Source organism: Ascidia mentula, chromosome 2, assembly GCF_947561715.1.
Source record: "Ascidia mentula chromosome 2, kaAscMent1.1, whole genome shotgun sequence".
In the NCBI taxonomy this organism is placed as follows: Eukaryota; Metazoa; Chordata; class Ascidiacea; order Phlebobranchia; family Ascidiidae; genus Ascidia; species Ascidia mentula.
Genome location: NC_138567.1, coordinates 7,347,036 through 7,485,685, shown reverse-complemented (window position 1 = coordinate 7,485,685; position 138,650 = coordinate 7,347,036). Strand labels below are relative to the sequence as shown.

At 40.2% G+C, this 138,650-nt stretch overlaps 14 protein-coding genes across 15 annotated transcripts; 3 read left to right on the top strand and 11 right to left on the bottom strand.

Annotated features, from left to right (window-relative positions):
* Positions 1 to 1,607: 1,607 nt before the first annotated feature.
* On the bottom strand, positions 1,608 to 4,840 carry LOC145889617 (uncharacterized). The gene is made up of 8 exons (XM_082980601.1): positions 4,669 to 4,840; positions 4,319 to 4,476; positions 3,937 to 4,034; positions 3,749 to 3,873; positions 3,281 to 3,419; positions 2,866 to 2,962; positions 2,303 to 2,492; positions 1,608 to 2,027 (listed from the first exon to the last, which is right to left on the bottom strand). Exons 1-8 carry the CDS (start codon positions 4,742 to 4,744, stop codon positions 1,951 to 1,953), a joined length of 960 nt encoding a protein of 319 aa, XP_082836727.1. The 5' UTR covers positions 4,745 to 4,840; the 3' UTR covers positions 1,608 to 1,950.
* Positions 4,841 to 7,173: 2,333 nt separating this feature from the next.
* Positions 7,174 to 10,177, bottom strand: LOC145889645 (uncharacterized). Its single transcript, XM_082980637.1, has 8 exons — positions 10,041 to 10,177; positions 9,691 to 9,848; positions 9,309 to 9,406; positions 9,121 to 9,245; positions 8,653 to 8,791; positions 8,245 to 8,341; positions 7,627 to 7,816; positions 7,174 to 7,352 (listed from the first exon to the last, which is right to left on the bottom strand). Exons 1-8 carry the CDS (start codon positions 10,114 to 10,116, stop codon positions 7,276 to 7,278), a joined length of 960 nt encoding a protein of 319 aa, XP_082836763.1. The 5' UTR covers positions 10,117 to 10,177; the 3' UTR covers positions 7,174 to 7,275.
* Positions 10,178 to 12,365: 2,188 nt separating this feature from the next.
* LOC145889666 (uncharacterized) lies at positions 12,366 to 15,498 on the bottom strand. Its single transcript, XM_082980659.1, has 8 exons — positions 15,360 to 15,498; positions 15,010 to 15,167; positions 14,627 to 14,724; positions 14,439 to 14,563; positions 13,971 to 14,109; positions 13,556 to 13,652; positions 12,993 to 13,182; positions 12,366 to 12,717 (listed from the first exon to the last, which is right to left on the bottom strand). The coding sequence occupies exons 1-8, from the start codon at positions 15,433 to 15,435 to the stop codon at positions 12,641 to 12,643; spliced, it is 960 nt and encodes a 319-aa protein (XP_082836785.1). The 5' UTR covers positions 15,436 to 15,498; the 3' UTR covers positions 12,366 to 12,640.
* Positions 15,499 to 29,772: 14,274 nt separating this feature from the next.
* On the bottom strand, positions 29,773 to 34,352 carry LOC145888536 (NF-kappa-B inhibitor alpha-like). Its single transcript, XM_082979308.1, has 8 exons — positions 34,041 to 34,352; positions 33,920 to 33,958; positions 33,743 to 33,800; positions 33,563 to 33,668; positions 33,338 to 33,431; positions 33,039 to 33,182; positions 30,629 to 30,833; positions 29,773 to 30,385 (listed from the first exon to the last, which is right to left on the bottom strand). The coding sequence occupies exons 1-8, from the start codon at positions 34,282 to 34,284 to the stop codon at positions 30,169 to 30,171; spliced, it is 1,107 nt and encodes a 368-aa protein (XP_082835434.1). The 5' UTR covers positions 34,285 to 34,352; the 3' UTR covers positions 29,773 to 30,168.
* A 1,623-nt stretch (positions 34,353 to 35,975) lies between these two features.
* On the bottom strand, positions 35,976 to 58,722 carry LOC145888756 (multidrug resistance-associated protein 1-like). The gene is made up of 35 exons (XM_082979590.1): positions 58,678 to 58,722; positions 58,153 to 58,326; positions 57,520 to 57,648; positions 57,148 to 57,285; positions 56,966 to 57,070; positions 56,669 to 56,730; positions 56,413 to 56,541; positions 56,225 to 56,291; positions 55,829 to 55,974; positions 55,256 to 55,433; positions 54,848 to 55,009; positions 54,515 to 54,673; positions 53,827 to 53,964; positions 53,493 to 53,639; positions 53,033 to 53,117; positions 52,866 to 52,932; positions 52,459 to 52,585; positions 51,670 to 51,771; positions 51,532 to 51,606; positions 51,140 to 51,307; positions 50,641 to 50,830; positions 50,152 to 50,305; positions 49,918 to 50,041; positions 49,605 to 49,691; positions 49,147 to 49,276; positions 48,332 to 48,486; positions 47,798 to 47,953; positions 43,734 to 43,933; positions 42,686 to 42,815; positions 42,025 to 42,126; positions 41,417 to 41,563; positions 40,696 to 40,854; positions 39,103 to 39,269; positions 38,540 to 38,734; positions 35,976 to 36,409 (listed from the first exon to the last, which is right to left on the bottom strand). Exons 1-35 carry the CDS (start codon positions 58,720 to 58,722, stop codon positions 36,301 to 36,303), a joined length of 4,608 nt encoding a protein of 1,535 aa, XP_082835716.1. The 3' UTR covers positions 35,976 to 36,300.
* A 2,623-nt stretch (positions 58,723 to 61,345) lies between these two features.
* LOC145889999 (uncharacterized) lies at positions 61,346 to 73,873 on the top strand. Its single transcript, XM_082981046.1, has 26 exons — positions 61,346 to 61,443; positions 61,824 to 61,971; positions 62,300 to 62,415; positions 62,483 to 62,579; positions 62,650 to 62,701; positions 62,864 to 62,951; positions 63,308 to 63,424; positions 63,584 to 63,660; positions 64,014 to 64,147; positions 64,485 to 64,632; positions 65,388 to 65,564; positions 65,918 to 66,043; positions 66,127 to 66,282; positions 66,694 to 66,906; positions 67,159 to 67,263; positions 67,579 to 67,700; positions 67,851 to 68,003; positions 68,578 to 68,976; positions 69,332 to 69,460; positions 69,519 to 69,656; positions 70,117 to 70,226; positions 70,636 to 70,843; positions 71,454 to 71,595; positions 71,892 to 72,052; positions 72,433 to 72,603; positions 73,247 to 73,873. The coding sequence occupies exons 1-26, from the start codon at positions 61,346 to 61,348 to the stop codon at positions 73,412 to 73,414; spliced, it is 3,753 nt and encodes a 1,250-aa protein (XP_082837172.1). The 3' UTR covers positions 73,415 to 73,873.
* Positions 73,874 to 74,192: 319 nt separating this feature from the next.
* LOC145889483 (alpha-(1,6)-fucosyltransferase-like) lies at positions 74,193 to 78,609 on the bottom strand. Its single transcript, XM_082980445.1, has 9 exons — positions 78,490 to 78,609; positions 78,234 to 78,280; positions 77,674 to 77,737; positions 77,432 to 77,489; positions 76,838 to 77,099; positions 76,293 to 76,494; positions 75,726 to 75,926; positions 75,142 to 75,295; positions 74,193 to 74,834 (listed from the first exon to the last, which is right to left on the bottom strand). The coding sequence occupies exons 1-9, from the start codon at positions 78,588 to 78,590 to the stop codon at positions 74,541 to 74,543; spliced, it is 1,383 nt and encodes a 460-aa protein (XP_082836571.1). The 5' UTR covers positions 78,591 to 78,609; the 3' UTR covers positions 74,193 to 74,540.
* Positions 78,610 to 81,225: 2,616 nt separating this feature from the next.
* Positions 81,226 to 82,692, bottom strand: LOC145889877 (alpha-(1,6)-fucosyltransferase-like). Its single transcript, XM_082980922.1, has 3 exons — positions 82,541 to 82,692; positions 82,074 to 82,227; positions 81,226 to 81,537 (listed from the first exon to the last, which is right to left on the bottom strand). The coding sequence occupies exons 1-3, from the start codon at positions 82,675 to 82,677 to the stop codon at positions 81,244 to 81,246; spliced, it is 585 nt and encodes a 194-aa protein (XP_082837048.1). The 5' UTR covers positions 82,678 to 82,692; the 3' UTR covers positions 81,226 to 81,243.
* A 6,517-nt stretch (positions 82,693 to 89,209) lies between these two features.
* On the top strand, positions 89,210 to 111,738 carry LOC145888447 (rho GTPase-activating protein 5-like). Its single transcript, XM_082979195.1, has 28 exons — positions 89,210 to 89,352; positions 89,940 to 90,107; positions 90,726 to 90,851; positions 91,310 to 91,468; positions 91,807 to 92,055; positions 92,260 to 92,431; positions 92,565 to 92,757; positions 93,748 to 93,970; positions 95,534 to 95,641; positions 95,725 to 95,852; positions 96,110 to 96,380; positions 96,701 to 96,858; positions 97,271 to 97,391; positions 97,662 to 97,929; positions 98,221 to 98,483; positions 98,875 to 99,134; positions 99,499 to 99,601; positions 99,921 to 100,101; positions 100,544 to 100,611; positions 100,679 to 100,801; positions 101,213 to 101,439; positions 101,804 to 102,014; positions 102,346 to 102,498; positions 105,500 to 105,686; positions 106,618 to 106,695; positions 108,596 to 108,733; positions 109,015 to 109,120; positions 110,917 to 111,738. Exons 1-28 carry the CDS (start codon positions 89,287 to 89,289, stop codon positions 111,104 to 111,106), a joined length of 4,698 nt encoding a protein of 1,565 aa, XP_082835321.1. The 5' UTR covers positions 89,210 to 89,286; the 3' UTR covers positions 111,107 to 111,738.
* A 19-nt stretch (positions 111,739 to 111,757) lies between these two features.
* LOC145888448 (sorbitol dehydrogenase-like) lies at positions 111,758 to 113,867 on the bottom strand. The gene is made up of 7 exons (XM_082979196.1): positions 113,689 to 113,867; positions 113,563 to 113,596; positions 112,991 to 113,318; positions 112,623 to 112,807; positions 112,379 to 112,566; positions 112,196 to 112,317; positions 111,758 to 111,908 (listed from the first exon to the last, which is right to left on the bottom strand). Exons 1-7 carry the CDS (start codon positions 113,755 to 113,757, stop codon positions 111,758 to 111,760), a joined length of 1,077 nt encoding a protein of 358 aa, XP_082835322.1. The 5' UTR covers positions 113,758 to 113,867.
* Positions 113,868 to 115,668: 1,801 nt separating this feature from the next.
* On the bottom strand, positions 115,669 to 127,966 carry LOC145890389 (uncharacterized). Its single transcript, XM_082981380.1, has 24 exons — positions 127,541 to 127,966; positions 127,314 to 127,454; positions 126,704 to 126,860; positions 126,313 to 126,455; positions 125,821 to 125,904; positions 125,663 to 125,767; positions 123,993 to 125,367; positions 123,670 to 123,841; positions 123,183 to 123,423; positions 122,970 to 123,065; positions 122,738 to 122,804; positions 121,920 to 122,664; positions 121,566 to 121,859; positions 121,195 to 121,434; positions 120,719 to 120,916; positions 120,272 to 120,422; positions 120,050 to 120,112; positions 119,864 to 119,980; positions 119,611 to 119,787; positions 119,052 to 119,219; positions 118,623 to 118,730; positions 116,443 to 116,491; positions 116,179 to 116,285; positions 115,669 to 115,927 (listed from the first exon to the last, which is right to left on the bottom strand). The coding sequence occupies exons 1-24, from the start codon at positions 127,865 to 127,867 to the stop codon at positions 115,787 to 115,789; spliced, it is 5,466 nt and encodes a 1,821-aa protein (XP_082837506.1). The 5' UTR covers positions 127,868 to 127,966; the 3' UTR covers positions 115,669 to 115,786.
* A 679-nt stretch (positions 127,967 to 128,645) lies between these two features.
* On the top strand, positions 128,646 to 129,377 carry LOC145890392 (DNA-directed RNA polymerase II subunit RPB7). The gene has a single exon (XM_082981385.1). It carries the CDS (start codon positions 128,664 to 128,666, stop codon positions 129,180 to 129,182), a length of 519 nt encoding a protein of 172 aa, XP_082837511.1. The 5' UTR covers positions 128,646 to 128,663; the 3' UTR covers positions 129,183 to 129,377.
* Positions 129,378 to 129,407: 30 nt separating this feature from the next.
* LOC145890391 (uncharacterized) lies at positions 129,408 to 131,156 on the bottom strand. 2 transcript variants are annotated; one of them, XM_082981384.1, is made up of 5 exons: positions 130,860 to 131,156; positions 130,653 to 130,796; positions 129,967 to 130,047; positions 129,801 to 129,854; positions 129,408 to 129,739 (listed from the first exon to the last, which is right to left on the bottom strand). In XM_082981384.1, the coding sequence occupies exons 1-5, from the start codon at positions 131,066 to 131,068 to the stop codon at positions 129,640 to 129,642; spliced, it is 588 nt and encodes a 195-aa protein (XP_082837510.1). In that variant the 5' UTR covers positions 131,069 to 131,156; the 3' UTR covers positions 129,408 to 129,639. The 2 variants fall into 2 exon arrangements, with proteins under 2 accessions (XP_082837510.1, XP_082837509.1); XM_082981383.1 differs by having other exon boundaries at positions 129,801 to 129,857; positions 130,860 to 131,154.
* Positions 131,157 to 131,674: 518 nt separating this feature from the next.
* On the bottom strand, positions 131,675 to 137,349 carry LOC145889155 (uncharacterized). The gene is made up of 4 exons (XM_082980037.1): positions 137,087 to 137,349; positions 135,559 to 135,708; positions 134,757 to 134,893; positions 131,675 to 132,931 (listed from the first exon to the last, which is right to left on the bottom strand). Exons 1-4 carry the CDS (start codon positions 137,260 to 137,262, stop codon positions 132,015 to 132,017), a joined length of 1,380 nt encoding a protein of 459 aa, XP_082836163.1. The 5' UTR covers positions 137,263 to 137,349; the 3' UTR covers positions 131,675 to 132,014.
* Positions 137,350 to 138,650: the final 1,301 nt, after the last annotated feature.

The following is a 138,650-nucleotide window of genomic DNA, read 5'->3' as shown; positions in this document are numbered from 1 at the left end:
TAAATCTCATTTGACGATGAACGCGTTTAACAAAACGTTACTTCCGTCCTAAATATTTTAACATTTGTGTCTTCAAAGCTATGTTCATACTAATGGAAACATAAATACGTGTGCTTGTGATAGCACGGTTACGTTCTTGTTCGGAATAATTTCTAATGCTTAAAAAATAAAGTATCTTCTTAATTTGATTTCGTACAAACGTAACGCGCAGAAACACTAAAATTATGCTCAAACGTAACTGACGCAATTGCAATACGGCCGGTAGACGTCAGCATAGAGCCATGTTGGTCCAGTGCGAAAATCTTAACCAAGCATATCCCAAGCAGAAAACCTGATCGAGAAACCTGAACCCGATGGATTAAAATTCTGGTGTGATCCCAAAAAAACATGATATCTGTCGAATGTATTTGTTAATCAGTAAATTGCATTGTAGCAAAAAGCATTCGATAATTTCACTTAAATGTTTTGTGTTTGATATTATGGCCCGTATAATGCGTGCAACGTTCTGCTAAACCCATTTGCGGCGTCGACTATAATGCAATCCTGAAATCGATGGCCATTGATCTGTGGCTAGAGGGCGATTGTGTAAAGTTGAATCTTTGGTGTTACATTCCTGGTGCATTTAGTCGTATTTCGTTACAAAACGATATTTTCCTTTCGGGTGCAATAGAACTAAATATCCTTTTTTTTTGTAGCAGCTTACCGCAAAGTGTGAGTTTGCTAAACCTTACAAGTCATAGAAAAAGTTTTTAAAAAGTTACGTTCACATTCACTCTGCAAAATCAATTAAAAGTTTGGGCAGTATTGCATACTCTCCACGCCAGCTTCGAAGACACCGGTAGGAATATGGATCCCATTTCTTGTTTTCGTTACGAACAACAGGTTTCGTTCCCCTTCTGCTGTTGCCAAGGGCACCAAATAATGCAGCAACCAAAAATCCCGTAAGCATCGGAAACGAAAGTTGTGAAAAGCGGTCTTGCTTCTTGTTTGTCGTCATGGCGACACAAATCTACCCGCCCTCGTCACATTTCTTTGTTTGACTTCACCGCGTGGTCGTGACTCAGCCTTTGGACGATGGCGCAAGACCCACTGTGTGGCAGTTTCGTGTTGCTACGTTGCCGTGCAAACGTGGTACAGAAACGGGCACACATGTTGCCTTGAATGGGTCGCACAGCCGTAAACCTTTACTTCCAATAACAGCCAGTCATCGCGTATTGATTTTTGTGGAAATACAGCGGGCTTGCGCGCTGCGTACAGTTGAAGTGGAAAACGAAACGCGGTTAAGATAGATTAAGCGTGGTTGCCGAAATGCGATCCTATCCTGTTTACTGGAATGACTCGATACTATTTGTACAACAACGAGATGAACCCGGCATCAGCTTTCGGGAAATAAATCATTCCATGCACGATGCTTTATAAAACTTTCCCCTCTTCACCAAACAACGCTAGCTTAACCAACCTTTGTCCTTTGAGAACATTTTAACCCTAAAGCTCATTACCAGGTACGTGGGTCCAACGCAGTTATCGGCCTAAGGCAGTTAATGTTCAGCTCCTAGAAAGATGCCCTTTGTGGAAGGAAAACAGTGTTTCTTTTTTCCTGCACTTCCATGTTGTGTATTGCACCCGAAACGAAAGGAAAAGCAGATATTCGTGTATACCTCTTCCGAATACAGAGAAATGATACAAATGTCGCTCGACAATAAAACCGCTCGAAGCAGGAACTAGTGTGGCGACTGTGTGTAAAGTTCAAAGCTAAAAACAACACACCGCGCCCCGGGCAAATAAGTTTAAACTCCCACCTAAACGTGAGACACGTCTTTTCTCGCCCGCAGGTGGGCAAGTTTCCCCTCCACATCCCGGTATATTTATTGCAATGTACATTCAAGAAAACAAATTAAACGTTTGTCCAAAATCCAATGCGATCTGATGAAATTCGTTTCTGAAAGGAGATCAGCCCGTGGCGACCCAAGGATTTTTGCATATATAATATTGACAGATCCTGCACATTCGACGTTTCTCATAATCAGCTGTAAAGTAGCACCGTGATTACCACAATATGCTAACAACCATATTTCTGTAGTGGTAAGTTTTGTTCAAACAACGTGCACGCAATCGTGTTTCGGGTTTTTTTGCAGTAATTATCATTTGTTACATGTGACACACTGAAATGTATTCCTTAACCTGCTTGTAGGATACGCTAAAATCCTATATATAGGATGTATACAAATAAATACATTGCGACAATGCACAAGCTGCTTCACGCTCACACGTTTATAATCATTTCCTAAGCAGGGAGACTCACCAAGACGATAGCAGCTAATTATGTAGGTGTCGCCAATTTTTTGACAAACTTTGTCGGTACAGGATGATCGAAAGCCGCTTTGCCAAGACCTGCCCAGCCCTTGTTCAACATCCATGCCGATCATACCACTGTCGTCTGTTTTTGCGTAAAACTCCACCAGTTCCTCAATCTTGAACGGGCAGTCTGTGTTCTGTTTTTAGAAATACATTCAATAATCAGGGTGACGGTGCTTATTTGTAAGAAATTTGCTTTTTATGGACTTCCGTGCTCAGTTATCTTATCTCAACGTACTTAGTTTTTCATCAAACACGGATTATTTTCAGGATATGACGCGGTTCTAAAAAGTCAGGTTTGTTAAAAAGTCAGTGTGACTAACCAAACAAATATCCAAATTATTTCCGTTCGCCTCAAACGAAGGTCAAGTAATAATTTGCTTTAAAATAATTACCAGTAACCCTAATAACAGTTCACATTTAATAGACGTTTGTGCAATGTTTAATGTATTATCCATTTGCGTCCATTCTCGTAAAGAATATTTCACCAACGCAAGATAACATCCTTACCAGTCCTGTTTCATCGATTGTGCATTGTTCAACGAGAGTTTCCTTAGGCAGACAAGTCGTATTGTCCCTCCAACTTCCAGCAACACATAATGCACTCCTACAATTCAGCAAACAGAAATTATTTTCCGGTGTAAAGTTGTGATGTAGTAAATTGATGTAAGAATCACATTTGCTGTCACAAGCTTTCAGCTTCATGTTCTTATTATTTTGTTTCTTCAAAAATATCAAAGCGGCATTCGAAACCCTTGGACAAATGCTTCGCATGAGATAGTCTACCCCGCGAAACTAATACCCGTTTTATTTAACCTCACAGGAATTCGAACCCAGGTTGTTCTGAGTAACAATCCCGATCAGTTTTTGTACTTGGTGAATGGTTCGGGCGCTTAACCGATGTTGTCAGGCGCCCTAAACATACCCGTATTGTTCATAGTTTTCTTTACATTGTACTCTGTGGGAGCATCTAGTGGCCACTGAAGCGATTTCATAACCGTCGCAAGAGGGATTCGGGTCTCTGACGCTTAGGTCAGACACTGAGCATAGGTTGTCTGGGTAGGCTAAAAAACATTAATAGTTAAAGAAATCTTCCGACACCAGCTTTCAGTACCAGAATTAATAGGAAATTTGGCTAATATGGTGCGAAATAGCGTTGTGAATGTTCTTTCAGTAACCTTGTCATATCAACAAAAAATATCCCATTATTTACGTATTTCTCCAAATATATATTCATGTTTCAACACATAAGTCCGTAATTAATCTTGAAAATTCGAAGCAAAGCGTCTAAAATGTAAAAAATGTGAAAACGACAAAGCGTGATTCAATTACGCTCGATGCATGAGTCGCAAAACTCCTTATGTCATCTTATTTCAAGGCGCCAATGACTTACTTTCATATCTGGCTCGAAATCCTGCTTTGTTTCTCGAATTTTCTGTGTAGTAGGTGACGAACACTCTCTTGGTTTGAGCGTGGAACACCACCGGCTCTTCCACCACACGGTCTGCACTCCCCCCGCTGAGCAGAATGCACTTCGTTGGCATTAATTGTATTTAATGCAAATCCCGAACCAGTTCTTACCCTCGTCCTGACGCGTCTTCAACAACCAGGTGAATTCTTCTATCATTGTTATTCCTTGTGTAGACGTGATAGAGAGTGCTAGAACGCCCGTCCTTCACCTACGCACAAGCGATATCTTACCAATAGTATTTTAGAGTGAAAATAATTTAGTTGTTTTGCTTTTTACGTTTGCAATGCGGGTTGCCCTTCCTTAAAACATTGAAAACACATTTACTAGAAAGTCGACGTGCAGCTTGTTATCTGTGATGCGGTCGCAGCAGCGTAAAGTTGGAAGAAAATATCAAAGTGTTACCTTTCTTTGTGGATTTCCAGTTATTCCTCATACTAAAGTTTAAAGTATTGTGTCTTGTGTTATGTATGGTTATTAGTAAGAACAACTTACTGTAACCATGTCACCATCTGCAGAGTCAAGATCAAGTTCGTCGAATTGTACTGAAATCCTTCTGCCTCTTTTGGCCTTAATTAAGTGGGTGGAAGTTATATCTCTGTTCGGCTTCGTTGGCGACTCAAAACCGTCACTGTCTTTGATCAGCTTGATTTCTGCGCGATAAATGTTGCAATGGCTTTGGGTAAAACAGGTGTAAGTAACTGGTATGCTTTTATTCTGCAAAAGAAGCTTTGTTTCTCGTTTTACATCACGAAGTTGTAGTATTTGGAAAAAACAAAACGCCAGCACCAGAAAGTTTATTACACAACCAACAAACATCATCTCGCAATTGACTAACATCTTACCGTTGCCCGCTTGGGCGCCGATCACCAAAAGGCAAAACCCCAACAAAAGTCGCACAGCTTTCCTTTGGAAACCCATAATAGTGACAAAATATTGATTTATTTGTCGTTGAACTGCAAAATAAAAACCAATAAAATCTAAACTCAGACCCGAAAAACTAACTAGCTCAACGGTGACCCTTTAACAAGTGGAAACACCCGCAACGAAACAACTGAATATTAATGGTCGATTTTTTTGCGTATTTTACTTGCAAGCTGGCGCTGTGTAGTCTTTGCAGAACCATTCAAGTTGTTATGAACCTCGGAGTGCGCCTAAAAGTCGTTCAGTTGCTTGCAGGTGCTTCCGGTCGTGGTATTTCCAACTATTCAAGTTGGCTGTATTGCCCCTCATTTCAGCTCCAGCGTGCCTAGATCGTGCCAATGGTCTTTCGATAGACAAATCTTTCTTACTGGAATTCTCGCCAGAGCGTTCTGCGACCTTGTATGCGCTCGGTAGGAATTGACACTTCAAACGCTGTAGATAGAAGTTGGCTTGAAGAACCTTTTGCTTTTGACATTTTCACGAGTTCCTAGAATTCGTCCCGTTTTGGCCAACCGTTTTGGCGTTTTGGTGAGGGCTTTGCGTTGAACGTCATCTTCAAGAACGATCCAAATTGCAAATAAATCTCATTTGACGATGAACGCGTTTAACAAAACGTTACTTCCGTCCTAAATATTTTAACATTTGTGTCTTCAAAGCTATGTTCATACTAATGGAAACATAAATACGTGTGCTTGTGATAGCACGGTTACGTTCTTGTTCGGAATAATTTCTAATGCTTAAAAAATAAAGTATCTTCTTAATTTGATTTCGTACAAACGTAACGCGCAGAAACACTAAAATTATGCTCAAACGTAACTGACGCAATTGCAATACGGCCGGTAGACGTCAGCATAGAGCCATGTTGGACCAGTGCGAAAATCTTAACCCAGCATATACCAAGCAGAAAACCTGATCGAGAAACCTGAACCCGATGGATTAAAATTCTGGTGTGATCCCAAAAAACATGATATCTGTCGAATGTATTTGTTAATCAGTAAATTGCATTGTAGCAAAAAGCATTCGATAATTTCACTTAAATGTTTTGTGTTTGATATTATGGCCTGTATAATGCGTGCAACGTTCTGCTAAACCCATTTGCGGCGTCGACTATAATGCAATCCTGAAACCGATGGTCATTGATTTGTGGCTAGAGGGCGATTGTGTAAAGTTGAATCTTTGGTGTTACATTCCTGGTGCATTTAGTCGTATTTCGTTACAAAACGATATTTTCCTTTCGGGTGCAATAGAACTAAATATCCTTTTTTTTTGTAGCAGCTTACCGCAAAGTGTGAGTTTGCTAAACCTTACAAGTCATAGAAAAAGTTTTTAAAAAGTTACGTTCACATTCACTCTGCAAAATCAATTAAAAGTTTGGGCAGTATTGCATACTCTCCACGCCAGCTTCGAAGACACCGGTAGGAATATGGATCCCATTTCTTGTTTTCGTTACGAACAACAGGTTTCGTTCCCCTTCTGCTGTTGCCAAGGGCACCAAATAATGCAGCAACCAAAAATCCCGTAAGCATCGGAAACGAAAGTTGTGAAAAGCGGTCTTGCTTCTTGTTTGTCGTCATGGCGACACAAATCTACCCGCCCTCGTCACATTTCTTTGTTTGACTTCACCGCGTGGTCGTGACTCAGCCTTTGGACGATGGCGCAAGACCCACTGTGTGGCAGTTTCGTTTTGCTACGTTGCCGTGCAAACGTGGTACAGAAACGGGCACACATGTTGCCTTGAATGGGTCCCACAGCCGTAAACCTTTCCTTCCAATAACAGCCAGTCATCGCGTATTGATTTTTGTGGAAATGCAGCGGGCTTGCGCGCTGCGTACAGTTGAAGTGGAAAACGAAACGCGGTTAAGATAGATTAAGCGTGGTTGCCGAAATGCGATCCTATCCTGTTTACTGGAATGACTCGATACTATTTGTACAACAACGAGATGAACCCGGCATCAGCTTTCGGGAAATAAATCATTCCATGCACGATGCTTTATAAAACTTTCCCCTCTTCACCAAACAACGCTAGCTTAACCAACCTTTGTCCTTTGAGAACATTTTAACCCTAAAGCTCATTACCAGGTACGTGGGTCCAACGCAGTTATCGGCCTAAGGCAGTTAATGTTCAGCTCCTAGAAAGATGCCCTTTGTGGAAGGAAAACAGTGTTTCTTTTTTCCTGCACTTCCATGTTGTGTGTTGCACCCGAAACGAAAGGAAAAGCAGATATTCGTGTATACCTCTTCCGAATACAGAGAAATGATACAAATGTCGCTCGACAATAAAACCGCTCGAAGCAGGAACTAGTGTGGCGACTGTGTGTAAAGTTCAGGGATAAAAAACAACACACCGCGCCCCGGGCAAATAAGTTTAAACTCCCATCTAAACGTGAGACACGTCTTTTCTCGCCCGCAGGTGGGCAAGTTTCCCCTCCGCATCCCGGTTTATTTATTGCAATTTACATTCAAGAAAACAAATTAAACATTTGTCCAAAATCCAATGCGATCTGATGAAATTCGTTTCTGAAAGGAGATCAGCCCGTGGCGACCCAAGGATTTTTGCATATATAATATTGACAGATCCTGCACATTCGACGTGTCTCATAATCAGCTGTAAAGTAGCACCGTGATTACCACAATATGCTAACAACCATATTTCTGTAGTGGTAAGTTTTGTTCAAACAACGTGCACGCAATCGTGTTTCGGGTTTTTTGCAGTAATTATCATTTGTTACATGTGACACACTGAAATGTATTCCTTAACCTGCTTGTAGGATACGCTAAAATCCTGTATATAGGATGTATACAAATAAATACATTGCGACAATGCACAAGCTGCTTCACGCTCACACGTTTATAATCATTTCCTAAGCAGGGAGACTCACCAAGACGATAGCAGCTAATTATGTAGGTGTCGCCAATTTTGTGACAAACGTTGTCGGTACAGGATGATCGAAAGCCGCTTTGCCAAGACCTGCCCAGCCCTTGTTCAACATCCATGCCGATCATACCACTGTCGTCTGTTTTTGCGTAAAACACCACCAGTTCCTCAATCTTGAACGGGCAGTCTGTGTTCTGTTTTTAGAAATACATTCAATAATCAGGGTGACGGTGCTTATTTCTAAGAAATTTACTTCTTATGGACTTCCGTGCTCAGTTATCTTATCTCAACGTACTTAGTTTTTCATCAAACACGGATTATTTTCAGGATATGACGCGGTTCCAAAAAGTCAGGTTTGTCAAAAAGTCAGTGTGACTAACCAAACAAATATCCAAATTATTTCCGTTCGCCTCAAACGAAGGTCAAGTAATAATTTGCTTTAAAATCAGGTGAGGTTTCTGAAAAAAGTTTTGATACGAATGGGCGGCGTGTTTATTTTTGGTAATTACCAATAACCCTAATAACAGTTCACATTTAATAGACGTTTGTGCAATGTTTAATGTATTATCCATTTGCGTCCATTCTCGTAAAGATTATTTCCAACGCAAGATAACATCCTTACCAGCCCTGTTTCATCGATTGTGCATTGGTCAACGAGAGTTTCCTTAGGCAGACAAGTCGTATTGTCCCTCCAACTTCCAGCAACACATAATGCACTCCTGCAATTCAGCAACAGGAATTATTTTCCGGTGTAAAGTTGTGATGTAGTAAATTGATGTAAGAATCACATTTGCTGTCACAAGCTTTCAGCTTCATGTTCTTATTATTTTGTTTCTGTAAAAATATCCAATCGGCATTCGAAACCCTTGGACAAATGCTTCGTATGAGATAGTCTACCCCGCGAAACTAATACCCGTTTTATTTAACGTCACAGGAATTCGAACCCAGGTTGCCCTGAGTAACAATCCCGATCAGTTTTTGTTAAATAGGTCGGGCGCTTAACCAATGTTGTCAGGCGCCATCAACGTACCCGTATTGTTCATAGTTTTCTTTACATTGTACTCTGTAGGAGCATCTAGTGGCCACTGGAGCGATTTCATAACCGTCGCAAGAGGGATTCGGGTCTCTGACGTCTAGGTCAGACACTGAGCATAGGTTGTCTGGGTAGGCTGAAAAACATTAGTAGTTAAAGAAATCTTCCGACACCAGCTTTCAGTACCAGAATTAATAGGAAATTTGGCTAATATGGTGCGAAATAGCGTTGTGAATGTTCTTTCAGTAACCTTGTCATATCAACAAAAAATATCCCATTATTTACGTATTTCTCCAAATATATATTCATGTTTCAACACATAAGTCCGTAATTAATCTTGAAAATTCGAAGCAAAGCGTCTAAAATGTAAAAAATGTGAAAACGACAAAGCGTGATTCAATTACGCTCGATGCATGAGTCGCAAAACTCCTTATGTCATCTTATTTCAAGGCGCCAATGACTTACTTTCATATCTGGCTCGAAATCCTGCTTTGTTTCTCGAATTTTCTGTGTAGTAGGTGACGAACACTCTCTTGGTTTGAGCGTGGAACACCACCGGCTCTTCCACCACACGGTCTGCACTCCCCCCGCTGAGCAGAATGCACTTCGTTGGCATTAATTGTATTTAATGCAAATCCCGAACCAGTTCTTACCCTCGTCCTGACGCGTCTTCAACAACCAGGTGAATTCTTCTATCATTGTTATTCCTTGTGTAGACGTGATAGAGAGTGCTAGAACGCCCGTCCTTCACCTACGCACAAGCGATATCTTACCAATAGTATTTTAGAGTGAAAATAATTTAGTTGTTTTGCTTTTTACGTTTGCAATGCGGGTTGCCCTTCCTTAAAACATTGAAAACACATTTACTAGAAAGTCGACGTGCAGCTTGTTATCTGTGATGCGGTCGCAGCAGCGTAAAGTTGGAAGAAAATATCAAAGTGTTACCTTTCTTTGTGGATTTCCAGTTATTCCTCATACTAAAGTTTAAAGTATTGTGTCTTGTGTTATGTATGGTTATTAGTAAGAACAACTTACTGTAACCATGTCACCATCTGCAGAGTCAAGATCAAGTTCGTCGAATTGTACTGAAATCCTTCTGCCTCTTTTGGCCTTAATTAAGTGGGTGGAAGTTATATCTCTGTTCGGCTTCGTTGGCGACTCAAAACCGTCACTGTCTTTGATCAGCTTGATTTCTGCGCGATAAATGTTGCAATGGCTTTGGGTAAAACAGGTGTAAGTAACTGGTATGCTTTTATTCTGCAAAAGAAGCTTTGTTTCTCGTTTTACATCACGAAGTTGTAGTATTTGGAAAAAACAAAACGCCAGCACCAGAAAGTTTATTACACAACCAACAAACATCATCTCGCAATTGACTAACATCTTACCGTTGCCCGCTTGGGCGCCGATCACCAAAAGGCAAAACCCCAACAAAAGTCGCACAGCTTTCCTTTGGAAACCCATAATAGTGACAAAATATTGATTTATTTGTCGTTGAACTGCAAAATAAAAACCAATAAAATCTAAACTCAGACACAAAAAACTAACTAGCTCAACGGTGACCCTTTAACAAGTGGAAACACCCGCAACGAAACAACTGAATATTAATGGTCGATTTTTTTGCGTATTTTACTTGCAAGCTGGCGCTGTGTAGTCTTTGCAGAACCATTCAAGTTGTTATGAACCTCGGAGTGCGCCTGAAAGTCGTTCAGTTGCTTGCAGGTGCTTCCTGTCCTGGTATTTCCAACTATTCAAGTTGGCTGTATTGCCCCTCATTTCAGCTCCAGCGTGCCTAGATCGTGCCAATGGTCTTTCGATAGACAAATCTTTCTTACTGGAATTCTCGCCAGAGCGTTCTGCGACCTTGTATGCGCTCGGTGGAATTGACACTTCAAACGCTGTAAATAGAAGTTGGCTTGAAGAACCTTTTGCTTTTGACATTTTCACGAGTTCCTAGAATTTGTCCCGTTTTGGCCAACCGTTTTGGCGTTTTGGCGGCTTTGCGTTCAACGTCACCTTTAAGAACGATCCAAACTGCAAATAAATCTCATTTGACGATGAACGCGTTTAACAAAACGTTACTTCCGTCCTAAATATTTTAACATTTGTGTCTTCAAAGTTATGTTCATACTAATGGAAACATAAATACGTGTGCTTGTGATAGCACGGTTACGTTCTTGTTCGGAATAATTTCTAATGCTTAAAAAATAAAGTATCTTCTTAATTTGATTTCGTACAAACGTGTCGCGCAGAAACACTAAAATTATGCTCAAACGTAACTGACGCAATTGCAATACGGCCGGTAGACGTCAGCATAGAGCCATGTTGGTCCAGTGCGAAAATCTTAACCCAGCATATACCAAGCAGAAAACCTGATCGAGAAACCTGAACCCGATGGATTAAAATTCTGGTGTGATCCCAAAAAACATGATATCTGTCGAATGTATTTGTTAATCAGTAAATTGCATTGTGGCAAAAAGCATTCGATAATTTCACTTAAATGTCCTGCGTTTGATATTATGGCCTGTATAATGCGTGCAACGTTCTGCTAAACCCGTTTGCGGCGTTGACTATAATGCAATCCTGAAACCGATGGTCATTGATCTGTGGCTAGAGGGCGATTGTGTAAAGTTGAATCTTTGGTGTTACATTCCTGGTGCATTTAGTCGTATTTTGTTACAAAACGATATTTTCCTTTCGGGTGCAATAGAACTAAATATCATTTTGTTGTAGCAGCTTACCGCAAAGTGTGAGTTTGCTAAACCTTACAAGTCATAGAACAAGTTTTTAAAAAGTTACGTTCACATTCACTCTGGAAAATCTATTAAAAGGCTGGGCAGTATTGCATACTCTCCACGCCAGCTTCGAAGACACCGGTAGGAATATGGATCCCATTTCTTGTTTTCGTTACGAACAACAGGTTTCGTTCCCCTTCTGCTGTTGCCAAGGGCACCAAATAATGCAGCAACCAAAAATCCCGTAAGCATCGGAAACGAAAGTTGTGAAAAGCGGTCTTGCTTCTTGTTTGTCGTCATGGCGACACAAATCTACCCGCCCTCGTCACATTTCTTTGTTTGACTTCACCGCGTGGTCGTGACTCAGCCTTTGGACGATGGCGCAAGACCCACTGTGTGGCAGTTTCGTGTTGCTACGTTGCCGTGCAAACGTGGTACAGAAACGGGCACACATGTTGCCTTGAATGGGTCGCACAGCCGTAAACCTTTCCTTCCAATAACAGCCAGTCATCGCGTATTGATTTTTGTGGAAATACAGCGGGCTTGCGCGCTGCGTACAGTTGAAGTGGAAAACGAAACGCGGTTAAGATAGATTAAGCGTGGTTGCCGAAATGCGATCCTATCCTGTTTACTGGAATGACTCGATACTATTTGTACAACAACGAGATGAACCCGGCATCAGCTTTCGGGAAATAAATCATTCCATGCACGATGCTTTATAAAACTTTCCCCTCTTCACCAAACAACGCTAGCTTAACCAACCTTTGTCCTTTGAGAACATTTTAACCCTAAAGCTCATTACCAGGTACGTGGGTCCAACGCAGTTATCGGCCTAAGGCAGTTAATGTTCAGCTCCTAGAAAGATGCCCTTTGTGGAAGGAAAATAGTGTTTCTTTTTTCCTGCACTTCCATGTTGTGTATTGCACCCGAAACGAAAGGAAAAGCAGATATTCGTGTATACCTCTTCCGAATATAGAGAAATGATACAAATGTCGCTCGACAATAAAACCGCTCGAAGCAGGAACTAGTGTGGCGACTGTGTGTAAAGTTCAAAGCTAAAAACAACACACCGCGCCCCGGGCAAATAAGTTTAAACTCCCACCTAAACGTGAGACACGTCTTTTCTCGCCCGCAGGTGGGCAAGTTTCCCCTCCACATCCCGGTATATTTATTGCAATGTACATTCAAGAAAACAAATTAAACGTTTGTCCAAAATCCAATGCGATCTGATGAAATTCGTTTCTGAAAGGAGATCAGCCCGTGGCGACCCAAGGATTTTTGCATATATAATATTGACAGATCCTGCACATTCGACGTTTCTCATAATCAGCTGTAAAGTAGCACCGTGATTACCACAATATGCTAACAACCATATTTCTGTAGTGGTAAGTTTTGTTCAAACAACGTGCACGCAATCGTGTTTCGGGTTTTTTTGCAGTAATTATCATTTGTTACATGTGACACACTGAAATGTATTCCTTAACCTGCTTGTAGGATACGCTAAAATCCTATATATAGGATGTATACAAATAAATACATTGCGACAATGCACAAGCTGCTTCACGCTCACACGTTTATAATCATTTCCTAAGCAGGGAGACTCACCAAGACGATAGCAGCTAATTATGTAGGTGTCGCCAATTTTTTGACAAACTTTGTCGGTACAGGATGATCGAAAGCCGCTTTGCCAAGACCTGCCCAGCCCTTGTTCAACATCCATGCCGATCATACCACTGTCGTCTGTTTTTGCGTAAAACTCCACCAGTTCCTCAATCTTGAACGGGCAGTCTGTGTTCTGTTTTTAGAAATACATTCAATAATCAGGGTGACGGTGCTTATTTCTAAGAAATTTGCTTCTTATGGACTTCCGTGCTCAGTTATCTTATCTCAACGTACTTAGTTTTTCATCAAACACGGATTATTTTCAGGATATGACGCGGTTCTAAAAAGTCAGGTTTGTTAAAAAGTCAGTGTGACTAACCAAACAAATATCCAAATTATTTCCGTTCGCCTCAAACGAAGGTCAAGTAATAATTTGCTTTAAAATAATTACCAGTAACCCTAATAACAGTTCACATTTAATAGACGTTTGTGCAATGTTTAATGTATTATCCATTTGCGTCCATTCTCGTAAAGAATATTTCACCAACGCAAGATAACATCCTTACCAGTCCTGTTTCATCGATTGTGCATTGTTCAACGAGAGTTTCCTTAGGCAGACAAGTCGTATTGTCCCTCCAACTTCCAGCAACACATAATGCACTCCTACAATTCAGCAAACAGAAATTATTTTCCGGTGTAAAGTTGTGATGTAGTAAATTGATGTAAGAATCACATTTGCTGTCACAAGCTTTCAGCTTCATGTTCTTATTATTTTGTTTCTTTAAAAATATCAAAGCGGCATTCGAAACCCTTGGACAAATGCTTCGCATGAGATAGTCTACCCCGCGAAACTAATACCCGTTTTATTTAACCTCACAGGAATTCGAACCCAGGTTATTCTGAGTAACAATCCCGATCAGTTTTTGTACTTGGTGAATGGTTCGGGCGCTTAACCGATGCTGTCAGGCGCCCTCAACATACCCGTATTGTTCATAGTTTTCTTTACATTGTATTCTGTGGGAGCATCTAGTGGCCACTGGAGCGATTTCATAACCGTCGCAAGAGGGATTCGGGTCTCTGACGCTTAGGTCAGACACTGAGCATAGGTTGTCTGGGTAGGCTGAAAAACATTAGTAGTTAAAGAAATCTTCCGACACCAGCTTTCAGTACCAGAATTCATAGGAAATTTGGCTAATATGGTGCGAAATAGCGTTGTGAATGTTCTTTCAGTAACCTTGTCATATCAACAAAAAATATCCCATTATTTACGTATTTCTCCAAATATATATTCATGTTTCAACACATAAGTCCGTAATTAATCTTGAAAATTCGAAGCAAAGCGTCTAAAATGTAAAAAATGTGAAAACGACAAAGCGTGATTCAATTACGCTCGATGCATGAGTCGCAAAACTCCTTATGTCATCTTATTTCAAGGCGCCAATGACTTACTTTCATATCTGGCTCGAAATCCTGCTTTGTTTCTCGAATTTTCTGTGTAGTAGGTGACGAACACTCTCTTGGTTTGAGCGTGGAACACCACCGGCTCTTCCACCACACGGTCTGCACTCCCTCCGCTGAGCAGAATGCACTTCGTTGGCATTAATTGTATTTTATGCAAATCCCGAACCAGTTCTTACCCTCGTCCTGACGCGTCTTCAACAACCAGGTGAATTCTTCTATCATTGTTATTCCTTGTGTAGACGTGATAGAGAGTGCTAGAACGCCCGTCCTTCACCTACACACAAGCGATATCTTACCAATACTATTTATAGAGTGAACATAATTTAGTTGTTTTGCTTTTTACGTTTGCAATGCGGGTTGCCCTTCCTTAAAACATTGAAAACACATTTACTAGAAAGTCGACGTGCAGCTTGTTATCTGTGATGCGGTCGCGGCAGCGTAAAGTTGAAAGATAATATCAAAGTGTTACCTTTCTTTGTGGATTTCCAGTTATTCCTCATACTAAAGTTTAAAGTATTGTGTCTTGTGTTATGTATGGTTATTAGTAAGAACAACTTACTGTAACCATGTCACCATCTGCAGAGTCAAGATCAAGTTCGTCGAATTGTACTGAAATCCTTCTGCCTCTTTTGGCCTTAATTAAGTGGGTGGAAGTTATATCTCTGTTCGGCTTCGTTGGCGACTCAAAACCGTCACTGTCTTTGATCAGCTTGATTTCTGCGCGATAAATGTTGCAATGGCTTTGGGTAAAACAGGTGTAAGTAACTGGTATGCTTTTATTCTGCAAAAGAAGCTTTGTTTCTCGTTTTACATCACGAAGTTGTAGTATTTGGAAAAAACAAAACGCCAGCACCAGAAAGTTTATTACACAACCAACAAACATCATCTCGCAATTGACTAACATCTTACCGTTGCCCGCTTGGGCGCCGATCACCAAAAGGCAAAACCCCAACAAAAGTCGCACAGCTTTCCTTTGGAAACCCATAACAGTGACAAAATATTGATTTATTTGTCGTTGAACTGCAAAATAAAAACCAATAAAATCTAAACTCAGACCCGAAAAACTAACTAGCTCAACGGTGACCCTTTAACAAGTGGAAACACCCGCAACGAAACAACTGAATATTAATGGTCGATTTTTTTGCGTATTTTACTTGCAAGCTGGCGCTGTGTAGTCTTTGCAGAACCATTCAAGTTGTTATGAACCTCGGAGTGCGCCTAAAAGTCGTTCAGTTGCTTGCAGGTGCTTCCGGTCGTGGTATTTCCAACTATTCAAGTTGGCTGTATTGCCCCTCATTTCAGCTCCAGCGTGCCTAGACCGTGCCAATGGTCTTTCGATAGACAAATCTTTCTTACTGGAATTCTCGCCAGAGCGTTCTGCGACCTTGTATGCGCTCGGTAGGAATTGACACTTCAAACGCTGTAAATAGAAGTTGGCTTGAAGAACCTTTTGCTTTTGACATTTTCACGAGTTCCTAGAATTCGTCCCGTTTTGGCCAACCGTTTTGGCGTTTTGGTGAGGGCTTTGCGTTGAACGTCATCTTCAAGAACGATCCAAATTGCAAATAAATCTCATTTGACGATGAACGCGTTTAACAAAACGTTACTTCCGTCCTAAATATTTTAACATTTGTGTCTTCAAAGCTATGTTCATACTAATGGAAACATAAATACGTGTGCTTGTGATAGCACGGTTACGTTCTTGTTCGGAATAATTTCTAATGCTTAAAAAATAAAGTATCTTCTTAATTTGATTTCGTACAAACGTAACGCGCAGAAACACTAAAATTATGCTCAAACGTAACTGACGCAATTGCAATACGGCCGGTAGACGTCAGCATAGAGCCATGTTGGACCAGTGCGAAAATCTTAACCCAGCATATACCAAGCAGAAAACCTGATCGAGAAACCTGAACCCGATGGATTAAAATTCTGGTGTGATCCCAAAAAACATGATATCTGTCGAATGTATTTGTTAATCAGTAAATTGCATTGTAGCAAAAAGCATTCGATAATTTCACTTAAATGTTTTGTGTTTGATATTATGGCCTGTATAATGCGTGCAACGTTCTGCTAAACCCATTTGCGGCGTCGACTATAATGCAATCCTGAAACCGATGGTCATTGATTTGTGGCTAGAGGGCGATTGTGTAAAGTTGAATCTTTGGTGTTACATTCCTGGTGCATTTGGTCGTATTTCGTTACAAAACGATATTTTCCTTTCGGGTGCAATAGAACTAAATATCATTTTTTTGCAGCAGCTTACCGCAAAGTGTGAGTTTGCTAAACCTTACAAGTCATAGAACAAGTTTTTAAAAAGTTACGTTCACATTCACTCTGGAAAATCAATGGAAAAGCTGGGCAGTATTGCATACTCTCCACGCCAGCTTCGAAGACACCGGTAGGAATATGGATCCCATTTCTTGTTTTCGTTACAAACAACAAGATTTCGTTTCCCTTCTGCTGTTGCCAAGGGCACCAAATAATGCAGCAACCAAAAATCCCGTAAGCATCGGAAACGAAAGTTGTGAAAAGCGGTCTTGCTTCTTGTTTGTCGTCATGGCGACACAAATCTACCCGCCCTCGTCACATTTCTTTGTTTGACTTCACCGCGTGGTCGTGACTCAGCCTTTGGACGATGGCGCAAGACCTACTGTGTGGCAGTTTCGTTTTGCTACGTTGCCGTGCAAACGTGGTACAGAAACGGGCAAACATGCTGCCTTGAATGGGTCCCACAGCCGTAAACCTTTCCTTCTAATAACAGCCAGTCATCGCGTATTGATTTTTGTGGAAATACTGCGGGCTTGCGGGCTGCGTATAGTTAAAGTGGAAAACGAAACGCGGTTAAGATGGATTAAGCTTGGTTGCCGAAATGCGATCCTATCCTGTTTATTGGAATGACTCGATACTGTTTGTACAACAACGAGATGAACCCGGCATCAGCTTTCGGGAAATAAATCATTCCATGCACGATGCTTTATAAAACTTTCCCCTCGTCACCAAACAACGCTATAGCTTAACCAACCTTTGTCCTTTGAGAACATTTTAACCCTAAAGCTTATTACCAGGTACGTGGGTCCAACGCAGTTATCGGCTTACGGCAGTTAAGGTTCAGCTCCTAGAAAGATGCCCTTTGTGGAAGGAAAACAGTGTTTCTTTTTTCCTGCACTTCCATGTTGTGTTTTGCACCCGAAACGAAAGGGAAAGCAGATATTCGTGTATACCTCTTCCGAATACAGAGAAATGATACAAATGTCGCTCGACAATAAAACCGCTCGAAGCAGGAACTAGTGTGGCGACTGTGTGTAAAGTTCAAAGCTAAAAACAACACACCGCGCCCCGGGCAAATAAGTTTAAACTCCCACCTAAACGTGAGACACGTCTTTTTTCGCCCGCAGGTGGGCAAGTTTCCCCTCCACATCCCGGCGTAAAACCCCGGTAGAGGAATTTCTCTTTCTAGCCCAAGGGCAGAGGTACAAAGGCACCGTCACGGCCGAGTTACTGCGCTAAGCGTGCTGACGCAAAATTGTGCGTCACGTCGACACTCGGCACTACGCAAGCAGGTCTATTTTCAGACTCCTTGCCTTTGTATTCACGTTATACAAACGTGGGCGTGTCTGGCGCAGGGGATATAGAATGCGTGTCTGGTGTGTTCAGATACATTCTCCGCACTGGCCAAGCGATGATATTGCAAAAATTGTGATCGAACGTGCTGTCGACGTGTTATATATCACGTGCTGGGGTTTTCAGTGCGTTAGAGCGCTTTCAGGAAACTTAATGAGGGGGATTTCATCCATGTAATCAGTTTTCCTTACGCCCCTGATTTACAGGTTGTTATACGTATCCTGAGTATCGGCGTTAGAGTACGTTAAGTTACACCTATAAATTAAAAATTTACTTTAAACCAAGCATCAACGATCCGGTTCGCTGCAGTCACAGTCGCGTTTTGCCTAGATGCTAAATTATGAGATTTAATTTCGATTTTAAAAATGGCTTTAGTCTAATCGGTGTAGACACACAGCCTGTCGCTCTTTAGAATATTCATTACATGTTCACCCACATACAAAGGATGGGAACGTGTTGGCAGTATATACTTGGATCGAATGGCGGGCGCTTTTGTATTTAACAATAGAAGGTAAAACATACACAAAAGGCCAGGCTCCGCTTTTCACTCGCTGCGAATACAAAGTCCAATTTGGGCATCAGCGCATTTGTGTGCTTTGGTACACAAGCGTGTTGAACAAATTAAACCATAATCAAACGTCCTTTTTAACAGAACAAATACTCGCTTTAAAACGGGCTCAGTATCGAATGTTTTGGGAAATGTAAATATCGTCCAATAGGGGGTTACTTATTTAAAAAGAAACATCTAGAAAACCTTCTTTAAATAAGTGGCAACTGGAATCTATATGCTTCTATTTCGTGAGAAATATAATCGTATGGGACTTTGCTTCAGCATGCAAAAGTCACATGATATACAGAGTAAGAACATTGCGCAAAAGGCCAAGGAAAGTACGTTGTGCTGTATATAAAAAGGTCAAACCACATTTCATTACGATTAGGCAATTTATCAAATCCAATCCTACTCGCATAAAATTATTCAAATCACTGAAACGACACAAAGAGAGGTGAAATTTAGAACATTTACAACCAATTGTCCTTTGCATAGAAAGATATGTTCTCGCAAAATTGAGTCTCTAGCTATCTCTGTTTTTCTAAATTTGTATATTGGTCGAATAAACGTTTACTACAACGGTTCATTACTGAGAAGTAAATAAATCGGGTTTTTATCGCGTCGTGCTTACTGGAAACAGATTTCGTAGTTAAATTCCTAAAATTAATCACCGCCTATCTACTATAAACACCTAAATGAGGAGTAAAAATGTCATAAAGTTAGATAGCAACTATGGTTAATAATATAAGATGTAAGCCACCAAGATGTGAGTCAATCGATAAAAAGCGCCGCAAACCATGACATTTCATGTTTTAAAAACCCGCTTCCGCAGAAACGGCTGAAACACATTTCTCGACATGCAAATTTTGGTGATGGGATTTTGTGCAGAAAACCCGGGGGAAAAAAGGAAAGCGTAAATTTAAATCTCTGCGAGATTGGGCATTTTTTATGTGAAGTGTTGAAACACTGTGCATGGCCCTTTAAAGGGGCCTAAATTAGCATCGGACTTTTTCAGATATTTTGGCTGGTGGTTAGTCATATGTATGTAGAATTGCACCACAAACAACGCGTGAATTATGTTTATCTCAAATGTAGTTTGGCAGGTCTGTGAAAAAATATCGCGTTTTTTGATAAATCTCGATAAAACGTGAAAATGTTAAGTCGAAAGAACTAAACTATAGTAGCCCGTCGACCAAAACGCACCTCCTCGACACATACGGAACATCATAAAGATTGCGTGCGTGATGCCGACTAAACTGGCAAAAATTGTCATAAAAATTCGCGAATTCGTGGGATTTATGTGGTCTCACATACGAGGTCAAAAGTTAAGACTCGCAATTTTGCTTTCACTGAAAACAAATGTGAAGCGATCACCTTCGAATCGCACCGCTCCGAGGCCAAACACGTTAATTAAAGTCGCGGAATTTTAAGCTGTTTCGTATCATGACTGTTGATACCAACTTGTCGAACGGGTGGCAGGTTGAGTACAGGAAATGGCGCACTACCACTTGACAAACAAATTTATTCCGCGATACGCACAAGATTTCCGAACTAAATGTTTGAAATACATCTTGAAATATTGTGAAAATATTACCTGGTCGAAACAGTGAGCACAACTGCCTGTAGCTCAATGACCGCGGGCATCCGTGCGGTGCAGTATGGTTGGAAGTGCTTGGTAGAAATATTGCAACTTTAAATAAATATCAGTGACGTGGATGTATTTCTGTCGCGTTTCAAAACTCACTGGAAAAGCAACTTGGCGGTGAGAAGGTTGTTTCCGTTTGGCAAAGGCGGCATACCGCAATGACGCAGATGTGACAATTATATACATGCCAGCTAGAAATGAACGGAGTAAAAGACTTTCCTGCGAACGAAGATCGCTGTATATTTTGGATGAGTGAAACTAATAGAAAAAAAGAATCATTTCCACGCGATACCTATACGGCAACGAATGTACTTTTAGCCTTTGGCCTAATACGTAAAACTTTTTACGTCAATAGCCATCATCTGTCTGATCTATTCTTCAAGGGAAAAGCCCCGTTTGTGGTGATGGAACAGCAACAGCGGATGAAGCTACGTTGCCGGCTGTGACGTTGTTTCCAGTTCCGATTTCTGATGACCCGGATAAAATCGATCATAACATTTCACTATGCTCATAATAATTAAACAAAACCATTTGTCGTTGTGCATGTAGATATACAAGCTTATGCCGAATTTCGATTTACATTTGAGACTGCGCACACAAATGGGCCGCCGATGTCCTGTCATCAAAATTGGTTCTGGAGTTTTGAACAGATGATATTCGCACGTGCATATCAATTTAAAATAAACCCAGGCAACAACGCAGAGCAACTTTAAAACAAATACTTGTGGCACTAAAAAAGTTCACAGTCCGAAAACATTAAATTTTTCTCAAATGTTATATGCATTTAATTCGGTTTTGAAGTCGGCGATTTTACGAAAAACTAAATTTTGATCAATACCACAACAAGTTAGAAGTCCTTAACGACAACACGGAAAAAAATCAAATGATATATGTGTAATTGCTCGCAAGGGGGGAAAATGCTATGGGAAGTGGGGGAAAATGCTGCCCTTAGTTTGGATTATAACATCAATCTAATGTGGCAAATAGGTCAAATCAGTTCTGAGTTTGTATCTGACGTAATTGTCACAAACTATGATATTAGGTTTCAATTTAAAAAAAAAAAATTTGCTTCGCGGTGATTCTTGAACCGTTTCAAATCTCCTGCAACGCCAGTAAACATGATCTGTTTACTCGGGGATCAGAATTCGATTCAAACGCGGAATTCCCCGCGTAGTATGTGCTGGCAGGAGAGCTGAGCTGTCGACAGTGATTTGATTGGTTCACACCATGTACTTCCACATAAATATCACACCATACAGCTAACAAAACGGGTATCTTATGATCGCTGTGTATAGAGTTCAAAATGCGCGATTTGGAGAATATGTGCAGTTGCAGTTATACTACAACTTGCTGAACAAAATGATACTAAACCTGTTCATGCAATAGATTTAAAAAAAAAATTTTCCTTTCGGTATGAGACGCAGATAGTAATCTTGTAGATGCGTGTATTTACGTCGTGTAAGCTTGTTAAACACGATAGCGCGGTCTCTGTTCCGAGTACGGTGTACGCGGGAGGTGTACAATTACAAAGTGGGCGCGTTTGGCGCAAATGGCATACACCACAAATGGAATAACAAATTCCAAGCGAGATATACGCAGGTAGCGTGGCATAGGGCGCATTTTTTTCAAAAAGCACCATGAACAATTGAATTCCAAAAGTCCCCGCTAAAACGTTTATTGCGGATTAGGTTTTGACGAGGGGAATTCGCTCGTACACTTTTACGGTTTTGCCGTAAACTTTACAAACTTCCAAGCTTAGTGTTTTGCGGACAGCGGCAGACATTTACGACTTTGAAAACAGAGCGATGTTGTTTTGCAGCCTGACGACCTCGGGTTAACGGTCTATTCATTAAATTGGTACAGGCCAAAACCTGTTTACACATATTTTTGAAACCAGTCACAGATGTTGGGTGAAACCAAAAGCAACCAAGACACTGGATCCAGTTTGAAAACATGCCAACGCATCAAAAAATCCAAGTTTGGTCACGTCACTTAATCGAGTAAACACGCAAGGAGCAGGAAAATGACGTTTTACTGACGACCGATGGGAATCCACTGTCACATCCATGAAGGATTTTCCTCTTTCAAATTGATTCAAACTGCGCATGTCGCATCAAAATATATCCCATTCCTCTTTACAAGTGACAAACGTGGGTGAAACAATAACAGACAAAGTGCACCTGGAGGCAAACAGTGTTTTCTAATCGTTGCCCAATCGTGCTGAACGCCGAAAACACACGGACGTGCTCCCATGAGTTCGAGAATGCAAACGTCACCGCATCGGTTTCAAGTTCGAACGCCTCGCCGTCAGTTCATTTGCAGTTGATTCGTTTCGGCTTTGATTTCGTTGTTGCGCGTTTTGCGCGCGCTACTTCCAGAGCACGCGGGAAATTCCACGTATTTCGCGCGACTCGTGGGAGGGGGGAAGTGGGCCTCCTTCTCCCACAGGGAAACGACTTCTGGAAGGGGAAAAGCGCCTGGCATTGAAAGAAGTGCGAATAGTACTGGAGATTTGCGAAAACACTTCAACAGGTTTTTTATTAGAAGGGCATTCCTTGCGGTCTTGGTGTAACTAAATATAATTGTGTTGCAAGGCCCCACATACCGGTTCCTGCGTATTTAATAAATATTAGCATAATTTTTCCAGGTTTACTACAAAGCTCACAAAGGAAAGTGTTGTGCTACAGAAGAACCACCTCGTTAGGGTTATATAGCAACAAACGCTAGCTTTTATTATAGCTTGTATTCACTATCGTGGTGCAGAATTCTATTCAAAACTCGAGGGCATTGTGTTGTTTTTAGGATAATACCATGACCGAATACGTCCCTACTCTTTCTTCGGGTTGTGAGTATACTCATACGTGATGATGCACACTTACCTTCGGGAAATTGCCAAATCGGGAAAAGCTCGAAACGCTACATTCCCCTTGAGGGAAGATGTTCGTGTGTCATGAAAACCCGGAAAGGGTGCTGGGGTGTTGCTACAATCCTCACTGGATTGACCCCGGGGTACGTCACGTTAGCACGTTGCTGCATGAGGGAGTTGCCCTTGAAAGTTGAAAAACAAAACACCTCTTTCGGCAGTTCTGATCGTTGTCGTGTAGTGTTTTTCCCATGGTTGTCTGTATAAGGTTCACCCACAATAACGGGACTCACTACACTCACAGCACAATGTCAGGCTTTCAAACGGTTAAAATATCACAATTGATAAAAAAATACGCGATTTTGGACATTTGTCATTCTACATACACGTCAAACACCACCTAACACTTTGATTGCGCACATTTATTCGCAGTATTTTTTCTTGTTTAATACGCGGATGCCGATATTATTTCCACCTAACACCCTGTCAGTGTGCCGTGAGGATATTGCAGATAAGTGGAAAGGAAGCAAGAAGAGAACATCCACGTGGGCAGAACGGATATTGTAATACGATCTACCGACCAATTCGTCAGACTGATGGTGTCTTCCCCTGTGCTTTTGTTGCATTTCCGTGCCCATCGTCCCCCGCCATTCACACGTTGATGAGAAAATAAGGCAGTTGTACTAACAAACATTAATCCGCTTTTGACTTATCGTTTTTAGGGTTACGTTTGCAGTGTGCCGAAGCGAACCGCCCGAAAAATACCCTTGCGGTGCATGGCGGACGGTCTAGAGTCTAGACAAAGCGCCGTTGAAATCCGTGAGGAAATTCCCAAACTTTTTCCGCCTTTTAAAGCAACAAATTCCTATTAAGACCACTCCTTGGAGTTTGAGTCATCCAATACATCGATGGTTCAAACAGGTTTCCTGGATTTACCGATCGCGCCCCAGCTTTTTGCACAAGTCTTGACATTTCGTGAATATGTGTCCAGCTCGTATGAAGTCCTTTGATCTATTTTTAGTAGTCTCACAAAGGCAGTAAATCAAGTCAAAACCCAATTTTAAGGCGGTGGAACCTTTACATTGGGTACAACGTTTGACATGTTTCCTGCTGGGTGTTTACAAGCAGTTCCATGTACCACCATTGAACACCCTACAGTTCTCAACAAACAACCCTTTTATTATCATTCGGGTATTTTTCTTGCCACAATCGCTTTCAACCGTCTGTTTATTACGTCACAAACGTGGTTTTCTGACGCGCCTGGAGCTGTGTTGTGACAACAGGGTTTTACACAGTCAAGGAGGACAGAAGATACTATAAATCACGAGGTAATATGTCCTGCTTTCACTACAACGGCTTAGAAGGAACAAAACAGTTTACGTTTCTTCATAACTAGGGTTAAAAACAAGATTCGGGGTATTTTATGTGCCCGTAACCCAGACTTACGTCACAGAGTCCCAACAATGCGATGTTAGACGTCATTGCGGCAGACTATCTTTCCCGTATAGGTGCACTGGTAGGTTAGTCTTGTATGCTGATAATGGCAGGCCTTGTGCGTTGCGATATTTGAATCGGTTATGGAAATCCCCGTCGAGCTGTTTTAGAGATTCAATGCCCCGTTGAGACGTCAAACGTCACATAGCATGCACGGTACATGTAAATGCGTTGCTATGTCACGTTGACATGTGGTTGTACTGTTGTTGCACCTTGGTCTTTCAATCTGGCTCAACTGGTTTCCACTTGTGCTGTGAAATTAGAATCAATTTTCCCAGAAAGCAAATGTACGCCCAACACGTTGTCAGAAATATACGACAAATATTACTTGGTAATGTAAGGCTCTTCTGGCAAAAACGAAAAACTATTTCGGACGACGTTTCGGTCGTTATTCAACTGACCTTCATCAGGACAAATGAAGTACCGCGTGTTTACGACAAATAATACTTTGAACACAAGGTCACACCTCTACTACATGGTGACTATTTCGTCCTTCTTTCTAAAATATGACCAATAAAGAATGTAAAATTTTGGGTAAATGAGAACGAACCAGCGATGCAATCGTTTGAAGTTTGCATACATATAGGCCAAAATAGATGTTTTAATGTGGTTCGAGACCGTTTTTTTGCACATTCAATGCTACGATACACCATAATGCTCGCGTAGTTTTGTTGGAGTATAGAAACTCGTAACACCTGACCGCACATTTACGTCACGTGTAAGTCCATGACACGTGAGTCGTTATTTTACTCCGCGGTGCAAAAAGTCTGCGTATTTTTTCATCACACGAAATCTAGAATCGAGTTCCAAAAGTCTTTACGAAACATGTTCTAATTATTTTTACCAATTATCCTTGTAATTAGGGGGCAATGCGACCTTTTGGTGACCCGCTGATTTGGGTCAACCCCACAATAGTAAGCGTGGGGATAAATATTCCGTATATGGACAAACGTGTACGCGTGCCGCAATGTGCACCCTGCATCGTGACACGTTAGCGCAACAAACATCGTCCAATATTTTTATTTTGTGTATTGTTGCCTCGTTTTTTCATTGCATAAATAAAAAACATAGCAAAAACGCGTGTACACTTTACTGTTAGTTGTTGTTGTTGTTGTTGCTACATGGTTCAGAATAGCTATTGGTTTTCGCCGAATTGTTATGACGGAAGTAGCTAAAAATGAACTTGCCATAACCACAAAATCCCTGTTGAGATGAGGAATGACGTTACATGCACCATAATAACATATGAGCGTATGTTTCGCTTTCCTCCAAGCAAAAATAAGTACTTGATCTTTTACTTTATCTGATGAAACCTGAACGTGACATAACAAGTTCAGTGTGATTGTCTTGTTCCAGCGGTAAAAAATTGATAAAGTACAAAGTAATTTGTCCTTTTTAAAGTTTCATTTGACAGAAACTAAGCTTCTGATGCGAAAATCAAGGAACGCGCAATATTGTGTGTTGGTTTGTTTGTTCGCTGATGGCATTTCATCGCATTTTTGGCGCAATCCGGATGCGGAATTTCCTCGACAACAATTGGCCATTTATAGACTTTCAGCCGAGCAGCAAAGTAATTCGCAACGTCGCTTCACTGTAAGTCGTGAAAGGTTTTCAACAATTTCGGCAACCCAGACGCGGCGTGTGGGATTATCCAAAGCATCGCAAATCGCGTTTTTTTCTTCGGCATACTCTTTTTATTGATTGTGATGGTGTTTTTCCTGCAAAAGAAGCGTAACTACAAACCTATATTCGGAATGACATTAAATTAAACCATAGTGAACTCAGTGGGTTCAATATAAACTTGTTGGCTTGCTTTGGCAAAATATATCATGTCTATAATATAAACCAAAAATGCAACTGTTGGTAATGACGTCGATAATGTCGCATGCAAAAAACATTAATTGAATACTTTTATACCTCGTACCTGCATTGCGTCCAACTCTATTTGTAACATTGTGTAAGAAAAAAACAAAAACAATTCAAATTGATAAAAATTTGCAAGAAACACAAATTTCGAAGTTTTATAAAAACGTCATACACCGTTTGTGCAGACTTCGTTGGTACAGATATATACAACGTTGAATATCACCAAAACCAAGTTCTGACTTTCCCCGACCAAGCTTTTCAGTTTCACAGTGCTTAAACAAGTGATGACGTCGTAAAGTTCCGGCGTTGGTCACTCCGAATCCCTTGATAGGAAACTTACGTCATTCGAGGGAAACTTTGCATCACGAACAAAACAAGAAACCTAATCTCGTGACTTCTTCAGCAGCATAGTTGGTTCTTTTCATACATCATTTATTCTGGTTTACTCGGATTGGATTTGAAACAGTTTTTTTTTGCGCGAATGGGAACAACTACGTAAACTAGAAAATAACTTTGAAGCGGTAAATGTACACCCATAAAAACCCCGTAAGAGGCGATTACGAGGTGATTTCCTGTGGCAGTGACGTCCGCCATCGACTTTTCAACGTAAAGCCAGGAAAATCTATCATTTATGATGAGCGTTTTAAATAAACTCCAAGTTTCCAACATACTCCACACAAAAAAAACACCAAAAGAATTATTTTGAACAACACGTTTGGCGACAGAAAATAAACCACGTTGATTAGTCACTGACACGTAGAAAAAAATGTAAGTCGAAAACGCGGAATTCGCGCTTTCTGCGAGTTGGTAATACTGCAGCCTTGGGCATGACGGTTGTTTTCAAACGCTTTTTTCCCACCAAGAAGCCCCGACTAAAACGTGAAGGAACCCGTCTTGTCAAAGTTCGAATCAGAGTGCAGGTCGGGGCTCCACGAAAAATAAGATTTCGTGGGAGAATCGAACACTCCTGCGGTTTTTAATGTTTACAAACGCACCGCAAATGGCCTTCAAGAGACCGGGGTGAACTTGAACTTTATATGCAATGCGGCTAATTTGTAAACAAACCGACTCTGTGGCTGCATTTTGCATTAGTTGTCTCGCAAAACAGCCAGGTGCAAAAATTACACCTTTTGATAACGCACAGACAGCGCCGGTACAAGAAAATGCGAGGTGAGATTAGATAAAAAATGCGGTGCGCGGCGACATACACTTAACCGAAAAAGAACACAACATTTTCGAAAGCGAAATTCAGGGTTGAGGACTTTTATTCGTTCTCTCCTTTTTTGGATGCTCGGCGTCCAATTAGACAAAATCGGTCAAATGCACCAAGGATCTGCGCACACATAGGTATACATAAAACTCATTTGTTCAATATCTATGAATGCTATCGGCTAAATCCACGTATAGAGTTAGTAACGGTGTGTTTATTACGTCGCCATGGAATAGACCAAACACTTTCTGTTGGCTGCCGCTTAGTAGTTTGAATGTGTATTCAAGCTTAACAGACTAATCAATAGTTTTGCGAAATCGTCCCGGCATTGGTCACGTGGTGTGTTTAAATTGATTTTATTGTGAAAAAAAATAGCAAGCAAAACAAAAAGTGATTATGCGTTGTGAATCCCAAGAAGAAAGGTACATTTCCAGACATGATAATCTCAGACATGCCGTTTCGTTTGATATAATCTACTTCGTTTGCCTGTTTTTTGGCCAAGCGAAGGAAAATCCCACCAAATGCTCGTGAAGGCATGTTTGTCCGAACGGTCTCACTTTTCTACTCTGCGCCTGCAATTAAATCTTCGCTTCAGTGCGTTCGTGTTTACAGCTGCGACTCGGTTTGTTTTGCAAGTGCTGACGGCGGAGTGCGCAAGCAACATCCAGTCTGTTATGCAAAACCAATGCTCGTTAATATAAATATTAGGTCGATTCCATCACCTTGCTGCTTCATTAATTAACATCTTTTTGTCGGCAAACTGTTGGCAACAGCGATTAATCGCAATATTGATCTTCCCGTGGATGTCCTCTGTCTGAGTCTGTTTTATATTGTTGGGTTTGGTACATGCTCTTGTAACTCTCTGCTTGTTAAGGCTGTAATATATTTCGGTATAACACTTATACCCACTGTAACGCGTGTGTAACACGCCTTCGCTGCCAATAACACAAAGAGTTTTCTACTAAAATAAGGGCATTCTGACTTCCACACATGAAAATAAAAGAATTACGTAATGCCGTACGCCAATTATTGCAAAATTTAACCAAAAGGCAAAACAAAACAAGACGAAAAGTGCATTGCACAAACAGAGTCACTTAGGTAATAATAGCCATGTTTGCTGCTGTTGCCACTGAGTAAGCATAGTGGCAGGGTTGTAAATTTCGTTAAAGGTCGAATTAGACAGCTAACCCATTGTGCTGAAACGAGTTGTACAAAACTGAAAATCTAAGTTGATTCATATGACCGACCGATTACAACATCATATGAAAGGACTTATGGACTCATGCTATTGTAGTTTGTCCGTGTTTTTTCAATTAGTCGTGACGTGAAACGTTCTGACGAGAGCTTATGTAATCACAACAACTTTTTACGTATCTCTCGCTTCCGGAATTGACAGGCTGAACCATTGACCGAAGGTATTCGGGTGCAAAATGTTGGTCTGTTCACAACTAATTCCAACAAACCAAATGAAATAGGAACAGTTTTTTAAGTTTGATTACTTTAATGCGCTGTTCCGATAAATTGTACGCCATGTAATGTTTAATTCTTTTCAACTAGTACAAAACCCCTTGTGTTATACACTGTCAGCAAACGAGATTGTGACGTGTCAATTGGCACTATTATGTTCAAGATTAGCTTTTCTTTCATTGATTCTTACTGGAGTCTGACACGTTGGACAGTCACGACCGACAGGGTTTGGTGCGCTGCTCAGGCTAGGTAAAGGAAATTACCCATGGACCGTCACGCTGTGTTGACTAAAGCGTTGAAGCTACGCACGGGGAATTTCCAAGTTCGTAAGTACGTTTAATTCATAATTACGGTGCTATAAGAAAGTAGGTGCTTTCGGGCTGTTAGTGCGAAATCGCGTCGAACCAACTGTGTGACCTCAGGGTTGCATAAATATATACTGAGTAGGAAATGACGGCCAATGTGGGCTTTGAAATGAACTCAAGAACACACACGTATGCTGAACTATGGCAAGGATTGTATAACACCGCACAACGGGATATCTGACACAACTGTTGTACCCTGTCGAGGAAGCGGGTGCTATCTTGATATACGACAAACAAGCTCGTTCGTTTCTTTATTATTATATGTACATGGGTCATTGCGGATTTGTACAAAACACGTCAACGACACAAAACAAAAATAAAACTTTCAATGAGAAAGAGATAAAAAACGAATGCCTCAGCACTTCGACGTAATTATCGCTTCGTAAGGTGTTGGTAAGGAAGAAAGCAGGCGGCTGTGTTCCAAGGCCTACTTCGTACACCCCAAGCCCTGCGATCGGCCCTTCTGTCGTTTCAGCACTCGTCTACCAGAAGAAGCAGGAATTACCAGGCCTGCTGGAACACCAGGCAACCTCCCGGGCTATGCCCTGTCCTTTTACTGCTGCTGCATATGCTTGCCAGTTTTGTCTGGCTTGCATCACCGTATGCTGTTGTGCGAATGTACAATGCTTGGGCTTTAACAGCCCACTGTGGTGGCGGTGACGGCCGCTCTGCTGATGCGCAGTTTCTTTTCTTCGTCACGTAGAGTGTCCAAGAGTTTTCTGTTGTGGGTTGCTAGTTCGAAGACGTCATAATCGTCTAAGGTGATGAGGAATATATCGGCCCCGTGTTCAATCAACATCTTGGCGATGTTGGTGGGCGCTTTAGCTGCTGCGAGGTGTAGAGGCGAGCACCTTCAAAAAGACACGGTTTGTTTAGAATCACTCGCTTCGGCCAAAACTTCGCATATGAGTGAGTAAAGCTTTTGAATGACCTTGAGCTTATCTTGTAAACAAGCTGCAGACAGTTCGGCAAAACATCAGCGCGCCGGACGGAAAGCTAATCGGATTTAAACGAATAGACCAGATCGCGACGAACTAACCGCAACTAGATCCGTATACGCACATTTAACTAAGGCTTTATATAATGTTACTTACTCGTCATAGGTGAGGGCGTTCACATCGGCGTGGCACCTTTCAACAAGGAACCGGGTGGCTTCAATTCTTCTGCAGTCGATGGCGTGGTGAAGGGCCGTTCTGCCGGATTTAACGTCGGGAATATCCACATCACAGTGTAGGTTGTGTAGAAGTTCCATCACGCTGGTATGATTATTCATCGATGCGAGGTGAAGGGGCGTGTAGCCTGGAAAAAACGTGGACGGTTAATGTTTTAGTGGTGTGCATCCGACGCGTGAAATTAGACAACATATGTAACATGTACAGGGCAGCTACGTTCGGTACATAGCGACTTCCGCAAATATCAACAGGGTAGATGCCTTGGGAATTGCGCCAGGCCGTTGTGACCTATTTGGTCGGGAATCCACCATCTCTAAATAACGCAATTAATGCACGTCATTGCCCTACGCGCACTGGGAGATCCAGTGTTGATCCATTCACCGAGGCCAAAACTTCCCAACAGGCGCTGCCAGCCGCGCACTAATACCTTCAGCCTGAGGGCGTTTGGAATTTTTTCGCAGGTGTGCTTCGGCGCCGTTCTGTTTAACCAGAGACGTTTCAACTCGAGCGAGCGGCCGTTGACTGGGCGACTCTCGACGCAGAAAGTCCCCGGGCGCCTCGACAAACGAGCGAACACAAAGCAAAAAAATTCCACCAGCTCACAGCGCGATACGAGCACGCGCGCTAAGGCGTTCACAAAGAAACGAAGACGGGAGGCCTTACGCGCAATAAAAGAGAAGGGTTACGCGAGCAGCGGTTTGAGTGGGGATTTACGCGCCCTGCACCAGTTATAGTGTTGGACAGTGCGACGAAATGTAATAATTTACAGTCTTACGCAACACGTACTATACTCACGACAGATCACATGTTATTATCTTTCAAGGTGGCATAGTTATGTGCAATATAATGTACATGTGACATTTATTGACCAAGGTTGTTACATTCTACAGCTTTTGTAACCAAGAAACGGTAGGTTTTTGTGCCAGTACGGCGAAAACGAAAGTACTGTGAGCGGTGCCAGGCGCCAGCCTATTTACAATAACGATTTAACGTAACTAAATCAACCCAACAGACCAGCGGGAACAGCAGAACATTTTTACATGCAAATGTAATGCGCGTTTTTATGACTCTTCGGCATTTTCAACAGTCCGGAAATCGGACAATACCCGAAAACGGACATCAACGCATGCCTGCGGGGCACAGCCAGTCGTTAATTAACTTTGTAGAAGTTCCCGCGTGCTCTGCTACTCAACGCTGCGCATTTGCATTTTCCCATAAGACAAGCGATTTTGGGCTGTCGCGACAATAGCTGGATGTAAATCCTTGACTACACAGCAAAGGGAAGGTGGCCACAGGACGAAACTGTCACTTGGCGGAAGTTCGCTGTTGCCTGCCCCGGTTGTTAATAAGCTACCTGTAAGAGACTGACAGGAAATCGGACAGCGACGCGTGCCTTTACGCGGGGAAATAACAACTTCCGTACGACACAACCCCTCGTGTCTGGACGACCTTACACGACACACAAGGCGATACCAACCCTTTGTTGAAATATTTTCAAGCCTGTTGACAGATGAAATACGGACGCGTGATTCACAGGTTTGCTGATAAACACAAAAGGGGAACAACGAGCAGGAGGATTGTTTGGCAATTGGGGGATTTTTCTAATGATTCAGCGACAAGTGCTTAAACTGGCGGGGCAGGCAGTTAATAGCGAGACAAGCGGGGGATGCACAGAAAAAGATGCTGACGCAGTCAGATACAAATCGCGAAACATTTCTCAGACAAAAAATTCCACATTCCCTAATCGGGCGCTCTGGTCCTAACTTTGACCGAACGTACGTTTTACCCACAATACAGTTTCAATATATATTCCAGGACATTGGGACAAAGCAAAGGTATCAACGAATCTAGATTTTTTCCCCACACAAAAACATGTTGGTCGTACACTAAACCTAGCAACGCATGCGACCGGGCCCAACAGACTTGGCTACCGCCACGGGTTATTGTCGGGTGTGCAACGGTGAATTAAAGGCGCCGTTTGGTGACTTGTTACAAATCAGCTTATTGCTGTCTCCGCTGTGTGCTTTTGGTTAATTCCATGTTCGCTGAAAGTTGAAACGGGCAAAACCGACCACATTCCATTTCCAAAGCACCGCCCGCGGGCTCGCTTGCCACGGCAGCAAGAGTTGTGTGCATGGCAACGCAGTGAAGGAAACGGCGGAAATTTCCACATTATGGCACTGGCACGTGCAATTACACCCAAGTGTTCTCGACAAACAGTCGTTGCACCTTATATGTCAATGGAAGACCGCGGGTGTTTTCCACAAACCCAATTCACATGTCACACTCATCGATATTGTACCAACCACAACTATTGTTCCACGCATCTCACCTTCAAAGTTTTTGTCATTCACATTCTGTGGCAGGTCACCATCTTTCCTGAAGCCTGTGTTTTCATCCTTGGTTATTGGTTGGGTCAGCATGTCAACATGTACAGGGTAGCCACGTTGACAGGCAATGTGGAGGGGAGTGTTGCCTGACAATAGTAATACAAATCAATAAGTTTTTCAGTAACAGCAGTCCAAAGTATGCATTAGGAATCTGACTGTGCCAAGGTTACAGTTGTACACTAAGTGCACATAATAAATATAACAATAATTAAATCTTCTAATAAATAAGGAGTAAACTTACCGTTTTGGTCTCTGCAATGTACGTTTGCCCCATAAGCCACCAAACATCTCACAATTTGAGGTTGGTCAGTCATCACAGCAAGGTGAAGAGCAGTCTACACATATTTTAACTATTACTTATCAGAAATATAATTCCATAGATATCACAACACCATAGATGTACTACAAAGATATTAGATAACCATGTCCACCTTAATCAGTGATAATGATATGTAGTAATATATACCTGGCAGTTTTCATTGGCAATATCCAAGGCATCTGGCACCACACATGCTTGAACGAGATTAAAGGCAAGGTCTACTTTCTTTTGGATGATAGCCAGCTGAAGGTACCTGCCAACAAAAAAATGGTATTTTTATTTTTACAAAGTGCAATTTTGTATTGCTAAGTACGCAAGTACACTTACGTGTCACCATCTTTGTCTGGTAAAAACCACTGAAGCATGTGATTATATTCTTCTTCATCTGCAAAAAACAAGTCATTAAATAATGAAATATAAGGATATCTACAAACAAAAGTATTTATAAAACTACTTTAATTCTGTAAACTTACACAGATATTAACACAATCACACAAAAATTACCTTCTCTGGGTAGTCCAGAATCAATTCCTTGATCATTGTCTAAAAAAATGTTAAAACGTTGAAACATTGAATACTTGTTTTAACACATATATTGTTTTATTTCTTGGTGTCAAACACTTACCCAGATTTGTGATATCTGTAGTGGAGTCTTTGGTTGTACTTGTTGTTGTTAATGTAGAGGTTGTTTTTGTCAACTCTGAATAGGTTTCATTGCTGCTTGTGTACCTATCTGGTTCTTGTATAGAGTTGTAAGAGTCATAGCCAGAATCAAATCGGTCCTGGTTGGGCCACTGTTTATGGCTTGGCATATCAGATAAATCCCGGCCGGATGCTTTTGGAAAACCAGATGAAACGTTGTGGTCCATTATTTTGCAGAATATTATGCAGATTTCAACATGTAGTAATAAATATATCTGCAAGCGAATGAAAGCAACATTTAGCTGACGCACTCGACAAACGCACATACAGCAATACAATTCAAGATGGCCGACAGTCGTCTGGCAGCGCTGTCTTGTAAACTATATGTCCAGTCTCTTCAACAAGCTTCTATAAACCATACTTTAGTTAACTACACATAATGTGCCTTGGCAAAGAGCAGTTTCTTGTGCTGGCATATTCACAAATCTGCGGTTCGGTACACTAATCAGCACTATAAAACGGACCCTAACGCACAATACATCCTTCTCGTACAACTTGTCTGGCAGTGTATGGCCTGATGTTGCTGCGAAGAGATGGATACTGCTCCGTGCGGGTTTCCCCAGCGCAACCTTTTTTGCCAGCTAAGAGCACTGGCCCTCTCCTTTTTCTCTTCGCCCGACGCCACAGACTCGTGTGCTGAAGCATATCAAAACGCAGGAAAACCCCGCAGTCAGGCTTGTGAAGGGCATCTGATTCATTTTACTTTTGTTCTGCGCTGCTGTAACTCGGTTTCCTTGTTACGCGAATCACAAGTTTAACCATATTACAAGCGATGTGGCGAACCAGTGGTGAAACGAATATCTTACCCAATATTCCGGTCTCACACTGTGGGGTTACAACAATGGATGATTCACTGAATAAAATCGTTGGAAAACTACTGTTCAAGTCTCCCGAAAACGACTGCCACCCCAGTCCCCCGACATATAAGCATATAACAATTGAGCTACGTGTAAAGAAACTGGACAGCCTTATATTGTTGACTGCAGTTAGTAACGGACGGGGATTTTTCGCGAAGTCCTGCTCGATTCATAAACTATTAGTGAGTCGACCATATGCTCCATTAGTCATTGATAAAAGTGCCGAGCACCAAAGACAGGATGCCACACATCCAGAAAAGCACCCTCTATCAGGGAATTACTTTCTCCGACCCCGAGAAAACAACCTCTTTTCAGGGGATGTGGCAACAGCATGCATGTGGTACGCATTCCCAACAAGGCAAGTTTCATCGCAATGGGGCAATATTATTGCTGCTTTGCGGGGTGACAATGGCGCAGAGAACTTGTGGCGTTCGTGCGTTGGCAACTATTTTGAGCGTTTCCGTCGCTAGTCACCACAGTTGCGAGGCTCAGAATGTTGTTGTCACCACAGTAGGTTTGTAATAGGAGCTGGTCGACGGACGCTGTAAGTACACATACAAACCTGATTGTACCATGTTGCGTTTTACCGCTATCTACTGGTGGAGGTATTGCGCGTCGTTTTTTAGGACGACTTCTTTTGTGGCATTTAAAACACTGTAATGTCACAGGACCTTTCTAAAACTTACAACACTAACTTTTAAGCTACTAGTGTGTATTTTAGGCGTACATTAGCGATACTTCAGCAAGAAATTTAGCCCCAGCAACATATGACTCATCATGTTTCCGCTGCTGTAAAAAGCAAGTAACAAAACGGCTTGCGCGAAGAAACTATAGTCATACCTGTCTCGTAACACAATACGAGATTGTAACGGAAACAATTAAAACCTACCCTTTACATCTTGTTTTCGAAATGAAATGTTCCGCAACCTTGTATGGTATATATTGTTTTTGGCGATTCGCACTGATTATTTTATTGCGGTAATTGCAAAACAAATGGCAAAAGTTCAGCAGAATACTTAATCCCACATTGAAAAGCTTGTTTTGGACAAAAACAATATATAAGAAACATTGCAACGCTTGTACGACACTGCTTATATCATCGGGATATATGAAAGATATTATTTGACCTAAGAGCAAAGACGGAAAGATTGGAAAGCAATTGCTGCCGAACGCAAGGCTACGAAGCTTACATTTGTAACGGCGTGGATAAGCATTAACAACAAAAAACGAGTTGAAAAAAAGCAACTTCACCACAAGAAATAGGCACAGTTTTAAAATAAGGCCAGCAAATGGGTTTGGAGACGAAGTTACACACGTTGCAATACTTTACACAAGACCAGCATCCTTTGCCATACCGTAGAAGATCTCTTCCTTGGCCAGCAGAGCTGCGGGTGAATCAAATTCTGCGATCTTGCCGACGTCCAATACCAGTATTCTGTGATGAATGCAACAATCAAGTTTAGAAAGGCATAGTTGATACCAAAACGCAACAAACTGTTTCATTTAGCCCTTGGGGACAATTTTCATAAGAAATGAAGCTGCATGGAAGATTGACAACAAATATTTAGCACGCAGCAGCAGTGCTATGTTGAATACAAAAGTGTTTTAAAGAACACAGATACGGAAAATGGCAATTCATTAAAACCTAATTGACTGTCCGGCTTTACTGACTTATTTGCATACAAACCCGGCGTGTCAGGTTACCTGGGGACAATTAACGAGAACGCACCTATGTCGGAGAAACTGAGTGGCTGAAACGCCCCGTGTCGTGTTTTATACTGTGGTTAAAACCCCAAATGTCGCCTAATAACATGAAAACAGTGGTGGCCTGAGCCAGTGATTCTACAAGTTTTCAAGGTCACTGCAGAATTTGGATCTTATGGATTCGTTTGCGACACATCACGGTTTGAGGTAATAAAAAGGACATGAAATAGAGTCACTTTTTGGTCAATTTTATAATACAGGAAAGCAGCAGCATTTAAAACGTCGCATGGGCGTGTTTATACGTGAACAAATTGTCTTTACACGAACAGGAATCCCGATAAACACACCCTTGGTTCATTATAGATGATTGGTACTGTATGAAGTCTAGATTTTAGTTCCGATAGTTGTTTTTAGTTATTGCGTTATAAAGAAAAAGTCCTGTTACATTAATATTTGCAGTGGTGACGTACGAGCGCTCGTATTTTGAAAATTTTCTCAACACACTATAAAAAAATACTGTGAATTATTGAACTTTTTAAGAAAACCTGCCACATTGGCGGCAACGAAATTTATTTCTGGAAACGAACCGCAAGCTTAACAATGGGCATGATAGGATCACAGATCAGCATTACATTGTAAATGAGCAAAATTCCCGTGTGGTTTGGATGCAAAATTATTGCATTCAAGACTGTGGGCTTATCTGTACCTAAAGCACAATGCTGCAATAACATTTCGTTGTCCTGAACTTTAACATTTACGCAATCAATGACTATGCGAGTTTGCAAATTGAAAATGGCAGTTGGAGAATTTCGTTTAGTTTTTTTATATAGTTTTTGAATCTTTTTCGTATTTCCGTAAATTGTGACGCATTTCATTGGCATCGGTCACGAAGGTACGCTTGTATGTGCTGACGAACGCCGGAAAAGCAAGGTGAAAACCAGACAAGTGCGCAATTTCCTGCTTACACCAGCTTTTAAACCGTCGTGCGTCGTTCATCACGGGTGCAGTGGTGGTGCGGTCGAAAACGCGGTGAGAATATAGACATCGGGAAATTTCGGAAAAGGGCCACATTACATCGGGCCCCGTGACATGAACAAAGGAAATATGTCTGACCCTAAAGTACGTCTTGCATTTTTTTGGTTCCTTATTGTGCAACGCAGTATTTCCAAACCGAGGACGAATTCCTTGCCCGCGAGAAATGTATTGAGCTCCAAGGGGTAGGAATTTCCAATTTAAATTTTTCTTTAGCATCATTGCTATTTTTTGCATTGTTGCCAATAAAAAAGTTTCCCGTTTCCAACAGCATTAGTGTCATAACTATATTGTTTAATATATTTAGCATCTGTTTTTTTGTTGTTGCCATAATTCCATTGTTGGGTTTGAAACGCAGACATTGCCGATACATATATGTGATGTCCGCATGAGTTGTGTTTCGTCACAAACTTTACCTCTTGTTCAACTACTTTAAGAAAGAAAACATACGAGACAAACTTCAGCCCATAGCTTTTTGTGGTTTGTGTGCACTTTTTACATATGTGCAGAAACTGATGATTTCGAGTATTTTTGCCAATGTAGCTGACTTGAAGCATTTTGTTTCACACAACTAAATACCTATTTTAGATAGGCGTCGCGCTGATACGAAGGGACTGTATGATCGCAAGCCATATTCCGCTACATTTAAGGTATAGCCATACACACGAGAGCAACTTTAGAATTAGGTTAAAACGATTTGATACAAGGTTTGATGAAACATTATATTTTGACTGCTTCTCTAGCATATGGGGAAGTTACAAAATGGACAAGGAAGGAATAATACGGAAATGGGTCGGGAACCACAGGCATAACTTAAACAAATCCCAACCTATTATAGTCCATTATTGTGTTGAGACGATGAGCGATGGTGATAACAGTGCACTCTTTAAATTGGTCTCTTATCGTATCCTGAATGAGGTCGTCTGTCTTCATGTCGACGGCTGCCGTTGCCTCGTCGAGGACCAATATCTTAGACTTCCTTAACAAAGCCCTCGCCAGGCATATCAGTTGCCTTTGGCCAACACTGTGGAGATTACATGGACGTCGGTTAGGTTCGTGCCAAAACTTGCAAAAAATAAAGACAGCCCCTACCCTACGTAATGGTATGAAATTGTTGAGAGCAGAAATCCCCTGGCATTATTCAGGAGAAAAAACACCGAAAAATACACCAGTCTGGGCCTTGTTGTACAGCAAGTTTTAGTTTTACTCTTTAAGGACAAAATCACTACGTCATGGTTTTCAGTTGTTGGTTTTGAAAGTTAGTCCAAGCGCTTTCTGGCGTTATTTTAAAACATAAAAAAAATTTACAACAACCCTTACGAAAGGCCAAAAAAATGCAACGCGAGTGCACGGTGTTGACGTTCGGATTATTTGGAGCAGTTTATCGCTTACCTTAGGTTCTCGCCACCTTCCGAGCAAATGTGCTGAAGCTTTTCGGGTAAACTGCCAACAAACTCCTTCAAATGAGCAAGTTCCAAACTCTGCCACACTTCCTCGTCCGTGTACAGCTCGAAGGGGTCAAGGTTCATGCGCAGTGTGCCCGAAAACAACACTGGATCCTGGATGGAAAACAAAAGCAATCAGCACTGAATAACTCGGGGCGGCAAACCTTTTTGGCGCGGCTACAAATAATCTAGTCCTTCGAGCCAGATAACATGCAGTTTTACGGACAATCATTACTGCTCGCAACAAACCGACAATATGTGAAGAAAGGAACATGTTGCAAAACTATTCTTTAACAACTTAGTGCAGGGGATGATAAGAAAACGATTTTTGGCGGTGTCTACGTTGCAACCGACTAGTTATAATATTTCTATTTCAAAATGGTCCAACCACAGCTTGTGGAGCCATGGGCGTCCGGAGAAGGGTGGGGGGCAAGGGGGGCACTTCCCATGGCCGACAACTAACACCCGCTTAACAGAGCGCGAGAATCGAAAACAAATTAAACACATGGAAAATTGAGTTTAATCTCCCTTAATTTTTTTTTATTTTGCTGCGCCCATGCATGAAATAACCGACAGACAAAAGAATTGAAAGCAACATACAGGTAGATGCAAGTTTCGCCAATACTTCACACTGTTAGCATATTATGTGTTATGATGAGTGATTAGCGACTTATTGTGATGTGATGTGAAACCCACGGAAGGAAAAAGTCAAACAATGAAGCACTTTCTAACTTCAGGCACATTAAAGCCAGGGTTTCGAAACGGGGGTCGGGTTTGATGGATCATTGTTACGTGACAATGAATTCCCGTTGGCGATAAATTTCTTACTTCGCAATCGAAAGTGATTCTGACGCTTTTGAAAACAAACAATCAATAAGACGTTGCTGGGTTAGGTTGGGGGAGGACATTCTTCTATTGTACGTTGTTAAAATAATGGAAAAATTCCCAAGGCATCGGTGCTAGGAAGAGTTTCCGCCTTTTTAGGAGGTCTGCGCTTTTGATTATCGTTTCATAAACGCATTGAACTTCGCTGATTTCCAAGTGAAAAAATGTTGCAAGGCAAAGTTTCAGTTGCAGGGCAAGTACCACGGGCTTTCAAGTTGAAATTTAAAAATAACTGAATAAAAAAAAAAAATCACCGCCATTTATTTTCCGTTTCATGAATGTTCGTCTTATACCCAGTACCGTGCGTTATACAAACATATCTTAAATGTTTGGTAATCTGTGAAAGTGTACGCTGCTAGCGTTTTTGAAAAGAATTTTGCAGTTTATGTATGCACATATAAATGCACATATTTATTCCTTTGTTTCCACGTTGTTTCGACAAATCTGATCAATCCACATGTCTTGCTTTGCCTGAACGTACGTAGAGAAATCCGAAATGAACGTGTATTAACCGCATTTATGGAAACGTGCATTTCCAAAGTTAAAATCAGCGTCAACATACTTAAAACTTCCAAGGTTTGAAAAAGATTTCTTGCCATGACACAACAACTAAAGATTGCGCAAGAATGGAACCGCTTCCTGTCACTAAACGTACCTGGGGTATGATGGTGACCTTTGACCTGAGATCGTGAAGACCAATCGATGATATGTCGACGCCATCGACCAGGATAGTGCCGCTAGCGGGCTCAATCAAGCGGAACAGAGCCAGGGTTAAGGACGATTTACCGGCACCAGTCCTACCCACAATTCCAACCTAGTATGTGAACAGATTTTGATGGTTAAAGTTTTTTGATGGTTTTGATGGTTAAAGTTCTGACCAGCAATAGTGCAGAATCAAAGAAAATGCAACTATACTGCGGAAGTTCACGTTTCTACAAATCTCTGCACAAAGGTATAGTTTTGTTATTGTGCATACGCACATTTAATTTTAATCCGCATTGTTATTTCCCAGTTATTTTTAAAATCCGCACCGTCATTGCCCACTTATTTTTGACATATGGGAAAATATAGGTCGCGAATGCAAATAAGGGCAGGTCAGTTAAGTCACGTGATTCTAGGTTGCTTCAATTTGGGGTTTTCTAATTCACGTTGCGTTTTTTTTTAAACGTCCCTGGTCCTTGCAATTCTTTCCCGACGCTGTTGTCTGTTTCAAATTGCATTATAATGCGGTTATACTTGACGGCGCCAAACAACAATAGCCATGGCGCCCATAGCAACGGAACCCATTCCTTTGTTGTAAACATTAACGACCAATTGCGGTAAATTTCCACATCAATATCGAGTGTGAAAAAGTAGCTGCACAATAAACGTAATACCTTCTCGCCCGGCGATATCCTGCAGGATATATTCCGGAGCACGAGGTCGAGGCCTTCCCTGTATCTTGTACTGTAATCGTCAAAGGTCACTTCGCCCTTTGTCGGCCACTGGGAGGATGGTTTCGTTTCGGTGATGTCGTAAGCAGCCTTTGTGACAAAACAATGGTCGGTTATTATTGGTCAACAAAAGGCTGCGAGAATGAGTGTACGTGATTATAATTTACATATTACCGATTATTCACACTTTATATGGTTGACCTTTATGGGGTTGTTCTTATTTTAAACCAGTTCGAAGCGGAGTTTATGAGGGCATCGTTGTTTACCTCAATAATATGATTGTAAGATATCAGGTTTCTTCCAGTTGCGGTCCCATGCACAAATATACGTCTTACTGACTTCATTGTAAACAGAAATTCGATTTTAATACAATTAAAGCGATGTTTCCCGGTTTATGAGAAGCAAACAAAAGAATCCCCGGCATGTTTTGCTGCACAGTGCACAGTTAGTTTAGTCCAAGAGAATGGACTAATGACTGCAAGAGCATAACTTTTCAATAATCACATCTGAAAAACCGATCACCACGGTTATAATTATCGACTTTAACCTACCTCGTTTTCCACGTCGGCGAACTCTTTTAGTCGTTCTACCGCCACAACGTTAATTTCCGTTTCGCTCGTCTGTCGGACCCACCAGTTCAAGGTAGACGTGATCTGGTTGAAGGAAATAATCAGTGCAACATATCTCTAATGTTTGGTAATCTGTGAAATTGTATAGGGTGTCTGAAAATACTTTTGCAGTTTATGTATACACATATAAATGTACATATTTATTCCGTTGTTTTCATGTTGTTTCGATAAATCTGATCAATCCACATACCTAGGAAATCCGAACTGAACGTATATTAACCGCATTTATGGAAACGTGCATTTTCAAGGTTAAAATCAGAGTCAACTTTCTTAAACGTTTCAAGTTTGCGAAAAGATTGCTTGCCTGGACAATGGACACAGAGCATTTCTAAAAAGCTGCAGACAGTGCACACCGTTTCGACCGCAAGTGCAGCAGGTGACCGAGCCTGATCTACGCCAAAACAGTGTACATTGTCTGCAGTTCACCATACGTCATTTGCTTCTACAAGTGCATTCCGTTTATGTATATGTTGTTATGTTAAAGTAGTGCGTTATCTGATTTCAAACGACATACTGCAAAAGAATTCGCCTCCCAAACATACAAAACAGGACTCCGTACACCGAAATTCGCGCGCATACTTACGTTGAGGGCGTAGGAGATTGATAAACCAGTCAAGGCACCAGTGACGTCATCGCCACGTCCCAACACGGCAAAGAGAGCGGCGAAGAAAACGATTGCGTTTCCAATCAAGTCAAGACGAATCGCGAGCCACCTGCAAAAATCCGGAATCATCATTGTGTGTCATTTATAGCGACCATACTTATTTCCAACATAAATTGTGTTCCAAAAATCAGAAAAATTAAGTATCCTAACTTAGGTTGTGTTAAGGCCGATAAACAATATCGCCTCGTTAAAATGTCCGGAAAATGTCGGCCAACGTCTCCACTGAGAATGAATGTGACCAAAAAACGCAAGAAATGCACATTATGCTCATTTGCGGGCAATATTTTTTCGAAACTGCACTCCTTGCATGGGCGAATATGCTACAAGTCGATGCTTGCAAGTGTTGCATTGGCAGCCATACGTGTGTTTAGGATGATCATAACGCGGTGGATCGGTTCTACCTCCCTGTATGTAAACCGAAGGAAGCTGCGCTGGTTCCCGGCATTGTGTTCTGTCGACGCTTATCACCATTCAATGGCCGGAAGAATGGCTTCGTCCGCCCTGTCTTGTATTAATATCTTGTTCCACAGCTCATCGCCGGATAATTATTCTAATTTTTTTACTTAGTTTATTAAAATACAGCGACCGCCCCCCCTCTCTCCGGTGCCCGCATTGCCTTAGTGACACCTGATCTAAAGGACGCGCGTAGCCTGCACAGCGATTTACACATAATCCGAGAAACGGTCTCATAGAAGCCTTGTGAATATAAGCTGATAGCGGTTTAACATTATATGCATTATGTACCATAAGAAACACCACCGGTACTGGCACAAAGCCCTACACATGTTACAAACACGTGTCCACGATTGCTTCTACTTTTGACTATACGTGTCCAACTTTTACTTTCCACAGAAATGGGATTGAGTTTGCGGATAAAAAACGTAATAGTCGTTTATGTGACGTCAGAAAACGCGACAAAAACTCACTAACACATATTTTAAAGTGCAAATCATTGTCCTACGCTCACCTGTTAGAAACGATGTTGGGGTAGTAGCACTTCTGGTTGGTGTCAACCCTCAGTTCCGACTCACCGATGAATCGGCGTTGGTGGTTGTAAGCTCGCACGGTACTGACTCCTGATAGAGTTTCGCCGAAGTGGGAGTAAATAGGAGACCGTGTTACCGACTCCAGGCGCTTCAACTGTCTCGAAGTCCTCACGTAGAATCTCTGTTTGAGGGTTTGCATAGAAATGATAAAAAAAAGTCATAAAATGGGTATAGCGTTTCGTTACATGGGTTTATAACCAATATTTCGGATAAAATTACAAGATGGGGTGTGAGAAGAGTTTGGAGGGTTAAAAAGTGCTTCGAGATGATACGGTTACTTTTAGTTAATCGCGGATGCACCATAAGGCCTGTAGGCTTGTACGTCCAAAAACGATGAAGAATAGCAAAATCATGGCAGTAAAAAACACCTAAAATTTCACCGCAAATTGCGAAACGACGGCGATTCATTCATGAAACTTTTTATACACAGGCTAAGGGGATCGCCGGAACTTTCACAACAAATCTCCAACAATATATTGGAAAACCCGCGTTCGGTGAAACGGCGGCAATGAGTCACAATCAAACAGCGCATTTCACGGTATAGTTTGAACAGTGGTGTTAGTCAAACAATCATTTTCCTATTTTTCGGTGCATAATTGGACTTTGCAGTTTGAATCATCAGATCTGGTGTAGACGCGTGGGTTGCTGGGTTGCTGCTGCGACGTGAATCAGACGGGAATTTTTGGTGAAACCAACGTTACGACCATTTATGTTAAAATACACGTCGTATAACTCATATCTTTTACATAGATGTAGGTAACAACCACGCGAGATTATCGATTAAAGAATAATTTTTCGCAACTAAGTGACATCATTTAAATGTATTTCATTCACCACACAGGAAAATATGGACACTGTTATCGCAACTGGTGGAAACGTTATTAACCGAGAAAAAGGGAAACAACATGACGCCTAAGTTAGTTACTAAAAATAGCAACCTGCACACAGGGCTACTCCCATGTGTACACGAAGTTGGTTACCAAAAGAGGTAGTGGGGATAACGTGTTTAAACAGCGCGGAACAGGTCTAGGCCTACTTATTCACATTGCGCCACCGCACAGCAAACTAATATCTTGTTCGGTTGTAATCTGTGGTGAGAGGTTCTGTTCGTGGGCTATCACAACAAATATATCAGCAGCAGTTGGTTTTGTTGCACAATGTGTGTGCAACCCCCTATATTTTGGTATAAGTTTTGAAAACTATCGACATCACTCCTTGCAGCATTTGCTGAAATCATATTCTGCATCAAAAGCGTACAAAACCATTCAGTATGATCTACGCGAAAAAATAAAAAAACTCACACGAGGAAAATACTTATGTGGTGAAGCAAAGTGACACAATGAATTCGCTAATAACTAGCAAGCTTTTCCATATGTGGGAGAGGATTTGTATCAATGTTCCAGATTAAAACATGTCCCTTACAAAATCATTCGACCAAGCCAACACAACGATACTGCACGTCCAAGTATAGGTTTTACTGTCAGTGCTATCCAACCGCGAACTGACAACAAATGAAGATGAGAACGAACCCTCTCCCCCCCAAAGCGTAGTACCACAGTTTCGGGGAAAGTACCATTAGGACACCTGACCGCGGTCACGTGATCGAAAGGGCAACGATTGTCACCCTCCCACCAAAAAAATGTCAGTTTCGAAACAGCGCAAATAAAGCATCGTCGTGAAGGTATTATCTCGTCCCCATCACGTTGGAACAAAGAAGGGATTTTCGTGTCGTATTTACAAAGGTCGCTATGGTAAACGACGCTCTTTCAATAGTCAAATTACAAGCAACAGTCGGATGTCGTGGCGTTTTAAGTTCAACACGTAAATGTAGATGCAAAATTTGCGACACGTTTCACCAGAGACCGAAACCCATCGTATGTAAAAGTATCCTAAAATAGTTCGAGCGATTTTCGATTTTCAGGTGGGACGAACAAAGATTTTTTGTTGGGAACTATAGCGGAGTAACACAAAAGTCAGACGTAAGTATTAAATTTGGTGAAAGCAGCACCTCGGTCAACAACCTACAACAGCACCTAAAGTGGGGGTTTGGGGTTATTTACCAATTTGGTTGAGTTTTTTTCACGTCAACAAAGGGGCACTGTGTAAAATTTGGTACTTCCCACTGGCATTTGCCGAGCAAATACGCCAAAACACTTGCGCTTTGAAAGCAGAACCATAGCGTTGCAAATTACGAAAAACTTCCCCTCGCTGTGCCCACACTCACTCTGGGCGTTCCTCAAACAGTTCTTAAGCACACAAAGAAAAACGCTGCATTTTTTGCAGTCCCAAAGCTGTTGACGTTTGCAATGTCATTTCGGTTATTCACATTGGAGGTTGTCATTCAATGCTGTACATTTTCACCACATGCTGAACAACGAGGTAATTTAACAGGGAGTCGCATGGCGTTCCAAACACTCAGCAGCAGTATTGTATTATTGATAGGAGGTGGAGGACAAAAGCCCCAGCGCCACACACGAATGAAAACAGCTTAGGCGTGACCGGGAATCTCCCTGAAAACTCTTTTTTGCACAACTCGACAAAAGGTGCAGAGGTTTGGTTCGCACAACTGTGGTGAAACCCAAGTAACGGGTGATTTTCAAAGGGGTGCCCGTGCGTGCGAGGGATTGCTTATACACGGGATCTGTTACATATTCTGTTCCGCTTTAGAAAGCACTGACGGGGTGTTTTATGTTGGGCCCTGGCCAAAGGCTTTGAGTGCTAGGAAATAGATATCAGACGTATTTCATTGGTAAATAATCTCTTTGAAAACACTAAAACACATTAGGGACATAACTCAGAACCGACACACTGTGAAAAGTACCGATAAAAATGACATTCTAAGACGCTGAGGAAGCAAATTTGGTGACAAAATTTCCTTTTAGCTCATAGGCACGCGCCTCCAGTATTATAAAAACCCCTGCATGTCGGCAATCGCTCCTGAAAAAACTCCATTAGTAAACGTGACCGAAATCAGTCCGCATTACCTATTCCCACGGCTAATGGTAACTTCAGATAACGGGTCTTCGATGTCGCCGTCACATTTCCTTGAAAATTCCAACACATTATACTTTACAGCACCTATGGATGGGACTTATCGAAACTGCGGCACTTCCATTTTCATTTGGAAATTCAAGGAAGTGAAAATGCACGGACGACAGACGCATGACAAAACGACGGCCTTGCACCGATTGGAATTCCTACGGGTGCATAGAGGTCGGTTCCGTTTCATCGCGTCTCAGTTTAAAGCTATTAAAGGGTTTAAGTGCGCGCACAACGACTCGCTACGCTTCATTTCCTAGCGCTGCAGAATATCTACTGGGCCGTGAACTCCCACACAGTGCGACCTGGCTTTAATGTGTGTAGGCTCACAGTTACATGTATTTTATCTCTAGAAACCATGGTATAGTAAGTATGTGCTTTAAAAGATCTGCTGATCTCTTTAACACCCCCACAATGCGACCTGGTTTTAATGTGTGTAGGCTTACAGTTAAAAAAACTACATGCCAGTTATCGCATGTTATTGAAAGTATGTGGTTTAAAGGTCTGCTGATCCCTACAGTAGGTGACAGTTCGGAAATGAAAACTGAAACTTGTTTTACTGAAACCGCTTAGGTTTTCCGCATTTCAAGTTATCACTGCAGTGGGTTAAGCGCGGGCACAACCGTGCGCTGTGTCCCACTTTTAAGGACCATGGGTGTATCAGGAATTACACCGGGAATTCAACCAACGAAGTTCTGCCAAACTTGCAATGGGAAATATGATCGAACCGACATATATAAGATTAGACCAGTGCTGAAAGTAAGTCACAAGCCTTTCCGGTAAGAATTCAACGGCTGGTGTGTTTTGTATCCAAGTTGTAACGAGAAATTTGAAATTGAGTTAATTTATCCCCTTTATTAAGAAATCTTACCCAGCATACCAATCGTTTCTGTAAGAATTATTTATACTTTCAACCCTGGATTAGACCGATTAAGGTGTAGCCTACCTGGGCTATGAAATAGAGAATGGCTATGGGAAGGATGACGATACCAAACTCTGGAGTCGAGTACATGATGGTCACAATAATACCAAGTACTTGGAACATACAACCGTTCCAACTTCGCAGTGACATGGGAAGCATTTCGTCGACTGTGTAAACGTCCTACAACAAAAGGAGGTATTGTTTTACACGAGGTACACACACACGGTTTATGTCAATAGTTTCGTTTGTAACCGAGAAGCCTGTACAGAGCGTTGACACTGTCACCAGATGTAATAATACACTGATTTAACCGCTTAGCAAAAGTCAAGTGAATTGAATCTTTACGAAAACAGTTCACATCTAGAGATCTATTGTGTTTCATTCCGTTGAGAGCATCAAAAACAACTTGTATTATTTGGTTCAAGTGCCTTAAACACAAAATCCCTCGACCTGTTGGTTTTCGTTTTCATCCAGAAAGAAACCTTTTTTAGTGTATTTACAAAAATCGAAAATGATGCAATAAAACAACTCTTCGTCGCCACCAAGCGGCCACAGTACCTTGGAGAACCTGTTTACGATCCTCCCTATAGGAGTTGTGTCGAAGAAGCGAATCGGAGCTCGCATGATGTTGGAGAGCATCTGGAGGTGGAGGATCTTGGCGGCATGCAGGCATCCCACGTACAGGAGGAAGACGTCCATGAAGATGAAGATCGCTTCAAAGAAGTATAATTTTTACGTTTTCGCTGGCTTGGACTCCGTCGGGGTCACCAATTGTGGCGATGTATACGAAGTTAAAGGCGGTCCAATTAAAGTGCAACAGTGAGGGTTAGCATCGGTTAAGTTTATTGTGGCTGCTTTTATTAACATAGAACCAACCATGCAGACAACACAAATCTTACAGCCTGCCTAAATTTTTAATTGAATTATGATATTGCGGCAAAACCGTTGTGACGCAAGCTTTAAATATTCATATGGCGGTGGTAGGAGTGAGTGTTTTGTTGAAAGGTCAAACACATTAGGCGACCCGAGTATATTTATTATCTATAAAAGTTGGACTTCTTGTATGCTGCCTTTTCCTTTATGTTTCGAGCGTATCTGGCTGTGCCAATAAAATTAACGTATTCCGCTACAACGCAATAATATTGAAAAAGACCGGCCGTAACTAACAGGTCAGGCTTTTTTTCCTTTGTTAGTTAGGTGAAGGGCATTGGTTCACTTTCGTACACGCTTTCCTTATGACTTATGGGCGCCTGACTTAAAAACCTTCGTGGTTTTATTGGTGATCGTCCCATTCTATTTCTTTTCTGTGTTGTTCATCTGCGTAGTTGATTGTTTGCGCAAAATACACATGATATGATTTTGATTTAACTTACCTTGTGCGCCACCTAGCGCTCCATACACTCCAAGTCGAACGGGAGTCTGCGCACGTGACTCGTTGACAGAGAGTTTGTCTGCGTCGTCGGACCAGTCACTCAACCACAAGGAGGCGAGGATTACTGAAGCCTGAATTATAAACACGTGACGTTGAGATCGTGGTTGGTTGATGATCAAATTAAATGGGTTGATTTGAATCAGGGATCGGCGAAACTTTCAATCGTTGCGAGGCAGTTGTTTTGAATCTTAGCTAGCTTCGTTTGAATCAGTAATAGAAGGTATAGAGTTTATTAGGAAACACAACTCATAAGCGGGAGATAAAGCCAAAAAAGAACATGACAGGTGGGTTGCGAGCCCCTGGTTTGAACGATTTCATCGCATAAATTTTGAACCACATACGGCTATATATTCCCAAGAAACCCAACCATTAGAACAAAACAGAGTGTGAAACTTTTACCTGATACAGAGCTTCAGCGGAGAATATACAGACACACATAAAGTAGCCAACAGCCTTCATGTAGATGACAAATACCGACCATTTCACCTGCAACAGGTCATTGCATTAGTTTTAGACAATAAATAACCGCCATGAACCTTTGTATAATATTGACATTCCATTGGCATAGCCTACAAGAGGTGTAAACAGGACTCTTCACACTCGCTATCCAACTTATGTTGTAATATTTAAAGTACAAAAATCTCAGATATTTAACTGACATGTGTTATGTTGATGGAGAGCAACCAGCACAATTATCATACTTTCCACTCACCGATCCTTCCTGAATTATCTCCTTTTCCGTAAGCTTCCCATCCTTGTCACCCGACTTCATCACTTCCAATTCTTTCGAGTTTTTCTTCTTTTTGCCGAGTGTTCCATTCATTTTGATGCTCGTCCTGTATATTACAAACACTGTGTGGTTTCAAAAAGATCATGTACTCTTATAATTATAACGCGTAAATTTGATTGTGGGTTGTTTGTTATAGTTGCTATATTGTTCACGCACCTGGAATGTCGTTTGCGAATGCTATTGCGGTGCTCTTGTTTGATGACGTCATCTATCGGTGAAGTATTGGAGTTCATTTGGTCCGCGATGTCGTCACCGTTGTCGGGCACTGATTCGAAATCGTCTTCGGAATCGGAGTCACCGATTGTGAGGTCTAAAAATGAACGAGAGTAACACCGCGAAAATGTTTCCCACCCAAAAAGTAAATCAATGTATATTTTAGGGACTAACAACAGGCATTTGGAAACTTATATGAGTAGGCAATTACACAACACATTTTTATCATGTCGGGTGAAATTAGATTCTTTTCGTCCTTTTTTGAAGGCCGCACAACTTTTAACAAAGCTTAAAAAATTTAAGCTACAAAGCTCGAAGTTCTTGGTCATGGTAACTTAGCTAATACGACAACGTCACTTGTGTTAACCAAGTTAACTTGACCAAAACCTTGGGCTTTGCAACGAAAATTTTGACGACAAGGTCAATCCTCACATGGCTCATCTTCCTCCTCCTCCTCCTCATCCTGTTTGGTGGCGAACTCCTCCAGGAATCGAGCGAAGTCTCTTCCCTCGTCCAAGAGCTCTTGGTACGTCCCAACCTCCTTAATCCTCCCCTGCTCCAACACAATAATTCTGTCCACGTGGGGGAGGTATCGCACGCCGTGGGTGACCAGGATTCTTGTCTGTTCGATGAAAAATGTACAAATTCGTATTATTTATCCACATTATAAAGCGAGGAAGCCTCGTATTATTTCGGGTGGGTGTTATCGTGTCGGTATTTTATGCCAAAAACTTCTTTACCAACGCAATTATTTTTCCACTTAACGAAACACAACCGTCACAATATGCCAAACTAAAGTATTATCGACAATACAAAACAATCAACTTTTCAATTATTTTATTCACGCGTATTTACTTTAACTGTATAATAATTCTAAACAACGCAATGCAGATGCTTCTCTCACTATCATTTAAACAAAAACGATCCTTACCTTGTTCTTAAGCAATCCCTTGCTGCCGATCACTTTCTCGAATATGTGTTTTCCGATGTGCGAATCGACTGCGGAGAGAGGATCGTCGAGCAGATATAGATCGGCGTCAGCAAATACAGCCCGTGCAAGTGACACTCTCTGCTTCTGTCCTCCACTCAAGTTAATGCCCTTTCAAATACATTTAACTCTCATAAGTCAGGCTGTGACTTTACTTGGTAATTGGGCCTAAAATATCGTTCACCAAAAAGGTTTCATCATGGTTGAAGAAACAGACAATGATATTACGACTTTGACAATGTTCTTTGCTATAAATTTTCAGGTCCAAAAAAAGTTTCGAGGGTCACTGGTTTAAAAGGCAGATGTAAATTTAATACCATTTGCCAGTCAGTCACCTTTTCTCCGATCTCAGTTTGGTCGCCTCCAGGCAGAATGTCCAAGTCGCTCTTTAGCGCCGTAGCGCGGATGACCTGGTTGTAAAATCTTGCCGGTGTTTTGGGCCGATATTTTGCGGTTGAAAATGAGGTGGTTACAACTGCTTCGTCTTCATTGTGCATTTCTTTTCCGAATAGAATGTTGTTCTTAAGCGTGGCGTTTTGAATCCACGCCTGCTGTGACACGTAAGCCACTGATCCCTGACAAAGAACGACATAGTTAATAATAAAATGAAATCAAATATTGAAAAATTGTGATTGCAACCACAGACTGCTGGCCTTGCGATCACTGTATACCTTCCGTAATGGCAATATGATTAATAATAACGAACGTGTAGGAAAGTAATATACGACGAATTTTACATTTTAATCGATATTGGATTAAAACAATGTATTCTAAGCACCTTAAATGCGCAAGGAACAATCGAGTAGATATAGGTCGAAAGCCAGTATCTGGTAACTTTATTGAAGTTGGTCGCTTATTTTGTTTATATTGACGATTGAAGTATTCAGTTCACTTATAAACATCAATTTACGTCAATCAGAAGTTACAGGCACTTAAATTTTATTTCTATGGATATGGTTTATCATATTCTGGAACGCCGACGACGAACAAATTTTTGAGCATACATCAGCAATAGGGCCAATAACGTTTTTTATAGTGAGCTGCAGACAGGGCAACTGTTTTGACACTTATGGGTCTCATTAGTGCAGCTATGACTTACATTGATCTTGTCAGAAAAATACCCGAAAAAGACTTCCACTTTGTGGTGACTACACAGTCGCTATTAACCATTAGGGTACCAAACTAGGTGTAACCCACCACAAACATACATCAGAAGGAATTACAAAAACAACAACGTAACGCAGCGTCGAAGGTCGACTTACTTTCACTCCGACGTAACCTTCTTTCTTTTCCATTTCCCCGAGCAAGGAGGAAATAAGCGAAGACTTGCCGCTACCCACGTGACCGACGACAGCCACCAACTCTCCAGGTTTCACTTTCAAGTTGATGCTAATGGAAAGTGTTTAGGGTAAGGTTTAAAGACGTTTTTAATATACCCAGTGAAATATTTAAATATACAACATGCTATACATGTACACATTTCCATTGTAATTGTTTTAGCAAAATGTACGATATACACAATGGTTTTATTACGGGAGCGACAACCACTTAAACAATGCAGCTTTGTTCAACTTTTCAGGACAGTGGCAATTTTGACTATGTGTTAACGGGCTGTACACATTTTCGTATAACAACACTAAACTTCTTAATGGCGAAAAATTAAACTCACTCGTTTAGCACAGGGTCGGTTTCATCATCCCAAGCAAACGACCCTTCCTCAATAATCACTTGATCACCTAAGAATAGATCGTGCATGTTACGACGCATAAGCCCAGATAGCGAAAAGAAAATGATTGGCTATTAAAATACGTCACAAAATATCCTCGCATCCCAAACCTGATTTCGGATTGCGATCCACTGCTTTAGGATCAATTTCGTCGCTTACGAGGAACTTTGTCAATCTTTTCACCGAAACTTGAGCCTGTGAAGTAACAAAACAGAACTAACTTCTAATCAAAAAGCAACTTTTTTGTAAAGTTGCAAGAAGGGGGTGTTCACGTTCATGAGTACGGTATCCTGACAAAGTCAGTTAGTAAAGTAGCGTTAGACTTTTTTGTCAGAACAGACGTCCACATGGGAGCATTGACGTAGCTGGGGAGAGGCCAAACCGGTCAGGCGCCTTCCCAAAAAATCCTACGGCATATTTGGACCCCAGCAAAATTTTACGCTTGCTACACTCCTAATATACCTCTAGCATGACTCCATTAACCTCCAGCGTTTTATCGATGGACACACGTTTGCATGTATTATTCATTTACGTTGCGGTCTTTGGCGCAAAATAAGCATGATTTGGTACCTGTGTAACGGACGTGATCATTGCGGGTATCATAACCAGTGGAAAGCGGAGAATGTTGAACAGGGTGAGGGACACAAAGGTCGTTTCGGAATCTAACACGTGGTTTGGATCAATAGCAAGGTAAACTCCGAATGACGTCAGCGACACCTGGAACATAGCAATGCCGTTTATCGCTGTCAAGCATTTAGAACAGGGTTTGTCTACTTGTTGGGGTCCGTGGACCCCTGACCCCTATCACCTATAAAAAGTTTAATGACCTTTTTATAGGAGTCTATACTAAATAACCTTTATATACAGCATAGGGACTTTTTGTGTTTGAATTCCTTTAACATACAATGAAAGGCGTGCAGTTCCACAGGAAGGAGGAAAGTGCTTTTAAATAAGCCATCTTCCTTGAGAGATTGAGTTCCTGATCGCGAAGGTCCAAAACCTGCTGTTCAAATGACGGTTCCCACGCGTAGAGCTTTAACACCTGCCAAAACAATAACGAAACTAGAGTTTCACATTTACAGCATAGTCACCATTTACTTTGCCAAATTGCCAAATTAAAGCGGTTGACGGTTAGCGTTTGACGCGTATTTCACGCGTGATTGTCGTATTTGACAAAATTTACTGTTATTGTCGTGGTTGCCGCAAAGAGGGTAAATGAATCGTCAGAAAAAGATGTTTTTGAAAGCGTTAATAGATTCGACTGTCAATAGCACCACTAGCAATATTACCCTAATAACGTTAATAGCCTTGACTGTCAGTAGCTCCCAATATAGCACCATTACCATCACTAGCTCCGATTCTAAAATGCACATTTCTAAAAACGCCTATGTGCATTTGAAAAACATCCAACTACAAAACATTTTTTCTGGCTTTGACGTGTGTTGGGCAATAACAAGCTTTGTTAGCAATTGCTTGTATGAGGATGTCCAGTTGGAGCAATCAAGTGCAGAAACAAATTATCAAACCAAATATTTAAACACTAAATAAATTGTAAAACAATTTATACACGCGTTAAAAGTAACAAAAAAAACCTTAATTCCGTTCAGAATTTCGTTCATCAGTTTTATTCTGTGGTCCTTGATCTTCATGTTTTTCATCGAAAGATTCCTCATTTTTTTAATGATGACTCCGTTCAATGGAATCATCACAATCATAATCGCCAACCCCGCCAATACCGCAATGCCGAGAATCTACCAACACAGTATATGCATAGTTAAGCTAACATCATGCAACTGTGAAACCTTACTTCACTACATATTTATGTTACAGATGCCCCGTAAAAAAACTATTTTATCGCCAACAATTAAAATGTGATGCTTTTCGCAGTTTTTAGAGTATATATGCAACAAACTTAAAAAACAAACCTGCCATAGAAGCACAACGGCAATAATGATCTGCAGTGGTCCGGACCAAAGAATATTAATATAAGTCATCAGGTCCATGAATCGTTGTGCGTCGGTGGACATCAGGTTGACGATTTCACCGACTGTCGACTCTTGGCGAGCAGCATTCGAAATCCGCAAAGCCTGAAAATTAATGCAATCAAAAGAAGCGAACCGTTACAGTATAAGTTTTAAAATTTAAATTGATTGGGCCAATTAAAAACGTCGTATATTCTTTTAATAGGCTCTAAATTTACCCTAAGGGGGAAGAAAAGACTATTTTTGAGTTGCTATGAAAAAGATTTAAGAAACGTTCATTTTAAACATTTTACTGTACGTCACTTAAAATGCAAAAGAACAGATTTGACGCAAAACCTGACAACAACAGACCTTCTCGTAGATGATCGAAATTACCACCGTCCGAATCCTCATCCCGGTCAGGTAGCAACGGTGGAAGTATTGCTGAAGCATGATTGCTTGAACTACCGCCACAATATACATTGCCGCGGCGTAGAAGTATCCCCTCCACTCCGGAAGTCCAAGGTCAGTAGTGAATTCTATCATTAACCTAGGAGAACACGACTATTGCGGTTACATGATTTTTTGCTTAACAACTGGAGAGGAAGAACTTTTTTTCCAATATTGCATTAGAGCCACTACACGCACCAAGATGATGCTACGGGCACAATGTGACCAACGGTGATCACCTCTTCGAGCGTTTTTCTTTCTTGTTTTTAGCGCCGTTGCCACATTTTACTTTGTCATGTCATTTGCATCACATGATGAAGCGAGATTAAGCTCGCAAAAGCTCGTACAAATAAAATTTTTAAACAGTCTGTAAAAATAGTGCACCTGCAACTACTGAAAGTTACAGGCCTGAGACTGACGCGGCGTAGTGTAGAAAGCCAAGTGAAGACGGCATTTGAGAAGATGTTTCGGTAGTGAAGGATAAGAGCTACTTACGATAGAAGTTGAGGCGACAAGAATTGGATCAGGTCGTTGCACAATTTGAAAAACGCCGAGACAAGTAGAGTTTTCCAAAATTTCCTCCACAACGATTTTACCAGGGATGGACGGTATGGAGCTTTTTTAATGTCGTACTTATCGTCCTGTATAGGATAACGTATGTTAACTCAAATAGGGTGTGGTGCCGTGAGCCTTGGTATATTTTTAAACTGGGCAGGTGTTTAAAACAAACTTTGCGTGGAATTGTCCACTTTAGTTTTTCGTTTCTTGCGGCTTCGACCTTATTTCAAAGTAAATGCGTCTAATGTGACGTTATTCCGGGCAATTTTTAGAAAAATCTTTGAGCACCTTAATTTTTTTTATTTATCGTTGTAAACTCGCTCAGTTACTCACCAGCTTCGTGTTCTCTTCAAGCTTCTCATTTATGAAAACATTCTTGGTTGCTTTTTCAAATGATGCCCTGCAAAAGCACGGACAAACTAACAAAAATTGTCTCACACTAAACTTATTACACTCAGAACCAACTTACACAAAATCACAATCACCACCTTATGAAAATTAGTAGAAAAATGCAGGTTTACCGACTCTTGGCAACTTCTTCATTCCAATACTTGTGGAAGTCCGGGGACATCTTATGTGATTCATCTCTGGTGTTCAGATCCCACAGTTTGTCCAATGTCAGGGGATTCTTGTAGCCAAGAATAATCATTCTACAAAAACAGAACTGACGACGTTCAGTTAAACAAAACAACTAAGCCTGATACTTCTATCTGTTTATGTTTGTTGCAATAAAAGAAACAAAAATTTTGCAAATTTACTTCAATGTCATTCACTCACGGATTAAACCACCAGAAAAACAACTTGTTTGGAAGAGAACTCTGCACTTCAGGACACAGTTTCTGGGAAAAAAACAAAAGAAAACTTCTAATAATAAAGTAAAAAAAATATAAAAGTTAAAAATATGAGGGTTCTAGTCTGCAGCTAATGTATTTAAGCAACACAAAATGACTTGTAGATTCACAGGAATCTGCATACCCAAGAGGTATTTTACAAGCTACTTTAAGTCCATTTTTACACAGACTGGACATATTACAATGCATTGTAAACTAAAACTCCTAATATGCAAATTCTCACCTCCGGCTTGTACTTATACTCAGCAAAGCCATTCAGTACAACCATGATCAACAGAAAAACAAAATAGATGCAATGCAAGATAAATCCAACATAGTCACTGTCATCCTACATGCAACAAAATAAAACACAGTTTAAAGACTGAACAGCTTTCCACAAGAGGATTGGGTGGATATTTGAATTACGTTGTTCTGGAGGCGATGAATTCCATCAGAGATAGGGATTACTCCACAAAGCAACATGATGAACCAAAACAGAAACAGGATACCACTGGACACTTCTCCATGCTTTCGGGAGTGTACATGCATGGAGAATGCTAAAATCTACAAGCAAGACAAATCTGTATCAACTAAATCGGTTTCAAAATTTTAATCAGCAGCAAACAGTAAGGTTGTATTTCAGCTCAATATAACATACATTACCGCAAACACTTTACAAAGTTTGTAAGAATGTATATTAAAAATTTAAAACAATAAATGTTTATTTCTATTCACTGTAATTTCAACCTACTTTATATAATTTGCACCAAAGTATGACATATATATTGTAGTTCTTACCAAAGTGATAGCAATAAGGGATGGTGACACATATGTTGCAGTTGTCTCACGTATTCCATTTTGGTCCAGTTGGTAGACAGCGTAAAAGAGTTGTATAAGAATATCAACCAGAATCAAGAAATTCACACACTGAAATCATGTGCATACAATGAAACAAAAAAATTGTTTTGTGACAAAAAGCATTTAGCACATTTACTTTGACTGTAAAATGTTTTAATTTATAACAAGTTTTAAACTAACAAAAATCTTTAGCTACTCGTATATCTGTTTGTCAGGCACATCAAAATTATTTAATTGACAAAAATGTAACTACAGAAACAGAGCAAGGAACACAAATCATGGATTTACTCATAATTCTGAGAATAAATAGACTGGCCCATATTGTTATTAACATTGTCATGTCCGAAAAACGTTTTGGCAAAAACTTATGCCATCATCAGTTTGAAACAGAGTAATTTTTCAATAATAATAAGTGTTCAGACAGTATGGCTGTTTCAACTTGTTAGGGCTCATCAGTGTGTTAATTGTGCAGCCAGTGTGCAGCCAAAATTACAAACTTTCCAATCTGCCCCCTAGATGACTGAAGATGCTGCTGGTATTCCCGTGTAGGTACAATTAAAGTTGTAAACATACCAGTTTCGCTATGTGCAATTTCGACCATGGCAAAGGCGGCTTTGTTGACTTCTTCAAACCGTAGAAGTGAAAAGGAGCCAGAATCCACAGAAACGCCACTGGAATCCAAATTAGCACCGTTTCTTGAAAGCATGGCGTAAAAGATGGATACGGTCCGTTCAGAAGGGAATTATTCTGAGGAATTTTGAAAAAGATCGATCACACAAGTTTTTGCCCGTTCTTTTTAGCACGAAAACAAATGTAGTTTTGTTAACTTTTGAGCAGAAATGACTTTTGGGGACTTCCCCTGTATTATATCATTGATTGGAATCACTGAAGCGAATTATAAACAAGTTTATTTTTGGTATAAGGTCGTGGTAAGAACCTTTATTATTTTTCACCTACATTATTTTTGCAGGAGGCAAAAATAAAAGTTTTAAGTTGTTCCACCACACATACAACACTTTTGTTTAAATTTGAAAAAAATATGACGACATATAAAACTTGTGACACCAACAAAACTTTCAACAACACAAATATTCTTACCCAAAACGTAGAACCGCAGTAATCATACAGCCACTGGTCACCCATGATAAAATATCATGCAGGATACAGCGTTTGCAAAGGGTTTCCGCCTAATATAATTTGTGTGATGTGGTATGTTGTCGAGCAGTTTTATTGACACTTATGAAACAGCCAATATGAAAAATAACAAAAAAAGGTTGCAAATTGTGAACCATTTCTGAACGAACCAATAACCGAAATGCCACACACAATATATTTCTAGAGGGTGACTCTCCTCGCAGAGTAAATTATTAACCGATTACGCAAAGACTTGCAATACAGGTAAGTTGGGGCTTGTCGGGTTGTCAATGGTGAAACATCAGAAAATGCTGAGTCACCTAAAGGCTGTTAACTTAACTCTTTGTTAATGGCGGAAGAGGCTTGTTTGTGCAAGTTTGTTACTTTCCGTTTGTAAATCGATTGAAAGTCAATATACATTTGAATAAAGTTACCTTGTCCACTTCGGCATAATTCAGTCTTTTTAAAGAAAAATCTGGATGTTCATGCGGCCGACTAACTAAATTGTCAAAAAAAACTAAAAAGTATGTTGTGATTCGTAAATACAATAAATAATTAAATCGTCTTATGTTAATTTTAAAATACATAAAACATCCTTCCACACAAACGGTTTTATGGCATTACTTGTGAAAAACTACGACAAGTCTACAAAAAACGTACTAAGAATATTTCCTGACAAATCGTGGTTCATTGCAAAACTGTGCGATTCAGGCTCTCCTTTGATTAAAACAAAAAACGCAACAGCAAAGCGTATTAAGAATACCCAAAGTTTACGTCATAGAAACGGAAATCAATCTAACACCGACAGAATCTTATCACACTTGCACGCCCAGTCTCAATCCCCCCAACATAAACTGGCGTCCATCATCAGTTGTTCTTCTCTCACGGCAGCATGTAACAAACCTTTTTGCTTAGTCAATTATTAATGTCACAGAACAACGCTAGGGCGTTGACTCAGCACTTTGCCATAAACGTTACTTGTTCTGTTTGTTGTGCGATCCCTACAGTGTTTGCCCAGCATTCGGGCCTAACTAAACTTTTCCCTAAAACCATGGCGTAAATGCCTTCGAAGATTGTATAGCCTAGATTGCGAAATAGAAATTTATCCACTTGATCTACAGAACCTAAACACGTTGGACAAAATACTATGGTGAATGTGGCCTGTCATGTCAATGCATTCTACCATATATGGCACAATGGAACATTCGACTTGCTCCCAAACTTATAAAAAAGGGCAATCATGCAAACAAGAATCTTTAAAGAAAATGCAGTTTTAGCAGATTTGTGTAAAATGATGGTTCTGAAGACAAGTGTTTGCAGTGTTATACTCGCGTTTAACTAACAACGTATGTTAAACGCTCTGTATATGCAGTAATGATTGCATACTCGCGGAGGTTGGGTTACTTTTTTGGGATTATTTGTGTTGTTTTAAATTCGAATTACGAACGCCACTCTGTTTTTTTTTATATTTTTGAACAGTTGCTTTCACCTTGGGCCTTACTTTTTCTGTTAAACATTAACATGCAGCGGAGCAAAAATTCATAAAAATGAGAGGTTGTTGACTCAGCAGTTAGTCTGCGAGCGTGACTCAGCTTGTTTGAAGTGGAAGCCAGTAGCCTACCTTTCCCCCAGTATCGCATCTGCGAACAAAAAACTAATTGAATTGGAGAAAATTGAATGATGTAAGCTTAATAACAACGTGAATTCAACTCCCTAGTGGTATTTGTCGGCAATCGAGTTACCTCGCTGTGTGGCACGATTTCGCTTTTACGAATCTATAACTTTGTAACATTTATCACAAAAATTACGGAATGTTTGAGCAAGTTCTTTAGTTCCTCCTGGTGTAGTCGTGTGTTTTTAATGTCGTGTTAGCCTATTTTTCGTTTTGTTTCGCTTCAAAGCAAGCTTAAAAACAGAATTTATCCGCCTGATGAGACATACCCATATTCTCAGTGTCCCAAATCATAATAAGGACTCAATTTCTTTGCGGGACAAACTTAGTTCCTTCGACAGAGTAAAACTACGTAAGTTTACGGTTCCACACAAGCGTGACTCACATCCCGCAAGAACGCGGTGAAATAAAACAAAGCGCGCTGTTTGTGTATCCTCACATGCAAGGAAGTCGTTTATCAATATTCTGGCGGCAGAGGAAGAGACACTAAGCAATATCATTGGAGAGTATATACAGTAAAGGCTAGAAGCTGGAAAAAAGCTGTAGTTTTTCACCAGCGCACCCCGGTTTTGTTTCTGTGAAGCAAGCTATGGTACCTTCGTTTTTTTGCACGTTCGTCGTTTAGTCGGGTTGCAATGAATCAGAATTAGGTTGCAAGCGCATTGAATGGGCTTGCAAAATGCCAAGTTATGAAAATATCCAGGCATATCTACTTTTGATGTTGTTTTTGTCAAGAACGAGTTACAGAAACAGTTACCTTGCGCCCACTTGCTAAATAACTGAAAGTGTTAGCCTATACCTATCCTATATAGAAAATTAAAATCTCTTAAGATTATAGTATGGCTTCTGGTGTGCAGTCACGTTTATAATCCAATATTCCTATTTGGTGTTGGCGTTAGTTAAATTATGGTATCTGATCTAGATAATAAGGCTTGGAAAAATACTTTTTAAGGCTCCATCATGACTAGCGTTAGGATTGTTTTCAGTTTCTTCTTATTGGCATATCTGATGCTGGCCACGTGCTCTGCACAGACATGTGTACGTACAAGTCGATGCAGGTAAAGTATTGTCTACAGACCATGTATGCCGATGCAACTGCTGTATGTATTTTGCGAAAATGTTGGTCAAATTGAGGACGACACATCCTGCTTTTAAGCAACGATGGATACGTTGTTACGCAGAAATAGTGCCGAACATTCGTTTACTAGCAAATTTGCAGCCTTAAATTGATATGTTTAAAATGTAGTTTGTTGTTTAGACCGTTGCATTTGCCACACAAACAAAAAGTAGCCTACTCAAGCCGAAAGTAAACCTTCGTATATGTCAATAAATTGCATGTGCACTTTAACCAAACACAAAATAAAAATTTAAAATCCAAGGTCATCTTGAAATAAAAGGTTATCTTTAATTGTTTTTACATAACTTTCTTAACCCACAGATGCGAAATGTCAGACGGAAGCGGAGCGATTGACCTCAACCGCTTGGCGAGCAACAACGGAACACCAGGTTTCACATCTTCCTGGGTCCACGTGTTCGAGTTCAACCCGTGTATAGGGTTTAATGTCAGCGGCTTTAGGAACCTGGCGGTAAGCCAAAGAATGTGGGAGTCTTACTTGGATTACCTTTGTGGCCCACTCATTTCCTTGCTGAAAATCGAACTCTTTTCTGATACATTAACTGAGCGCTTTTGCCGCGTCTAGCCCTAAAACAAGCAATAAGTTCAAACGCATGGAGTGCAACCCGTAGTAAACTGTAAGCATTTACTACAAAAAAAAAATAATCGAATTAACAAAAAAATAGAAATCTTACCAGAACAAATTCGGCAAAACTAAGTGTATTCATATGTATGCTTTGCTTTTCTGCATGCATGTCATTTATTAAAGCGTTGTTATTATTGTGTTGCTTTACCTTCAGGCACGTCAACTTTATAAAGGGGTTCAACCATTCGAGCTTGGTGTGCAGAGCACGGAATCTTTTGAAACAATCGGTGGAAATCCTAATCTTGAGTACCACTCCACGGACAACCATAGGTTAAATTATACAGCGTTCCGACAACGCATAACGTAACTCACCACCCGTGTTTTTGTCTGATTGCAGAAGTGCAGTCGTGGACTTAATTTGCCAGAGAAACACCACCTCGCATGTGTTCGACTTCATCAGTGCCAGCTCAACAACAACGACCAATATCAATTACGTAAGTTGAAATCTTCACAGTAAAACTTAGACTAAATCGGACAAAAAGCAACTAATACCCTTTGATCCAGAACTTCATCCTGAAAGGACCTTGTTCGTGCGTAGGAGGATGTCAACCTTTAGGTATGGTTTTTGTAAGAGTGTTAGCATAGTTTTAGCGTCTTCGCCATAACTACAATATATTAATTTATTTCGTAAAATTTTGATCTCCATTTTTCTTCAAGATGAAATTGATAGTTAGAACGACATTGGGCAATTTTCTGTATTAAGATTTTCTTTTTACAGCGCCCACGTTCAACGCAGCAGTAGACAAACAAAACAACCTAACCATCTCTGTCAGTCCGGGATTCTACAAGGTTAACGTCACCGTAAGGTAAAGCATGACTTCACCCACAACCAAGCTTTCAAGGAATCGTATTGAAATGTTACCACATGGTATTTTGTCATCGCTGGTTTTTAAGAAGTTGTTAATGCATCAAAATCCCCTCACAGCACTGTTACTATAGTAAGGAATTTAAACTAGGGTAAAACAGTTGAGCGTGGCTGCATTGCAGCCTTGTAAGCTTGTCTATACCACGCCGCGCGCGGCGTAGGATATTAACCTACCACATCGTTAGCAGATTTCCAGGAATTCTGATTGCAGTTCGACCTTTAAACGAACTGCATACGTTTTTAACTATATGCTTGTATTAAATGGGACCGTTGTTTAACAATATGTTATTGCCACAGGCAAAGCCCCTCCGAGTGCTCGGACATGAACGACCCGACGTGTTATAGTCAGTCGCTGGCCAATCACAACACAGTAATCAACCCCACGATCAACGTTGGCAAAGTACCCGGATACAGGTACATCGACGAACATAGAAATCGTAGAAACAGAATTAAATCGCTTGTAGCTAAACTTTCGCTTATGTTGTGAGACTTTTAACATTGATCAAATTGGTTGTTGAGCTATAATATTCGTGTTCTGTATCGTTTGAATGACTTGTTGTGATTTTATATCAGATGGTTGAAGATAACTTTGTCCACGTGCCCTCTGACCATGTGTCAAACCCACAAAACCATCCGAAGTCGACCAGCCGGTAAGTGCATGATGGTCATATCGCACGTGGGTCACGGCTACCAAATCCTTTTTATCATAAAATCGTGACTACATACTTTATTATATTGGCTGTCTAGTATGTGGAACTGCAAAGTATAACGCAATAAAAAAAAAACAATGATAAAACTGCAAATAAAGAAACTTATTTCAATATTTTCAATGCCCATGTTTTGTGGAAACTTGCATTGAGTTTTGTACGGTGTTTACCTATAGTTTGCCTTGCATAAAAACAGCTGATGCGTGGTTAATGGTTATCCGTATGAGTTACTACATTTACCATAATGGCAAGATGCTATTACCCCTATACTCAACACCCTTATGTACTCTGATTAGTTCCCACTGCTCCATACAACACAACGGCTGACTGGATAAGTTTGACCTCAATGCTTGTGAAGTGGAATGCTTCCCGACCCTATCCAGGACCAAGTAAATTTACGATCCTCGCCAAGGCTGGCAACATAACGAAGGTAATGCTGTGGAGATCTTTTGAGGTGTAATTATACAGTAGTTAATGAAGGTTATCATTGTTGGCATATCTGCATCATATACTTTTTGAGAGCCTAGCAATATTTAGATGTAATAACGACTTTTTGCAAATAAAACTTGAAAAACAGTGGATGCATGGCAGTGGTCACTATATATTTTAATAATCTATCCTTCTGGCACAATTAAACGCAACTTTTATTGACCGAAGTTTTTCCTGCTGTTCAGCTAGGCTTCCTCAGGGTAATTGTGCAGCACACAACCAAGCATCGAGTGGTCACTTTGATTTGGCATAACTGATACATAGTCATGTGTGTTCAGGTGTTCCATGCGACCGCCGACAACTTGGCATCAGTCCAGTCTCACATGATTGTCGGTCTTCTGAAAGGTTTCAAGCAAACTATAAGCGTGGCCCAAATTACTGCTAGCGGAAGCGGACCTTTCTCATCACCGGTCGTTGTTCCCGGACGTAAGTAACACTCGGATGTTTTCTGTAAAACGAATACAAGCTAACTTTGGTGCGCGATAACACGATACGGGGAATCCACCAGGACTGTGTTGTTTTGGGTGGAAAAATATTGATTTGGTTTTGGTAAAAGTCGTTTCGATTGGATGTTTTGACCGCTGATTTTGCTGATCAAAGTTCAAAGAACAATCAGCAGATTACTTATTTTCACCGTTTTTAAATGTTTGGTTTTGTAGATTAACACACAAACGACAAATTTGGTAAAATTATTTCATCAAAGATTGGTTGGGTTTTGGTAAAATTCAAAGTGATCGCTTTTCAAATCACAATATGACACAAGTGTGCTTAGTTGGACAAAAAATGAAATACTTCTTATGGATCAAACTTCGGTGGTGGACAATTTATTGGCGATTAGTCAAATTTGGCATCTTTTTGTGCTGAAAGGCCAAAATTAAACGGTCAAAACGGCAGAATATTTTCATCGAAACTAATCAAGCATTAACACAAAAACTCTTCCAACCGTTTTAAACCGTTTAAACTAAATTGTGACGTTTGTTCACAGTGATATTTTTTCTGATTTGTGACGGGTTTTCTTTATATAGTTTTCTTGTGTTTTTTGTGAAATTGAATAACCACGTCAACAAATGTAAGTATTACGACGATATCGTACAAAAGAAATGCTTTTCGTATTGCAGTTGCGTGCAATGGGTTGGCAAAATAGCTAAAAACGAAAGTTTAACAACTTTTTTTTGTTTTAGCTCCATTGGCATTGACTAGAGATTATCCGCCGGCACTTGTTGACAAATCGTCGCAACGTCGTAACGCAACTACCATACATAATCCCTGCAACGTTGTTAACAAAACCTTCTCCACGGACGGAGGTCCTATTCTATCGGTTGATATCTTCGTGAAGGAGCTGCAGTATTCCGACACAGGTGGGAAACTAATGCGATAAAAACGTGCGATTGTTTATGCAAGTGGAAAATTTCTTAAACGCAAATTGATTGATGATTTGCGACTTAGTAACGATTGACCACAAAGCAGGTCACAGTTTTAAAATGTACGAAATATGTACTCTTTCTTAGCCTTGGCCACTGAATGGTCGGGTTACTATCATTGATGTGGCAGAAATAGCAATCGAAAATCTTATGACAGTAAATTTTTTATTAGAAACAAATTGCGTATATTTTGTTTCCACGTACTTATCAAAGTATGTCAAAGGTATTTTACTTCGAAATTAAACCTCAATTGATGATTTGTGGCCAACAAAAAAACGTCGTTTTTGCAGGGACAACGAAATCTGGAGTTTGGTCGACGAGCATCAACCTAACGCCCACTCCTCCATATCACGCCTTCACAGTCGGCTGTTCACCGTCCTCACCTTACTATACCACAAAACGTCTTCTTGATATAGGTATTCGATCACAGCCCACTTCCTGTAGAACACTTCCTATACGTCGTGCACCCTTTCTTAAACATTCGTTGTTTTGCATAAAGGTACAGAAGGAAGTTGCAACTTAACGGCCCCATATCAGATATGCAACGGCCCGTTGAAACCCAACCGCTCTTACCAAGTGGCGTTGAGAGCAAATACAGGAGCCCCAATTTCTCTTTCTCCGCTCACTGCCTATTCCACACCTCTGATGACCAAAGGTTCATTTTGTTTTTTATCATTCTTTGTACATTCGTTACGGCTCGTGGGGGTAAACTTACCAGATATATTTAAAGCGTTTTTCTTTTTCTTTAGTTGCTTGTCATGTATTTTACTAATATAAAAACCTCTAATGTCAAAAACGCATGAACCCCTATCATTTATTATGTATGGAAATCCTGACATAAATCACGCTATTTCATCGTGAAACTAAATCACCACCGACTTTCCAATGTTTACAAGAATTGCGGGGAAAAAATTTAAAAAAGTCTGCACTCTTGTTGTGTTTGGTCGCCTAATCTTCCCCCACACTTGCATCCGGTCACGTCGTTTCCTCTGTGCACGTCCTTTGCTAAGGGGGAAATTCGTTCAACGTGTCTTGTATGGCAAAAACAAATGTTTTTGTGGAACAGGGCTGCCGTTTATCCGTCCGTGTCTGAACCGCACTTGTGCCGCCAACACAACTTGCAAGATGTTTTCAACTATCAGTGGCACCCTGGCCCCTGTGACTGTTACTGCCGACAGCAAGTACATTTCAAATGGTATGGAGATACACTTGGAGAAAGACGTGGTTACCTTCTGTACGTGCAACAAGACGGCAGTAAAGACTGGAGTACATTGCATTGGTAAATCCGTAAGCCCAATTAAATAAACCAAAACAAATAGACACCTTATTTAACCTGTTGGTTTTTATTTCATAACTTTTACAAATATGCCGATGCTTAGGAGTAAAAGGCACTAAACAAGCAGTGTTATAAAGCTGCAGACAGGGTGTGTACACGCACTGTCTGCAGCTTTGCAATATTGTGGCTTTTTTGCACATATAAGCAGTGTTATGTTTATGGTAAGAGAACTAACATTTCGTACACTTTTGGCAGCCAAATGCTTCAAGGAGACCGTGACGGGACCAAATGGCTCCTTTACATTCAACGAGACTATGCCAACTTACTCTGGTTACTCAATAGAAACCTGCCCCAATACAAGTAAAGTTCAGACAATACGATAATAAAAACATACAAAACTACCGTATTTTATGGAAAAAATATCAATGTATCATAGCAAGCTCGCCCAACTGCGAAAGTCTTTACTTAGCAATCCCAAATGACATCATGAAACATACAGTATTTAGTTTTCATTTCTGAAGGAAGTTATCTGTTTGTGTTTCATTCTTTATCTCCTGTACCTTATTGTTATTTTGTTTTATCCAACGCTCTGATCATTCACCAACAAGAAGAATTACAATACTTCCCCCATCCGATGTGATCATCGGTTTGACATTTTTGTATACTATTTTTAAGGCATTCCACGCGCAATAGTTTATTGCACTCGTGAAGATTTCAAGGATGTGTTTTTCTCACATTTCAACTCATCTTCCGTAATTGTGTCACCATGCACTCCTATAGACACTTTGCTCAAAAAGGTAAACACGAAGAAGAAAAACATCCACTTTAGCCATATATTCTGGTGTTCAATGATTTTTGGGTCAATCTTCCAGTTCAAAATTTAAATCATGAAGATTAGGACTGCTTGCTAAGATTAAACGATGAATTCTTTTGAAATTTCATTTCAGGTTGATGTAAAAACCATAACATCGGCTCAGTTGGACACAACCTTGCTTGAACTTGACTTGTGTCTTTCCGACACCCAAAAAGTGAGCCAAGGTCACGTATCTCAAACAGTCTCTTTTCTCTCCAACCTCTCCATGATTCCTCCAAATGTCACGGTAAACCTATCACACCTTTCGTCGTTAAATTTTCGCATTTAAAAACATGAGATTGGTCACACGATAACACGAAACATGTGAATGGACACACGATAACACAAGGCCTGTGATTGGTCACACGATATCATGAGGCCTGTGATTGCTCACACGATAACACGAGGCCTGTGATTGGTTACACGATATCATGAGGCCTGTGATTGGTCACACGATAACACGAGGCCTGTGATTGGTCACAAAATAAAACGAGGCCATAAAACGAGGCCTGCAAAAATACACCTTTAAAGATGAAATGTATCAGAACATATAAACTGTTGACAAGTAATGCAGTTTTACAAATACATCGCATTGTGTTCAGTCACATAATGACCCCGTGCTTGTCTTTCTTTGGGCTTAACCACAACTGTTTTTTGTCTATATGAATTTATGCTTTTTTACGCGATACTCCAACATACCATTCAAAATTATTTGTTCAGTTGTAAATGTTTCTGATACCCACCGAAACTGATGTATGATCAATAAATAGAGTTAATTGCACAGTGAAAGTGCTTAGATTAATCCCTTTTGTTGTCCACAGATGACTGAGTTCGCGTTTCAGCGCGTCGTGACGTTATCAAGTCACATGACTAAGTATTACCAGCAGCCCGGACATAACAGCAGCACGGACGATTCCAACAAGGCCAAAGTGCTCGATTCCGTTACCACAACAAGTTACAGAATGTCCCTCCCGCCGAATGGAAGCCTAACTGTTGCAACGCCTACCATGACCGCCGAAGTTTTAAACGTGGAATCCCCCAAGAAACCTGTCAATTTCACGCCGAAAGTTTTCACCCCCGATGGAATTGAGGTGCAACCAGTTTCTTCCGTCATGCCCAAGGAGGCAATTAATGCTGCCACCAACAACCAATCTGCCAGATTGATGTTTCTTTTGCTGTCGGACAACACTCTATTTCCTTCCAACAATAAAGTAGACTGGGTACGTAATGTAATTTGGTGTTTCAGAGCAGGACCTAATTTTGTTCGTTCTGCGGCCCCATTTTTTTCATGGAAATTTCTATGCGGCACCATATTACACACCAAATTCCGTAGTTTAAGAGGCTTTGTCATAGTGTTTTACGATAATCGTGTTGTTGTTTTTTCCGGATTTTCGAAATATGCTGCTGAAATGCTTCGCAATGTACAATAGAAGAAACATGTTCAATGGATAACAGAACAGAAATCGTGTATCATTCACAACACACAAAAGTGATTTACCTGTCTCTGGATCTGCTTACTTTATGGGTTTCTGGATCACTGATTAGTATAATAACTCAGTAGAACCATGTGTTAAGGTTCTCTCAGTGAACATCGGTAACGGATCAAAGCCTTTTCCCAACGTGCAACTGAGCAACCCCGTGAACATAATCCATTCACTCGTCAAGGAAACCTTTGGCACGCAGCAAAATAACTCCAATTTGAAGGTGTCTATTTCGTTGAAATCGGTTTTGTCCCAAAACCTGTAAAAGTGTTTATTTTCAGGCACAGTACTTTAACCAGACATGTGCGTATTGGGATTTCACCACATTTTCGTGGTCGTCAGCTGGTTGTTGTCTTGTTCCCAATACCAACCCTCCTCAGTGCAACTGCAGCCACCTCACAAACTTCGCTCTGCTTACGGTAAAATCTTTATTTATACATAAGTACTTTTTGTTTAGAACAAGTTTTATTTGAATAGCTGTCAGAAACTGACGATGTCTATTGGGCAAAATATAGTTTCCTGAATTTTACCAGGGTGGTGATGTTTAATGGGTGTTTCTAAAATGCAGATTGACGCTATTGAATTGGGAACTTTACGAAATACGTCGAACTGACATTGCGTTTCAGGCTTCCGCAAAGCGCCATAACATAAACGTTACCCACAGTATTTTCCACTGTTAAAATTTTTACAAATTTTGAAAAACGGCCAAAAGCGGCATTCGCGTCGATCGCGGCAAATGCAGTGAAACCGCGATAAAAGGTTTCTAAATATCTTTGAAAATTGAATTTATGACAACAAATTTTGTTGATATTAAAGCTCCACCTATACTTACAAATATTGATGTTTAATAGAATAAAGATTCACTCTCTATGTTAACAGAGCACGTATCCTGTACAAGCAAGTATCGCCTTACAAACTGTTTCATTCGTCGCTTCCAGTATCTCAGTGGCTTGTTTGCTTGCAACAATTATTTTGCAGATTGCCATAAAGTAAGCAATTTTATCACAGAAATGCCTAACGTGCAATCTCTGTCCTAGAAAAAGTTTATGAATATACAGTGATACGACTATTGCTTAAAATTGTTGTGAAACTTACTCCTACATGTTGGTACTCGTTGTGATATATTTGTGGTTTCAGGAGCATTTTATTTATTTATTACCCCTCACAAAACCTAACATAATAAAACGCAGATCGAGTTTTTCTTTACAACTACGTCTTAAATCCTTTGTCTAAAAACTAGGTCCAAAAAATGTAAAACGTTGTTATATATATATATGGTTTCAGGTACTTTTTTTTAACTATTACCCTTATCTATTAAAAAACCAAGCACACTGTAGTTGCAACAACAATTTGGTCTAGATTCTAAAATCTCCCAGTTTTAACTTATGCACGTAACAGGGAAATGAGACAGAGGCGTCCAACGAAAATCCTGATTAACATCTGCGCGAACCTCATCGTCGTCTACGTCATCTTCATGGTTGGTATCGACCGTAGAGAAAACGACTACCATTGTGTAGCAATGGCTTCTGTCCTCCACTACTTCCTCCTGTGTGCTTGGTGTTGGATGGCAGTGTATGCTCACCTCTTGTATCGCACCCTTGTCTTGGTATGTAGAACTTTTGAACTTTACATGGTATTTTGGGGCATGCGTATATGAAATTTATCTGCCGTGTTATATGATAAAATCAACATCACTTTTATAATTTATCATTTAAAAATGCATAAACATCTCCGACTGACAAGTGCATATGGTCTTGGTGGATATAATTTGTCTTAGAAATTCCGTTGAAAGTGTATTTTAGGGATAACATAGACGTAGACAAAATCGTCCTAGACATCAGTTATATCACGCCCTGACTTAAACGATTGTCCTCACATATAGGTTGGTTACATCATCTATTATCAGAACCGCGCGACCAAACCTATACATTTTTTAGGTGTATGAACCAAAACCAATTACGTTTTTTTATGAAAATTGGCAACAGAGTGGTGATTTTATAATTTATAATCATTAGCGATTTGCTACGCTAATTATTACACTGATAATAAGGGGGCTTGTCCAGTGCTGAATACATACGTCTTTAAATAAATAAAACATTGTTAATGTTGTCAGCACTATGGGTCTTTTTATTCTCAGAATTATGAGCGAATTCATCATTAGTGTTCCTAATGTTTATGGCACGAATCTCATTTGAAAAAAAACTTTAAATTTGCAGATATTCAACATACCAGGGGAGACTTACATATTAAAAGCTTCGGTGTTTGCTTACGGATTTCCAGTTATAACTGTCATCACAAACGTTATTTTCGTGAAGATATTTGAAACTCCCTCACCGGAATCACCAGTGTGTGGAAAAGGTACGAGAAGCGTAAAACGCAATTCTTGCAGTAAAAGTAACGTTTCGTAAATCCAACAAAACACAACAACGTCTATAGTAAGAGTTGCCACATACTGCTATGGGTTGTTTTGCTAGCAGTGTCTTAGAAAATCTAGTTGCGCTTGTTTGTAACAAATATCCTCACTTCGGAATTGCGTGCTTAGTTTTCTAAACGTGCTTATTTTTTATCAAATACGGATTATTAGTGATATTGCGTTCTTGAGAGGACCTTCCTGCCAAAAAATAGAAACAAAACATTTCACTTCATTGTTCCAGTCAAATCGGCATTTGCCCACTCCTACTTGGCGCAGAATCTTTGCTGGATCTGGGGTAACTCCCTCTATTTCGCCTTTCTTCTTCCCGTTGCCGTCATTATTCTGTTCAACGTGTTCGTATTCATTGCAGTCCTGAAAAACGTAGCTTGCAAATCGAAAAAGGTTGGTTTAATGTTTTTTTTACGTTTATTTTTTATTTCTTTACGTTGGTGAACTTGATCGAAATGTACAAATATGGATGTATTCTTGACCCAACGATTAATTTATCGTGTCTGAACGCGATTGCGTTATTCTTATTTAAACTTTTATAGCGAACATGTGTACGCAGTTTAAAAAATTTTGACGTTGTTCATGTGCTGTTAATTATGGTTGTATAGACAAGATAATTCTTTTAGCATGCAAGTACAACATCAGGCAATAGTGTAAGAGTTATTAGGCCAAACTAATTCTCCTATTTTATCATTTCACATATAAGATTTCAAAGAAAGCAATATAAATTAATCTTGAATCTAACGCTTACGTGATTTCTGGTTTTGTTCTAGATAAAGTCCACCAGGAAAAAGCGATCAAACCAGGACCAAGTAGCGTTTGCGTTGACATTAGCAACCACGCTTGGAATTTCATGGATCATCGGCTACTTTATGATGTTTTCCAGCAATCCTGTTTATCTCGAAGTCATGAGCTGGATCTTTTCTATCGTCGTTGCGACACAGGTGAACAACAACAACGTATTTATAAATTGTGTTGCAACTGACATTTTGACCCAAATTACCGGGTTGATCGCCATAACCCTGATGAAGCCCCTCAATATAGTTGGCGAAAGGTCTGTGTAAATCCACAATAATTTGTGCCAAAAGGCAAGTTCATGAAAAACAAAATGGTTGATACCAACGTTCCAAACCGTCAATGCGGAAATCCGTCAAAATTATTTTTTAAACATACTAAAAGCTGGCCTAACATGTGTAAAACAACTAAACAATAACTTTAGCGCCAGAAAACTGCTTAGCGTAATAGTATTGCAAACGTTTAAAACGTGTGGAGTGTTTATTTTCTGTGCTGGTGTAACTGGCTTAACATGTACTAGAAAAAAATAGCATACTCTCAGAAGTTTACTAAAATCTAACTAGCGCCTTTATATATCATACAATGTTAAAAATATGCAGAAAAATATCGGGAAAAGTGGCTGATCCAGCTTGGCTGCAATGCCTTGGCTGCGAAGCCTGTGAACCTTATGTTAAAATTATATTATTTTATTTTTGAAATTACCTCTTGGTTCTCGTCAATGCGGCTTGGTTACTCTTGCCTGAACATATTATTGACTTCACGGCTTGCATGATTACATGTTTCTGCAAACAGGGCATCGTCATATTCGTGGTTACATTCATGCACAAGAAAAAGCTGATCATGAATCTCGCGGCGCCGTGCAGGAAAGCAGAAAACAACACCCTGTTGTCCCGGTCTCAAGTATCAATCACGAACAGACCAACACGCAATTCCAGGTTATCCAGTTCTGAGCTCAAATGACCGGGACATTTTGGGTCAGAAGATTAAAAACGACACTGTAGATTGCTGCTTCGTATAGCAAATAAAGACTTTTGGAAATTTCACTGGTTTTAGCAGCCTTGTCGTAATTGTTAAATGAAAAACCTGTTGGCGGGTTAGCGTCTCCATTATTGCATTATAATAAAGTCAGTGTACATATGCTCCATGCAAGTAGATTGCCATGATGCCACAATTAAATACACCACGTAAATTTGTATACTTGCATCCAAAAAGTATTAACTGCATGTCGCAAGTGAAAAAAATACGATCAAGTTGTATGTTTTTATTGGGTTTCACGAATATGAAGCGGAATGACTAAACGCTTCGTTCTATGCTTGTCCCGTACAATTAATATCAGCTATGATCGAAATGTATTTAATCTAAGAATTGTTTTATGCCATGAAGCGGGTTATTAGGGGATTTGGACCACAATGTTAATTAAGTTCCATTTGTTTGTTTTTTATTTGAAGTAAAACTTTAATAAATGAGATGTGTATTTTCCTTAATCTATTGTACAACCTCAAAATATCCCATACATGTATTTTGTAATATGCTCAAAATCGATTGATTTCAAAACAAATAAAGCCCACAAGTGATCAAACAACCGCGTAGATTTTGTACATTAACGCCAATGCAAGTTTCTTTTAATTGAACTGTTGCTGCTAAAAGGTTCAATTATCAGTTCCTGTTCTGACATGACCATCAGATACTGTAGTTCAAAACAGTGACACTAACCTGCAGCTTAGCTTTGTACATTATTTGAGGTTTTTAAATTGTCAAAAAGATTTGAAATCAAGTGGGTTTAATTGTGGTTTTTAAATATTAAAAAGATGTAACCAAATAAATTTACAACAAAAAATAACTTGTCATTTAGATGCACGCCTGAACAAATCAAATCATGTTCATTTTGCAAAAAAAGCAACTACGCGTAAGAACAATATACAAAGAAATAAAATGGCATGGGCACCGACAAAACCATTAAGGTTATCGAGTCAGGCACCCACAAAAAAACAAAAGTTAAAATTGTTCCATGGACGCAAGCAGTGAACATGTCCTAACATTAGCAAATCTTGATAAAAAAAGAAACGCAAGCTTGATACCACAGGTTTCAAAAGACCAAGAATTCCGGCACCACTTTGTGCTCGGGGTAATTCCCTTCCTGTTTTGTCCTTTGGTTTACACCCAACCACTTATTCGAGTGCGTGTCCTTGTGAATTGAAAGTATCCGGTCACCAATTTTCAGCTTCATTGAACCAACAGTGGTGGAGTTATGAGGTAAAATAGCGTGGTGATAAAGGGGTTGAGGGTACCACTGGTAGTTGTATTGGATGTCAATCGAGTACAAACGATCAGTCGCGTCTCCGTAGTTCGCCTGCATTAGTTCGTACACCAAGCGACAGACCTGTAATAAATCACAAAATTTGAATTGACCGCAGAAAAGTTCTGCAACAGTTTAAATGATAAATTTTACACTAAGGCTTGATGCGAAGAACTTATAGAAGGCCCTACACGATCTTCATCACGCGCAAGGAACATGTATCATTTTCTAATGATGCCCTTGCGTCAATTGTGAATTATTCATAATACTTCTGTGAGATGAGGACAGACGGCAAAAGTTTCAGCTTGGTGTGACAAGCTGCCCTGGTCGAGCCTAATATGTCGAAAAAGTGGCCATCTGTACATTTCTCTAACATATACAATCATATTACGTTTGAGGAGAAAGTACACACGACGTAATCACACGCAACGAGTCGGTTGATGTCAATAACAACTCCAATCACTGCTTCGGGTGATTGTCTTGATGAAGGCTGCTTTGCTGTTTCAACAGCCTTATCGTCGTACAGAAGCTTGTACAGCGGATATCTACATTAGATATGTCACAATTAAATACAATATAATTGGGTGAGAAGTGTGTACGAATAGCATCGGGGTTATAAAGCCCGTTATAGTTTGGGTTTGGCAAGTTACAGCCCGTTGGCCGCATATGGCCCGCCCAGCAAAATTATTTAGACCTCAGCCTTTGTACAGCGTGGTATCGAGTGCTATAACACAACATAAGAAGATAATTTGGTGCAAATCCCCCTAATTCGCAAGGCAAAACAACATTACAAACAGTAAAAAGAAAGATATTGTTAGCGGAAACTATAGTATGGCCCATTGATCCACTGCAGAATTTGGCCTTGGCCTGTGGCGAAAGAATGGCATCTGACCACTGCGTTGTGCATTTGAATGACATTTTACAACGGCCCAAGAAATGTAGTATTCCTGTTTAAATTTTAAAGCTGTCACAAACTTTTGCTTGGTTTCCTCGATGACAGTCGGGTCTTCTGTTGCGAGCAGAATACGTCTCGGGGTTGTAAAGTTCTCGTTGCCGGTAATCAAACGTTCGGCGAGCTCGTGGCGTCTGAACCACCTCTCCACTATCACCATGTATTCTTCCAGTTGAAAAGAATCGCTTTCGAGTTGCAACTTGTCGGTGCGTCTGATGTGGATACTGTAACAGGGTATCTTTTTTATACTAGGTACAATACAAAACGACAAACAACTATATAAGTATCAGGTTCAGGTAAAAAGCCGGCGCGAGATGCACGTTTTTTTTCTGAACTCTACTCCACTCTACTCTCAAAGACCTTGCTGAATATTGCGAAACACCAACCCCATTACCATACAATGAATCTTTGTAACGTGTCTGAAGGACAAATGCAATTGTTTGACAGCTTTATGGCGTAATATTACAACAATGTAAATAAAATTCTTCAGTTTTTTAACTAAATCTATGAAAACACATATAATAAATACAATAGTATTTGCAACATAGCAATCCCCACACCTAACTCATGTGTGAAATTTTGTTACCTACCCGACTACAGGAGAACTGGATATGTTTTGCCTAAAGTTGAGCAATTTTTCTTCAAGATGGGGTTTCAATCTCATGATATACGAAGCAGTTTGACCCATCCACCATGCGAACGGGTTCGGGTGAAGAAGGTTGACTTTTTCACGAATGTGCGGCGGAATGGCCAAGAGCTCCGTTCTGTTCTTGTCTCGGACATTAAAGTCGGCTGTAATCAAAATGTATTGGAATTAGGAAATTTCGCATGATATATAAGGCGGGATCGCCCCACTACTCATTTCATCCATACTTCTGAATCTTGGCTATCTTAATTCGGTGATAAGAAAAAATCAAGCTTTAGATGAGGTTTAAACTCACCACCCTGGGCTAACCAGGAACAAAGTGGTCACAGGTGGTAAATCGTGGTCAAGATACACTGATACAAGCCACATATTTCCAGATTAATTCATCTTAGCTAGGTTTACAATGCCATTGGCAAGTTGTCGCGTTACCATCTTCAAATTTTGCGAACAAATTTTGTTGTTAGGAATACTTTGTCCTTTTTTCCATACCTTTGCGATTGGCGAATTTATCTCGTTTCCGCCGAGACAACGACACATTTCCAGAGTTTGGCAATGGAAGGAAAGCGCTTTCGTAAGCATCCCTGGAAAGGTAAAGGTTGCGTTTTTTGGGATCATCGGGTAGTTTAAATCCGATCCCGAAGCTCTGATTCTGGGCCAGAGCTTGAAAGATGCAGAAGCTGAGCGTGTGAATTGTACAAGAAAATCCCTCGGCAAGTACGTTGCACGTTTTCACCTGGTCCCTGTGTCGCAACTAAAACAAAAATTCACAATCAAATTGTATCAATAAATCAAGGCAACAAAATGGAAATAATACGGAGGCAATTAAAGTGATTGTGCTTATTACATTCTTTCTAACTCAGTGTTATGATATGCTGAGCTTAATTCGCAAGGCAAAACAACATTACAAACTGTAAAGAGAAAGATATTGTTAGCGGAAAATATAGTATGGCCCATTGATCCACTGCAGTGTTTGACATTGGCCCGTGGCGAAAGAATGGTATCTGACCACTGCGTTGTACCTTTAAATGACATTTTGCATCTGCTTAGCCTAATAACAAAAGGCCGATGTCAAGCGTATAATACCTGATGCTCATCCAGATACTTTCTCACTTGTTTTCCAAGTGTAAGTAGCACCTGCGTCCTGAAATTATCGAATATATTTTTAGTCACTACAAAGATAACTTGTCATTACTTACGCACAAAAAATGTAATTTAGACACTTGTGTTAAAATGTGTGCAAGTGATTTACTCAGTTATAAGCAAAGTTGAGCCAATAATATGATTTCTATGAGTTGCAGATAGATGCAGCTCCCTTAGTTATTTACTTGGTTATAAACTCCCTTTCACTTGCGGACGACCTCTTTCCGTATCTGGTGTTTTTCGTACTTTCTAGGAAAATCAAAATTCATATTCGTTTGTGGGTTGTCCCGACCGAACGAAGGAACACAAAAACCTTGTTTTTCATTTGTATTCAGCCTGGGTTCCACTAATTTATGATCGCGGAAAAATATTGCATATGTTCAACACATCAGCAGCTGAGAACAATTTGCGCTTTTCAAGCCTAGAGCCCAGTACGAGTGCAGCGCCTAAAAATGTCCATCGGTATTAAGTTGGGCACCGATGCACGTTTTTTAAGATGGAAAAAAACTTATTATAGCCCCGATCACCCGAAAAGTGTTTCTTTCGCCTAGCAAGTTTGCAGTAAGCACCAATTGCACTTTGCTACAAAACGAAACAATGGCACATCATTGTATTTGTGAAGAAATAGGACAACTAAGTACGGTGCCAAAATACTAGTTCAGAAATAAGGACTATTTACCTCATCCATGAAACAACCAGTTAAGCTAACGGTGAGGGTTTCAAAAACACAACATGCTTCACTTACCTCTGCACGTCATATTTTGCATTATTTTTGATGACGTAATTATCCACCTAAAACAACAATGCGGAAATTGCGCACTTCATAATTACGTTTACAGCACGGAATGTGCAATTTTTGTTCAAAAAAACATGGCCTTCAAGTGTTTTTGTGTATACTGATAAACAGTTTTGCCAATACATTTTTTTAGATTTAAAACCGTTACTAGGTAAGCTTTGATTGGCTTACAACCACATAATACAGAAATGCATACAGTACTTACATGTTCAGGTTTCCGTAAAAGGCGACCAATAAAATGACGAAAAACAGCACCAGCAAAGATCTTGTTGTTGGAAAAACTTTCCATTTTTTCAGTGTACTCATAACTCTGATGTCTACTCTGGATCTTTAAACACAAAGAATCAGAAAAACATCATCCGCAATGGCAATCTCGGTGTGATGAAATTTAAAGCAATTGACGCTTATTGAGCAAGTTATGCGCAGTCTAGAAAGAGCGAGCAACACAACACACGACATAAGAATGCAGTAAACGTTAAAACAGAACAAAAACAGTGCACGCTTCGATACGCAGCGAACGGTGCGGTCGGAACATGACTGCTTTTCCCACCAGACGGCTGAAGAAAATTGAAACCCACAGTGGACTTAGAGGCATCTACCGTGAGCGCGAAACAAGCCTGCCGCTGTGGATGATGCAGTAGCGTTGCATTGGCGAGAGCGTCTTTAGTCTTATCCAGCGGTGCACAACCTGCGGCCGCGGACGCTATTTTTTGCGGCCGTGCACATTTGTACCAAAATATATGCACTGGCGGCCGACGTTGCTTCTGAAACTTGTTTTTCTAGCGGTCTCAAGAGTTAAGCTTTTAATTAGGCCCATTTCCATTTCCGTGTTATACACATTCGTTTGCTGTAGCGAGTAGTAACTGGTGCAGCCACCGCAACAATACGGATTGTGACGTCATAAAACATTAATAGCATATCTGTGAACTGTCATGTACGCATGTACAGTTGCCGAAAAGCTGAACAGTGGAGTCACTCAGTCATGTCGCTAAAACGCAAAAGGTTGTAAAACAAGAGAAAAGGGCGTTTAATCCCAAATGGGAAGTGGATTATTTTATGATGGAGACGTGAACCTAGCGTGCAAGAACAAGGCAGCCATTGAATAATTCGACATTTCATTACATTGTAATATACGTAATTTGGCAAATGTAAGTAATAAATAGTGCACATTTTTCAGGTAAGGATTCATTTCCATTCCTTTGAAATAATGCTCATGTCAAATTGTCGTAATTATCAGGAGTATATCGTTGAAAAAACAGTATATTCAGTGGCGGCCGTTAGCACACAGTGGTGTGTGTGTTGCGGCCGGTAATAGTAAAAAGGTTGTGCACCCCTGGTCTTATCGAAAGCCTTCTGCAGGTCGGCAGTCCACAGTAGTTAATTAGGTTTCCCACTAAAGCATCACAGAGCGATTTCATAATTTTGGCAATCGTGGGAACAAAACTGTGGTAGAAGTCAACCATTCCTGAAAACGACTGTAAATCTTTAGTAGTTGTCGGCATAAGGACGTTTCTTACAGCGTCAACTTTGCCGGACAGGGGTTTGATGCCGCATTGGTCGGCTAAGGGCCCAAGAAACTCGATGCTGCTTTGCCAAACTCGCACTTTCTCTCGCTTATACCCGCAAAAAGTCAGGACACATCCAAAATTTGGGATGGCTACGCGACTGGTCCCACAGCCCCTAATACTTGAGCCGCCGTTCTCCTAAATATGACAAGTAACACGAAAACTCCTAAAAGTAATGGGAAACCCAGCACATAGCATCGTACCCGTAACTTAGCATGCGTACGTCTCGACAAGAATATGCATATTGCCGAATGTAACACAATTGCCTTTAATTCTTTTAAAATACCTTACTTGAAAAACGCTCGCCTATTAATATATTTTTCACTACTAACTGCGTTCGCTGACCTAACACATGTTTCCACATTTTCTGTTACACCTGTCCACCATATTACAACTAAAATATCGATAATTAATGCGGTATCATCCCTTTAAACGCTGTAAAATCATCCACAAATGCTTCGCTAATTCCAACCAGTTGAGTGTTGTCGAGGCGACGCGCTTTGAGTAAAAAGTTGTTGGCATCTTTACGTACGTCATGAAAAAGAAGGTATTAACTTAGGGGCCCTTGGCTTCAATCCAGGCTGTATATGGCGAAAGTCGGCCAATCTCAAACGATAATAAAAATATTTCGGCTGTCCAAGCCACGCTGAAGCCGAAGTAAATTTTTCACCCCAAAAATGAAAAAATTAAAAAAACAGCGTTTTGAAAATGCAGCGCTTATGCACAGGAAAAACGTTTGGAAGGCGACCAAGTGCAGAGCGATGGGTGGAACGAACCACACAAATCCAGTCTAAACAAAATAGAAGATGCGAAGGGAAAGCTTCGCTTACGCCAACGTAAACCCTGGATTTGCGTGGTTCACTCCATCGCCAGTGAAAGATAGAGGTATGACGGTTTGTTAAATTCAAGTGCATTACCAATTTAAACCTTTAGATCTCCAACTGGTAGAATAAGTTCGCTGGGAATTTCGAAAAATTTTAATGAGCCGCATTAGTCATGTGCCACTGAACACAAGATTTGCAGGGGAAACGGCCCAACAACATCACATTAACCCCCTTAATTCCATCAACGACGGTTTCAACAGACGCTGAGGTTTCAGGAGTCACTGCGCACACGATAAGGCCGCATGCAGGACCGAACTAAACGACAATATGGTGTCCACGTGATTTTTTTTTCTTTTTCTGTTTTGCGCTTGTTTCCGCATTGCTGGTTGCTATATTCACTTATCTTATGAATCGACAAGACGTCGCGAAAGCCCGTATGTTTTAGAAAATCAAAACTAGCCTCTTTAAACAGCGCTTAACCGGAAAAGTACAGTTTTATTATGATTAAGCAAATATTCAAAGCAGTTTCAACATTGTGATTTGTGATGATTTTCAACGGGATATCAGGTTTCAAAAGACCAAGAATTCCGGCACCACTTTGTGCTCGGGGTAATTCCCTTTATGTTTTGTCCTTAGGTTTACACCGAACCACTTATTCGAGTGCGTGTCCTTGTGAATTGAAAGTATCCGGTCACCAATTTCCAGCTTCATTGAACCAACAGTGGTGGAGTTATGAGGTAAAATAGCGTGGTGATAGAGGGGTTGAGGGTACCACTGGTAGTTGTATTGGATGTCAATCGAGTACAAACGATCAGTCGCGTCTCCGTACTTCGCCTGCATTAGTTCGTACACCAAGCGACAGACCTGCGGGAAGTCATGATTTGGATTTTGAATTAATTGTCGTAAAACTTAAGTTTCGTTAAAGTTAATGTTTTTATTCAAATAAACGAAACAGTTTTTCTTCATTTTACCGTCTAATAAACGTATCTATTTGCGTAAAAATGGATTTCCAGTGCACTCATGGATTCAATGCACATGTAAATGTTTTGAGAAGATCATTTGTTTCGTTTGTTTGTCATTTGCGGGGCTTATATAAGCGCATTTAGGTGCGAATGTCACAAAAACATGTCTTCCTAAACGGATCTCTCGTCAGCTACAGGCTCTGATTTTGTGCGGTCCTTTACGAACGCGTGATTTCGATTTTGGCTCTGAAACGGAAAAGTTTGGGAATCAATGCTTTAAAAAAGCATAACGATATATTTTTGCAAAGCATTTTGCAAAACTGGGACTGATTAATCACAATCTTTATTTTCTGCATTTAAAAGGCGTCTTTAAAACCATTGTTTTTTAAGATATAACGAAGCGTCGGACCAGTATTGCCAAAATCAATCACTTATTACGTTCGAAGAGAAAGTACACACGACGTAATCACACGCAACGAGTCGGTTGATGTCCATAACAACCCCAATTACTGCTTCGGGTGAATGTCTTGATGAAGGCTGCTTTGCTGTTTCAACAGCTTTACCGTCGTACAGAATCTTGTAAAACGGATACCTTCATTCATAACATTGTGTATGGGTGTAAATGGGTTGCAGAGGACTATCGACAAGAACTTAAAGCTTTAAATGTCATGTCATACACAATAAAGAAAACAAACTAGAAAATATTTTTTAATTAACTTATAGGGGTTGTTTGGGAATTTAACCAATCTCATTCAACTTGCGTGTCACGTGACAGGCAGACTAGCTTATCACCGGATCATGTTCTCTTTACCAATTCGGAATCCGAACAAGTTGCTTTTAATGGGACTTATACAACGGCCCAAGAAACGCAGTATCCGAGATTAAATTTTAAAGCTGTTACAAACTTTTGCTTGGCTTCCTCGATGACACACGGGTCTTCTGTTGCGAGCAGAATACGTCTTGGGGTTGTAAAGTTCTCGTTGCCTGTAATCAAACGTTCGGCGAGCTCGTGGCGTCTGAACCACCTCTCCACTATCACCATGTATTCTTCCAGTTGAAAAGAATCGCTTTCGAGTTGCAACTTGTCGGTGCGTCTGATGTGGAGGCTGCCATAAGTAAAGTAATTTCCAAGATTGTGGTATTCTAACAGTTTTTCTTAGTTGTGCGGTAATAAAAAACTTTGCAACGTGCACCACAAATAAGGAAACGATTACTTCCAATAGGTTAAATTCTGTCAGCTTGTTGTTTAGGAAAAATATATTTTGAATCTTATTCAAATGTATTGAATAATTAATGGCGTATAGATAACGAAATTAATATAAGTGTTTTGTGGTTATGTACCTTTGAACCTACTTTCTTCATTCAGTTTCTGGCCATCTCATAGAGATTCTGATATTCAACGAGTCACAACTTTTTAATGTAACAAAACTCGTAATAAATGGATAATTTTTTTGGAACTTAGCAATCCTCCCTCCAAGCTCATATGTAGTAGTTTGTTATCTACCCGACTACAGGAGAACTGGATATGTTTTGCCTAAAGCTGAGCAATTTTCCTTCCAGTTCGGGTTTCAATCTCATGATATACGAAGCAGTCTGACCCATCCACCATGCGAACGGGTTCGGGTGAAGAAAGTTAACTTTTTCACGAATGTGCGGCGGAATGGCCAAGAGCTCCGTTCTGTTCCGCGCTTTTACATTGAAATCAGCTAAAAAAAAATAAAAAAGCATTTAAACAACTAAATTTAAATACAGTACGGTAATTTTTTTTTCCAGAAGATCAGTCAATTTTTAATTGTAATATGATGCCTGGCAGCAATAGTATAGTACAACTAAATTTGTATTTGGTTTTTCCACTGCAATCATTTTGTGAGAATTCTTTTCGAAAATTGTTTGGTACACAGTATAGGGTACCCAACAGATCGACGTTGACCGAACGGTACCACAAAGTGGAATTTAGTGTGCCTGCTAGTGTAGAAGCTAGCACAGTGCCACTTCAACAGCTGCACTGATGAGACCTTACAGGTCGAAACAGTGCGTGTACGCACCCTGTCTGCAGCTCTCCAACATTATGGCTTTTTTTGCACTTTTCGAAAATGTTTTGCTATATTTTTACCTTTGCGATTGGCGTATTTATCTCGTTTCCGCCGAGACAACGACACATTTCCAGAGTTTGGCAATTGAAGGAAAGCGCTTTCGTAAGCATCCCTGGAAAGGTAAAGGTTGCGTTTTTTGGGATCATCGGGAAGTTTAAATCCGATCCTGAAGCTCTGATTCTGGGCCAGAGCTTGAAAGATGCAGAAGCTGAGCGTGTGGATTGTACAAGAAAATCCCTCGGCAAGTACGTTGCATGTTTTCACCTGGTCCCTGTGTCGCAACTGAAACAAAAAAATTCACAATCAAATTGCGCCAAGGAATTCGAAACGAAATGTTTTACTGATAAATATTTGATATTTTGACAAGGTACTCGGTCCATGTAGCTTGTAACTGCCACCTTTGCCGTACAAACCTAGTAGTATGTTTTCGACTACGCCTACATGACGAAAGGCCTTTGGAAGGCGCTTATTACCTGATGTTCTTCCAGCAACTTTTTCACGTTTTTTCCTAGTATTTTTAGCGCTTCACTGTTGAGAACTTTTCTCCCTTCTGTAAATGAAATACCAGTTCAACCCTCTGTTAAAAAATGTGGTACATTCGCGGTAGTTAAGATTTCAATGGTTTGGTTGACTGAAAATGCAAATTTAACGATACTTGCTGAATTTAGGGTTGTACTGAGAAGTCAAACAGGGAAGTCCGATTTATTTATTTTGAATTTATTTATACAAACTTATAGGGGCAATATATGCGCTATTAAACAATTAGAACCAACTTACCAAAAAGCTTTCGGGCTCGAGTGGGTTCAAATTTTTTTTCCAGGGGTGAAATCGTCTCCAATCCGAGACAACAGCTTTCTGCAATACCTGTCATAAAACAAACACGGCTGCGCTCACAGAACGAAAACATCAAGCAACAGTAAATGATGAGGGGATATCCTAAGAAGGTTGATACCACAAACTAAAAGTTTAAAACCCCGTTCCGATTTTAAAAGCAGATTGGTCCACTATATAGCACCTGTTGTTTGTAATAACATATGCTATATTCATTATTTAATGGCACACTAAAACACTTACAATTACCAAGGGAAATCTGAGCTACCAAAAACGCATGCTTTATTTACCACTGCACTTCCTTCTTACGGTGGATTCAAAACTCCACCTGTAACAAAACAACAGGTATAGCATCTGTAACCCACCTACGTCCCAGTGATATTTACAAATAGAAAATACCATGCTGGTTTGCTGATTAAAAAAAAATTTGTATTTGAGGTTTGTTTTTCGTTAGCAACCGACCGGCATGGTTTTAAACACATTTTCTTCGTCGTTGTACTTTCAGATTAATAATTTGGTTGCTACACGAACAATTGTATCTAGTATGCTCTTGAAATCGAATCATGGCGGAATATCACGCTGCACGCATTTCCGTCATGCTTAAAGTACACGCGGCAAAGCGGGTTGTTATAAACGCGTGTTTACAGTTGTTGGCTGTTGTGGAGGGATAAAGACTTTCTCCACTGCTTAGTTTAACAATAATTACATAAATATGAATTTAAAGTGAATGAACAATGCCGCTGGAGTTTCAAAAGTTCCAAACCAAAACGTAATACATGGATCAAATATTATGGGCTCAGCCAAACAGCGACATGGAAACATACTGGCCAGAGCATTCATATACTTAACTAGTTCATGCTAGTAATTGTAATCATAATCATGCTGTTTCGTTTGCATTTCCTCCTTTCTATAAAACCTCACCTAAGCCTAACTGGGCAAACTTACATTTTAATGTCAACTGATTGTTTTTGAGTGTCTTGCAGACGAAAGTGTGATTTACATCACCCATATCTACAATACACTATGTAAACAGCACACACTTACAAGTAGAGGTTTCCGTAAAAAGAGACCATTAAAAGGGTGATAAAGATGACCACCAAAGCTTTAGTTGTCAGAAACGCTTTATTTTTACCATGTTTTTCTGTCATGGCAAACACCTCCTGAATATTATTCCCGTATAGCCTACTCAATAACAGCTTGCACAAACACTTCACTGTCAAATCCCTCTCTTTTTAGCTTTTATTTGCACAGACACAACAAGCAGGCCTATTTGGTGTACTGAACAGGTTGCATGGACATGTCCTTGCCACTTTGACACGCATTGGCAGTGCTTGCTCCTGGGCCCAAACACAAATAGCTTACAGGAAACATTTCATGCTGAACACTGCACAGTGAGCACGATTACCATCGCGTAAGTTATGAAACAAATTTAACGACTTAAAATCGCGTTAAAATAAAGAATCAGCCGTGTCGGTCCTACAATATTTGAATCCCGATTTCAAAAGAAACGTTGATTTTAGAAGATCTTCCTGAAGGTGGCTTGGAAATTGCGGGGCCTTTTTACGAGCGAGGCCTCATTTATACAACACTAAGCCCCCTATCCGAGTGCGGCCATATAAGTGCCAGTCCTGAGAATCATAATAGTACATCTAATCGAATTAAGCATGCAAAAATATTAATATGAAACCAGGCCCCACGAGAGGGAAGATGCACCAGGGCCCACGCCAAACAAGGGGGCCCTTGAATGGCAAAACGAGGCCCACGAATACCATTGTTTTCCTAAATACTAAGAGCAGTGAAAGATTTCTGTAGTGAAAGCTGTATACGTTATGTGATCTCCAAAAGGGCCTTGAACTGGTAACTACTTCTCTGAAGGGCCCAATGTGAAACATAAGCCATTAAATGTATGTTATCGCGCGGCAATTTTCAAAACCTAGTCTTTGCCCCATGTGGTACTTGCATATTGCAGAAAAAAGGATTTTTTTAACTAATTTAAATTATCGATCTGCAATTATGTTATTGCATTCGAAAATGATGACCATCAGGTTATACAACCGCCAACAGAGCATACGTCAGTTTTGGCTTAACATTAGTAGGAAAATGGCACGCATAAAACATTTGTTGATGGCCTTAAATCTTTTCGTTGCACCCAATCAAGCTTCACGAGGAACAAACGTTTTCAATGCGCCTTTAATTGGCCTTTTTCGCTTGTAGCACCACACTCGTGCTTCCCAACTTAATTCTTCACACATTTGAAACACAGATGGACCGAAGGCTGCAGACGGAGTTAGATTTTCTTGCAGAACTTTTACAACTTTCTGGCATCTGACTCGACGCCAGAACCTTACTTCATCGTAACTTGTTAAATTCGTGTTATACCCATTCGCACTTCACCCTGGCATTAATTCTGCCACCCAAATAGACACGACCCTTACTAACTAACTGGCACGCGGTAGAAGTTACTCGCGCAGTCACCAGCGCGCTTGGAGCAATTTCAAGTTACGCCACCTGATATTGCAACGTGTCGTTCTATTACATAAAATAAGTCTGCTCACTGAGTCCATTTAGTAGCCATAGTAAAGAACACATACAGCAATTCAATTCAATTCAATTCATTGTATTTTCGTAAACGTCAGCGAATAAGCAGTACAACTTTCAGTGATCATATTGAATGTATAGACGTGACGAAGGACCGGTGGAACTATTCTTGGTTATAGGACCGGCCCTATGTAATATAGGACCGGCAGCAGACTTTGGTTTCTATCATAGCAGCATCAACCGAAAACTTATCGGAAGATGTGCTGTTGCCAACACCCATTGCTTGCCATTCTCACATGGCGACTAAAAGGGGTCTATATAAAACCTGTAGGTTGGAATTTCTGTGAACCTGTAGGTTGAATGTTTATTGAATGTTGTTTTTAACGTTTTTTGACAGTTTTAGCTGTTTTGTCTCCTAAATTAATCTCCAAGAAAGGTCTCGCACCGGTAACTTTTCCTATGTAGGGCACGTGGAGAAAAATAAAATTATTTCAAAAAATTTCTTTCGTCTTTTTTTGCTAATACCGTTGCTTATTGCGTCGAAACAATATTTCGTGCATATTTTTTTCTCGAAAGGTACCTACATGTGTGGCATCCTAATAAAAACTATATGAGTGTTTATCTCACCACAGAAACAATAGGCCTATTAAAACTAAAACAGTTTTCCTCGAACAAAAATGAGACATAGTCAGAAACGCTATAAAGCGACGAATTGGCAATTTCACCTGACAGTGAAGTCATAGTATACTCTTACTATGGTGAAATCCACTATTACACAATAATAGAGATCAGTGGTAAAATCGGACGCACATCGCACATATGCTTCTAGAATTATGTTTCCCGTTTGTTTGCTGTGTCACAAACGGCCTGAAAAAGTATCAGAATGCACAGCAATAAGACATTTTCACTAACATAATTTTGGTAATTTAGCAATGAGAAATATTGATACAGTTTTTTATACAAATTATTGTAAGGAATTCGGCTCAAATCGTAACATTCTCTACTTCAGAAAAGTCACAAAATATAGTTCGGCAACACTTGGTCCGCCTGGCGGCTCGGGCATTTTAGGTTGGCGAAAGATAGAGGTTGAGGTCCGCGGTTGTTGCATTGCATTTTTTGGTTGGAAAATAAATGACAGTGCATATTTTATATACATTTGTGAAGTGTATACGTAACAATTGTTTGAACATACATAGATGTTAATAATGACGCGACCACCGAATATGGTAAAAACAAAAGACACAGAGTTGCACATGACCTAAATGAAAACGTGCGCTTTAGCACATTTTTTTGTTTTTGACTGGCCTATTACGTAATTTATTACTCATAATGAGATAAAGTAAAACTTATTTTGATGCAGTGGACATGGCATATTTTATCTATCATGGAATCATTTTTTATGTGGTGTGAACTGCCAGGTGCTCCGTATTGTATGTTTTATTGAATGCCTGTTTCATTAAGATTGAAAAAACTTATATATATATTTACCTTAATTGTTACCACCATTATGTAATTGCAATTGTACATTAAAAACAGAGATAAGACTGCCATAAATCAAAATGCAAATTTTGATGCTTATTCCACAGCGATTAAAAGTATACTAATCACATTGTAGTATGTAAAGCAGGTAGAACAAATTTGCCTGAACTATTACTACCATACATTTCACTTGACTTGTTGGAACATGAATGAAAAATATAATTGTCTTGGTGGCTGATTCCAGCTTAGGCGGTTGGTGCAATGTATTATCTTTTTAAATCCATGTATAGCACATTCTTCTTATTGCCGACACAAGTTACTTCAAAGTAATGAATATTTAATGCAACTAATACAGGCACAAATCAATCACAGTCAAATACTGTTTTTAGTGCCAAGCAAAGGAGAAAGTGCTTTTGTGATTAGAACATGTGCGATATGTGTTATGCTAGTGTTCTTTCTTCCTAGGGGTTTGTTTATGCAGGAAGGCATAGCAGTGTTTAAATATTTCAAAGCACATATGGCTTAAAACACAGGGTATATATGGTTATCGATTGTGCATCATTTCTGCTTTGTTACTTTATAGTTTTGGAACATGGAACTGTATATTAACCAAACTTGTTTTGTCACAGATTTGGTTTAGATGATATCTGAGAGGTTTGTTTAAGATAAAAATACATGCCTCACTGCAAAAATTAGGACTTGTGGTAATTATGTCAAAGGAGAAGAGAAAGTCGGTATTTAATATTTCAGTTGTTGGTCTGTCGGGAACAGAACAGGTAAGCTTTATAATATTGTGAAATATTAAAAAGAAAATCCTGGCTGGCGTTTTAACCAAATTCAACAATAATGCATGTAAGGCAACAAGAAACCTATATTACCCAGTCTGCAGAGTATGGCAGCTGCACGCGCAAGTTTGTCTTCAACTTTTTTTGTTTGCACGCCAAATTTTTCGCACTGCACGCGAAAATTTTTCAGCACGCGAATGTCTAAACAGAAAACAATCAACAGAAAGACGTTTTATCGTTTTCGTTGCACGCGGGTTTAGGGGCCGGGCACGCGAAAAGATTTAGTCTTGCACGCCCGAGATCTCGTCGGGAACTGCCATATTCTGCAGACTGGTATATTACCATGTCTTCATGCTTTTATGAATTTTACCAAATTTTAAATTAAACATTATGTAACTGTGAATATCTTGACTAAGTATATATAAATATGCAGGAAACAAATTAGTTGCAAAAATGACTATGTTTTTTAATCTTGTGATTAATTTTATGATGTGTTTAATTTGGTTGCATATATATGTTGATTTTTCATGGACAGAAATACATTTGTGTGTGTCAAATATTGTACACTTTTTGTGCAGTATAAAGGCAGTTATGGAGTGGGCAAATCATGCCTCTGCAATCGCTTTGTTCGAGAACAAGCAGATAACTATTATCTTGATCACACTTCAGTTCTGAGCCAATCTGACTTTGGTGGACGTGTTGTTAACAATGATCATTTTCTCTATTGGGGAGAAGTTACCAAACAGGTTAGAGCATGTAAATTTTGCCAAAAACATTAAAAAATTAAATCGTACATTTTGGAACATATTGTTGTTGGATCACATGTCACATATTTAGGGATGTAAGACGAAATATTGAGTTTGTTTATTTTGCAATGCATTTCAATGTATTTGGTATTAGATTACCACTGTGGATGTATGCCAGATAACCTTTAAAGCAACCGTACTTAATTCATGTAAAGGCAGTACATATCATTTGTGTGTGAACAAATGTTAACACGTTAGTAAGCTTCAAATGCACCGTTGTTTACACAAGCACGACCTGGCGGGAAAAATTCCATGTTTAATGAGGCCTGAAGAAGAAGCATAAGGATTGCGATACAAAAACTTTGTTGAAACTATTTCTCCCAAATTTAGGTGTTCAATTTGTAACAGGCACAAGACTGTACGGGTGATTCATTACCCCAGACGGCCACATTGGCTTGTCACTTGATACCGTAAAGACAAACATGTTGACACCCTTTGTGTTGTGGCCAAATCACAACCTGTCTATCGACGAATGTTGTTTGTTATTAGATAATGTTGTGCAATTCTTGACTCATTGATATTGTCGATATATTGAACATTTGACCTCTTTTCATGCAGGACGACAGTGGTTTGGATTACAAGTTTAATGTCATAGAACAGACTGAGTTCATCGATGACCAAACGTACAGGGCTCACAGAACTTCATCCAACCAACAGTACAACAAAAGATGTGTCCAAACAAAGGTATATGTTTGAAGTGATCATGTGGAACCACCACCAGTCATGTTTTCCAATTAAAACTTTTCACATGGTGAAATACCTATATCTGGAAAACATTTATAAAAACAAGGAATTGTAGCAACCAATATATTAATTTTTTAACTGTAGACATGCTTTTGCTGGGAAGTGAGTTTGACTTATGCTACCCGGCAACGATTGCTCACTTTATTGGGAAAAGGGAATGCCTGGCATCTGACAATTGTCTTACATGCCCAGTCAATACAGTCTAATTACAGATAATTACCACTTGGTATCTCCTGTTTCTAAATACCTTGCTTTGTGGGAGGCCTATTTGATAGCAGTTGGTGAAACTGACTTGGTTTTATGATGGTTCATTATTTGTTGTCATCATCAAATTTCTCATTTTGTTTTACCAAAGATGAAATACTAATACTTTTCTGATAATTTGACTCTTTTAACAGATTTCTTCAGCAGAAAAAATGATGTACATTTGCACAGATCAGCTGGGTATCGAGGCAGACTTCGAAATTAAACCCATGCCTGATGGCAAACTAACGATTGATGGCTTTATTCTGTGTATTGATGTCAGTTTGGTTACCAACCGGAAAATAGATGACCAGGTAATCTAACAAAATAACATCCCCTTATTTTTGTGTGTAAAGTAAGGTTGGATGTTGGCAAAGTTACATTTATACTGTGTAATTACCACCCCCTGTGGCCTTTTGTGTATACACAACTTGAGCCTATTTGCATTTCCCACACTTCACAAAAAATAATACTGCATGGCTAGGGTTGTATCAAGCATGTGCAGTCTGTCATTGTTTGTTTTACCCTTTTCGTCACTGAGCAAGGTTGCTGATACACACATATTATAGCTGTGGTATTTCATTAAAAATATATATTTTATTTTAAGATAGTAAACATGCAGAAAACTTAACATGAACGCAACTGTTTACAGATCAGATTTGTGCAAGCTTGCCATCACTACCTCCAGAAGACAAAAAAACCTGTGGTTGTTGTACTTACGAAATGTGATGAAGCTGTCACTGCCTTTGTAACAGAGGCCGAAAAGTTTGCTGCTTCTCCGCAGGGCAAGAAAAGCAGCTCTCTGCCTGTCATCGAGGTCTCGGCTTCAGAAAATATTAATGTTACACTGGCATTTCTCTACCTGGCTCAACTAATTGACAAGACACGCTCAAAGTCTAAGGTATATATGTACTGTAAGATGTTAGTACTCAAAACTTTAATGAATTTAGCCTCCACAGTATTATAACAGAACCAGGACTTCAATTGAGTTATGCAATAAACCATACCAGAAAATACTCCAAATTTTTGTTTTTCTGTGAACTAATTCTCAATATTTTCAATTGTCGATTTTGCCCATCAATAACATCCAGCTAATTATTTTAAGATTATTTCGTTTGACGATGCTGCCAAAGTGAGAAAAGAAATCCTAAAAGATGCAAAAGAAAAGTTGGAGAAATTGCTTGAAGAGAAAGTGTTTGACTACCATGAGACGTGGCGGACAGCAAGCCAGAAACTAGAGCAAGAAACACAGTATCTCAACTTTGTGGAGTTGGAAGGTTAGATTTTACTTAAACGCAGTGCGCATAGATGTGAAAAAAAATTTCTGCTCTATCAATTTTGCACGGTCATCAAATTCAGGCAGTGTGTTTTGGTGAGATGAAAAACAAAAAAAAAACATGCTTCTTGTAGGCAAAAATGCTGCGTCGAAGATCTTTCGAAAACATGTTAATCGCCTGAAAGACAACTATCGATTGGAGTTGCAAGGTAGCTATCTGAGCTTTTTGCCACGTGCATTGAAAATTATTCTGCCTGATGCTTCGACGATCAGGAGCTCATGGAATGACACAGTTGATACAATGTCAAGGAGTCCAAAGTTCGAAGGGTATGACATGTTTTATTGCACAATTTCTGTGTGCACTTAAGTTTAAATAGTGCCGGTTTGTTTGGAGTTCGCATGTTATTACTTTGCTATTTCATCCTAAACTATTTTTTTATTGCGTTAACTATTGGGATTAAACCCAAGGAACCTTTAAGCACATGCTCTGGAATCATTTTTGCAAGCTTTCATTTTTCTCCTGTATCAGACAAGGGACATTAATTGATAATTACATCATGTTTTTTGTAACTGTGTGTTGACATTATAATATAAAATAATGGCTCTTGGTAATGCAATATATATTAGTATATATATACATAAGTAAAATCTTGGGACTAAAAATTGCTTACTTTATTGGCAGCAATGCCGACATTAGAAGTGTTGTAATTGAAAGTTTAAGACAACAAATACAAGTTTATGACAAAAATCTGCCATTAGCTTGTAAAAGAGAGGCCATGTTGCAACCCTTTATGTGAACCTAATATGATCTACTATCCCAGCATTCATGTAATACTATAGCTTGCCTTGGGGCTAGCAATGTCTGCCATTGCTGTCTTTATGCCTTACATGTCAGTTTATAAAAGAGGCCAATGCACTACCTATTAAAAAGTGGCACAATACTTTGGTAATATTTTCTCGTGGACATTGTCCACATTTGTCACTGGTGACTTCTTTAATTGAACCTGCAGGTGCAATATGGACCTGTAGGCTTTATCCACTGCTGTGCTTATAACCATGTTTACTTAAGAAAAACTATTATCGTCTTGCTGTATTTATTTATTTCGTTCATGCATTTAAACATGTTTCTTTTATGTTTTTGGGGGGATTGGAGACAAAGATGTTTCTACTTTAATGTATTACAGACTTTTATTGACCACAGTGTAATTTGAAATGCTGCATGACACCTATTCAAAATCCATAGTTTTTTCTGCAACTGTTTAAAAAACCATGGTACATAACAAACATAACTAAATTTCAACATGAATTTATCGACAGTTGGATTATTCCCACTGAAGATCTTTATGTAAGTGACACAAGCAAACCGTGGTATGAAACCGAGCACATGTATTCGTTGGAGGACCGTCGAATTCCCTTTGAGCTCCTCCAAACTTCAGAAGCAGAGAAGATCTTCGATGTCCATCGTAAAGAATTGGAGGCTAAACAACACAGACTTGAAATCAAAAAACAGTTCCGTGATCTGCTCGTCGAGTCCCATCAAGTATGTGTTGTTTCTATGTAGTTTTGACAACAACGTCTGCGGTCTAGTCTTTTGTCGTTCTGTAAAACTGGTAGTGCTTACGTTTGTAGTAACAGCAGTATTTCAGTATAACATACCATAAAATGTTGTGATATTTTTGGGATGGCATTTTGTTTTACCGAGTATATCAGTTTCAAAACGTTCGAAACCCATCTCTCAATAATTTAAAGTTAATTGAAAAAACTGAAACATCCCTGAAAATGTTGTAATAATAGTAGTCATTTCTCACTAAATGGTTTGAAACCCTACAAAGGAACCGCATTAATATTGCATTGAGTAGTATTAAACAGCCATTTGGAAATACTGTTTAAAAGCAGTTTCAAAGCAATACGTTCCACGCAAATTGTCGTTCACTTTTTAATTGCAGCCAAAACAATATATTGCAATCAAACAATTGACAATTGCATGTCAATATGATTCATGCTATGGGAGCAATTAATTAATGTTGTCTGATTTGAACAAAGAATTGCCTCCAATACAAAACTGTTGTTATTAAAAGTTTTTTTTACAGCCAATGCTAGCAAAGTTTACAATTTTTTTAAATCAATCAGGGCAACCAAGATTTCAGCTTTGTTTGAAAGTTGTACTAAATCCTACATATATGTGATGGTAGTTAATAAGGGTGAACCAATAAACTGTATGTCAGAAGCAATAGTACCTGTTAAACTAGATTCTACATTGAAGTTTAATTAACAATATTCTTCAGACATGGTTTCTAATTAATACAATATTTTGATACAGTTTTACAGTTATTCAAATCTCGGTAGCTTTGCCAACATTATATATATATAACATATATATATGTATACTAAAACTTGTTAGATGTTTGATACTTAAGAAAACAGTGTGTTAAATAATTTTTTGACAAAATGTTCATAGCACTAACTTAATATTTGTGCTATATTTCATTGCTAACCAATGTTAACACGTGGATTTGTCAAGGTGAAAATTCATGAACGCATAATTTCATGTTAATTTTAAACAGTTGCAGCAAGTTATTTAAATCAATCTAGTTGAGGTAAGTTGCTGTTGCAAACTCTTTATTTCAAGTTATACTTTTAGTTTCCTTTTGTTTGTTTTGGGTGTTCCAGGTTTTTCATTTATTTAACTAATTTCATTTTTCTGGCTCTTTGCATAACCAGATGTCATTGTTCTCATGTATATATTTAGTTTTTTTTTAAGGCTACGTCGGCCAATTTAAATTTTGTTTTTGTCCTGAAAACTAAAGCCTTTATGTTGCAAGGTTTTTTGTTCTGGGTTTCGAAAAGAGCATGTTGACCTCAGTTAAACTTTGCTTACCAGTTGATATTTTTAGGAAACCATATGTATTTGTAAAAATTTAGCTTACCATTTTACGTATTAAAAGGTCAGAAATTTGCATGGATCTTGTCTAAACTTATATATTCTGGTACAATTTAGATTTAGAACATATGGCTTGAATTGAAATGGTTAAAAAAATGTCAAGTTCATTTTCAAACCAAAATGGTATGTATAAAATTGTTGAATATTACATTTATATTATAGGTTACACCTGGCAGGGAGTGGGGAGATGTGGTGAAATTCTTCAAGCAATACGAATTCCTTGTAGAAATAACTGAGGCTGAATTGTCATCGATTTATGAACAATTCCAGGTACATAAAACATTTTTGCATGGTGAAAAAATAGTGTTAATCCCTTAATTTGCCAACAATTTAAATATGTGGTTCTATGACAGGCTGAAATCGTTGAGAAGGCCAAAGAGGACTTCCAAGAGTTGTTGTATGAAAAGTCTGAGATATTTTTTTCTTCTGACAAAGTCAAAACTGAAATGGAAATGCATGATGCACTTAAAGATGATCCCAGGTGATTATTTGCATAATTTTTGATGCAGTATATCTATTAAATAGGTGATTACAGTGAGTTTGGGCTATGAACTTTCTTGCTTATCCTGTTAATGTATACATGCTTTTGTCTCTTTGTTGTTCAAAGATATTTTTCAGACAAAAAGCTTTAAAATTATATTTGTTTTGCCTGATGATAACATTTTGTCTTAAAAGCATACTTGCTGTGATAAGTTTTGGTCTTTTCAAAGCATTTTCAATGCCTTTCCGGGTTTTCAGGTACATCGCAATGGCCAGGCTTCAAAAACAGCGGGATGAAATCTTGAGGAGGCACGTTACCGAGGCAACGTACCCTCCAGCCGACAACTGGGGACCTAGGTGTTTGGGGAAAGCCCTGGAGGCTCAGCGGGCTTTCAAGCCGTATAAAAGCAACCAAAACAATGAGTTTCCACCTGCCCTCCGGTGGCAGCTTAAACCCGACTCGAAGACGTTGAACATTGTGCTTTTGGGTGCTGACGGCTTATCTCATGATTTGGCCAATGAAATAACGGTAGGACTTGAACACCACAATTGTGATGGCTGTTTGTCTAAAAGAAGCATGTACTATTTTTGTTTTCATAACTAGCATGCTGTATTCATTACCTTGTCAGAATGATGTTAAAGCAAGCCATGATGGCGACGGCAAAATTCATGTTTTGGTTGTGCATAGATTTCAACTGAATATTAATCTAATTGTGTCACGAGTATCATCACATTTTCCTTACCTTTTAGGTTGTTATATAAAGAGAAATAAACTGTAAAGGTCAATTAAAAGTAAATAAAAAATTGCAAATACACTTTTTAAAATCAGTGTTTTTTTGTTTCTTTAAGGTGGGCCACACATCAAATGAGGAGTACAAATTGGATGGTCATGAGCTACGTCTGCGGCCAATCGGAGAAGATGTCAATCTTCCTTCTAACACATTTCAGACGTCGTCTTTTTCTCCGCATGGCTGCATTGCTGTCTATTCATCCATGAAATCCCTGAGGTAGGATCCTGACTTAAGTGGAGATTAGAAAGACTAAACTTGTTTGTGGTTGTGTCTGACTTCAAAACATTTCGTTCTTTGTCTTAAATTTTTCATGCCCAATCCACTGCAAAACCATCATTTTACTCAGTTTTCCCTGTTGTGTTCATTAAAAAAGTAACTGTGTTGTCTAGGTGAATTAAGTTTGTTTCGATTTAGGCTTTTGTTAGAGGCAGCAGGGTTTCTCGTGTTGTGCATCATCTACTAAGTTCTTACGCATACAAGCAATGCATCAAACATTTGCCATAATTTTTTCGCCCAAATAGTCAATATTCCTTCACATGACTTTGCAACAAACCATTAGAAGCAGAAAAAGCAATTACTTGATTAATTGTTTTTTAACCAACATCTTTACTTACCCTTGTGATTGTAGATATATAGAGAAGAGCTTGGAGAAGATGGTTGTGTCAACTCCAGAAACAAGTGAGGTCCCACCGTTCCAAGGCTTGCCTATTTCAATATTACTTGCTGGATATACAGACGGTGAAAAACAGGTGAATGTTTCATGCTAAAATACATTTTATAGTCATTGGTTATAGGGTTTGAAACAGGAAAAATGAAAGTTGGTTAAATTTCTACTTTGGCACCTACAGAAAAATGGTTTGAGTGTCTTTTAAACACGTTTAGTAAGGTTTGTCATCCAAAAAATGGAAATGAATGTTATCATATAACAAGTAAACTCTTGCAACTGTTTCAATTGTGCAAGAAAATTACATTCATTATTTTCTTTGTTTACAAAATATCTCACTTAACACATCATTCAGGTAAATCAGCTGAGAGATGCAGGAGAAAGACTTGCATCCCGTATTGGATGTCCTTTCATTGACGTCCTTGAACCGGAATATGCCTACAACCGCCGTTTCCATGACTCCCAAATAGTGATGGCCATGAGATCTTTAATTGAAGGAATCAAAGAAAGAGCTGGAAGTGGAAGAAACAGTTTTGCGGATGCAGAACAGGCTGAGGGAGGATTGGGATTGGATTCTGCTCTGGATCCTCCTGATCTGCGTATCATTATGTGCACTCGCCAAGGTTAGATCTTATTTTTTCTGTATTTGGTTGTCATTTGGGCTGCCTTTTGAAGATGCATTAGATAAAAACTGTGATTTTATTTCCTATTTTTAGAGGCTGTTATTAATTATGTTAGGATGATGACCATTTCATAGACATTGATGGTTTTTTAAAGTGCCCAATTACACAATAAAAAATTTGCATTTAAATATATCTGATACTGATGTATAATATCTGAATAAGTATATAAGTATAGTGAACAACACAGTTCCAGGCACAAGTATAAGTTTATTAACTCAATTTGATGTGCAGATGACATGGCAACAGCTGAAGTAGCGCTGGCACCCCTTCTCAACCATTCTTCCTTTCACGACAATGGGCAGACAATAGTGGAAGGGGAAGAAGTGGAAGATACGATAGTGGTGGTGACGTACCTGGGAACCCAAAGGAGAAGAATTGCCATCACCTTGACTTCGTATCAAAGTGCTCGACACCTGATGAGCCATGGAAATGTCATTCATGGTTTTATTCTGGTCTACGACACGTTGCGCAAGAGTTCTTTGTCTGTCATGAAGGTAAATTTTGCATATGCTGTATGTCAACTTGGGTTTAGGCAGCTCAGTGAAATGTGCTTTTGTTATTTTTTACGGATTATGACATGTGTATGATCTCAGTCTAAACAGCTTTTCACGTATTCAGAATTTTGTCCATAATTTTCTGATATAGAGCAGATTTCTGATTTATTATTTTTTATTATACCAGTTACGTATTTTTCATATCCTGATTAACTATGTACAACACTTTTTAATCATTAAAATGCGACATTGCCAATAAAAACATGTTAAAACTTATAGTTTTATTTGTTATACATCAAAGTGTCTTAACTTTCAATGTAAGATTTCTATCTCTGTTGTGGATATATACACAATTATTGCAACCGATGTTTGATTTCCGATGTTTTTGCAGGTGTTTGCAAACAACACGGCCAGTGCTTATCCAATACTTGTACTCTGTGTTTCACCAAACGACGATCACCCATCGGCTGCAGCCTTCTTCCAGCAAGACAACGCAGGGCGACAACTAGTAGTGTCCGGTAATGCGCTCGCCGACGAGCTGAAAGCCAAGTTTGTTAGTGCGTCAGCCCGTCACAAGCGACAGCCTGAAGTGTACAGCACCTTCTTCAGGGATGCTTGGGAACACAAGGAGAATACGGAAGCAATTCACAGGTAAGACTTAAACTAAAATACGTGTTTGAAATCCCTGGGCAGGCAAAATCAAATCCTATTTTGCATGCCAGTTACTACCCACATGACCAATAGTTGTGAATGTGATACATAAAATGGCATGGGCACCGATGAAACCATAAGGGTTATCAGGGTCAAGGAGATTTCCTTAATGCCTGGACAGAAATTTATGGTTGCTAATTGTACCGTATTCTGAAAACTGTGCAAAATTTTTTGTTGGTTTTTTGTCATTATTTCTGTTAAAATGTGAGGAGTAAGCCAGTTTGTTCAAAATAACTTGCCATTGGTTTTAAGGGCATTATTTTCCTTTGTAAAGGTTGTAATGTTCCGTGTAATTTTTACACAGGATAAGTCGAGTTGTTGTGGAGGAAGATCAAGAAGAGAAAGAGATGGACGAAGAAGTTCTTCCACCAATTCCAGCACCACGGACTAGAATCATTGATGGCAAGGTATAAAAATCATACAATTCTAACACATTTGTTCCTATAGTGCAGACAATGTATGTTATAAATTTCTACATAGTACAAACCAAACTTTTTGGTAAATTAATGAAATTAAACAATCTATTTTTGAGCTATCGCCCAGAGCCAAACACTGTGGTGAGAGCAATAAATCATAGGTGTTACAGTTACTGATATTCAATATGTTTTGTGAGGCTGGGTGCGTCATTTCCCACTTTCAGTGTGAAAGTTAATAATTAACTCAGTGTTCCACAGCTTGTATACCTGAAACAAACCTTAAACCACATTTATGTTTTTGCTTGAGCAGTCGAAAAGCACTGAGAATCTGCCATCTAAGTCTGCTTACGAAGGGCCTCGTTCTGAGCACTCCAGCTCGATAGTTACACCTCCGAGTACTCTCCGCTTCAATATTTCTTCTCAGAGCAGTTACGCAGAGAGCCAGTGCATTTCGGACCCAGGTCACACAACACCAGCGTCAACTTGGTCAAGTAAGGATCTTCAGTGTTCAACTAAAATCAGTTTCGTTTCTGTTGCTTTCCTGGTGTTTGCTTGGTCATAAACCTAAATATCGCATGTATAATCGGGAAGTGTTTGTAAAAGAGGTGGCAGGTGTATCGAGAAAGCTGGCAGAAGCAATTTGTTTCAGGCCAAGATTGCCTTTTTATTGATAAGTTGATGAAACATTTTTGAGTAAACTAGCAAACTTGATTGTTTTTTCACAACTTTTGGGTGTGTTGTAGGTTACCGAAAGCTTAGTTTAATTGGTTGCTTTAATAAAAGATAAATTCTATTTAGTACCGTGCTGTTTTTCATGGTACATTGAGTAAACTTAATCAACTAGAGCAAAACTTTTACGGACTTCTCCATCATAACTTGTTTTACATTTAGTGTTAACATAAAAAATATAAAAAATATATGTATGTATTTTAGCTGGAAGCGACGACTATAAACCAGAGACGCCAAGAACAAGTCCTACTGCTGGATTACTTGATAATGAGGTATGTGTTGTTCATCCTGGACTTCGTTCTGTGCTGGCCACAACAATGAACCAATTGCTTGTCATAGGAGATGCCGGATTACACTTTCGATTCTTCTCGAACCACCACACCACCTCCTGGTGGCTCAAAACCTGGAAAACTGAAACCTGAGCTGTTGAAGGCTGTCGAGTTTGGAATAATGAAAAAACCTGTTAGTTAAATCTGTATTATATCCTCTTTGGTTTACGTAGTATATACAGCTTGTATAGTGTTTGGTCTACATGGTATATTTGTGTCGATTATGATCAGACAAAACGTAGCAAAGTAATATATTTTATTAATCCATCAAGAATATTACAAAACATCCAGCCATGACTATGTGCCCAACACACGTACTCTGCGTGGCCACACTTTGACCTCACAAACTTTTTGATCGTTGCCCACACATTTACTAAAACACATCAAAACAATGCTTATTGATTAGTAGCACCTATATGATGTGAAATGTGTACCATTTATTGAGTTTGTAAACAAAAAGGGGTCCTTTAGGTCGTCCAAAACAAAATAAGTTTGACAAAACACTGAGGTTTTCAAGGTAAATCTACCATGCACCTTTCCGCAGGTGAAGCAAGCTGGTCTCATGTACCAGAGCGGTTTGCAGGATCTATCGTCTCCAAGCAACAAACATGAAAAATCGCCACAGAGCACGGAGTATCTGGCCTTGCTCAAAGCGGACCCAACACGTTTGGGCCAGCAGGTTTTGCCAATGGGCCCGGAATCTATACCAGGAAAGATTAACACTGTTACCACGACTACTGCCAATGGTGTGAAGATTACTCTTCAACCTGGGTGAGATACACCGGGGTCATTTGATATTTTTTTTTATTTTGCTGGTGCAGTTTGTGAATTACCAAACATTGCGGCACATGAGGCTTCAGTGGATTTTATTTGAAATATTCAAGTGACTTGAAATATATCTTTAAAAAATATTGCTACTGTGATAATATTATCATGTGCTCTTTGTGTTGAAATAATGCATGTAGTCCTTGAACACACCTGTAGAAAAAACTTTATAAAAAACTTTTTTATCTCTAATACAAATACAAAAGCTGGAAAGATGCTTTTCAAACACCAACTGTGTTTAATATGAGCACATTAACCACTGTCCTTTGTTGAAATACTATTTTGTAAAATTTATTTCCATTTCTGGCAGAACTTCTTCAAAGTTCCCAAGAGGTTCAGTGCTTACCAACACGTCAGGGGTGAGGGGAAAGTTTACGAGCACCAGGGCTGGAAAGCGGCAACCCCTCAAAAGTGCTGACATCGACTCAACACCAACTTCTGCCCAAACTCCCCCACCTACTTTGCGTCAAGCACGTCACTCTACAGCTGACTTGCTTGCACCTTTTGGGGGAGAAGGCATTGTGAGTCATGTATCGTGTTGGGAATAATGAATAGATCATATTCACATTAGTAGCTTACCTACATATTTTAATAGTTTGTCGATAAAGGCAACCCTGTGCTAAAATGTGCTGGTTTTCCGCCAGCTTTCCTTAGCCTTGTTCATGCGATATCATTAAATTTGAGTTGGTAAAATCAAATATTTACTGGCTATTGATGCACCTGTGGTTCACATTCTTGTCAGATAGAAATTCTTTGACATAGAATAGCAATATTGTTCAAATGATATTTTAATACATGGAGCATATGTAACAATAATTTTCTTCAATTAAGTAACATATGGATACTTTATAGAACACGAAAAGGGGATTAGCTGCAAGCCATGAAGACCTGCACATCAGTCCATCTGTGCCATCATCAATGGTCAGTTTTCAAATTGGCAGCACTCCAAAGGAAGAAAAGCGACACAAGCAGAGAGATGAAGAGAAGAGGAAAAAAGAGGGAAAGGTAATTAACAACACATGTAATATTAATCCATGACGGAATTTCTCTTGTCTGTTTGTTAGTTTGACGAAAAATAGCTGTAATGAAGCTTCAATTTGCCCCATAAATATTTTTTTCTCGTTGCTTAATGAAAATGGTGATTGTATGTGAAAATATTCTATGTTAAATACTGCGTTATATTTGAGGTAAACCATGTTACTAAAAATTCCTTAGCAATGCTAGAACAGAAGTGTTATCTTTTGTGCTGTTTAAAAAAGAACTATGGAAGAGATTTAAAAACTACCAAACTGACAATTTTGGGCATTTGCATGGCTCCATCCACCACCCGCTATTTCAAAGCATGCGTCACGCCACTTTTTCCCACAGCTCTTGTTGTGCTGCATGATGCAGTGTCTCCTATATGCAGTGACATCATATGTAGAGCAACACAATTGTGCGTGAATTACATTGCACTAATTTTGTAGTCTTGACGTGGACTTAGTGGGGAAGTTGTATGGGACGATTGCTTCCTACGCAGCCTGAGTATTTTTCTGCCAAATCCTGTTCTGGGTGTTTTTGCAGTTGTGCCACCACATTTACCTTGAGTATGAGTAGATTTTAGCTTTTGAATTTTAAGAATGTAAGATTTTTGAATGCGTTTTGTTAGGCAGACAGTTTACATAGGTGGCATGATGTTAAATAAAAGCCAATTGTCTTTCTGGTAGAAGACTAGTTTGTATTTGAGAGAATAATGGAGGTGTGAACAGTTTGAAATTCCTGACTTAACAGATGTGATGATTTGAATGCGCATTCCAAGCAGAGCTAGCGAGCAGTCAATATTTTGGCATCAAAATACAATAATGATTGACCGAGGTATGCTATTGAATCAATACCTTTATTAAATTAATGGTGGTTTCACATTTCACAGACAACAAATGAAATACAATTTTCTGTACCTATTTGACAGAGACGAATGCTACATCACCCACACACATCACATGCGCTCATAACCCGTAGCATAGCACGACAGGCAGACAACAGGGTTGCATGAAATATACCTGCATCCTGCCATTGTTACGAAGCATTAGACAGGCGATGGCTCAGAGCCATATGTGTGGGGACGTAGGCAGCAGGGTTGCTTAAACAAGCAAGGTGAGATCTAACAAAATATGGTTGATTCACATTATGGTTGGCTGTTGTGTCGTGTTGCCTTCCATGCAGTTGTGATAAGCTCATTTGTCATCACGCCTTCTGACATGTTACAGTTGCAAAGGAAAAAAGAAGGAAGTTACTGCTCCGCACACCAGCCACAGGTTCCTAATTGCTTGATTAGTCTGATGACAAGGCGTTGTCTTTCGATTTTTGCAGAACGTAAACCAGGCAATATTGTTTTGTATTTTTGTGTGATCTGCAACAGTTTAAATGCTTACCAAGCCAGCCATGTATGATGTCAACGAAAAACACATGCAAATTCTGGTGAACTATGCCTACCTTCAGGTGAGATTAACAATAGCTTTTGTTTTATGTTTGTTCATGGATGTCCAGAAATCTATGTATGGTATGTAGTATATTGTATCTGTCTGCTGGACAAGCGTTTAAAAAATGAGTGAGTCAGTCTATGCTAACTTTGTCATAAAAATGTTTCAACGGTGTCCGTGCCTAATTTTTGTCTATCAGTGCCTGGAAATGAATCACACTATCACTGTCTAACATTGCCTTGCCATCTGTCTGTGGTAGTATCTTTTACTTTCTGTGGAATTTCTCCTCAGGAACCCATCAAATGTTCACCAATTTTACCCCCAAGGGAAATAATGCCCATTGTCAACCAACCAAATAGTGACAATGTGACTGATTTTTGTCTAAGAAGTATGATTGTAGGGCAGATGTTACAGAATATTTCTTAAGGGTTAGAAAGGACAAGCTTAGGCACTTTTAATGTGACACAAATGTAATAAATACTACCTTGTTATGAAAAATTTGTGTCTGAGTAATAATATCAAGAGGTGGTCATTTTATCAATGTTGAAGCCTAGTGTCAAGTTGTACTGAGGCCTTCTATACATGTACTGCTGAAATATCTTGCAAAATGCCGAATCTGTGACTAATTTTCGCACTTAGAATTGTTTGACAATCCATTAGCAAAACCGGCTATTTTTACAGTTCATGACATTTTTTTATAAACGTTTCTCCCAGTTAGAAGTCCAGGTTCTGCCCTGAATGACTAAGAATGTTCTCCCCCATTTACTATTGCTCTATTACAATAAGGTCGACACACAAGAGTGGTGTTAGGTGTTTAGGGGCTGGCAAATGACCTAGTTCAATGCTTTACTATCTTTGCTCAGGTGCAATTTGAAGAAAAAAAAATGCTGTTTACTGTCGTTAATCTTTGTAGGTGGATAAATGAAAGGTGTTTCATTTTGTATTGGGAGTTTTAGTATTGCATGAAAAAGAAAGTAATTTGTCAGAATTCCAGTTATTTTGTGAAGCTTGGTTTAAATCTTTGTACCGTACCTCGTTGTGACAGTTTGAGTTTGTTGAATTGTTTATGCGCACAGAACAGAAGTTAAACAGTGGAAAAGGCTTGGTATAGTGTGTGATGTTTTGACTGTTAATGCCAACAGATGACTTGGACATTCCATGCAAACCCAATGGTCATTCAGGTAGCAATAAAAGCATGGGGTTGGCAACTAAAATCGTTGCTCAAAATATTAAAATCAAGTGTGCCTGTAAGAGTTGTTTGATGCTATGTGTCAAAATCATCTTTAGTGGTTTTTTACTGAAAACTGGATGTAACCTGTTTGGGAAATCCGCATAATCAGCATTTTCCATTGTTTTTTCTGATGCCTCACCAAGCAGATACATTCCTAGTGTAATGTCAACACACCGGTTATTTCTGGCGAAACAGTTTACCTTCATAGATAACGGAACTGTGTGGGATAAGCGCATTGAGTTGATGGTGTCACAACAGCTTGTGCCAGTTAAACGCTGCACAGAATACATTATCTAAACTTGCCTCGTATTTTCAGGAAAAAGAACAGCGAAGCCGGTTGAAGAACAAAGGCAAAAACCGTCCACCGCCAAGCTCGCAAACGACGGGAAATAAGCACACGCTTTCCGACTACTTCAACAAACGGCTCGACGACACCATCCAAGGCCTGAACCACATGGTTCCACTGTTTGTGGAGAAGTGCATCCGATTCATAGAGACTTACGGTGAGTCAACCTTCAAACCTGGTCGCTCGAACGTGTGTAGAATGTGGAGGTTGTTGGCGCCGGCAGTTTGGTTTGGTTTGCGTCTAGCCGTCGGAAAGGGTGGATATCGATTTTCCTGGACCTGCCATAAGCGTGCGCGGTGGTGGTTTTCCTTCGTACGCGCGTCAATATGTTGAGAAAAGTCGTTTTTAATGGTTTTTCGCTTTGATTTGATGGATTTTCCTTTTGATTGAAACACTAGTGTAATACTGTGCGTTGTTTTTGTACTAGGGTTATCACCGTACATGACTTCATTTAACTCAGAAAACAGCCACGATCACATGCCTTTTTTACCGAAAAATAGTGTTTAGCTTTCAACATGTACCTTTTTTTTGTTGTGCGTTCAAACAGCAATAAAAACCTACGCTGGGGCTGTGATTGGCAGCTCTGACGTCACGGTTTCCACCAGCACGTGTGTAGCGATCCAAAACCGCGCGCGACACTGCTGGAGACGTGCGAGCGTTCATTGTTGATTGTTGCGTCTGCACGCGTGATTGTGACGTATGAAAAGCGCCGTCGAGTTACCTTATAAGCCCCTCACTGGCTGGGCCACCGCGTCACGGCCAGTGCCCAGTGTTCCCTCGATTTAAGCGAAACGTTCGTGAACTTTAAGCGGTCCTCAAGTCTTGCGGAAGTGCGTTGGGTTTATGTCGGGTGATGGCGTTTGTTTGGAGGCGTTTCGGTAAGCACCACGCAACCGAACTACGCGTGTTTCTCGTGATATTGCCGAAAGTCAACTTTAATTTGATTGGAAATGCTTCGAAAAGAATTAATGTAATGTAAATAGTGTGGGCCTTGCGGTTTGCGACGGAGGTTCCTTGCGGGACAGCCCGAGTTTTTAAAATTTTGACACTTCTTACTATATGCTCAAACATTCTTTTATTCCCGTCAGGTCTATCCACAGAGGGGTTGTACAGGATCCCGGCCAACGCCAAAGAACGCGAAATGCTTATTAAGAAATTCGACGAAGGTGAGCAAATTTTGTACTTTTTTTGCAAAATATGCGTCCAGACGTTTGGGCCCACAATATTTTGTGCATAATACGTTGCTGTGTAGCAGCAAAACCCCCGTTAAGGCCTGCAGTTACCTGTACTCCTGAGAAGGTGTCTTGACTCATCAAGCTGGGTGTCATCGCCGTGAAGTGTGGCATGGATTACTTACTATGTAGTTTCCGTATTCGGTGGCGGGAGCCGCTTACCCGTCAATTACGTCATTAGTGTAATATATTTTTGTCGCAACTTCCATGCGTATTAGGGGGTTTCTGGGGCATTGGGTCGGTTTTTGTCCGTGCTTTGTTCAAAAGGTCATTGGTAAGTCTTGTGATTATTTGGCAAGTCATGTAATTATAAATGGGTTAACCGTCATAGAAGGAAATGTTGGCAAACTAAATGCGATTTCTCAGGCAGAAATTCTGCTTCCACCTGAAAATGCCAGCCCCAAACTTTGGTAATTGTTTCCAGCGGTCGCCGGGTCGTGTTTTGGTGAGTGTAGAAGCTCATTGAGACCAACAATAGTAACAAAGTTCGCTAAGCTGTTCAAATCTGCCACAACAATACCCTTACTCTATACGAGGTCCATGCAAACGAACATGCAAATCTTTTAATGGCCCCAAAGTGACCTTGCGCGTCCTTTTGAGTGAGTGAGTCAATCCGTACAAGCATGGTATGTCTAGCTTCTCAGAACGACCCTGATTGTTCGGGGAATATTTGTCTCCAGAAAGAATTCAACCTATTTTCCAAATGAACGCCTTGTGACCCCGGAGACTGTTTTCCAAAAAAAAACACCCGGTACACTTAATTTCGGGATATATGTTGACGTGAAGTGTCATCATTTAAATGCAAATCATTGCACTTTGAAGATAACTTTTGCTAGGAAACCGGCTGTAACATTACACTGACTCCCTGTTCTCTACAAACAAACTAAAACCACATTTAACGTAAAGGAAATACGTGAACTTATTTGTAGTATCTGCACGGCAAAGTGCGTGGATATAATAACATGACGAAACGAAACATCGTTTCCATAAATCTCAGTTGGAACTCGAGACAAAAGAAACGCTCATTGCGCAACACAATCATTGCGACTACTTTTACTTGTTGGCAGCAATGCGCTTACCGAAAGTGGGCAGATTAAGTGACGTCACTCATACCCGACATGATGTTGCAATGTTTGTTGTGTTTCGTGTTTACATCCCGTTTGAAGTAGCGAGTGCTTTCGAGTACAGCTTGTCAAGAAGTACGGAGGTTATTTCCTGGGGTTCAAGTTTACCACGCACGTATATACGGTTTCCATCGTCTGTATTGGCATGCAGCCTTCTGTACTAAAACACAAAATTATTTTTCAATCATTCCTTGCATCCCAAGAGATAAGATAAAACAATATTGAGACAAAGAAACGCAACACAATCACAGCCAGCTGCTTCCGTGTCAACCAGCAAAGCGGAAATGTGCTGGTGCAGTTGTTCGAATTCCTTTGTGTATTGGCATACTTGCTTCACCGGTTACTTGTTGAGTAATGCGCATTGGGACGATGCATCAATTCCCTGTCGTATTTTGACGCGTACTGGTCAAGTTGCCCGACTGTAATTTCACAAACGTAATGTATGAATGTGCTTAGTGCGTATGATTAAAAACGCAACACACCAGAACTGAATCATGGCATCATGGTGTGTCGCAAGTCGCAATCACACAGTGTTTGGCCACGTGGGAAAACGTGTATTTCTTTGTCATGTGCACTCAGCACATTCTGTATCTCTGTGTGTAATTTTACACACTGTGTATTTATAACAACAAATTACTACCAATTGCGATTACAAATTATTCAAGTTATAAACGTTACGAGTCGTAATAATTCCTTTCGCTCATCCGCAGACAACAGCTACGAGTTCCTTCCGTCCGAAGTGTCGGTTTCCACCGTTGCCGGATGCGTGACTTGGTTTTTCGGTCACAAGAACCTCCCGGACCCTCTCATTCCCTACACACTACACGACGAATTTGAGGAGGCGATCAGTAAGTTCTAAAACTACATTTGAAAATAGTTTAATTTTGGTATCTGACGTTGCGTGGAGTTGTTTAACAATATAACCCAGTTGTTTCACATTTGCTTTACAATAAACAACCACTTAATGCATATACAAGGCCGGTCCTTACCCGAACAACTATCAAGGACTGAATTTTTCAATAAAGTAGTTTGGATACGAAATCCTTGGTTTTTTATCGCGGGTCAACGCAACTATTGACACAACCCTAGTATTTCGCTGTTTGTTAACTCTCAAACTTGTGTTTTTCAGAAATGCCGGATCGAACCTTGCAGATATGCTCAGTGCGTGGAGTGGTAAAGAAACTCCCCTACTCCAACTATGCTACCTTTAAATTCCTCTGCTGCCACCTCAACAAGTGAGTTTTAGGACCATTTTTAGAGCCATTGTGTTCTTGACGGGGTTGGGTGTATTTTGCTTGTTTTTTCCCTGCGCAAAGGTTAGCTAAAAGGCGGCGGTAAAGGCTAATAAATAAAAGGTTCACTGGCATCGCAGCCAAGCTTGATCAAAGCCAATGATTTTTCGTTTTCCGCTTCGTCATGTTAGATTGGTTTTGAAAAAGTGGTTTTGATCCTGGCTGACTGCAATTCCAGTGAACCTTATGATCGATACGCGGTATCTGGGGTCGCCAAATAAAGGCTTATTCAGTTATGCGAAAGTATTCGTTGATTCCGAGTTAAATAAATAAGGTTGTTTTGGCTGAAAGGCATATTCATAAAGTTACGTGTCTGACATGTGAGCAACCAACATTTTGGTTAAATTTTTTCGTCCCGGCCTTATTTTTTGCTCCCACCAAATGTTGTAATCCTCTGGTTTTCAAACTGTGCGTCTCGACGTCCTGGTGTGTCGTTTTGAGTTTTCAAGGGCGCCGCGTATTAATTTAAACAAAAAGAATGACGGCAAGTAACCAACAAATCTACAATAGACTTGATTTCCTGGCAAAACAAATTAACGTGGTTTATTTCTCGGACGTTTCGTCTGTCGTACAGTGAGACTTCATCACCAGGGTTTAACACAGTAATTAAAACTATTGCAATGTCAATTGCAGCATGTCTGATAGCAACTGCACAATAAGAACAAATCGTATTGGTAGATTTACGAATTTGGTGCGTCGCAAAAGCGGTCTTTCCAAGTGCGTCGCACAGGAAAAGGTTTAAGAACCACTGGCTAAGTCCACAAAGTGCTCGCGAATTTTGATTTTGTCCCAACCACTCGTCCTCACACTTTTCCCAGTTGTTCCATGATCGCAAGGGGCGGATCGGAAGTGATTTCAACCAATTCCAACTATACGGTGTTTGTTGCCATTTGCGCATTTGCCAGTATTCACGTGTGTCGCCCGTGCAATTGCCTTCGAATGTCCCCAACTGCTGGCTGCGGGATATCCGTTGGCGTAACACAACTCACTTTGAATTATTGTCCCTTTGTGGGGCAGCAAACTTTCAACTGTCGCCTATTTATGGGGACAGAAATAAAAAAAATATTTAGTTTGTTTCGAAAACTCGACTTCCCTGTTACAAAGAATGTGGAAATAAAGAAAACTTCTTTCGCCGCCCCAAGTAATTATTTGAGCAAACAATTACATCGTTATTTTCCCGATTCCTCTGACGTAGTTAGAGTATGACGTAAATACATCTGCTTCCGGCGCAGCGAGAGTGAGACTGATTGATGGATTATCGGTAAAACGAGTTCTGTCCGTTCGAAGTTGGGTCAGCTTAAAACCATACGTAAGCGATAATACAAAGCAAAACGCTTCTCCAAAAATGGGTAAAGTGAATACATGTCATGTGACAAAAACCATATGGTTCAGAGCAGTGTTTCCCAACCTTTTTCAGTTAGCGACCCACTGTAATGCAAGTTTTATTGTGCGACCCACAATGAGATATGACTAAACGAATGAAAAACAATTTAATGAGAAATGAAACAATGTATACACATGCAATTTTCGTGATCTAATAGAAAACTGTAACATTTAGAAATGCTTCGCGACCCATTGGTTGAGAAGCATTGGTTTAGAGGACGCATATGTGGTATTGACGATTTATCCCCGCTTTACTGAATTAAGGCACTACACTTTTAAAAGCGCCTTCACTTATTTGTTACTCTCAAAAGCATTCTCTACGCCAATTTTAACCGAAATGCGTTTCTATTTTTCAGCGTCGGCGAAAACGGCAAGAACAAGATGTCCATAGAAAACCTGGCAATCTGTTGGTGGCCGACTCTCTTTCGCCCCGAAGTGGAGGGGGTCAACGCGATTGCGGGCATCACCAAGACCAGTCACCGAGACGTGTTACACACGTGTATAGAACAATACGCTTTCATTTTTTGTGGGCAAAACGTGGTGTGACGGCCACGAGGGCCCTGACCCACTCCTGGGGCCGTGCTATTGAACTTGTCGGCCGCATTTGTGCCCGCGGTTGGTGCTTGTGAACTGTTGACGGTCGCGCGGCGTATGGCGCTTATAGTGTGTTTGCTTGGAAAGTTTCCCGATTCTTGTTTCATGAAAGGCCAGGCGACGATGACGTCATGGCATATGATTTCGCCAGTTCACCATCAAGTGTCTTGCATAGTATTTTTTTGCACCCGAAAAATTTTTTTTTGACGTTCAAAACCATAACGTAGCAAGACGTCCTAGTTAACTTCTGCTTTGCGTAGTGAAAACGCGCTACGGTAGCGGCTTCAACTACGGCATAAACTAACCCTTTGTGCGCCGAACTTTGTCAACGCGATTGTTGTTTGGATTTTAGTGTTCGCGCAAAATTACGGCACGCGTCTCTTTTCCTTCCTCCGTTTTAATTCACGCTTCTCCGAAATAATTCCAGCTACTTTACTTGCTGTGTACACGGGAAGGCGATGACGGGAAATTAATACAGAGCGTGTGGCGTTTTGCTGCGGTTCGTGCAATTCACAATCAAACTTTTATTTGCGACCCTTTCTTTCCATTTCCCTAACGCCAGAATAAAGCAAAATGATAAACGATTCGGCGTGATGACGTCACTCAGCAACGGATCATGACCTTGATCGCCCTATGGTGGGGGTCGGAGGCCGTCAGAAAGGCGTCGTTGGCGGATTGCAAGTCAAACCGATGTGTGATTAGTTGATCGACGTCTATAGTGCCAGTAGAAATCATCTCGATTGCTTCAGGATAACTGCTCAAAACGGGGGTTTGGATTTAGCGGTTTAAAAATTCGAAAACGGTGAGAGTTCCCAAAACACAACATCTGAAATTGTCGCTGTCTCGACACTGTAAAGTATCAATTTTTTGGTACAGCACTTAAAAAACGTTGTGCCAGGTTTTCTAAACAAATACGTCTGCCAAAACAACGTCCACCATGCCATATATTACCGATGAATGCATTACATTCGGTGTTGTAATCGCAGACTTTATACATTATAAAGGACATTGTATTGAAGCAAATATATAACGGTAGATTACGTGTTGGCGTATCGAAAAATTCCCTTGACATCAATTTCGAAAGTTCCCGCCTTGACCATCGGAAGAGCGACTTCGGGGGATCCCCTTCCCACTAAAAGGACTGACGCACCCGGCCGACAAACCTGTACAAAATTTAATAGAAATCAACATCAACAGACAGAAGTATACGAGGATGTCGCTTACGTGAATAGCAGTGCGAAGGCTTATGTCTGCACCGCTGCATTCAAGGGCGGCATGACAGCCGTCGTCATTGCTAACGGACAGCAATTGGTTGGCCAAACTTTCCGGGTCTTTCGCTGATTTGTCGACGAGACAGGTCAGGTCGGTGGAGCCAAACTTGCGAGCAATTTTAAGTCGGTGTCCGTCGATATCTGTTGTCAGAATATCACAATTTATGTTGAAGACGGACGGTTTCAACTTCCCCTACCTACAGTGAGAACTTGATCGGCACCGCGTTGCTTGGCGACCAAACCGCACAAAATCCCAATAGGTCCAGCCCCGAAAATCACAACATGGTGTCCTTTGGCAATACCTGCTCTTCTGCACGTGTGTATCGCGACGCTGAGCGGTTCCACCATCGCACCTTGTTCGTCTGTCATATTAGGTGGCAACCTAAGGAAAGCAATCAGTCATAAACATTGGTTCAAAAGCGCCAACTTCTTGCCTTATGTGAAATTTAGACTCGCGACCGTTTTATCGCCAAAAACATACGACACTCTTACTAAATGCACAATTGTTAAATAAAAATAAAATAATGTGACAAACGTCTGATGTGTACAACTATGTTCAACATACTTGAAGCAAAAATCCGCATCATGAACATAATACTGGCACAGATTTCCATGCACTGGGGGCGTAGCGCAGAACCTCATGCCCTTGCACAAGTTGTAACGTCCTGACAGACAGTGATCGCAAACCTTGCAAGAAACACCGGGTTCAATGGCGACCCGGTCGCCAGGAGCCAGCTTGGTCACCGACTGACCGACCTCCTTTATCACCCCGGCCGCTTCATGGCCAATCACCATCGGCGAACCATCCAAACTAAACCTTCCACACTTGCCGTATGCCCAGTACTTCAAGTCGGAGCCGCATATTCCAACAGCCGACACAGCAATCAGTACGTCTGGAAGTATTACCCAATATTTATTTAAACAAGGGCAGTATTTTGGGATTGAAAGTATGAAAAACACACCGTGCAGACGAACCGAATCGAAATGGTTTTTACCCGCATTTGTTTGCAAATAAATGACCCATTGAACGAAATCTTTTACTTCGATACATGATGAAAACTTTGGTTTACCAAGCAACATACTTTATTGTCAGAAAAGTGTTAGTCCTACTTTACATTAGCATGAGAAGGCACATACCGTTAGAGGAGATCTTCGGAATCTTCCAGTCTTCCTGTAAAAAAAAACATTCCACACGTTACAGACTATAGCACCTACACATTTAAACTTGAAACGAAAGAAAAACTGTAGGAAATCCTTCCTTACCAAGTCGATGGTCTTGTTGCCTCGAACCACTGCTGCCACATTTTTCATAGAACTGCCATGAGACGCCATATTTGAGCAGTGGAGGTGGTGAAAGACGCCTGTCCGAGTACAGGGTTTGCAACACACAGCATGTTAAACATTAACCCCGATAATTACCTATTAGTTCAAAGTGCGATTCTATTAACTGCAAATATAAGGAGACGTTATGAGTGTGGAATATATCTTCACCCTGCTGAAAATGTATTTTAGAGGTTAGAATACACTGGGACTCGAACCCAAGCCATCCATCGCTCGAATCACGATCAAGCAGGAATGGAATTGAGTGCTTTTAGGTCGGTGTTTAATACACAACATTATACCGTCGCGTATTTGCGACAACCGATAAAAAGATATCAATGCAACATAGTTTCTCAATACTGATATAACTAATTCTCTTCTTGTTGTCCATAACACAATAAAGCGACCAGAAAGCACGCGAGTAAAATGTAGATTACCACTGCAAACCTCCATAGACATCGAACTTTTTTTGTTTATGGTAACATCCGTTGCTTTCTTGGTATTGCGGTTTTCCAATCTGTCCATCACCTTTCATATAAACCCCTCTACGTCGTTTGACTGCAACACGTTTTACATTTGCCCTATTTTCCCAAGGGGAATTTCCCTTGTAGGCCTACCTGGTTATCCCCTAGCTGCTGCCTCGCCAAAAAAACAACCTGGCATTTTAAACCAACATAAATAGAAGTGCACTTACTGACAGTCACATTAAACCTGTCGTACTGAGTCCTTACCAGTTATAAAGCTTTGAGCTGCTTTGGATATCCTCAACTTTCATCAAATCCAATGTCTTTACCAAAGGGAAGTTCTATTCAGTTTATTGCTTTTCGCGAAATTCAACGCGGTACATGGCAATGGAAAGTAAATACGTGTTTTTGGTGTTCTCCGCCCTGGTAATAGGAAAGATGTTTTCAGAACCTTTGCATGCATTCACGAAGCTTGGGCCAACCTACATATTAGACCTCAAATTCCACATCCATTGCGTTCTGGGTATCCAATCAACTGCACAGTTATTTGCAGTAAACAAAAGGAGCATCTAAATCTAGCCCCCGAGCCTCATCCGATGGTCCAATAATATGCAAGTCTTTACCCAGCAGTGATACTCTGTTCTCCAATTTGTCCAGCGACGCCATCGCTACCATAGCACCGAACAGCAAACATAGCTCATTGAACTAAACACTACCCGACCGTTGTTTTTCATAAAAAAAATGTTTTAAAAAAGGGTTGCTTCGACCCCCGCCGAAAGCAGAGTAGCTTTGAAATAAGGCACAACACAAATAAGTGAGAAAAGTTTATTTCGATCCAGAAAAGCAAAGAAACAGGCCGAGTGCTGGATGCGGGGCTGACAGGGCTTTCATAGACGTAGCAAATACTTCTTCCACGCACTTCCAGAAAGCGGTGAAGAGTTGTCACAGATAGTCGTTGGAACTTCTCACCGCCCACTCCACAGTTTCGTCCTATCTTGCCTTCTTTTGTTGTTCCAGGCGAACGCACGGTCCGCCATATTGCGCATTCGAACACTTGTTGTACAATTCCCACAGTTGACGTTTGTTTGTTACACAAAAACAAAGAAAATTTTAGTCAACGATACCTACGCCTTTTATCTAACACAGCATTGCGGGTGCAAAACTAAAATTAGGAAAATGATTTTCTCATTTCTGATGTTAATAAGCGTGATCGAAAGCCGTGCGTTGGTAACAAATCTAACCAAAATAACTGACCTCTACCTTTTAGGCCCTTAAAATGCCGTTTTGAACATAAGTTATAGATTAATCAATGAGACTGTTGTCAGAGCGTTGTTGTCAACAGTACACCAAAACAAAACAAACGCCCACGACCACCATGCAATCACCAAATGCCTTTGCGAATTGCCTGTGATAGACAGCAACTCGACCTACGACCGAACAAATATAATACAAGATAACACACAATGAACGAATAAGTTTTACTGGACACGCACAATACGATAGAAAACAGCAGCAACCAGGAAAGAAAGTGAAACGTCAAATACAACTTTACAAGGAACACTTATTGCGAATCCCACTTAAATAAACTTGGTGCGGTTTAGTGCCCGGGTGGCGTGGGAATCGTCCATCATTCTTGACCAGTCCGTTTGACCAACGACAAAACCTACATCGCGCATGCGCTGTTGGGTTTTTCTTTCATGCATGTCGGCCCAGCGAACCTGAAAAAAGACGCATTTTTATACACGTCACAATGCAGCGTCGTTCTTTTTTCTTTTTGGAGTCCTACCATATTTTCAAAGTACCAAGTCCAGCGACGACTCTTTAACGCCTATTTGTTTATCTGTATTTACGTACTCTTTCGCTATAGCGATTTCGCGCGCAAATTTAAATTTATCGAATAAAACCGAGCGCATCGCAACGTAGCCGTACAGTTGTGCGCAAAACACACAAGGCCGCTGTGAAACAATACCCTTTTCTTTCCAGGCTCCGACTCGCGCGTTTCGTAGTCGTCCGGTAAACTGAGAAAATCCTCCATGCTCCGTTTCACGGTTTTCTTTGCTATTCCGTCCAACTTGTCTGTAGTTGAGGTGGAAAAGAAGTAGATGATGTCAGTTGGCCACCAAGCTAGCGGTTAAGTTAGTCCTATGCTAGGTAAATTAACGCACAACCCCCTACGTGGCGTAATAAGCCGTTTCCGTCGCATTTGAGCGCAATACAAAGTGTTAAAACGTACCCAGACGTGCTGCTGTTGATTCACTCTCCCACTTGCTCTTCTGGACCGCCTGGGTAAGACATAACATGGAGATTGCAAACCTTGAAATACTTAAAACATGCGTAAACCTTAAAGCTATGTATACGTTTAATAACTTATATGCATATTCGGTTGACTGTGGATGCTGGATTTTGAGCAAATTCGTTGAATTGCTATTCCATATGCACAGCCAGTTGGAAATAGTTCGATGATAATGTTTTTGTTAAATTCTATCGCAAGCATTTAAATACATGCTATGCACGCTTAACGCCTTGACACGCGATAGAAACAGATTTTTGACGCTTTACTTCTGCCAAGTGCCGCCGCAAAGCCGCCGATTTTGTATAAACATACTTTTGATACCTTGTTAACAGAGAAAACTACAACATAAGAGCATTTAGCAAATATAGCTGTAGGTTTGCCGCAAGAAGTAGCTTCTAATTTCGGTACGGAAAGTGCGAGCGACATGTAAGAAAAGAACAACATTTTTCATTTTACCGCTTAACAAATATCCACGGCCGAAAATTGTGTGTAAAATCAAGTTTAAAATATAATTTTAAGGTAATCAACGCAAAACACCGAAAGATTGTGTCGGACTTCCATTAATGGTACAGCAGTTTGAAAACATTTTGTCAAGAAAGGTTGACAAAACACTCATTAACAAACCAAAACTAAACCCAATTTTTATTATGTACCGTCAAGTAGCAGTATAAGTGCTGCATGAAAAGTTTTGATTTTTAAACATTTTTAAAGTAATAATTAGTTTTCTTTGAAGTAATTTTTAACAAAAATGCAGATTATTTATACTTCTTTGACTAGATTGCAAAACTTTTACAACTAAGCAATTTTTGAAAAGTACACAATGCTGTAAAGCTTTTTGCACGGTCACTCTTCTCACAAGGTGTTAATGGTGAATTCCACAGAAAACCAAACCATTTTTGTGTCACCACAAAATTGCAAGAAATTAAAGTTATACTTAATTATTGTTTTGTTTAAATACTCTTGCAGCATAAATATGTTTTGTAACACAAATAGCATGAATATAAACACCAGTGGTTCTCAAAGTAGGGCATGTACCACAGTAACGGGGTCAGACAAAATTTTGGTGGGGGCATTGACATTATGTAATGGACCACTTTCTCATCCTGCCTAACGTTATCATAGCATTTCCTTTCAAATTGAGTGGGTATACAAATATGGCAGCATGAGATATTTTAAAGGACAAAACTGGGCCAGAAATGTTCCAGAGCAGTGCTTTTTAAAACTCTACCTGAACTGAGATTCAGGGGTGCCACTTCACAATATTTATGTCTGGCATATATCAAGGCTATAATGTGCTGCTAAAATTAGGCATGTTTTCAGGCCTATTGGGAAAAATGATTTATCAATTACACTTACGTTCATAAGTTGGACGCCCTAAAACAGATCTGCGGCCCCCACATTAAGAACCACTGATTTACATGCACCAGATGATAGAGTTGGGTTAGTAATCGGCACAACACCAAAGTGAAACTTGTAAGTTGAATATGTCCGGTTGTTCACTTTAACACAAACGGACGTTTTTCATTGAAAACAGTATTGACAATAACAATGTTTTCAACAGTATGGACCGGTCTAATTATTCTCATTCTCAGTGCCGACAAATTTTGCCGACGTTTGATATTTTCCTGAGCGTTTTTGCGTGTCGAATTTGGCGTGATGAAAAATCGCTTTGAACCGTCGCCGCGGAAGAAGATGCGAGGGTTTAAACACAATTGCAGGAGTGCAGTCGCGACGCATACCAAAAGTTCGCTATAAAGCATTGCCCTGGACATCATTTAGTTTCTTCTCGTAGCTCGTTGCATGTTTAACGTTAATACAGATGCAAAAGATTATTTGAAGTATCTGTTTTACTGACTTTCGGTTGACTTTGCGTACAACATTACAGCGTCGTTCAAATATCAAACAATTCGGTCAAACATCAGTTCGACTATGGGCGCCTGACTTGATTACCCTAATGGTTTTCTGGTGCCCATGTCATTCCGTTACGTTTGTATGGTGTTTATCCGCGTAGTTGTTTTTTGGGCAAAACACACATGATTTGATTCGATTTAACTACGGCGACTCGACTTACCTTCGGTTTCCAACATGCAACCACAATAAGTTGCACACAAAAATCTTACCAAATCACTTGTTCCTTCCTGGGGTTCCAACGAAGGCAACTTTTCTTTTCGCGGATTTTGTTCTTCTACTGATTTTGCCTCTTCATCGGATACGTCCCCCATTTCGACCTGAATTATAAACATAAAAAAGGCCCTTTTAGAGAAACATACACCTGTAAGGATGCCAACATGTTTTACATGCAGAATACTGACACTGGCTTTTTTCGTATTCTTTGCCGTTGACAAAAGCTATCTAATGTAAATACTAATTTGCTACTAACTACACTGATTAGACCTGACATGTCGAAACGGTGTGCGCAATTGTGTAAAGTTTACCATATAATAACATCAACATACAAAACCTAGCGTGGTGCGTATAGATGTTTTATAAGCATGAGCCATATTCTGGGGAAAGTTGCATGTTTCGTTGAGTTTTTGTCCCGAACAAACCTCTTGAATCTCAGAATCTTGCATCATGAGTCTCACGTCGAGTTTATTCATGTGAATTGCAGTCTCTTCCCAATCTTTGTCAATTCCTTGTATTTCGGACAAACTTCTCTTGTGTTCGTTCCGTTTCGCGCACACGTGAGGGTCGCACTTTATCTCGGCAACATATGCCTATAACACAAACGATTAACAGTGGAGCCTCTGGCCAATTTTTTTGCACCTATCACCTATGAAATTAATGAAGACCATAGTAATCTTATGCATAGTAACACAAAAAAATGGTTTTTGAAAAAAAGAGGTTTTTCAACTCGTACGAGTTTTCATCGCTCCTGGTCATTTTAAACTCTATAAACTCCCATTACCAACAAAAATTTTTAAAGACTTTTTTGATGGTCTGAGCTTATACTTGGCGATTGTTTAAAGAAATGAGACCCTTAGCTGTCCAAGAACCCCAGTTAAGGAACCCCTTTGTAAACAGTTCAAATAATGTGCTTCTAACACTATAAACATGACTAGTTAAAATCTGCCCAAATATTAAGCTTGCTTGATCCACGATCCATACCTCGAACCCAGAATTCTTGGCAGTTTCATAGAACTCAGAAAAGTGAGTGACTTTTGCATTGACAGCGTCGACAATAATAAAGGAGAAAAATCCATCTTCGAGCGTCTTTTTGAAGGAACGGAACAAGTTTGCTCGGTATGAACTTTCCATCTCCGGTTCAAATTCATATTCAAACACCTACAAATTACAGCAAATGTTTTACGTCTGTTCACAATCGTCGCAGGAAAAGTTGTCCAATAAACATTATTTTCACTTTTTTCTTTATTTTCTTTCCAGTGTCTGGGTCCTTTTCGACTTTTTCAACCTCAGCCATAAAATAATCATCCAAACCCAACACACGAGGTTTTACTCCAAAATTTGTTTCTTTCTCCTGAAATGAAAGGCATACATTTGGCATAAAAGAACATGTGTAACTTCCGAACACAAACTCTTAACTGACCCGAATCATTTTGGCAATGTGTGTTTTTCCGCTGCCGGGAAGTCCCCTTAGAATTACAACAATCTGAAAGCAATTTCATTTAACAGCCAGAAACCATTGAAATTAGAACAGTCAGTATTAATGAATGCAGACAATGCTAACATTAAGGTTGTAGTACAACAACACCATATAAAAGGTTTAGCAAACACGGAAAACACACAAGGCAAAGGATTTTGAAGCTACCCTTGTTGGTCGTCGCATTCTTCCTGGCATGTCAATAAGATCAGCTACGTACACATAAGCCGGCGCCAACAACTTTCTCTTTATACTGGCAGCAATGTCAGCAACCGAAGTCATTCCACTACCAATAGGTGTACCTCTACCACTGGATGAGCTGAATAGAAAACAACACCATTGCATGGAGTACCACCAAGACCAGTGTCCCACAACCAGTGTGTCATAAGATAGTGTGTCATAGTATAACTGTAACCATTCAAAAACTTTTTGTACAGACAAGTAAATTTTAACATGTTACAATAATTGGCCACCCCTTAATCCAAACTTTTGCAAGGTCATAGACTGCATATTTATCATGTTGTATTACATCATATTAGGAGGTTTTGGCATTGATATGATGTGTTTTAGACTCAGGAAAAAGACAAAACAACCTCATAAAGGCATAAATCTTACTGTGCTGGGCTGTTCCCAACCAAAAGTGGTGGGGGCCTTTCAGTGATTCTTGGTATGACTGGTAAACGAGGACCAGGTCTGGGGGAGTTTTCCAGTCTTCCACCTCTTAAATTCAAATCACGTCCAAACGGGTCCACTTCTCTTTTGATGGGGATGTCCCTTCCAAAATGATCTCTGCCACCTCGTGGTGGTGGGGACCTTCATGCAAATTTAAAGTTTGTTATTTTTTGGGCAATTGCACGTTTTTTCGGGTGTACACAGATTACAAAAAATTATGCAAGAGAATTTTTTCAATACATAGAACTTTATTGTACACAAGTTGACAATTTTCAATTGTACACAAGTTTTTATCACATGGCACAACAACAATTTTCAAAATTGTGTCTTTTTTATGTTAAAATTCTTTTTTAAGTGAAAATTGTAAAATATGCTTTTCTTCATTACACATCAGTTGATTTTTATCACATGAAAGTTACCTGGATCGACTTCTAGACCTCCGAACATTTCGTGGAGATGTCCTCCGGATTCTGCGATCATATCTTTTTGGTGACATTCTCTCTGACAATCTTTCCCGTTTGGGAGAAGGTCTATCTCTGTAAGGTGAACTTCGGTTGATGCGACGAGGTGGAGAAATGCGATCATCACGACCTGGTGAATCAGGTTCTCTTCTTCTTTCAATGTTGTCATCCCTCCAGTCAATAGGTGGAGCATGTCGGCTTAAAAAAAATCATATACATAACACCAAATGCATGAACTTCTGAAATGACAAAAAGAGCTGGCCAAAACAAAGTTTTATGTTCATAATTTGCAGTTGGTGCAAAACACGAAAATAAATGTTTTAACTAACCTATGGGGGGATAACGACCTTCTGCCACTGACTCTGTGGTCTCTTGGAGGAGATAAAGGCCTGTAGTCATGACCTCTTGATCGGTCATCTGGATGATATCTCACTCTCTCCTGTGGTGGAATATCCTCATATCTTTCTCTTCTTCCATCATTGAAATGTTCATCCAAATGCGGAGGCCCATCTCTTTCTTTTCGGTAATAAGAACGTTCTAAACTGTGGGATCTTCTTTCACGGCGGTCATATCGCGGGGGTGAACCATGTCCAGAAGGCATACGGCGTTCTTCATGCGGTGACCTGGTTTTGAAAGAAATCCATGTCACTAAGCACATAATCTAAAAAAAAATGGAAATCAACCTTCTTCTTTCTTCCATCCGTCTATCATCGTCATATTGCCTTCTCGGGGGCCCATCATGATACTCTCTCCTTCCAGGTGAATACCTACTCCTTGCCATATCTAGCTCATGCTCGCGACGAAGCAGTAATTCCCCACGCTTTCTTAGGTCATCTTCGATTGCTCTCAGGCGTTCCAAACTTCTTTCACGCTGCTCACTTCGCTCCTGTTTTTCTTTCTCGTATCTCTCCCGACCAAGGATCTCTTGGTGTCGCTTCAATGTTTCAAGATCATCGTGCACAGCCTTCCGGCCACGTTCGATCGAGTCTCGCTGCCGACTGTGGCTTCTTTCATAGGGGGACCTCTCTCTTGATCTTCCACGATGTTCAGATTCACTTCTCGAGTCACGGCGAGCATCATTCAATGACCTGCCGTCTGCAGATTTTCTTCTTTCTGTTTCAGGTTCTGGTTCTTTACCTAACTCCTTTCCATCGATGTCAAAAAGTACCTCCTCCTGTGGTGGGCCGGATTCCATCTGTGGTCGCACCGGTGGCATCCCTGGCCTCATTGGAGGCCCACCAGGTCTCATAAACGGACCACCAGGCCCCATGGGTCCTCGTGGCCCCATAGGACCAAGAGGGCCCATTGGAGGCATTCGAGGACCTGGTCCAAAAGGTGGTCGTCCAGGACCCATAAAGGGTGGACCAGGTGGTCCACGTGGACCCATAGGGTGCCAAGGGCCTGGCGGTCCAAACATATCAAATGGACCTAACATGAAAGATCGTTTTGTTTCAAAAAGAGCAACAGCCAAAAATAAATAATTTAAACCAATTCAACATACGTGTGGATAATGTGCTCATTTCCAAGGCACGTCTCTCCTCAGCCCACTGCATTTCCAAGGTTTGATTCTGAACAGAAACACATTCTTTTAATTGTGCTACATTTGCTGCGAAACATAGTCTTGCTTTATGGCAGATGAAACGTCAATAAAATAAAGTACGAAAATTTATGCCAGAAGAACGGTCCTGTTTACATCCCGTAACTCTGCAAAAAGCACATTTCCTTCGACATACATATAATGGATCAAGTCGTTGCGCCTCCTCCAGTAATTCTCGGTCACGAATGGCTCTTAACAAAAGCTCACGTTCAAGTTGTGGGTCAAGTTTTAGCTGCAAAAACAACATAAAGTGACCAGTGAATCATTGTTTTATCTTGTAAACACAAGGGCATATGAATATATTGCATTCCCACACAATTTTAACTCCCATAAAGGTAAATTTTCTCACATATTCCTGCATTAAAAGGTCATCTTTAATCCCAGCAAACTCGTGCAGAGTGTCCAGACCCCCGATAGCATCAAGTAATGGGTCTCCAGAAGGCTTGTCTGGTTTCGATTTGGCCAATACTGGATCTAGCCCCAATCTCTCAAGTAGTGCTGCTTCAATAGCTTCTTTGTCAAGTTCTTTGTTGCTGGTGCCACCACTTGCAGACGTTCCCGCTTCTTTACCATCAGAAGTGGAAGCATGTCTTTGAAAAGCAAATAAATAGGTTATGATGGTATGACAGAGTTTGGAGTAAAACATTTCACTGCAACCTTATGGAAGGCTACACAAGATTTCATATCAAAAAAAGCAAAGATAGTAACTAACACTTGGAATGTAATGACACACCGTTTTATTGATTCAGTTCTCAAAATGAATAGTTCGTTAAGCAATCAATATGAAAAAACAGGTGCCAAAACAGAAGTAAATTTACATAAACAAAAATGTTTACCCAGTCGGCAACTTCTTTTCCTTTACAGTTTGAACAGCAGACAATATATTTCTTAGATCCAAGTTGCTCAGTTTCTTTGCCCTCTCCAGTATGGCACCACGATCAACAGGCAACTGGGATGATTTTTCATCAGCATTATCCCTATTTGGAAATTGTGTTTCAGGTAGCCGCTCTACAAAACAAAACCTTGGTAATAGAAGACGCCAGAGAAAAACAGATAAACGTTATTATTGCACACATTATTATTCTTGCAAAACAGTTTGAAATCAGTGACTTGTAAGAATACTTCACAGGAAAAGTGAGATATTCTGTTATGTTTTTACCTTGGACTGTTTCATTTTTTGTTTTAATCGCTTGAAGGTGCTCTTGCAACTTCTTTAAATTGTCTCCTTTGAATAGTGGGTTGTTTGCAAGCAAATTTTTGGTGGCATCCGGCAGTTGAATTTTGTCTTTTGCAACATGATCCCCACCCCTACCCAGAACAGAACCAGCATCTGATGTACTAGTTACCATACCTGTTGAGCTCTGTCTTGACATTTCTGGCCGTTCTCTGTAGGAATTACGTGTAGTTTGCATCTTTGCTGAGTCAACCTCATTTTCAGCTTTCTGCATGCTTTCTGTTTCAAAGCTTCCCTCGCCATAATCAAAACTGTCTTCTTTAAAACTGTCATCATCAGGTGTAGGTGCAGAAAACCTCTCACGAGGCCCAGGCTGTTTAAATCTGTGCCGAATCTGACCATCCCTAGGAAACTTAGGATGTCGGGGGCCACTGAACCTTTCGCCTTGTCCTGCAGGGAACCTGGGTCTGGGACCTCTAGGCATTTGATCACTTGCATGCATGTTCTCAAATTCATTCTCCTGCTGGTGATCATATTTCTCATCTCCCTCTGTAAGTTGATAGTTTTGATTTCCGGGGAGTCTTGGTCTTGGTCCCTTTGGTCTAAATGGCATGCGACCTTGATTCTGTCCAGAAAAACGCATCCTGTTCTTTCTGCCAGGCATGCGGGGTCTTGGACTAGTGTCTCCGTAGTTCTGATCCCATTCATCTTCTTGCCCATGCTGTTGCTGTGCCGCAGCACCGGCAGCAGGCATTCTTTGTCTATTTGGCCCACCTTGTGGAAAATTAGGGTTTCCCTGTCTGAATCCTTGCTGGCCCGGAAAACGTGGACCATGGTGCGGTCCAGGAGCCCTAAACCTTTGTTGATTTCCTGGCATTCTTTGTGGGTGATTGTTGTTTCCGGGTAACTCAATATTCCTGTGTGCATCATGTTGATTAAGAGGCATTCTTTGTCTTGGATTACTGTTATTTTCAGGAGCCTGCTGACCAAATTGTGGTTGATTTGATTGTTCAGCATCAAAATGCAGACGATTGCCCCTCAGTCCCATTTGATTAACACTAAAGTCATTAAAACCTGGTTGATTAAACTGATGTTGGGCAGTGTTGTGCATGCTCTGCTGTGCTGTTCCTTGCATATTCTCATTATGCTGCTGCATTTGGTAAGATCCAGGAAATCTAGGTTGGGACTGGTTGTTTGGTATATGTGTGTGTGCTTCATTGCTTTGAGGCTGAGTTTGATATTGCGGACTTGAAACATGCGCAAGATGCTCCTGAATCTTTTGTATGTTGCTATGGAGACGTTCAATACTTGCTCGGTTTTGGGCCTTTTGCTTTGTCATTTGGTCCTGCCATGTCACCCACTGCGAAAAAGCATCATTGCATCACTATAATAGCAAAAACAATTTATTGTATACTAAAAACATAGAAACATTAAATGTGTATCGAAATATGTTTATGATATTTCTTAATTTAAAAAGAAAGTCAAAGCTAATATGCTGACCACTCTTAAGCAGACGTTTCGAACACAGCATGTATTAAAAAATAGTCAGTATATTACATTTGGCTTTCTTATTAAAAGTAATCAACCACACGCTTTTTACGCAAAGTATATTGCATATTGTTATTACACTCCAGAAGAGTATCCATTAACTCTACCTGCTTTTCATACTGAGCAAACTGGGACTTGTTTGGATGATCTTTGTGCTTCCTTTTCCAATCGTCAAACTGTTTGTGCCAATCATCATATTGCTTCATGAACATCTATGAGTCATGGAGTATTGGTGATAAAAACATTTGGAAAATATTAAACTAACCTTTTCCTGTTCCGTAAGCTTGATCAACTGTTGCTGGTACCGAGTGAGGCATATCTGAGGATCTTCGTTACCAGTGGACGTCCACTGGGTAAGAAAATAGCATTGTTTTATCAAATCTCAAAGACTTCATTGAAGCAACTTATGTTAATGCCAAAATCATATTACCTAGCTGTCAACAATACAGTTCATTGCAGAAATAGGAACCCTGGCCCACAGGCCAAATTTAGCCCACCAAATGCATATGAATTGGTGTCGCTTGAGAAAACTTAACGCTGCAGCTTAATGAAAATTCACTGCACATTTTTGCTTTTTGGTTGCAACTTTTAAACATTACAACAGTGTAACATTACTTTTAAACTGTATTGTAAACATTCTTTGCGTACGTTATATTTATGTGTCCCACTGAACCTGGACCATTTGTTGAATATTGGATAATTTCTGGCATGTGAGTGGAAAAGTTAGCCAATTCCTGGTTTATTTAAAGAATCTAACCTCAGTTACTGGGTCTGTCTTCGTCTCAGCTTGCGTAGGAACAGGTTGCATCATTGTAGAAGAAGACACAGTGCTGCTGGTTGTCTTCGGTAATTCTGTTTTTTGAGCTGGCACGAATTCCCGCTTAATTTGTACAGGAGCTTCTGTGCAGACAAAACCACTCCGTTATCAAAATCCCAGAATGACCAAGAACAAGTTTTTCCTACATTGTATGAACCACAGACTACTTTCATGCACCAAAAACTTAATAAAAGTTATTTAAGTAAGAAGACAAGGGTTGACCAGGTCCTGAACAAGTCCAACTTAATAGATTAAAAAATGGGATTTTATTATTTATATGCCTCATTTTACGACACCAAGATATTGGAAGGGGTTAATATTGAGGTCATACCAGATCTATTCTTCTGCTTTGAAACCAACTGCAACTTATGCTGCCAACATTCAACTTGTTGTTCTCTTTTTAACGAAAGAAACCATTGTTCTTTAGTGAGTCTCTCCAATTTTGCTTTGTCTGTTTCATTCAACTTCAGAAGCTCTTTATCCCACCACTTGAAAACAAAAACAAAGAATAATATAATCAAGTAAATATGTATATTTCTTTCAACTTTATTCATGTATATATCAGATCAGTGATTATGACAACTCTGGTAAGCTTTGCTACAAAAATGCTTGCCAATTTTTGAAAATGCTGGTTGTTTTAAGTATATTTGCATTCGTTGTTGTCAGTGACCCACTGCCAATGTGTGTGATGAATTGCAGCAGCATGAAATTAAAATCATCATGACAAGGTGTCTGGTGCTTAAACATCAGCTCGAAGTAATTTTGGTATAAACCCGTGTCTACCCTGACGTCACCTAATGGGACAACCCTTGCAATTGGAGCCAACAATGTTTAGTGACTGCTTTGAGGGGTCATGGGTGCAGCTTTGGTAACTTACGATGATCGTGCCAGATAAATAGCCTGGCTAAAAATTAACAAAAACGTTCAACAAAAATAAACACCTTCTCTTCCATTTCAGGTGGTGGAGGTTTTGGAGGTGCTGGTTTCTCCTCTTCACTTGGTGGTGGAGGAGGAGGAACAGGAGTCGGGGGTGGAGGTTGAGAGGGAGGAGGAGCTGCATTGGTGGATGGGGGCATCATTGACTGTTTGCAAATACAGAAGTTTTGTTAATCGATAGCGAGATAAAACTTAACTTTTACGTCTTAATAATCAAACGTAAAATGATCACCTGCTGGTTATTTATGTGGTATGCCATCATCTGCGGGTGATACACGTTTTGCTGCTGGTGCATGAAATGTTGTTGGTTGAACAAGTTTTGCTGGTCCATCATAGGCTGCATGCCATTTTGGCCACCGTGCATCATTTGCTGTCCAGGATTTTGGTTGTTCATCATGTGGTTAAAGTTTCCAGTTACCATTGACCCGCTTCCTGCCATAGGACTGTTGTAGCCACCTTGTTGCATCCATTGCTGGCCTTGTCCGTGCTGCTGGGGGGTTCCGCTAAAGGCTTGCGAAGGCAGCCTTTGTTGTCTGATCTGATTCCACCCCGGTAGCATAATTTAATTTAACTAACCTGCAGTTGTACAAGTTTTTGTAAGGACTAAATAGATAGTACCACAAATTCTACAACTTCAACTCCGTATTTCAATAACAATCACAGCGTAACAGCATTCAACGCGCATGCAAGCGCGAAACTTCTAAAATCGTAACTCTGCCTTAAGACACCAAAGTCGGTGATTTTACATTCGTCACGCTGTTTCGTGTGTTTAAAAAATACTTGCCTATGCACCGTATTCTTTCAAACTTTAATATTAAAAGAAAGTTTTCATATTTTTTTGATTTTTGCGGTCGCTTCTCATAGTTAAATCTAATTTTAGAGTTCGAATAGCCTGTATAAACCATGCACTGCTTGCCTATTAATTGGATGAGCTGAAACTTGGTGTTTCTACGAGGCGATTGTCAGGATGGCAAAGCCGCAGAGCGGGAAACAAACGTGAAATCATAATATTTGTAAGTATATGATGGTAAAAATGCACCGAGAGAAAGCAAAATACAAGTTTTTTTCAGAATAAAAATCTAGAAAAGTGGTGTTTTATTGCTGTCACTTTTGTTCCATCGCACGGATAAACACAAAACGCTTTTTATTAGGATATGTTCCGGACACAATTACAGTACAAGTTACCAGATTACTTTTTAGTTGTTACCATATGGAAATGAAAGTGCTTGTTTATAAATTGTTGACAACAAACTTTTTTTGCCTATTTATATTTGTATCACAAAAACTAACATTCATGTGTAAAGGGTAACTTGATATTATTTTGTTTTTGTAGTTGATTAGAATTGTACAGAAGAATGTTCTATCACATATCATTAGAACATGAAATATTGCTACATCCAAGATATTTTGGCCCAAACCTGCTAGAAACTGTAAAACAAAAACTATTCACAGAGGTGGAAGGCACCTGCACAGGAAAACATGGATTTGTTATTGCTGTCACTACAATTGACAATATTGGCGATGGAGTAATCCAGCCTAGTCGTGGATTCGTTTTATACCCAATCAAATACAGAGCAATTGTATTCAGACCCTTTAAAGGTGAAGTCATTGATGCCGTTGTCACTCAGGTGAACAAGGTTGGCTTGTTCACTGAAATCGGCCCGATGTCCTGTTTCATTTCAAGACACTCCATTCCTGCAGACATGAAGTTTGATCCAGAATCGCACCCACCTTGTTACAAAACGGATGATGAAGACATAGTAATACAGCAGGATGATGAAATCCGCTTAAAAATTGTAGGCACTCGTGTTGATGCCAATGACATTTTTGCAATAGGCTCATTAATGGACGATTATCTGGGTTTAATCAGTTGAAAAATATATCATGTGACATTCCCATTATGCAGCAAAATAAGTTTTCCAGGCATGCACTCTAATTTTTGTGTTGTTTTAAAGTTTAAGCAAAAACATGTTGCTGAACATAACGACACACAGCTTTCAAACTTTCTTAGCCTTAGCCCAATTTTTTAGTTGCTGCAATAAAATTATGTACCAACTTGAAAAAAACTGTTGTTTTTATATAATAAAAGCACAAACATGTAAAAGCAGTTTGTTTTATTTATGCAGAGGCCAAAAACGCAAATGCACTCCAATACTATTTACAATAAAACTTGTTGTACAAGCAGATCATAAACTGATGACTCGGGATGTGGTCAAGGGACACTGTTTGCCAACGGCAACACTTTTTGTGCAAAAGGCCAAACAGATATAATACAATCAGAGTGGCATTGCTTGTTTAGGTTTTCACTTTACAAGTTTGGACAGAAAGGGTTCATGAGCGACTCCTACTTCGACTGTGGCTTCTGCTATCTCTTCCATTGACGGGACTAGCACTGCGGCTCAAGGAATGTTTTCGGACCGGAGATGGGGACCTGTGGCAAAAACAAAATAAACTACACAATTGTACAACAAATGGGTAAACATTTCTCCCACCTTCTTGGGCTGATGCTCCTGTCCTTTCCATAAGGCGATTTGCTTAGGCTTCTACTACTGCAAATGCAACAAGTATATGATTAGTTCATAAACCAAAGAAATCTTTAGGTATAGTGATCTGATAAAGCATTAACAAGTAAGTCTTTCGTAAAAAATCTCACTGCACCTTCTGCGATTACGTCTTGGTGAGCGACTATAACTCCTTGAGTATCTGTCACGATGACGCCGGGGACTTCTTGAACGAGACCTAGAAAGCAACAATATGTCAGACAAGACATTTATACATTTTTTGTCTACTCAGGAAGTCATTGAATTAATTGCACAATATTTAACTAGCGTAAAAATGCAAATGGAATCTGAATCAAATCTACATCCACACAAGATGGAAGAAATGGCCCCCAGCACCATACTTTGATGGGTTGTGAAAGGTGGTTATCATTATTGTGGTGAATCCAAGGGTGATACAGCATCGAAGCATATACTATATGTGGGGCAGTTGTGCGACGTGGTGGGAGAAGTAGTTTGGGGATCGATGTCGCCAAAACTGCTTGGCTGTCGTTGTGTTATGAGGTGAGTCTAGTTTTAGACGACTGTAGAGAAGGCCAGTTGTGTGCGAGGAGGCGAAGGTTTATATAAGACAGTTAAACGCTGGTAAAAGATGCGATGTGGCAAGGAAAGTAGTGTAGAGCCTGAGAAAATGGTTGCAGAGAGTTAAATTCTCAAATTGCTTATTTGCAACATTAATGGCAAAATTACAATCGAACAGTAAACTTAACATGTTATGTTTGGCATCCAGTACAGTTACAAATAAAATGCAAAACAAAAACATCCAGCTAAAAAGTATTTTTGTACCGGTCATATCTATTGCGTCGTCGATCGTCGTATTCGTCCCTTCGGCCACCACCACCTCTACGGTCGCGGTCACGATCGCGATCACCACCACGCCGTGTCATACCGTTCGACATCTCCACCCTAGCACGAACGCCACAAATTGTCCTGAAATGAAACGGTTTGTTTAAAAATGTATTATTTTGTCACCTACTGCAAGCAAATCCTCACCTTCCATCAAGTGCTCGCACTGCGTCTTCAGCATCGCGGGTGTCATCGAATTCCACAAAGGCAAAACCAGGTGGGTTTCTTGCAACCCAAACGTTTTTTAGTCCACCGTAATACCCAAAAACTCTTTCTAACTCGCTCTTGGAACCTTGGTTTCCCAAATTCCCAACGTATACCTTGCAATCAAGTGGTCCCGAGTTTCTAAACGACATTTTCTTGTGGCAGCCAAATCTCTTTTCAACACAAATAAAACAACGCAATCCGCTTGCTTCGTGCTTGTGAAGTGCCAGCAAACTTGCATCGCTTTGCGCATGCGCACATGGCGGAACAACACCCGTACGGGATTCATCCGCATGGGCGACGCAATGTTGATTTCCTTCATGTTATTGTTGTACATTACTTTCATTAAAAGTAACTTTTAATTTACGAGGACATCATTACAAATTTTTATCATTTTTAGTAGTTTAAACTTGCAGTTTTGCTTTTTTTTAAATTTACATTTTGAATGTTTCAATAGACTAACGTTTAGAACAGCAATTCGCACACCTTGCGGAAAAAACAATTGTGCCGGTAAGGTAGTAATTAAATTTCAATTGAGATTTGTGTGTTTAAAGTGGCACAATGGGCATATCATTTGTATACCATAGTCCTATAATTTTCTTCAAATGAAAGATAGCTTTTGACACTATTGTCCACACCATGCGTTTGCCGTTTTGCCCCAAATTGATTCAGGCTGTTTGTATGTGGCCGTATATTTATTTTGTTTGTGATCGTGTAAGACTTAAGGTATTTTTTTGCACACACACACCAATACAACGCAATGCCATCATAGTTTTATTTGGAACTACAAGATTGATATTTGGTTGTGTTGGATTGGTAAGCAGAAAGAAAGCGCCACATTCAACAATATATCAAAAGCATACGAAGCAATGACAGAAAGAGTTAAAATCAAGCAAAAGTATTATTAACAATCTCATCGTCATGGACTGGGTATTTTACACACACAAAAGATTATTTTACACAGCGTATAATCATAAGATTGTCGCATTTTGTCGCAAAAGGTCCAGCTGTTCAGATTGCTGTACATCATAAAAAGTCAAAGAAAAACAACGAGAAAAAGATTCGTTATCAGCCAAAAATCGGATTGTTAGACACCTTTTAATTACTCTTCATTCTGCCAAGCTTGGACTTCAGCCTCTGGAAAGGTGACGATTCTTTGTGTGAACCATGGTGACACTCGTCATGTGCGTGGTCAATGGCTAGGAAATGCGACCCTTTTGACGGTTCATAGCACTTTGGCACGGCTTGCGTAACACGGGCTTTACTTAAGGCTATGTTGACTTCAGTAGTGGTGCTAGGGCGTCTTTGGTTTGGCAAAACAGTTGCCACAGCGTCAGTGTTCGTGTCTGGAAAAAAAGGTAAAGGCGCAGGGTCCTCATGCTTGTAATCTTCCGCGGGGGAAAAGTCGTAGTCGTCTGAACTTCCGGATAGTACTGACCCTGAGGAACTGGACCCGGGCGAGGGCGGAGACCCTCCGTTATTACGTCGACCGTGTTGTTTAATCGAATGCCACACTTTGCGGTTTCGTTTGCCCGAGCAATCTTCGCTTATGCTGCGGTGGAACAGAGGGCTTCCAAGCTTTCTGTGTTGTGCTACTGACGCGGCCGTTGACTCATAGAAGGTGTGGGCTGACACCTTGCGGTGCATGTTTGGACTCATCTCCATAGGCAAGTGGGCGAGCACGAACAGACGTTCAAAGAGCACTTGTACGCTGGTCAAGTCGCGAGCAGATACGTCAACGTGAGTGCACAGGTGCCTGGCAACCTTGTGACTCCCTTTCAGCCAATCAGCAGCCGCCCCGACCGGGACTGTGCGTTGCTTTGACATGTCTGTTTTGTTGCCGGCGAGAATGATAGGTGTGTAGGTGCGGAAGTTCTTCTTCTTGCGGGTGCCGTTATGCTGGAGGGCGTTGCTGTGCAGTGTTTTTTTCGCATCTTCAATCATGCGCACCAACTCCTTGGCGTACTCGAAACTTGACTCTTCAGTGATTGAGTACACAACGAGAAATACGTCACCTGCAAAACAAGAAAATATTTTTTTACAACAGCGAAACAAGCACAGCAAATCATGCATGAACTTTAGGCAATATTTCCATGTAAAAAGACCGTTATAGCATTCTCCTTTGAACTAGTTGGCAGTTTGCCGTACAACAATAAAATCTTTGGAGTGGTAACGTACAGCATGAGTGCATACGATGTCATGAGTGTTTGTGTTATTTAGGTTTTGTCAAAACCATCGGGGACTGGAGTTGAAAACCTCCTGGCTAGTCTCTCACGACCAAATCACAGCTTTATGCGTCAACTAAATCTAAACTGTTTACTCCTGGCCACGGGTGGTAAACAAGAGGTGACATCACCTCAGGCCGAAACTCCCGAATCACGTAGATCAAACCCCGAACTTTATCCCCCTTCATTATGACGTTTATCGGACTTGGGTTCACCGCGGGCGAAATTCAAGGATGTTATTGCGGATTTGTGATGACGCCTCGAACAAGCGTTAACGCTCGACTGCGCACGCGCACGTGAATAATGCTGTTGACTCGGCGCAGGGGACTATTCTTTATCCAAGGGACAAACACAACAAGGTTTCCGTTGAAAATGGGGCTCCCGTCGCGCGACTCAGCATCGCGCGTCGTGTGCACAGAGGTGAACAGCCTCCCAATTAGATAAAAACAATTAGTTGCGTTTCTCCTAGTACTGGAAACTCTATTCAATACCACACCGTGTGATGACGTATGTCAATATCTGTCTGTTTTCAAGGTCGATGGCGTGTTAAAAACTACAGCAGCTGATGATGGGCATTAGATGTTGAACAATAGTAACAAAAGAACACACGTGCAGCTTTTCGATTGTTCATTGATTGCAATTTTGTTATTTTATTTTCGGTCGTCACGGCACGTGTTATTGGATTTTTAAGAAACCAAGACAAATATTTCAATGCAATAAAAACCTGTGTAAAAAGTTTCGTGCTTATGGGAGGTTAAAATGTGATGGTCAAGATATTTCTTTTATATCAGTTTTGCATTAAAATAAAAACGACGCATGGCGTCACAGCCGGGAAATTTTGCTCCGCTTACAAACTTAAAGACCAAGCAACTTTGGGATTGTGTGAAATGAGAAAAAAAACTATGAACACAAACGCATCTTGAGTAGCCGTATATGACCGTAAGTAAGTAAGATTACGTTATGGGCAACGGTAGGCGCAAGAGGAAGGATGCTGGCGACCGCCAAAGAAAATTTCGTGAAACTGGGTTTATCAATAATGATCGACAAACAGCAAGGCCGCTGAATCAATATTTGAGAGACCCCGGATATTCCTTCGTTTCACTGAAAAATGGCGTGACGCAGTTTGCGGAGTTGTATGCCATCACTCGTTCTCAGAAACAGGTGCAAATTATCACACGCCTGTTGTTTGTCCAGGATGGAATATATCGATAATCTAATTAACTGTATACCAATTGCTAGGAGGTAGCAACTGCTAGTGGTGTGTTGTATTCGGCTTTCAGGTAAAACGGTTTTTTAAATAGGCGAATTTGTGTCCTTGATTTGATTTACGGCAATAAAGACGCCCAATCAATGCGCGAACTTTTAGGCAAATTGCCAAACCACCTTTTATATATCCTAGACTTGAATTAAAAAGATAATGGAAGAATGCACTCTAAGTCAAATCAAAAGCTTTTACCCAAAGCCGGGCGTGCCCACACCGCAAAAAACTGAATTGCGCAACTCCTCAGCGGCCTCTAAAGCAAGCCTTTGCTTATCCAAGCGTGCAACACCCTTGCCTGATAGCCTTGTTTCGAAGGAAACCAAGTGTTTGCGTTTACAAGTCACGCTCACTCACCCGTCATAAGGGTGATCTTCTGAGTAAGGGGGTTGATCATAGCTCCTGCAGTATCGAGAATGTCAAGTTGGTACGTGTGCCCTTTGATGGTGTACATTTTGCGGTGAAAGTCCTCCACGGTTGGAATATACGCCTCACTGCAAAGCAAAAATATGCACTTGTAACGAATGTACAGTTGCATTGTCACATACCAGTGGGCAGAAAATTGGCACTGAAACCGCATGCTTTGAGGTCATGAACTCATTGGTATTGATAGCGCTTTTTTATATAATTTGCTAAAAACCTTTCTTCGTCAAGAAAGATTGTCAACAAAGCAAATCCATTTTATTTTCCAAAGCATGGGAACAACCAATATCTGGTGGTTTGTTGAAGTGGAACATATCCGAAGCCATTAAGTGCTCTTGACACTTAGTCATAAGTTCCCCAAGGGGCAAAATGTTTCGATGTGCTTTAAATAAATGGGAGACTATTCAAATTTTGTGGGACCACTTGTCATAAACGCGCCACATATTTTTATATCAACAATTCAGATGTGTGCTTGAAGGTTGCTTGTCGATAGGATTGCGCTAATGCGTAATACGGATTCGGTCGAATATAAGGTGCTATGCTGTGTTGGTACAATCCTATAGTTGTAAGTGCCTTTAAATGTTCTTTTTTTGCACTGCTAACATTTTTTGCAGTGAAATTCAGAATATTACTGAGATTAGAATCAATCACAAAAACACCTTGGCATTTTTCACAGGTTAAACAACATCTTGTCCATCAAACCTATCAAAACGGAAAATAGCATTTGTGGCGTCACCTAAACGGCATTCCCATGAACCTTGAAACCAGCTGCGTTTTCCCCACTCTGGAAGCGCCGAGGACGATCATCCGCAATTTCCTTTCTCCCGCCACAGGCACTGGCAAGCTGCCTTGCTGTAAACCCACTGCATTTCTTCTTAACCCGGACCTGCACAAAACAGACCTGTGATTAAAATCCAAACGAAATCATCGGTCACGAACAGAATTAGAAATGCTGACAACCCTATATTGTAGATGACGCTTCGGTGCGTCGGCATATAACGTAAGCTCGGCATTTTCAACGCCATACATATGAAGTGGAACAATACAAAACATGCCCCGAATGCAATGCTATGATTTAACAAACTCGATTGTATTCGCAATAGACAGTTCATTACGCAAATGCGTATTTGTGGAAGAATTTAAACAACACCAAAACATTGCAATATAGGGTGCTTAAAACACTAAAACAGTAAAAGCGCATTTTTTTATGGATTATGTTTAGTTTAGTGGGCCATCGTATTTTTAATTTCCAATGAACCGGGCTCAAATTCCAACCTGTTCTCTTGCAACAAATAATAAAAACATGTACTGGGTTAGCGAGATAGCGTTATAAGATACATTATCACAGTCCAGCGAGTTCAAATATTTTTTCTTCGCATTATTGAATTGTTCAGTCGAAGCTCAAGCGAGGCTTCCGATTCATCCATCCAGAAACTCCTAAACTGGCTCTCGAGTCACGAAAAGTTTGTTTTACGTGTCGCGCTTACAGAACACAAAAGTAGGATGAATTAAAGCCAAAGGACACGGTTTGGCTACAGATAATTTTATATAAATTTGTCCCTATTTTAAGGCGTACAATAACCCTTTTTATAGATACTTTTTGTATATGAAATGCAATTAAGTTTTTCTTTGTATTAAGATGAAGATTTGATTCCAGCAAAGCAAACAGAACAAAAAGTGGTATTTCTATGGCAGTTTGTTGTATTACTTATATGGCACCTGCACCAACCATGGTATGAATCTATCTGTAACATCAGCGCCTATGGGCACAACGAGCCTTAGAAAATAGATAATGTCAAAATGTACCACAGCAGAAGCAGAGGATGCGGAGGCTGGAGCAGCTAAACCGCATTCTGTCGATGAGCCGATATGTTTCCGTGTTTGCGCATTGGAAGCAAAAACCGCCAGCATTTTTTGCAAGCACATATTGGGTAAATGCTATTATGCGCAGCATACACACGCACAGTCAATAGACGTACATTGACAAACCATGCAGAACTCGTTAATGCCAAAAACAACATTGATGGCCCAGCAGTTCTGACCCATATAATCGTGGTTTTACCACGCTTGCCAAACACATGCGGTTATCAAAATTAAAAGTAATGTATCATAGTAAAGCATTTTGAGATTATAGAGATGTGTATGCTTTCGCAATCATTTTAAATCTAATTTGCGAGCAAACACATTATTTGAAAGAAAACCGCAGACACGACGAACTGAAAATACTTTTTGTTTGTTTCCAGAAATAGCAATCGTATACTTACATATTGATGCTGCAGTTGGAGAAGTTTGGTCGGCAAACGGTTCGTATATTGTTAGATGGATCTGAAACTTGTTCCACAACAGGTTGCTTATAAGATAACACAGTTTTGTGAACAGACAAACTGCAAAAATTTCGAGATGATATGATTATGCATTGAAGTTGCACAAACCCAATCATTCACACCACTTCGCAATTGCACGTACATGTTTTGCACAAATAACGACAGGCGTTGACGCAAGTTCTGTAAAAAACATGTTACGTGCCCTACACCTAACAAGCAGTTTTGCTTCCCCGCCAACAAAAAGCCCTATGGCGGTGACCGCTTAAAAACATCTTCTATTGGAAAACCGCCCGGCAGCAAACGAATAAACCCTTTTACTCAAGTACGCCCGACGCGCTATTTTGTCCAATATCGCCTTTTTCCCGTCGAGAAACGAAATGTGTTTGTGCCCCTTCTCAATAAAACGGCGCACTCGGGATATTTTTACTTCAATACGAAAATTATTTCTTTGCGTGTGGTTTCCTCGGTTCGGGCACCCAATTATTAAAAAGACGATTTTTAGCTGTACACAACCTTAGAAAATAAAGCACAAAATTTCTAATACAATGTACACATTTCTTCATTTTCTAAACTCTTACTAATACAAAATCTTAGCCGACGTTAGCTTGGCTAACCCATTAGAGTTGACTATACTGTACAATAAAGGTTGGCAACTTGGGTTTTAATGTATGGGCTCTTTGGCAAATCTATTCGTTTTTCGTTTCGTTGGGCGATGTTTCAAACCAAAAACGTCCACGCACTTCAACATGTACCATTAACATTTGGCACCGGTCACGCCTACTGCGTTGAGCACAAGTTTACATTAACACGCGTTGATTTAAGGGTCAACTAAATTCAATCAAGTGCACAAATCAATGGCCTAAAGACAAGTAAACTTGTTTTTCAACAGTTATTCGCAGCGAACGCTTCGTTCGCTGCTCGGTCTAATTAGGTAGCCTACAACAACAGCTTTAAGTTTAGTTTTCAAACGTAAGTAGGTATAGCTATGCGCTAGATCACGCTGGTAATTTTGTTTGCAAACTATAGTTCTATGTAAATTGTTACTGATGCTGCCAGGCATATTTATTGCTTAATACTGCTCTTCTGGCAAACTTTATTGTATTTACTGTATTTACACTTCCTCCTGATGAAGGCTGTTGCATAATAGCCGAAACGTCGAGAAACGTAAATACAATAAAGTTTGCCAGAAGAGCAGTATTAAGCAATAGTTCTATGTGATTGTAATTGTTTCCCTAAATCTACAAAAAATGTTCTCGTACCGGACCGGCAAATTTTTTAAGTCAACAGCAGGCTCTTGTTTCACAATATCTCCCAACATCATTGCGGATATCTTCCACAATACAACCATGTGATGCTGGGTTGTTCTCAGTTTATGGCTTGTCAGCAGGTGCACTTACGATCCAAACTGGAGCTAGCAAAACAACATGTGTTCGCATTACACCTGCTGCCAAATTATTAACTGTGAATATTGGCAAGCAGGTGCATCTGACCTGGCAAAGAGACG

What these genes read in the sequence shown, in the direction of transcription:
- LOC145890391 (XM_082981383.1), bottom strand. Translation starts at nt 131,068, where the DNA reads ATGTCGTTTAGAAACTCGGGACCACTTGATTGCAAGGTATACGTTGGG. An exon ending in GTGCGAGCACTTGATGGAAG is followed by an intron (nt 130,797 to 130,859) that starts GTGAGGATTTGC and finishes GTTTCATTTCAG; the next exon opens with GACAATTTGTGGCGTTCGTG. An exon ending in CGACGCAATAGATATGACCG is followed by an intron (nt 130,048 to 130,652) that starts GTACAAAAATAC and finishes GTTGCTTTCTAG; the next exon opens with GTCTCGTTCAAGAAGTCCCC.
- LOC145889877 (XM_082980922.1), bottom strand. Translation starts at nt 82,677, where the DNA reads ATGGTGATAGTGGAGAGGTGGTTCAGACGCCACGAGCTCGCCGAACGT. An exon ending in ATCGAGGAAGCCAAGCAAAA is followed by an intron (nt 82,228 to 82,540) that starts GTTTGTAACAGC and finishes TTATGAATGAAG; the next exon opens with GTATCCGTTTTACAAGATTC. An exon ending in TGTGTACTTTCTCTTCGAAC is followed by an intron (nt 81,538 to 82,073) that starts GTAATAAGTGAT and finishes GACTTCCCGCAG; the next exon opens with GTCTGTCGCTTGGTGTACGA.
- LOC145889483 (XM_082980445.1), bottom strand. Translation starts at nt 78,590, where the DNA reads ATGAGTACACTGAAAAAATGGAAAGTTTTTCCAACAACAAGATCTTTG. An exon ending in TTTTACGGAAACCTGAACAT is followed by an intron (nt 78,281 to 78,489) that starts GTAAGTACTGTA and finishes TTGTTGTTTTAG; the next exon opens with GTGGATAATTACGTCATCAA. An exon ending in TGTGTACTTTCTCCTCAAAC is followed by an intron (nt 74,835 to 75,141) that starts GTAATATGATTG and finishes GATTTATTACAG; the next exon opens with GTCTGTCGCTTGGTGTACGA.
- LOC145889666 (XM_082980659.1), bottom strand. Translation starts at nt 15,435, where the DNA reads ATGGGTTTCCAAAGGAAAGCTGTGCGACTTTTGTTGGGGTTTTGCCTT. An exon ending in GAAGACGCGTCAGGACGAGG is followed by an intron (nt 14,564 to 14,626) that starts GTAAGAACTGGT and finishes CATTCTGCTCAG; the next exon opens with CGGAGGGAGTGCAGACCGTG. An exon ending in AATTAGCTGCTATCGTCTTG is followed by an intron (nt 12,718 to 12,992) that starts GTGAGTCTCCCT and finishes GCTACTTTACAG; the next exon opens with CTGATTATGAGAAACGTCGA.
- LOC145889155 (XM_082980037.1), bottom strand. Translation starts at nt 137,262, where the DNA reads ATGATTGGGTTTGTGCAACTTCAATGCATAATCATATCATCTCGAAAT. An exon ending in TCCAACTGCAGCATCAATAT is followed by an intron (nt 135,709 to 137,086) that starts GTAAGTATACGA and finishes TGTTTTGTGCAG; the next exon opens with GTCCGGGTTAAGAAGAAATG. An exon ending in GAAGATCACCCTTATGACGG is followed by an intron (nt 132,932 to 134,756) that starts GTGAGTGAGCGT and finishes CTTGTTTTGCAG; the next exon opens with GTGACGTATTTCTCGTTGTG.
- LOC145888448 (XM_082979196.1), bottom strand. Translation starts at nt 113,757, where the DNA reads ATGGCGTCTCATGGCAGTTCTATGAAAAATGTGGCAGCAGTGGTTCGA. An exon ending in GCAACAAGACCATCGACTTG is followed by an intron (nt 113,597 to 113,688) that starts GTAAGGAAGGAT and finishes TTTTTTTTACAG; the next exon opens with GAAGACTGGAAGATTCCGAA. An exon ending in CGATCAAGTTCTCACTGTAG is followed by an intron (nt 112,567 to 112,622) that starts GTAGGGGAAGTT and finishes TTCTGACAACAG; the next exon opens with ATATCGACGGACACCGACTT.
- LOC145888536 (XM_082979308.1), bottom strand. Translation starts at nt 34,284, where the DNA reads ATGGACCACAACGTTTCATCTGGTTTTCCAAAAGCATCCGGCCGGGAT. An exon ending in CCAGACAAAGATGGTGACAC is followed by an intron (nt 33,669 to 33,742) that starts GTAAGTGTACTT and finishes TTTTGTTGGCAG; the next exon opens with GTACCTTCAGCTGGCTATCA. An exon ending in GAATGACAAAAACTTTGAAG is followed by an intron (nt 30,834 to 33,038) that starts GTGAGATGCGTG and finishes CGTTTTTTCCAG; the next exon opens with GCTACACGCCCCTTCACCTC.
- LOC145889999 (XM_082981046.1), top strand. Translation starts at nt 61,346, where the DNA reads ATGACTAGCGTTAGGATTGTTTTCAGTTTCTTCTTATTGGCATATCTG. An exon ending in CACTCCACGGACAACCATAG is followed by an intron (nt 62,416 to 62,482) that starts GTTAAATTATAC and finishes GTCTGATTGCAG; the next exon opens with AAGTGCAGTCGTGGACTTAA. An exon ending in GGCAAAGTACCCGGATACAG is followed by an intron (nt 63,425 to 63,583) that starts GTACATCGACGA and finishes ATTTTATATCAG; the next exon opens with ATGGTTGAAGATAACTTTGT.
- LOC145890392 (XM_082981385.1), top strand. Translation starts at nt 128,664, where the DNA reads ATGTTCTATCACATATCATTAGAACATGAAATATTGCTACATCCAAGA.
- LOC145889617 (XM_082980601.1), bottom strand. Translation starts at nt 4,744, where the DNA reads ATGGGTTTCCAAAGGAAAGCTGTGCGACTTTTGTTGGGGTTTTGCCTT. An exon ending in CGGCGCCCAAGCGGGCAACG is followed by an intron (nt 4,477 to 4,668) that starts GTAAGATGTTAG and finishes TTTATCGCGCAG; the next exon opens with AAATCAAGCTGATCAAAGAC. An exon ending in GAAGACGCGTCAGGACGAGG is followed by an intron (nt 3,874 to 3,936) that starts GTAAGAACTGGT and finishes CATTCTGCTCAG; the next exon opens with CGGGGGGAGTGCAGACCGTG.
- LOC145889645 (XM_082980637.1), bottom strand. Translation starts at nt 10,116, where the DNA reads ATGGGTTTCCAAAGGAAAGCTGTGCGACTTTTGTTGGGGTTTTGCCTT. An exon ending in CAGATGGTGACATGGTTACA is followed by an intron (nt 9,407 to 9,690) that starts GTAAGTTGTTCT and finishes GCTTGTGCGTAG; the next exon opens with GTGAAGGACGGGCGTTCTAG. An exon ending in GAAGACGCGTCAGGACGAGG is followed by an intron (nt 9,246 to 9,308) that starts GTAAGAACTGGT and finishes CATTCTGCTCAG; the next exon opens with CGGGGGGAGTGCAGACCGTG.
- LOC145888756 (XM_082979590.1), bottom strand. Translation starts at nt 58,722, where the DNA reads ATGGGTGACCAGTGGCTGTATGATTACTGCGGTTCTACGTTTTGG. An exon ending in ACTGCGGTTCTACGTTTTGG is followed by an intron (nt 58,327 to 58,677) that starts GTAAGAATATTT and finishes AAAATTCCTCAG; the next exon opens with AATAATTCCCTTCTGAACGG. An exon ending in AGCGCTAGGTGGCGCACAAG is followed by an intron (nt 48,487 to 49,146) that starts GTAAGTTAAATC and finishes ACTTCTTTGAAG; the next exon opens with CGATCTTCATCTTCATGGAC.
- LOC145890389 (XM_082981380.1), bottom strand. Translation starts at nt 127,867, where the DNA reads ATGCTACCGGGGTGGAATCAGATCAGACAACAAAGGCTGCCTTCGCAA. An exon ending in ACCACATAAATAACCAGCAG is followed by an intron (nt 127,455 to 127,540) that starts GTGATCATTTTA and finishes ATTTGCAAACAG; the next exon opens with TCAATGATGCCCCCATCCAC. An exon ending in AAAAAATGAAACAGTCCAAG is followed by an intron (nt 123,842 to 123,992) that starts GTAAAAACATAA and finishes TTTGTTTTGTAG; the next exon opens with AGCGGCTACCTGAAACACAA.
- LOC145888447 (XM_082979195.1), top strand. Translation starts at nt 89,287, where the DNA reads ATGTCAAAGGAGAAGAGAAAGTCGGTATTTAATATTTCAGTTGTTGGT. An exon ending in AGGAGTCCAAAGTTCGAAGG is followed by an intron (nt 92,758 to 93,747) that starts GTATGACATGTT and finishes ATTTATCGACAG; the next exon opens with TTGGATTATTCCCACTGAAG. An exon ending in AAGATTACTCTTCAACCTGG is followed by an intron (nt 101,440 to 101,803) that starts GTGAGATACACC and finishes CATTTCTGGCAG; the next exon opens with AACTTCTTCAAAGTTCCCAA.